The sequence below is a fragment of the Crassostrea angulata genome, chromosome 3, assembly GCF_025612915.1.
Source record: "Crassostrea angulata isolate pt1a10 chromosome 3, ASM2561291v2, whole genome shotgun sequence".
NCBI classification, from domain to species: Eukaryota; Metazoa; Mollusca; class Bivalvia; order Ostreida; family Ostreidae; genus Magallana; species Magallana angulata.
Window position 1 is genome coordinate 48,975,301 of NC_069113.1, and position 129,085 is coordinate 49,104,385.

Below are 129,085 nucleotides of genomic sequence, written 5' to 3' on the forward strand. Positions count from 1 at the left end.
ACACACTTACCATTTGACTGTTGCAATATTACAAGATAAAACACAGTTATATTTATAATACAGAACGAGTTGCCTTTCACAACCCTAAACATGAGTAATAAACAGCAATGCTAAAATGTTCACTGGGATATGAACTTCGTTGATTGGTGATCAAATCTTCTGAGAGGCCCTTAGGACTTCACAGGATTTCATCACATGACCAACCAATTGCATATCCCGGTGAACTGTTTACCTTGCTGTTGATTTTTTAAGTATTTTGCATGCATTTCTGAACAAAAGAAAGAAAACAAAGAGCATCAGACAAATGGTTTTATTCCGTATTTTAGGGTTCTGCAACAGATGTGAACGGACAAATTTGTTGTAACATAACATTACCAACAATAACCAGCCCCAAAACCAAATGTCTTGCCAGTTCTATGACAACATTGTAAATATATGTAAATATAAAACAAGAAGTTATGACAACATCTAATATCTACAAAGTCAGTTCCAATCAAATAGTGGGTGTATATACGGTAAATAAGAACAGTGTCATTAATAAGGAGTAAAACAAAATTGAGAAAAAATGCATTTGAACCGTGACAAGAAAAGTGGAACATTCCCAATTCTTAGAGTATTCATTTAAGATGTATCCAAAAATTAGGCAAAATTGGCTTCAGCACCATGAAAAATATCATAATATTAGAAGATACAAAATAAATCCAATACAGTTGAGGCACCCATAAAGGGAATCATATACACAATTGTGCTGTACAAAACTTTTGGTGACTCAAAGGAATAAAATTTTCAATATTAACAATATATGTTAAACGGTTGAAATTTTTTTTTTAAATAACCTGAATTAAAGGTGTAATATTTAATAAAAAAAAGATGGTAAAAATACACATTGGTGTAAAAATTAACAGAGGAAAATAACCCTTGACCTCCAAAAGAAAGCAATCTACGAGACATACACATACAAAATATAAATGACATAAAAGGAAGAATAAGGGATATGTAGTAAGCGTTTATATTAAGATCTAAGGCTGTACAGAAAGGAGATTCAAAATACAAGTAACATCTTCTTAAACTCTTGAGGTATCAACAGTTATTGCACTGTTCTGCTGCTAAAGTCTAAACAAACATGATAATTTAATATTCCACCAGTAGTTCATGCTTAGCTAACAGAAACACTACATGTATAGAAAACTGCAAGAAGCATTAACCCTATAATATAACCAACAAAAATTAACAGGGAACAACTCAACAGAAATGAATTGTTATTGTATTTGCTTAGATTTCAAATAATATCCGCAAGGATTTTTGTTCATCAGCAAAAAGTTTGGACGCTTCCAATTTCAGCAGCAGAAGCACATCAGAAGGAAAACTCCCACGGTTTACGAGTACATTACTGTCTGGATAAACTGAAAGGGGGAAAATGCAAATTTTAAATATGACATTCAAAACATTTATGTATAACATATTCAGGAGAGCTTTATAGGCTGTCAACCTTTAGAAAACTTTACATAGAAGTTGACAAGTTAAAAACAACCCCAGCTTTAAGACCCTTTACTCTTGAAGATGACTTATTACAAAACAGCTTTCAAGACCCTGTATTCTGAGGGTGAAAACAAAATGAATAAATATTTTTGCTGATCAGAGTAAATCTAAAAATCTCCTCATTAATTCAAAATATATCTTATTTTCTACTCACACTGTCCAGATCAAATGCAGCATGCCCAGAATTTTCCACATCAATGTTCTTGAAAGAGGCTGAAATGCAAAAACAATTAAAATATGATTTCCCAATAACAATTAAAATATTATTTCCCAATAACAAAAACTGTTTGAATGTCCATTCATTGCAAATATAGCATGCCCCTCCAACCAAATGTGTGAGAGATGACAGAGTTGTTCCCCTTACCCAGCATGGTCTTCATTCTGATGGCACACAGGATGAAGTCTCCGAACTCCACGTTTCCATCCTTGCTACTGTACCTCATGACCAGAGCACTGAATGTCCTGTTACTCAAGCGGAAACCTAAATCAATTAATAATAAAAATAAATAAATAATAGGTGAAAGAACAAAATCTGTAAAGCTTCAAAACCTCCAGGTTTGGCAATCATACATTGTGGCATAGAGCAAAAGCTCAATTTATGAGCTATCTACTGTAAACTTAATGAAAAAGATGAACAAATGTACATTTTCAAATGTATATTACAGAGCATAATTCATTTTTCAATTTTACTTTGCAATTATATTCAGCATGAAAAGTGATTTTTGATAAGAACTATGATTGCCTGTGATAAATTAGATTTTAATACTCTGGGTAAAATTGTTAATTCTGAAAAAAAAAGTCAGGTTTTCAATACATGTAATTGATAATATCAATTTGCCATTTTCTCCACCTACCGCTAGCGTGGAGAGCGGATCTCAGCTCGTAGGAACTAAGATTACCACTCTTGTCTCTGTCATACTCCTTGAACACTCCCTACAATGAGACGAGACAACGCAGGTCAAACATTTCAACTCTAAGTCAACCTTTATTATCTATGTATTCATTTACATGTTGATCATGTTTCTAATGTATTGGATCTAATGTGATAAAAATTTGGAAAACATGCATTGCAATTCAAGTTCATGTGTTTTGCAAATCACTAGCAGTTTCTCTCCGCAAATCAAAATTTTCATGTCTGAAAGCTATTTTAGCTTACACATACAAAGACTAAATACTTGTACTTGGAAAAAACCATTACCTTCCATCTTCTTAAATCAGCCCAAAGAACTTTGAATTCATCGAATCCTAACTTTCCTGACAGGTCACCCTTAAGTGTGTTAAGGAAGAAGCACAAAACGCCAGCACAAAAAACCAATCTCCACCCCGGCCTGGATTTGAACTCATGACCTCAGCAGTGATTGGCCAGTGCACTAATCACTCAAACAACTAGGCAAGGGGTCATTGAGTTAAACCCCGTGCTGGGGCGGAGCTGGATCACCAATATGGTGAATTTCCCTGTGCTTTACATATATATATATGTAATTCCTTCACTATGGGCAGGTAAAATTCAATTCAGAGTTATTGCAATGTTTGTGCTGATTTTATGTATATTTCTATGCAATGTGTATCGTTCTGATCCTCTCAAATTGTCGTTTAACTGTATTTCACCTCAATCTCAAATGACTGCATAGTGTGTGGCTGGCAAGATTCTATACCAATACTATACCAATATTTGCCGGTACGCACTGTTAGAACTGGTACAGTACTTCGTATCTTTTAGTATTATATAACAGTAATAATGGAAAAGGATACATCATGCATGGCCACCATGCTCCTGCAAACATCTATGGAGAAACCATCAAAGGCGAATTCTGTAATGAGATCATAAAAGCAGCTTTCAATATCAGGTAAAAATTGACAATCACTAAACAATCTGTCTTTTCCTCACTAAAACAAGACTGCATGCATTGCCTAACACTATCATATGCATTTATCATTAATTCTTTATCTCATGCTCAAATAACATTCATCTATTACTGTATGTTTATAAGATTGCAAATGCATGTTCACGTACAGAATCCTAGCCGTTACATTTCTAATTCTTTCCAATACCTCTTTAATGTGCATGCATACTATGCACATATATAAGTATATGTATATACTAGTAATATACATAATTGGTACATTTTCTATATATCATATATCAAACTAACATTACTAAGCATGCACAAGTACAAGCCAAAACAGCATCAGAATTATTCATTACTTCCAAATGAATGTTTATATCTATATTTTGGGCTTGGTTGGTCAATGAATCTTAAAATCAAAATTGCAATGAACTTGAATTTATGACTTTATTTGCACTGTTCAAAAATTTATCTATGCAAAAATGAATACCAATTATTTAAACTTTTATTTAAAATTTCAACCAAAAAGAAAAAAATAAGTAGCCCTATCAACAAAGTAAAATGCATAAAAATTTTAAGTAACAAAAGCCGATAGAAAATAATGACACATTACTGCTTTTCACAACCAACCTTCACTGAATTACTGATGATTTTGGCTCAGGTTAGCCATACAGATTGGAAGCAAAAGGGGAATAAATTGAGTGGAGTTTGCACACTTTTTTAGCATTTGTTTTCGTAAATCAAATAAGCATGCAGGTGAACCACATTTTCTATACAATATCCAACGTACAAGGTACATGAATATAAGGTATATACTCTCACAATTAATGATAAGTATAATTATGCTTCTATGATATAATCTGTTATGATTCTATAAGGCATCTTTCTGTGTTGTGATTTGACAACATCTATGGAGTCATCATAAACTTAAAGCAACAGTACACTGGGGTTGTGCTGCACACATGCACACTCTGCGTACTGTCAGACTCATTAGCTTTACTGGTGTCTTAATTTATACATATGTATAATGCTCCGGTGCTTAAACATATAGTGCAAGCCTTACCAACACTCCCCTCTTTAGTAAAATGTCAATAATTGTTTGTAATAATTGTTTGTACTTAAGCTATGTCACACAAATTCACAATTACAAAAAACGTTCCACATTCAGCAAAAAACGTTCCACATTCAGCAAAAAACGTTCCACATTCAGAATGATATTAATTGTACACAATCATAGAACTTCTTTGAAATTTGACACGTTTACAACAAATATGATATCTAAAATAAGTTTTCATAAATTTTTAATAAATATGATTTCCCATGTAGCGATAGTTATGCTATGATAACATATTCCTTTTAATAATGATGTTATTCTCTTCAGATAAATAAATGTAATGATTCAAACACATTTATTGCACTCTTGTTAAAAACATTTTTTTACCAACCATCATGCAATAAATGCCTTCATCATTCCATTAGCACAATTGCTTTCATTCAAATTCTAAAAAGTCATAAAATTCCAAACACAGTCAATTATGTGAACTTAACAAGTGATCATCACCTTATTACCAGTATTATAGTACTGGTGAGTTAGCTATCACAGCTTTGGCTTACTTACTATGATGTCAACAAAGAAATTGACGTCCTAATATAATGTTCAATGAAAAACCTTAAATTGTTAGAAAAAGTCTCTGTTGATCGAAATTCTTAACCATTTAAATTATCCGATGTTATTTTATACCTCTTGTAAACACAGCATTCAGGATGTCTCGGAGTTCGTAGGCATCTATTTCCATGTCCTCCCCCGCCACCCGGCGGAAGCTCGCCTTGAGGGCCTGCTCTTGTTCCTGTTCCTCCTCTGTAGGTGGCGGAATTTCCTAGATAAAAATAGAGCGGGGATACCCCAATCAGTGTCATACAAAGCAATTTATTACTGAGTGAATCCTGCATGTACAAAAGAAGTCAATACAAATGGCTGCATTATATTCTATAAACTTTACTACTGTCAGTTTATATCAACATGTATGTAAGTACAATACACATAAAAACACACTCAACAAATGAATTCATTTCTATGAAATAGAAAAAATATTAAGTTATAAATCATAGTAGTATATTAGTTGTAAATGAAAACACTAGACACCTAAACTTTGCTGTTTAACTCAATAAAAAAAACCCAAAATGTGAAATAAAAAATATCTTAGAAATATCTTATAGATGTAATTATAATATAGTTTATCATTCTTTCATGCACTCAATTGTCTCATATGCTGATTAATAAAAAGACAAATGTAAAATCATTCAACAGAAACAGTCTATGTGTATCACAGCATTATCAAAGACATGTATTCAAATAGTAGTAATATTATACATGTAACAATGTTATTCTGTCAACATTCAAAAGGTACACAAACGTTATTTCAATCATGCAAAACTGGTAAGAATTCACAACTGTACACATCTCATAAATCCAGTTGAGATGATACTGATGGATAACAGAGTCAATAGTAAGGACAGTTCAATCCAAGCCTGGCATGGTCAATAGATCATTCAGATATTCCTAAATATATTTGATGGAATCAGATTCAGGACAAAGGACCATGTAATAATCTTATTCCTCTTAAACAGGGAGACATCCTTTTGTGATGATTCATGCATGACACAAAAGATGACAATAAGAGCTTTAGCAACAAAATGAGCAAACTCCATATTAACAGATACACTGTAATCAGATATATAATTGTAAGATGTGAATATCGTATTTAAGTACTCAAAAGTCTAGCAAAGGATCTTTAAAAGAAAGGGCCATCTGCAAGGAACTCTAACATACATAGTAAAGTTTTGATATACCGTGTAATTAGACTAATGACAGGAAGACGAATCTTTTTCATATTGTCATGACTAAGAGTCAAAGAGAGTGCAATGGATAAATGAAAAAGAGATAGTTTGAATATAAATTCTCTCTAGCCAGATTTACTCGTAAGGCTTTTTTAAGGAATGCTAGGGCTTCGGGTCTGGTGCAGTTAGTGCCTGGTAAGGGGGAGACAGAGTGTTCCACACGCTTTTTCTGGCCATTGACCTTGGGTTTAGGTTTTTGTCCCTTTACCAAAAGAATATATAAAAGAGGCTTTCTATTAATATCACAAATGCATGGTCCATCACCGTAATTGTAGAACATGTAAATGTATATCTTAAACGCAAAACTAATAAAAGATTGCACAAATTCGATGGAACAGTCTTCTTTCTAAAGATGCATGATTACAAAGGATTTAACTGAGTTTCCATGCCAATAAATACTACATAACGTACAACTTCTCAATCGACTTGAAGAATCCATACAACATGCTGTAGGTAGGTCTCAGATACTGTAATGGTATCATAGTTTACAACAAACAACATCAATACTCCGTATAAAATCTCAGGTCATCCTTATACAACCTCATCACAATGTCACACAATTATTCTTTCACATACAGTACTTTTAAAATATCTTTTATTAACATTTTTGGACACATAACTGTTGAACTTTATGATTATTTAAAAAAAAAATTAACTTAGTTAAAAAATGAATTCACACAGGATTATTCATATTTTGTGAAAAAGCCAGATAATTTCTCAATCTTGCGAAATAGGAGCGAAGTTAAATTGTGTGACGGATTAACACCAAACTTGGTATACATGTTGGGATCACTCTAACACAGTGACTTACTCTGGCACCAGGAATTTTGGGGACATCCTGGCAGACAGAAATACATAAAACAATATTAGTGAAAGACACCATTTTACATCATTACATACAGAATCTATAAAATTCAAATTACCACAGACATATGATATTGTTATACATGTATTAACTTACATTACACATATCATCTTCATCTTAAGTTAATTTTTTAAGCATTTTTTAAAACACAAATTGATGCCATTCCATCCAACAACTGATAAATTTGCCACAGCATTCTCTCTTCATACAAAATACTCTCAACAAAAACCTTTACATTATTTTGAAAAATCCAAAGATCAAACAAATATATAATTTTCATTACCTTCCTTGGGCAACAAAACTCAGCACAATTTTTGAAAGATATATGATGATGAAATCACCACCATACAAAGGAATACCATGCTTCAACACACTTCCGTTGTATCATAAACAGAAAAAATTCTCAAGCATGCAAACCTGTTCAAACAAATTCTGAATCAATCAAAGCTTGTTTCTGAGGATATAAACGACCTTGACCCTTGTCTAGATGTCGACATGACCTTGTCAGACACAAGGAGACAAATAAGAGACAGACATAATGACTGAAAGATCATAGATATTCTGTGTACAGTCAACAATGGCTCAACACGCATAAAGACTAAAACCAGGGCACGAAATGGGAACAAGGGTTATCACTGTCTTACTATGAGCACTTCATAAATTCTTGTTTTATATTGGACTACATGCATTATTTCATCCACATGACTCTTGCTTCTCAACTTTCATTAAGCATAACTTGAATGCTCTGCTCTTTTTAAACATTACAAGATTCAGGACAGCAATAGAAATGGTTTTTTTTTTTTGTATCTTCAACATGATGACCTGCTAACTTTTTTTTTATTCTCATTACAAGAAACATTTTAAACAACAAAATTAGTAAAATACCTCGCACATACCTATTTTATTTTAAGAAGACCACTCTGTGTTCACTAACAAAAAAATCTTGATAATGCACCAGCATAGACATTGTATTGAAACAACCTCAGCAAAAACTTCCCTTCCCTGTAAACAAAACTTCAACCAATCAGGAGAGTTACAAGAGAATTGGGAGGGGCTGAATTCATCACACATGGCATGCATTACTACCTGCCTCCCCGCAGGGGGTGGGGCACTAGCTACGGTGGGGACTAGTACAGGTCGTAAACAATCCTGGTGCTAACAAACAAAAGTGGCAATATTTAATCATTTCAATTTTAATTCATCTTAGAATTGAAACTGGTCATGAAAATTTATCAGGTTCAAAAAAATTAAAATTAATGACGAAATAAAAATAAAATACTCAGAAATTATCACTGAATCTGTTGTTAATAATAAAAGGTTGTTTCTGATATATATATATATTGTGGATAAGAAATTGTTGGTTACATTTTATAGCTGAAAAAGATTCTCACACATTTTCACTCAAGAGGAAGCAACAATTGCAGTAAGAGTAATCAGGTCAAATAAAATGTCTGTTTAATTTCACCTTTCTTACAGCCTTCAAGCATCTGCAGCTGAAAATGTCTGAGTCTATTCATTTTTTGTTTTAAAACTGATTATGTTTAATCAAAAAAAAATTATGATAGACAATCTTTTGAAAGAAATGAATATTCTAAAATACAAATGTAATATTCAATGATTGTTTTCAGCAAGTCTATTTGTTACCTAAAATAACATTATAAAAATTTTGTCTCCCTGCCATATGAAGTAAACTTGTAAGCATTTTTTTCAATAAAATCTGTTGGTATAAAATGGTCTTATTTCCAAGAATTATTGTTAAAAATATATCAATAAACCAGTAAAATGGCTAGAGAACAATAACAGTATATCCGGCTAATTCATTATACTCTGGTCACCAGGACTGCATTTAATTCATAAGCTCATTAACACTTTCCCACCTATGAATTTTACCTACCGGTAAGTTTTTTCAAGCTTAACTGGATCTAATAATGAAACAGATAAACAATGCAAGGACAGATTTTCAGTGAACAAACACAAACTCACAGCCATTATTTACAGATAAACAAACATGAAGCTGAAATTCAAAATACACAGAAAAAATCTGTGTCAAAAACAAATAAGCTTGGCTGAAAAGAATTGGGGATATCTCTTCATATACCCCTCTAAAGCATCAATACAATCCTTAAACTCATTGGTTCCTTTCTTTGAAAAAAAATGACAGCTGGTTTTCAATTTGTGAACAAGTACCGGTAGAAAACTTCACTCGTAACAGCACAACTGACTTACATCGTATTCGTGAGGTGAGAAAACCTTTCTATTGACGACATTATAGACGCCAACAACCTGAAGACCCCAGGGCTGACATTCCTGTAGTACATTCATTTGTGACATCAAAAACACCCAAAATCACTTTTCATACCCCTTGTAGCTAACAGCAGTTGTATGCCATAAAGCTTTGCTTCACATAATGGGTAAATTTACATGGCATTCTAACTTCTTCATATTTTTCCTTTAATTTTTAAAAAATTTAAATATTATTGAAAAACAAATAAAATTTTGAATAAACCACAGAACATTAATTGTAAGACTTGTATTATCATAATATGGGTCCCTGCACTAAATGATTGACTTATTATAGTAAAATAAAATGTGACATTTTCAGTATGTCCCACTCTTCCTGTTTGTTGTCCAGGGAAACAAAGAAACATCACATTGATAATAAATCACAATGAATAGCTACACACATCGACACAGATGTTTTAATGTTGGGGAACTTCAAAGTTTAAATTATTAAAATCATATACAATGTAAAGTATATTTGAATCTGAGTTATAGAACTTAAAAATCCATCTTAATTATGATTAGTTTACACATAATTGAAGAATAAGTCTGAAACTTTACCTGATCTTCAATAATTCCAGTTTCTTCATCCATTTCACTAAAATCAGAAAATTAAGAAAATTAATTTAAACTATCCTAATCCAAAAATATCTTGAAATAAAGAATTTTACATTTTTTGTGTTTATTACATTTGAACCAGAGAAAATACCTGCTCTGATGTGCAGGCCACTTATGAAAAAATTTACGAAAAAACTTTGATTATTATAAATCATTTTAAAATATTTGATTATGGTACATGTACTTAAATTTTCATTTCTTAATTTGCATACATTCATACAAAGCAATACATGAATATGTTTTAGCAATAAACTGGCTATATATGAGGACAAGTTTGAATAGATCAACACATGTACACATAGAGAAAAAATACAGACAATGGTTGGGGGGGGGGTAAATAAACCATAGAATGAACAGCAAAGGCCCCTCCCATCTCGGTACTTTATATTTTGACAGGTATAAAGGTGGTGCATTATTTTCCACATCACTTTTCATTTCATACTGTGTAGGAAAATGCAGAGCTGGGGTATTGGCACATTCAAGCTGTGTTGCATGTAAAATACTGCAGTTACTTCCCTTTACTTGTCAAGTTTTAAGTGTCTTCATGCTAAAAAGTATTGATGGGAACTGGGGTTCTGAATTTGAATACATTATCAAAGTATCTTAACACTTCCTTAATTACCAGTCCATGCTAGAAAATTGTACAGTATTATTAAATAAGGGGGTGGTGGTCTGAAAGTGAATATACACAAGTGCAGATACAGACTATATCACATGCTGTATACAATCTCACTGGCTGTGAGCCCTCTGCTCAGTGTAAAGTCTCAACAGGAAGTTTCCCTGCTGATGAGGCTGGAACGTTGACGGAATGATACAGTACTGTCCCGAGGGAAGCTTGTGTCGGGTGCAAACTTCCCGCATGTTGATGAAATTATTAGACTTGGCGCACGAGGCATTGTACTTGAAAAAGTCCAAGGGTAGAGGGCCCGCCCCAGATCCTTCTGGTATCTATTGTGAGTTTAGTGTGAGTTTAGTAAACATAGATTTGATTCAGGTCTTATCTACCCAACATACACTGTTTACAGTTAACCATCTCTACAGATGTACAACAAAGGGCACCATGGCTGGACAATGAAGCTGAAAGCAAACTACATCAACTTATGAATTGTGAAGAAAACAGCACAGGAGAATAACTTTTTAAAAAAATACTTCTATCTTCATTTGTCATCAAAACAGGTATTAATGAAGTACACAATTAGAAAAGGAATTCATCTCAAAAAATTTTTGCTTCTTCTTCATCAATTCATCAAGTAACACAACATTTAAAGACACTAGCACTAAAGCACTAAAGCTACATCTACTACATGACAGCACTATGCCACTGTAACACTACAGCTACTGTAACACTACAGCCACTGTAACGTAACACTACAGCCACTGTAACACTACAGCCACTGTAACGTAACACTACAGCCACTGTAACACTAAGCCACCTGATGCTCACTTTGTCTCGTTGGCTTTCTCTGTGAAGATTCTAACCAGGTACTCTCCTTTCTGGTGAGGTTCAAAAGTGGAGGGAATAATTACGTAGGTTCCTGGGGAGAGCTTGTGTCGTCCACACACCTCTCGCAGATTAATAAAGGAGGGAGCCTTAGCACACGAGGCATGATATTTGAAGTATTTAACATCTAACGGACCATGGACCTCATCCTCCAGCTACAACACAAATCAAACATGCCCCATAGTTAGTGCACTATATCTCTCTGAGACAGAGTTGTCTTTCCCTTGCCTGCATTCTGCTAAGCTGAAACATGCCATATATCAATTAAGATTGTATAATAATATGTATTTCATAATAATTCATGAATGCATTTTCATCCTGTAAAATAATCATAACTAGCTTTTCATGTACAATAAGCAGCTCAATAAATATTTTTATCATTTTATAGAAATATGATCAGTGCTCTTTCAAAACAACTTAATTCCTAAAACTTTTCCACTACAAGTATTTCTTGGTCTTATTCAAATGTTTTAATTAGGGCTGTCATGGTTCCAAAATTATTTCAGGTCAGGTCGAGTCGGGTTGCATAATTTTCAGTTTGATTTTGGGTTTTTATGTTCGGGTCAATCATTTTTTGAACAAATTTCAGTTACAGCCCTAGTTTTCATTGGTGTATTTATACACCAACAAATTACTTTACAAAGGTTTGATTAATATCTTGATATGATTTTGTCAATAACAGTACGAATAAAATCACATTTATTTAGAAATAGAGGAGGAATCTGTGGATGTAAGTCTATGAGTACAATGTACCTATACAAATGATGAACCAAAATCCTGTCATAATATATTGAGGCCATTTTGTCATACCTTGTAAATGACATATCCAATGGTCAACATGTCTAGTCCTTCCTTGCGCTTCTTTCTTCTGTCTTTCTGTAAAACGCCCACCAAAATGGTACAGAGGTCATCGTCATCATCATCATCAGGGTCGGTCAAGGTCACACGATACTGGGGGTTTGTCCAAAAGGTGTCTGTACAAAATACAAAGGCCAATATAAATGAAAATCAAAGATACTTCAACCATCATGTCCAAAAATGTCTATTAAATTCGTCTTAAAAGAAATTTATACTGAGGCCATGGAATTAACAGAGTGACTTGCTATCATAAGATGGTAACAATAGTCAGTTTTAAACTTCCCCGACCAAGATACGACATGGATTTAATCAAAATAATGCAGATTTTGATATCTTTATGTGTCTAAACTTCCGTCTTGACTTGAGACATTATCTACTGTACTATAATACAGCAAAAAATATTTAATTTCAAAATAATCTGTTTCTGTTTTAAAATTTAAAAAATATGCAACAGGTATACCTCAATTGAATATTCAAATTTTAAAATATAAAATAAGAAAGTAACAAATAAGCAATAAATTTGAATACTGTTAAAATCTCTCTGCCACATTTGACCTAATTATCAACAGGACGCTCCAGCCCTAATCTTTGATTTGAAATGCCACTGTTGGAAAGAGCAATCAACAAACTTCCTTTTTCGTAACATTTCTCATATCAATTAAGCTTCAGACTTAGTGCGACAGACTTCTCTGTTATCACCTTTTTTACATCTTTTGATAATATTTTATTTCATAATCTTGTTGCATCTTTCCAAGCCATGCTGTCATTGGCTTGCGAAGCCAAATCCCATTGGCTATGTGCTAGAGGACTAAAGGAGGAAAGCACCTAAGTTGATTTTGATTTGATCTAGAGTACCGCTACTCCTTGCATATGTAAAACCATTACAGTTATCTTGATCTTTTGCTTGTACTGTAAATCATGAAAATTTTACAGATAAACTTACATTGACTGTGATAATTTTTTTCCTCGCAAAAAATTACAAACTTTTCAACAATGTTGTGACTGATAATGAAATCTGCCACAAAACAAAAAACATCTATTCCTGTGACTGACCAAGGTAGTTTCTGCAGCCCCCAGCATTGACCCTGGGGATCCACTCCCCATTCTCTGTGTGCCCCTCCCATCTCTTCTTCCCGTCCAGCTCATCCTCCTCCAGGGAGTCAGGTCCCAAATTACAGATCTCCAACTTCTCAAAATTTTTGGAGAAGTCATCAAAAGACATCCAGAATTCTCCATCGTCATCAAAGGTCAGACCAATGGAGTCCTTCTGAGAGTCTGGGATCAGGGACCACTCTCTCGACCTAATAAAGTAAACACATATAGATATATATAGGCATAGCTAGTATACTAGTTTATAAAATTTATACTGATCCATCAGATCAAGGTCATTCTGATTTCTAATATTTTGCAGCATATATTTATAGCAAAATAACACTATCAATATCAGTGCAAATAACTTTTCCATAATTGCTAATTTTATAGTCTCTTAATTAATTTCCTAATTTTGATGTTACAAATAAGAATTTCTAGTTTGCTGACATAAAAACTTAATACTGGTACAATTTTTAACAAGAGATTCCTGTGACTGGGTCCTGTAGGACCTGCCCCTAGACTTACTGGTCGCTCCATCTGCCCTTCCACTCAGCCTCATTACCCCAGGGGTTCCTGATCCTGACCATTGGGATCTTTCCCGACATGGTGGGGGTCTCAATGTCCATCTGTCATAAACATATCAACCATTGCAATGCTACATACCCAGGACTGTAAATCATCATTTAGTAAAAACTTGTCATTAGTAATGTCAGGATTTTGGGCTTGGGTGATAAAAAAGTACATACCAATATGACAGAAGTGATACTGTAGGCATGGCCCATCACTAGGCCATTAGCTAACCGAGCTTCAAGTTGGTTGGGGTCAGCCTTCAACAGAGATTTAAAAAGATTAACCATACACATTCAGCCACTGTAATGCAGCAGCACTTTTATAAAGTTTTGCACACAAGCATCTGAAATGTCCTCAATCTTCAATACAAATAAATTTCTTCTGGTTCAAATTTTGAGGAGAATTGAATAACCTTGATTCAGTGTACACTATGATAATGATATCACCTTGACCTTAATGAGTTTAATGTTGAAATTTAAAAGTCCTTGGCCTTCAAGGAAATCAAATATGTTTCCATTTCATAACGTTCAAAAGTTAAAATATAAGTTTAACTGTATAATGAAATAATCCAAGGCCGGACCTTTTGGTGATAAAAATATTGTATACACTTCTCAAACTTCTTACAACCTTCACACTAGGTAGTACAAGTAAGACTCACATCAATGGAGCAGCCCATCAGGGAGCCTCTTTGACTGGCCTTCAACATAATGCTGAACAGATTGGGCGGGGCTTTACGCAGGTCAAAGAACTCGGACACACCCCCTGTAAAGTCCACCATGGCTTCACAGGTGCTGCCACCCTTCAGAGACTCATACGAGCCTTCCAATCTGGAAAACAAATTCAAAATAGCTTATTACAAAACGTTATTGAGCATTGGCAATAGAAAAGGACCACTACAGTGTAGAAATTACTGTTTATCATAACAGAATGATGGTGAGAGTAAATTAATTATCTATTTCAAAACATACATGTATTAACAGTACGTCTTACCCACTCTATTGACCTACATGTTCACATTAATTAAACCAATGCCATCATACAAATAAAATAATACATTGTATGGAATTTACAATGCATGGTTCAAGAACATTATCTTTCAGGAACTGTTTACTTTCTATTATAGTTACTATGACTTGATCATACTTGGCATAAGCTTTCTCCAGCAATGCACTCCAGAATTCATTCTTGTCTACAGAGTGCATGAAGGTCAGCTGGCCGTAGTAGGTGGGCAGACGGTCATCCACCACCACCTCCACCCACTCGCCCTGCCGCCAAAAATGGAAGCGGAACATCCCACAGTAGCCATCCTCAAAACTCTGGTCCGGAGGAACCACCTTCGCAAACAGTCGCTGATTCACGGTTAGAGAGGCAATGGCAGCCAGGAGCCAGCAGTCACCTGATAGATAAACAGAAACATCTCTGATAATAATGTCAGCAATTTCTAAAGTAAGACCTGTACATTTCCTTAAACATTATAACAAGACCATTGACAAGGTACTGGTTGTTTGTTGTTAAACAGCAATTTGATGTAGGCTAGGTTGTGCCACTGTTGGCTGCCAAGAAATCAACAGCAAATTTTGTCCAACACTATGCTGTGTGCCTATATGAACAGTGCACTTTTCACTTAAAGCGAGCATCAATTCTACTTTGTTTTGAATTACTCGAAAGTTACATCATACTGAAAGTCCAGTCATTTAAAAGAGCTTCAACTTGTAGCTTTACCATGCAAAGCTCAATGCATTTTCAATTGCAACAAATGTTTCAAAAAGTCGTTTGTAAACATGTGCCAAAAATGTATAGCAATGAAGAAATTCAGTGCATCATGGGATAGGGTCATCAGGTGTAACTGATGAACTGATGACACAAGTCAACAGACAGTCATACAGAGAAGTGGAGTCAGCATCCCCTAGTGAGGTAAGCTACTGGTAGACAGCTAGGGTAAATTTGTCTGCTTCAGACATCTGACCATTACTGTCATGTTACAGTCAGGCCCAGTGCAACTGTAAGGGGTTTTATAAAGTCAAAGGGTCATATCTGTCTTAACAATACATGTAGTAGAGTGTGACTACGTACACTCGTCCCCACAGTATACACCTCATAGTGTGACTACAGTCATATTGCACTGAATGAAGAGAGGCCATTTAATGCCTTTGATGTTCACTGTACTAGCTATGAGGTAAACATCTACCAGCTTTCATGTTGTGAGAATTGAATGTCAATAAACCATGGAAAGAAGACAAAAACATTTGAATAAATGTACTGCAAAATCAATAGCACTATTGAAAGTCATTGATTCTATATACCCGTAATTGCTATTTAAAGGATCCCTTTGATGTCAAATGTATAAAAAAAAAATTTTAAGTCATTTTAAAGGAACTTGGACACGATTTTGAGATCAAAAATTTTATTTTTACTTTTTATGTATGAAATGGTTAAGTGGTGCATTTTAAATGATTGACCAAAATATTAAATGTTAAAGGCAAATTACAAGCGAGATACAGAGGTAAGAATTGATTGTTATGTAAACAAAGCTCGAGTCTTGTAGTTGTTTACAAAAAATGAAATGAGGAGAAAATCCATTTCTTAGACAAAATGATGTTTAAAAAACAAATCAAACTAAATTAATATCTTCATAAATACTATTATCATTAAAGGAAAGTTACATTTGATTGAAACTTACACCAATACAACACATATGTAAACAATGACAATATTCGAGCTTTGTTTACAAAACAAAGAAATATGAACTCTGTATCTTGTCTATAACTTGATATTTGACATTCAAATTTTGAGATCATAACATTATAAACTTCTATATTCATCATTATAAACAATGAAAATGGAAAAATGAAATGTGAAAATTTTAAGTCAAATCGTGTCTAAGTCCCTTTAACCTATCTTGAAAATTCTGCCACAAATATTTGCATCTTGTAAAATTGAAAGCTTGATCAAGAAGAATTTACATGTACTGGGAAAAGAGAAGAACAAATTGTATTAGGGTCTTGTACAAACCAAGCTCTCCTTGCTGCACATCAAATCGACTGGCTCCATCCGCAATAAACACAGGGTTGTCACAAATCTCCTATACGAAGCAAATAAAAAAAAATATCAATAAAAATACTATAACAAGTGACTCAAGTTTAACAAATAAGCTCTTCTGTGGTGTTGGTGAACTATAGACTTAAGTTCAGATACTATAAATCTAGAAAGCTACTTTTTAAAGTTCTCAAAGTTTGCAATAATTTTGTTGTCAATATTTTTTTGTTGTAAACCTATCTTTTGACGTTTCTGGTAAATGATTTAGACAAAGCATGGTAACCAATATTAATTTTTCATAATTTTAATTATTCATAGCTAGATTGCAAAATACTAGTAAAATTGTCATGCATGAATATATATATGTGTAGTAAGTGGGCTTATAGCACACTTGTAATTGTTTAAAGGTAGATAAAAATAACTTGCAAATAAAATTAATAAATTAATAAATTAATAACATAGGTAATCACAGATTACAAAGCTCACCGAGACGAGACATCACCCTTATGAGACTTCACCTTTATGAGACCACCTTTATCATATTAAATGAAAATCATACTTTATGATCTTGGATATTCATGGATTCTGTTTTGATACAATATCGTATATCATCTGTTAAAAAATTGTATGATAATCATATGTTCATATGTTAATCAATACAATAATATAAAATTAAATATTGCATCCTATCATATTTACAACATATATCATAATAAACAATGATGAGATATAATATTGTAACATATGATATGACATTGTATTGTGTTATAGATTATTGTATTTGATCAAATAATACAATATCATAATATATAAAACAATATAGTATTAATATTACAATATCATATTACATAATACATCATAACATTGACACATATGATATTATATTGTGTAATATAGTATGATATTGTATGATACTGTATCATTTTTGATACATGATATGATATTGTATCATATGATACAATATTATTTGATACAACATTGTTTCATATCAAATGATACAATATTATGTGATAAAGTAAAATATTATATAATACAATATTACATTATACATATTGTATCATATGATACAATAATATATTTTACAATATCATACAATACAATTTCATGTGATGAGATAATATATCATATTATAAACCAATATCATATTATACAATATCGTATGATACGATATCATATAACAGTATCATATTATTCAATTTCATGTGATATAATTCTATATTACAGAAACTAATATCATATTATACAAAATCGTATGATACAATATTATAGAATATACAATATAGTATCATAGGATACAATATCATATTTTGCAATATCTTATGTAATAGTATCATGTGATTAAATAATAAATTAATAATACAATATAATATTATACAATACTGTATCATAATATACAATTCTATACATAAGGATATCATGATAAAATATCATAACATAAAATATCAAAAAAATTATACAATATCATATCATATCATATAACTTTTTATAATATTACATATGATATTATATTGTATCATATTAAACAATATTGTTTCATACCATACAATACTATATCGTAGGAATCATGTTATATCATTTATCAACAAACACATTTATCTATCGAGCAGGTTTGAGTGAGGTAGGAGATTTCTTTAGCAACCTTGATAATGGAGATCAGGCTCTGCATCTGAAGCAACCTCTGCGTTTCATTTATAATATAGTTAAATCAACTATGCAAGCTATCATCTATAAAACATGTGACCTGTTCCAAAAAAACTAAACCTCATCCAGCATCCGAAACCTATGGCTCAGATTCAGCATTCAAGCCTGTCAGGTGCATCAGTATACACAAGACGCATCTCCATGCAAGTTTGGTGAAGTTCAGACCAGTAATAACTAAGATATCATCATCAGATAGGGCACTAGCAATTAAAACCTTAACCTGCTCCAGCATCCGCAACATATGGCTCAGATTCAACATCCATGCCTGTCAGGTGCATCTGTATCATAAGACACACCATCCATTCAAGTTTGGTGAAGTTGGGACCTGTAATAACTAAGATATATTTTTTAGCATCCTTGATAATGGAGATCAAGCTCTGCATCTGAAGCTTCCTCTGTGATTCATTCATACTTCAGTTTAATCAACTATGCAAGTTTGAAAAAGTACTATTATCTATCAAACATGTGACCTGTTCTAAAAAACTTAACCATATCCAGCATCTGAAACCTATGGCCCAGACTCAGCATTCAAGACTGTCTGGTGCATCAGTATCATAAGACGCACCATCCATGGAAGTCTGGTGAAGTTAGGACAAGTAAAAACTAAGATATAATCATCAGAGGGCACCTGTTTCAAAAATTTTAACCAGCTCTAAAAACCTTAACCTCCTTCAGCATCCGAAACCTATGGCTCAGATTCAGCATTCAAGCCTGCCTGTTGCATCAGTATCATAAGACGCATCATCCATGGAAGTCTGGTGAAGTTAAGACAAGTAGTAACTAAGATATAATCAGCAGAGGGCACATGCAACAAAAACTTTAACCAGCTCTTAAAACCTTAACCTCCTCAAGCATCCGAAACCTATGGCTCAGATTCTGCATTCAAGCCTGCCTGTTGCATCAGTATCATAAGACACACCATCTATGCAAGTTTGGTGAAGTACGGACCAGCAGTAACTAAGATATTGCTATCAAAGGGCACCTGCAACAAAAACTTTAACCAGCTCCAAAAACCTTAACCTCCTCCAGCATCCGAAACCTATAGCTCAGATTCAGCACTCAAGCCTGTCTGGTGCATCAGTATCATAAGACACACCATCCATGCAAGTTTGGTGAAGTACAGACCTGCAGTAACTTAGATATTGCTATCAAAGGGCACCTGCAACAAAAACTTTAACCTGGTCCAACAACCTTAAGCTCCTCCAGCATCTGAAATTTAGGACTCAGATTCAGCATCCAAGTCTTTCAAGTCCATAAGTAGGTCCAGATGCATCATCCATACAAGTTTGGTGAAGATAGGACAAGTAATAGCTTAGATACAGGACCTGCAACAAAAACTTTAACCAGGTCCGGACGCCGACGCCGACGCCGAGGGTATAGCATAAGCTCCCCCTGACTTCGTCTCGGTGAGCTAAAAATTAAATCATAAATTTTAAAATTGCTTTCTGAAAATGATACAAATGTGTCATCGATACAGTAACACCCTGAAAAAATAACCTTCTTTGAAAACTTTTCAAAGCCATGATGGTTTGGCTAGAAAAACTGAAACCCGTCTGTGCAGACAGTATGTTACACTAGTGTACACGTGTGTATGTTTCCTGCAAAAGTTGATGATTTAGACAATGGACAAGGAGACAAAGTCATAGACTAGATAAATACAGCAACTGTGCAATATAGCCTTTTCTTCCTGGTTAGCTGCCTGCTGTTTCTGAGAGATATAATTTTCAAAGCAGAAAGTTCCCTTCAGCACTACGTAAAATGTTGTACAACTATAATCTCCAGCCTTAAAAGTTATCTGACTGGGAGAATGTGAACTTGTAAACATTTGATGAGGTTGCCACAAGGTAATTAAGAGGATGGGGGAGACCCTCTCCCCAGCAGCTGTATCTGCTGCCCGATTACTCATCAGACAGTTCATATACCTAAAGCGTATTTGATAGAGGTACACAGTGTTCCTCTGCATGCAGATGTGAAAAATTCTGCAAGAATTCCAGCATTGTACAGTTCAACAAAAAAATCAGTGCATGACAAGAGGGTGAAGGCAAGATTTCGCTTGCAGCTATTGAGATGTATGTTGTAATCTCGAAACTAACAACAGATTCTTTGTGTGCTTCTAAGCCTTTAAGATGAACATAATGTACATGCAAAAGAAAGTTCTCACTTCACATATTTTTATAGGTACATGTATGATCATAAAATTATTAAAATATTTTGGGACATTTCCAATACAAACAACCAGCTGTATTAACCAGCACAAAATTCTTGCAATACCCTTCTACTGATGCAGTCCTGGGAAAGGAACCCTGCAGGATGATAGAGATTATCTAAATTTAATTCTCTCAGCTGTCTACAGTGAATTTTATAAAAAATTAAATAAATATGGTGTATATTGCTGGTAAACAGCTTGATGTCTTTTAAAAGTAAGGATTAAGAATGTAGTACCGGTACTCATACTTGTATGGACTTCCATATCAGTCTGTCCCCCAAGCTTGTACATAAACAACTAAATCAACACAGTATGCCTGGGTTGGTTTTGTCTACCATAAATAATATAATCTATGTTACATGTTGTTCAATCCAGAGAATGTTCAACCATTAGCCAGTCTGTAACCTTGACAATTGCTAGCGGATCTCTGTGAACTCTGGTTGTTTCACAATACATATGGTACATGCTGCTCTCAATCAATACACTCGATTCTTTTCTATTATTGCATTCTGATAGGAAGCTATGCCATATGGCTGACAAAGCCCTAGTTTCTGTGGTACTAAGCAGACAGAGAATGTCAGAGGCAGACCCCTAGGGTGGAGAATAACAGTCCACTAATGTGTATTATCTACTACTTTGTACAATAGGAATGCAGGGACAGTGCTTTGATCAGGGACAGAAGTCAATCTACAGTTCGCAATGAGATTTACACAATGAGAAAATCATTTTGGACATGCTGTCTTCTTGATAATTAGGTTCAATCTTGCTTAAGAAAGACTTCTTATAATGCATGTTAGTCTTTTCTCCAAAAGAATGCATTTTAATATATTAAGTTGCACTACAATAAAATTTATATTTCAAACTTAGTGTTTAAAAGCCAAATCAGTACACATATTGTGAAATCCACTGTCATGCATATTGTGATAGAATAATGATAATACAATACTGCTATTATCTTCAAGGTAACAAAAAACAGATTTATGTGCAGAAATGTTGGCAGATAGCTGAATCTACGCATTATGAGCTCTACAGCGGTACTCTTCCCTGAAAAACAAAACACATCAGCCATCGACAGCTAATGTTTGAATCCTGCAGTTCTATTTCTGTGATAACATATATTTCTGTGATCTCCAGCTTAATACGATAATATGATAACTCCACAACTTCTAATAAGGGCCTACTTACTGATGGAATTGAATATTGCAGAGTTGCAGAAAATATGAAATTTGGTGAAGGTTGTTTATTAACAAACACACAGATCATTCAGTCTGGAAGGTCAGGCGGCACCTCTATAGAAACTTGGCAGAAAGTTTATGTATATTCACAGCAATACACAACAGTGAGAGAAGATCAAAGTCTACAGGGTAATGCACATGTGCTGGGTAAAGAATTGATAAATTGGATCAATATGTCCTGCTCATTCAGCATATTGTCAGCTGCTTGTCAACAAACCTTTAAATGCATGCAGGAAAGTCTGAATGCTGAATGCAAATATAATAATTTTAATATTTTGCACCTCTTTTCTCCCCCACACTATAGCATAGCGCCTGATGGCACCTGAAATAATGTTACCCCACTGACTGCTTTATTCAATCAGTTAATTACACCATGTGCCAACTTTATCAATGAAGCAAATATAATCTCTTAAAGTAACAACAGCATTCTAAAATAGAATGTATACCCTGAATTCCAGCGACTAAGTCAGCCATGAAACTGAGTGTTGTAGCTGACAGTCATTATTAATATTTACAGTGGCACAAAGGACTATCTGCAGAGCTTAAACAGACTGAAATAATGTATATGTATATGCTGTTATGTTATTTCTATGTGCCTCTTCCATTCAAATGCCCAAGAGGGCTCCAGTCATTATTAATCATTACAGCAACACAACAGATTATCTGCATTGTTCCAACTGACTCAAATATAAATGCAGTTATGTTTTTGTCTAAGTAACTTACATGGGGCCTCTTCCATTCAAATGCCCTAGGGGGCTCCCGACTAAAAAATATGGAGCTATCCTCAGCCGGAAACTCTGGGTCCTCGAACAGAGTCTCCTCAGCAGCACACTGCTCCCTGATCTCCTCAAAATGCTGCTTTCTGATCCCAGAAATTAAATCCTTGTCTTCTTTTCTAGAATGCCTTCCTCCAATTGCATTTCGATAACTACTTTGATAATGACTGTAATACTCAGACATTTCCCTTTTTGGAAAATCCCTCCACTGTATGAATTGAAAACCAATTGGCCCTCCTTTAAAATCCAACTGTAAATCAACTTCGATTTTTAAAAGATCATCAGGTTTTTTTTAACTCCAAGAGCAGGTTGAGGCTTGTTTGTCAGTGGATATGAAATATTTATCAATGGTTTTTGGAATGTTATCGTGTGGCTATCGAAGCTTAATCAAACACTGGGATAGCCTGGTAAACACGGACTACATGTACAGTTTTCTACACCCAATTTCACATCAGGGATCCGCCAGAATGAGCTTTTTAAATGTGGGAACTACTTTTAATCAGTCTAAGGTATTTATAAAACATTTTTTTTTTCAATTGTGAAGTCTTCCTGTAAATATTATCTTTTGTGTCGTAACTTTTCCCTCGAGGAAGAGTGGGGTGATTTAATCACTAAATAGGGGATTCCGAAACAACTTTAAACCACTGAAAAAAGATCTGCTCCAATTTCCTGTAACCAGATTTAAAGTTAAAACAGGCACAACCTTACTATTAATGATGGTCTTATATGTAATATTAACATGTGGTTTTTGATTCATAAGAAACCAAGAATGTAGCACTTGTAACCTTGTAAAACCTTAATTATTATTTCTTTAACCAAAAAAAAAAAAACCCTCATGTGTGCCCATCAGCAAAACAGGTTTGTACTGCAATGAGACGTGTTTTGTTGACCATTCTTCTGACCATGTGGACCTTTCCACTATAAATATAACCAAGACATTATATCATGCACACTCAAGCCAACCATCGGTCTACCATATCAAGCCATTTAAAAACAAACCCTGGTTGTATTATAAATTCCTTCTGTTTCCCAAGGTTTACAGAGCATGACAGTGTGTGTTTTGCACCGATCTATCATAAAGGGTCTTCAGTTTGACATTTTTAATGAAGATGACACCCTGATCTGACAAGATTTACACACCTGATTTTACTATCTCATGGCCCAGGGCCGAAGATCCTGCCTTCATTGAGTAACCTTATTCCTCTGAGATTAAATCTTCATTTGTTAAATAATAACGTTGAATTGAAGTCTGACTTCTGTTTATATCTAATACAGCCAGAACACTGTACATGCAAGCTACATAGATTCAGAAAATTTAAAGAATTTCTTCAAGAGAAGATCAATTGGAGTGGGAGGTAATTTATGCAGGCATTTAAAAGCTCCTCTCAAGTTTTCAATCGCACACCCTCTCCAAAAGGGAACATAATGCTTTTAAAAACCCTTTTTTATGCAGTCAAGTGTATTGATTACAGTTGAAACATAAGTATTTCTTTGTGCCAGTTTTCCTAATGAATTTGCTTTGTAGAGCTATAGCCTTTATTTCCTCTTACTCTCTAAACAAGTGTTTGGAAATGTACAATGCGTACATATAATGAACTAACTACTGATGATAATGAGTAATGTGCATACATTTTCTGTGTATTCTTCATTATGACAGGTGTTTTCAATCCGAACAGCATTAACAGGGAAAATGAACAATCAAGTGTAGTCTGTTTAAGTATGTGATACAAAGCTTAAAATAGCAGTGTATAAGGATGTTTTGACATCCTTAAAACCTTAGAAGTGAATATCTATAAACGTACATGTATATATTATACAATGCACATCAACACTCCGTTATGTAGCTAATTGCATTACTTAAAGTACATCCCCTAGGTAGCTATCTAAATTTCTGTACATGATCAAGAGTGTCTATCCTTTTAAAAGTCTGATAATAAATTTTGGGTTTGGTCTCATTAGTGTGGGATAAATGACTAATAAGACATCCTTATCTACTTGTTTAGCTACAATCATGAAGATTGTCACCAGGGACTTTTTTTTTCGATATTATTAATAAAAAAAAAAAAATCTAACTGGGAGTGGGCCTTTCCTGAATGCATACATTCATGCTGAAAAACGAACACCTGGTTATTGTACAATTTGCACAAAAAACAAAACTTACATGTGGTCTTTTCCATTCAAATGGACGAGGGGGTGCCCTGCTAAAGAAGATGGAGGAATCTTCAGCGTCGAACTCAGGGTCCTCAAATAAGCATCCCTCCTCTTGACATCTCTTTTTAATCTCATCATAACTCTGGTTGATAACCCCAGAGAACGGGTCCTTCTTATCCTTTCTGGAGGGCCTGCCGATTACCTGTGGTCTTTGCGAGAAGGCTGGGGCGCTGTAGCTAGGCTGGTCACCCCCATCTTCTCCACCCCCGCCCATTCGAATTCGGAAGCGTCCGCCTCCACCCTGGATATTAATTCCTCCATTAACTGATGAACCCCCATCGCCACCATAAGTGAAGGTTTTGGTCTCCACTTTGGGTGGGCCACGCCCATCCGAGTAGAACGTACGAACTGTACGGGTTGTTTTGGTTGTGTACATCTTGGTTCTAAACTCTGCCACCGGCCGACAGCTGCAGAAAGTTTTCACACGCCGCGATTACACCTGAAGCTGAAGCACCAAAGATTAATTGTAATCAACGGCGATTAACAGTTCTAGATGTCGTTATCATTTGATAAGGAGAGAAAACAAAACAGATTACTGCTTACCGTGTGTTTACCTTCTTAGCATCAACACTTTCCCTGTACAGTGTACTGCCCACGATGAACGTTTCGGATCGCTTCCGGAACGGACGATTCTATTTCTTCGACGAGGGGTCAAGGGTTATGAAGGATGATAACCGAGTTATCCTCCTTTCAATACACAACAAACTGCATGGATTGGGGGGGGGGGGGGGGGTCGAAGTACCTAAATGTTAAAACCGCTATTTTTCTCATTCAATTTAAACATGCACCCAACAAAATAAAAAAGAAAACCAGCCAAAAAAAACCCAAAAGGTGTACCAACCAAAAGTGAACAAAAAAACCCCAACAAAAAACAAGAAGTGGGGGGGGGGGGGGGGAGGATGTTCCATCAAAAATCATATTTGTGCACGTGAATTTAAGAAAAATATGTCTGTTGCAAGAAACAAAATGGTGGGCTTTCCCCCTTCCCTCCCTTCCTCCTCCCGTTAATGCTACGTTCTTTAAATGTACATGCATGTAGCGATAGACTAAAAATAAATATTTTTTCACCGCTGTAGCCTATACGGTTAAATAATATAGAAACGCAATTCATGTAAAACTTTCAAACACATTTTTTGCTACATGTATCATTAAAATTTACTCGGCTTGAACATGGGTACTTTATAAAAATATGAAATAATGATTATTTCACGAGAACACTTTGGCATGATCTATCATCACTTTCAAAAGATTATAGAATCAATGGGGCTTTGTCCCAAATGAGAGAAAGAGGGGAAGGAAGGAAAAGATTGAACTCCTTTCGAAATACATATCATACAAATGCCGTGTGAAATTTATGATATCAAAAGCTACAATCTGCTTGAGAGATCTGCAGAGATCAAATATATTTGTTAAACTCCCTCCAAAGACCTCCATGAGAATTTCACTCTTTTTCTGTTCGAACAAAAGTGTACAGAGTACGAGCGCGCGTGGGCGTGCGTTGAATTCCTCAAGACCCTCTATGGAAACGACAGACTTTCATTTATTACAACATGAAAGTCATTTCTAACTCGCGCAATAAACAGCTGCCAGATGAAAGGCTCCATCCCTATACCCGCTGACGTTGTACGCGCACATTAGCTAGCTTGGCATTAATTCAGTCTTTGCATAATTACGTGCTTATGATTGCCCCAAACCTCATTGCATGTGGGGTTTTTTTTTTTGAGGTGGTATAGTTTTGCACACTTGCGCCGCTTCAGTTTTTTATTTCTCCAAGGACAATATTAATTTGGTGATAAAATTCTGCTTTTGCCGGTGAGTAATATTTAAACCTCATACAACTTTAAGGTTTTGTTTGACATATCGAAATACTACGTAGATATACGCTATATACATTACATGACACCCTTTAGGTATATTTATTGTCATACCATATATAGTCATTTAGCGATATCACCTGTGAAATAAGTAAAATCATTAAAAATAAAAACTAAATCCGTAACATCATCTGTTCAGATAGGTCATTTAATTGCAATAAAAACCAAAATTTCAAATCAAATTTTAGCTTATACCATGCACGATAGGAACGTATCGTTGTCACTGAATTCATAAGTAACAAACTAAGGTACGAGGGGTGCATGATACAGATCATTTATTTGTAAGTCCAGAACAGACAAGTACATGACATATTATTATAATTACAAGAGAGAGACATGTCAATGAATAGTCTAAAAATTATTAAAGTATAACAATTATAGCAAATGACAATGTTAATTCCGACAATATTTCACTTAAAAAGAGTACTATAGCATGTTATCATTCATAAATTTGCCCACAAGATTAAGAATTTTCTTGTCAACCAAAAATAATTTTTTTCATTATCTAAAGCTGAAAAATTTGGGAATTTGCTTTTAATTAACTGAATTATTTCTTTTCTGTGGTGATTATACTTTTCACATGTAATCAACAAATAAATTTCATCATCTTTACTGTTATAAGTACACGTAATTAAAAGTTAAGATTTGAACGTTTACTCCCCCCCCCCCCCCCCCCCCCCCGCCTTAAACCAAAATAAAACCACAGCAATTACCCCCCTTTTCATTAACAAGCAGTTATCTCTCGTTCTCTATATCAGTGAGTGACGTACTAGTGGGCGTTTCTACAAAGCGCTAAATTTGAAAACATGCATTCGTGGACGAAAGAAGAAAGTTAATTTCGTTCTTGCATTCGTTCCTTCATTTATTGTTCAATTATACCAATAATTTATGACGATTGATGTAGTACTAAACCAAGACCCCTTTAATGTTTGGACACGCCCCCCCTGGGGATTTGTGGTCCTTTTTATCGGCACAGGTTTTGATGAGTCAACGAACTGAATGAAGTCAGACCCATGTCGACCATTGACTCATCCCCAAGTCTCTGAGAGAAGACCACAGCTGTGACCGTCTCTGACACGGGGCGCGAGTCAACTAACAAAGTTATACATGAATCATCACAAATATCTCTAAATGGAAAATGTCGGTATAGGTCTGCAAACTGAAGGTCTCCTGAATAAGTTTACACTTCAAATTCTTAACTAAATTTTTTGTTTTATTTCGAATTTAATCAACAGAAATGTCATAAGTATTTCAAGGTTAAAAGTACTAAGTTTGGCAATTACATATATCATATTTCTAAGGACTGAGTCATTAATGAAATACTGAATTTCCGGTAAATATTTTTTAGCATTGAAGTCAATACATTTATAAGGAAATGCTTTTTTCTTATGTAACTTTAAGCTAGATGTAAAAAAACCCCCCAAAAACAGGTTAATAGGATACTGCATCAGTGTGCACATGTTTGCAAAAAGTTACACGGAAATAACAGGAATAGTTTGTTCTTTGTAGGGAGCGTCTTGATAAATCTCCTTTACTGACTGGTTCAGAACGACTCTTTCACGAATGATAATTATTTTGATGTTTTGATTAATGAATAAATATTAATATTCCAATGGACACATTCGTTGCAAAGATGCACTGCAATGCTTGCATAAAAGTAAAATACAGAGAGAGAGAGAGAGAGAGAGAGAGAGAGAGAGAGAGAGAGAGAGAGAGAGAGAGAGATGACTTAATGTGAATCATTGAAACTGTGCTGAGCCCAATCATTTTGAGATAAACTTGTCTTACTTCAATCTGACCCAAAAAAACCCACTCTGAATTGTTATTACAACAACAAGGGATTATAATCATGTATGTAATTTATGACTCTGGGTTCCAATGCTAAGTGTTAAACACATCTGTTTGTTTTGGACCGGGACCTGATGAATCTGAGTCATTTCCTGTGTACAATTTCAAGTAGTCAGTGGAGTAAAATTTGACTCGAGGTAATATGAAGCGATTTGTTAAATTAATAAAAACACACCTTTATACCGATATACAGAGGAGCAGATATACTGCTCAAAGTTAATTGGCTGGTTCTATGTCCACGAAACAAACAAACACAAACAGTTACACAAGCAATGAGCCACTGTTGACTCGTAATCTTACATGTAAGTAAACATAAAACGCCCGCAACCGAATTCATAGGTAAACGTACTGTTGTGTAAGTTGTTCATAAATGTTTCACTTGCACAGACCACATGTTTGTCTCAGCACAATTAAGATAGAATTTAGATATCAATTTTAATAACTGATGAATACGATATATTTGGTTTATTTTTCAAATGGAAGGATCACTGAGAAAACTCATTAAAAGTGAGGTGGAAGTCAGTCAATAGTTCTCGAACTAAGCCTGTAAAACTCTGATTTTTTTTTAGCTAGACAGAAAGGAGGTCCTCATTATTTTAGGTCACAATGACTAAAAGTACTTATGACGTCACAAATTTTAAAATCTTTTTATGACGTGATAATAAAGTGTGAAACTGATTTTTCAGCCAAACTGAAGGCAGGTGCTTGTTGATTTACGTCACAAAGAAAAGTGTTAATTATGACGTCATAAAATTTAAATCTTCTAACGACGTAACAATGTAGTGGTTTTCTATCAGCTTCCAACGTTCATAAGATATTGTTTTGGGTTGTTTTGTTTTATCATCTTTTTCCCGGTAAAGTATGCTATAAGATTTCTATATTACTCGTAATACTTTTACGTATTGTCTCATTATGTACTGGGTATATCAAAAGTGAGCTGTAAAATTTCTATTTTTATAAACTACGACAATAATCATTTAATCATGTAAAAAAAAGGATGAACAAATTGGGGTTCGTTATAAATCAATAGTTGTAAGAATTTGATAGAATACTTGCATTAGTAAACCGAACACTTGTTTACAAAAGTCACCGATTTATATCCTTCGCTCTAAAAAACATACAAAATAAAGAAATATATAGTAAATTAAAGCTTTAGAAGTACAAGTAAAAACAAAGCAAGCTGCAATAAGTCGGAGATATTCACACGCACCCAACAGCAGTTAGCCCAACTGTATTCAAAGAATAAGTGAGATAAAAGGGATACATGCATGATCATAATCTATGATATACAGTAGTTCAGTTAGCGTTGATAAATACGATACACCGATATTACAAAATCTAGGATTGGCTACTTTAGCAGCAGTGTGATTTGAAGACAATTAAAAAGCGTTTTCAAGTAAAATTCATCTAACGCTATCGGGCTGCCTTCATGGGGCTCGAGTTCTGTGAAGAGTAATCAAAGTCACCGATTTAAAATAACGACAGCAGACAAAGAGTTATTGACAAAAGCTTAGCAAGATAATGGTCCAAGGGTTATATAAAAAAATGATCTCCAACCTCAATTGTTTTATTAATTTCTAAGCTTCGGTACGATCCATGTGTTTATTTTGATTTTATAGAATATTCAAATCATTAGACCCACATATGTTACATACAATTCGATTAATGTAAGAAAATCTCGGCTTCAACTGACCGAGATCGTTTGTTATTGGGATTTCTTTGTTTTTCATTTACATTCGGAAAATCATTTGTTGATTAAGAAAATTTTGATTCAAATCTCAATTCTAAATCCGTGTTAATGTCGGAATATTTACTTCTTTGGTTTAAAGAAATTAATTATTCATTATCTTTATCTTAATTTTTAGCATTAGAATATTATAGTCTCATCATTGTTCCGTATTACATAACTATGCAGTTGGGGGTCATACCTGTATTGGGGTCATCAAGGACGATGGTTGCTCCACCTGGCAAAGTCAGCGATTGCGATTTTAAAAGATATCTTAATCTACTTTTTAAAAAGGCGTTTTATCAAATTTGTACTACACTGTGTAACCTATTTTGCAAAGTAAAAGGATTAATGAGTTTTTAAATCCAAAAGTAAGAGATTAAAGCAGATGCTCTGCAAGGTGATCTGTACTTCTCAGGTGCATCATTGATTTAATTCTACCTGGATAAAAAATTAACATGATGCATCTGATGCATCGGGTTTAAATTTTGATTAAGTTAGAATTCCCTTGATATTTATAATGTTTTATTTTCTACAGTAAGTGTTTGCCATAACTGAGGTACTCCATTGTCATTATTTATACTGGACAGCTATTCATTTTGATAAATAGATACATCTGAAGAAAACCCATTCTGATATCCGTAATTCAAGTACTTCAGAGAAGCACTTTGACATCTAAAGTATATTTACAAATCTTGCGATATGAGATGTTAAATGAGAATGAATACGAATTATTACTGGATTTCAGTTTGCCCCATTTTGTCACAGCATTTCCTATTTCCCTTCTTATAATTATCAGCATTTTCCTAAAAAGTAAAACTACGCCAAAAAATTATTTTCATTTACTTTATAATGGTATTTTGTTCCGATTTAATTCAAATATCGCGATAAAAAAAGTTTCAGTAAGAGTATATTTATACTTTATGTGTTGTGTTACCATAATTTTCTTAATCCGGATGAAAATATTGCAATAATATCTTCATTTAGAATTAAGAGATTCTAATTAATGAAGTATTCGTAGGTATGTGATCAGCTTTTAAATATTAATATATCTGTCCATTTTTAGTTGTTATTTCCTAGGCTTGTTTTGAGCACATAACATTATTCTCAAACTCATTGCATGTTTACACAGTCAGAAGTACGTAAGATCTCGTACATCTTATTTTTATGATTAAAAAAAAAATCACAGTCAAATCTGAATGTCTAATAAGAAAGAAAATCAACTAACGAAGAGTTTTTTTTAATTTCTAATAAATTCCATCTATCGTATTCATAATCTAGTATAACAGTGTACATGTAATTTAATCAGTTAATGCAGTCCTCCATATTTGCTAACAATTGTAATAAATAAGAGGGAGTGCCGATTGTTCTATTAAAGAACCAGCAGTCTTTGTTCGTGTCCAAGTTCCCGCCAGAGAAGCTTCGAGAGTCGTTCAGACTTCAATCCTCCGTGGGTATTCGTCAAAATCGTAGATATATATTCTATTAGATGGACTCGAAGTAAACAAAAAACGGCATTAAAATCAAATGTTGCTTTATGTCACGATTGACTAAAACTTTTAATTAATGCGTGCAAGTTTAATTGTGAAGTCTAATTTTTGTCTTATCATTTTCATCGAGAAATACGCCCTTTGTTTACTTATTTTTCTTTCATATACAAAACTTAAATCTGAAAAAAGACGCTAATACCGTTTGTATGAATATTATTTTTAATATCCTGTCCACCAGTGATATGCAAATCAGTTCCTTGTTTTTCTGATTATGCAAATGCGAGTTCATATGTAAATGTAAACACTTATCACCAAAATGGCTATACATGGTAAGATGGCGCTTCAATCGATCCAATCAAAATGGCCGTTGTATTGATGCTGTACGAATACATTAATAGATATATTGATCAAATTCTACTAAAGATTTGCATCATATGTATTTTGCAAACGTTTATGAAAATATGATAGAGATTATGGTCAGAGAAAAATATTCTAGACGCTATTTTGAGCATTTTCACATTTTTTCATTACAAAATAATTAATAGATGGGTTTTAAAATATACAGAAAACCATTTTTATGAATACCTATATATATAGTAGCTGTAAATAGATAATCTATATAGAGAGTATCTAAGGAGTTACATATAATAATTTTTTTTCTGTTTCAAAATTTTTTTGAACGAAAACACCCAACGACACACAAAAGATAATTTAACGTTTTATATAAACACTTTTTTATGTTTATAATTATTTATTAGAATTTCTTTCATGGGAAATAGACAAAATAAAAACACATTGTTTTGGGTTATTCATAATTAATAAATCGCAACAACGCACTATAGACATCATTATAGTTGTGTGTATTCAGCTAAGCCTCGCAAGAAAAAGAGTTTGTTTAATCATGTCATAACCATATCCTATTTTCCAAAGAACTGAAAGCCATTTAAACCTTGCGTTGACTGAGGACTGTTAAGATTTTATTTTGGTTATGATTCAATTTTCTGTAGTCCGATAGGTTCAGGAAAAAAGTTTTAACGATAGTTAAGTTGAAATATAAATATTGATACTACAGAAAATCTATTATACATCTAAAGAAATAGTAGGTCATGCCATGAATATTTTATAATTTAAAGTCTGCAAAACCTCAATTTCAGAAGTACAAGTTTAAGTTCATTTCTAACCTCAAATTAAAGACATGCCATAAATGTATGAAGTTCAGGCAGTTATAATAAGTAATTTATTTTAAAATGTGAAAAATAAGTAATGAAAATTTGTCACATGAATACAATTCATTCAGAAGTTGTACAACATGATCCCGCCCAATAGATCTATCTTAAAATCTCCAAAAGTATATTAATTTTGTTTTAAAAAATTTGTATATCAGAAATGCTGTTTATCGTTGTCCATTTCTAAACTTATGAAATACTAAAAAAGTGAGCAGAAATTCACAAATTATATAAAAAGATCCAGTAAGCCTTATGCAAATTGTTAATTTTCATATATAAAATTATAATTCTGATTCTCATGTTTGCACGGCGTCATTTTAATAATAAAAATACTTATAATCACTAGCTGTATATAAAACGATTATTCAAAGATTGTATAAATCTGTAGATTTCAGAATTTATTAAAAGGTCTCTGAAATTATAAGTACAGGTCTTGCCATGAATATCCTGTCTTCAAATTCGGTATGTGATTGAAAAAAAAAATACAATTCCATAGTGTAAACTCAGGGGAAAACGGCAAAGATGGGCTTAAAATTTATAAATCAGGAGATTAATTCTTTCTCAGGTGATTATAATGATATTGCATGTTTTGGGTTACTACAAAAATAATATTTCCTGTTTTGTGTTTACGATGATTCCAGGAATATAACCGCACTACATGCTTATATACATAAATATATATATATATTATAAATGCCGATTCAAGTAAAGTTAAAGATATTTTGTTGGCATAAAAAAATTCCTTGTTTCAAGACACTTATCAGTTCCTGATTTTTGCAGAGCGTATACTTTTCATATTGATTTCGTACCAAACGATCGTTGTCATGGACACAAGATAAGAACTTTTCTCGCTTGCAGCGGAAGAAGTATTAAATAATTGACTTAAAATTTCAGTTCATTTGTATATTGTTTTCTTTCTTCAGGTTCACTTGTTGCTCTTCATAATAAGGTGAAATTCGCTGTATTAAGAAAACAAAGTTATTTGAAGATAATTGAAGCGTTTTTGCAATCATCATAATTAACTCTGTATCTTTAAGGAGAAAACGGAATCCACATTATATTGTGTCTTTATTTTTTTGTGAAAAGAAGATTAATCTACAGTTTAAGAGAACTTTGGGAGGTTTGATAATATGTTCTGTGTACATATCTTAATTACTAGTTAGTAAAAATGCCTGAAATATATTAATGAATGCATCTATAACTTTAAATAAATCTTCCCTTTTATTGAATGAGCCAGTATATTCTTCCGAAAGGGGAAACTTTAAAACAAAATTTGATTCATATAACCTTACCCCGAGCAAATTTATTTGAAACAGAGTATTCAATAGTTTTCCTTACCATTTTTATAACATATTTTAAAATGATAATAATTACATGCATTACGTTTATTTCTCGAATATTCATGTAATTATTGAAAAAAAATGAAAATACATATAATTTTCATATCTAACAAATGGTCTTATTGCATTAAAAAATGCAACCTAATGATTTCCAAATTTGATTTATATAGCCTTACCCCGTGTAAATTTATTTGAAATAAAGAATTCAATAGTTTACCTTACCATTTTTATATCATCTAAATTTATTTAAGCTGTCTTTTTGAATTGAAATATTGTGGTAAACTTGTTGATATATACATCAACGTAGAGCCAAAACGTCTGTGTTGAGACCATGTCGTCTTGTGTTGCCATTTGATTATTATAAAAAAATAAAAGAAATAATTAACTGTTTTCAATTTTTCATCAACACTGATTTCAATAGTATTTTTTGATAATTTTTATGAACGTAATATTTTCACTGATGAAATCAATAACACTAATTCAGTCTATTTTGTAATCAATGGGCGTTCTGAATTATCATTGTTATATTGGGGCTGGGGCTATCTTTGTCTGTCCTCCATGAGTTTCATTTTGTATAACTTTGCCTAACTCTCTAACCCTTATATTTATATATTTTAACCTTTGACCAATTTATAATTTATATGTATTTATATGTATATTTTAATGTTATTTTTTTCCTCATGTACCATATGTTTGAAATTGTTTTGAGCGAATAAATGAACTGAACTGAATGCTTTTTGTATGCGTAGGTTGAAAGGGTAATGTTACTTCAGATTTCCCCACCTTTTTTTTCACTGTATCGTGCAAGGGGAGGGAGTAGAGTAGCCAATTTGAAAATAAGATTATGATCATTTATTCTATCTTTAATGTATTCAATTACACTCACCCAGCCTATTTTGTAATTAATAAAATTCGATTTGGGGCGAATGATCATGATTAATCAACATGCGCTTTTACATTTGACAGGTTTTTAAAGTTATCAAATTATCACATTCATAATAATTATCAAAAAAAACTACTAAAATCATGTTGATAAAAAATTTGATAAGAATTTATAAATTTTCGAAGAAAATTAAATTTTGTTTAAAAAATATTGATTATGCAAAGTCATACTGAGTATTTTTTATAAAATTTTATGAAGTAAATGCCTTGTAGGAATAAATATAACTATATCGCAGGAAAATTATACTAGTAAAACTTGACAAATCTAAAAGCGCATGTTAATAAATTATAATCATTCAACCCAAATAGAATTTTATTGATAACAAAATATGCTGAGATGAGTGTAGTTGATTGCATTAATGATAAAATAAAAGATATTTTTTTCAAATTGGGTACTCTACTCCCTCCCCTTGCACGGTACAATGGGAAAAAGTGGGGAAATCTGAAGTAACATTACGCTTCCCACCTACGCATCCAAAAAGCACACAAAAGTATCCCCTGCCCATATAACAAAGAATATTCAGAACGCCCACCACCCACACAGTGTAGACACGCATCAATGATTCCAATTCGAACGAGGGCCCACAGGTGGTCGGTGGCGGGCACACTTATTGTGTGTGGTTGCCGAAGCACTGCTAAGTCAGCTGTTTGTACCAATTTTCAATCTCGTTGTCATCAGCATTAACTCTCTAAACCATGACATGTGCAGATCCCCGTCAAAAAAGCCATTGGTGTAAATTCGATTGACTTCAGCAGATTTTATCTTACGACTATTTCATCCTTTGTTAATTCTATCTCTTTCATATTTTTCTCAAACTTTATAAGAATTTGCATTGTCGTGGATACCGCATTCCGTTCGGATAATACGGTGATTTTTTTTCTTCTTCAGATTTTCAAGTTACAAAACAGGCACTTATAAGGTAAGTCTATATAGGAATACAGAAAAATACACTGAAATATATATTGTGGGCAAGAGCACGCAAATCTAATCATATATTTTTTGGCAACAGCTTGTCAAGCTTATGGTATAAGAGTTGTTTTTTTTAAAATTCAATTTAATTGTTATGATTTGACATGCACGTGCATGGTTGTTGAAAACTTGATGACTTATGAAACGTTTTGCACATAACGGGGAGGGGCTCACACAGGAAACGTTTCATCCAGATTTTGACATTAGTGAAATGTAGCAGCCATGCAACCCGGAAATTCTGTGACATGGCACTCCTCGCGTCTACCATTCCAAGCCAAAGGACGAACACTTTGTACAGAGGTTCAGCTTTCAAAGCTTCCGTTTTAATGTGCCAAATTTCAAGTCCAAAAACATGAAATACTGTAACGCGAAGAAAAAAAATTCAATCGAAAAAATAGAAAACAGTTTAAAGGAAAACCCGCACTAAAAATGCTGACACTACAAAGAAACATTTAAAAATATTCCTAAAATTAAAAGGACACTTAACATCCTTATATTGTTAGCTGAAAGGACAAATTAAAAGGTATGGACTAGTTAACATGATAATTTAAGTTAATAAATAAGTTCTTCATTAATTTTCCTGTTATTTTACTGAGAAATAACATCATTCAACTGTCTTGCTTGATCACAAATATTCAAAGTTCAATAATTAATAACAAAGATTAACAAATATTTACATGTGTTTTATACCCGATATAATTTATTTTTTCATTTTCATCTTTCTCGCTATCTTGTTATGTACTACTTGTCTCTAGAGGAATACAAATAATAATTAAAGGTAGAATAGAATAATGCAAAGAAAACAAGTGGACTGAGAACAAAGAATATGTTTGTATTTGTTTCACTTTCAAAGGAAGCCTCAGTCATAAGTTGCTTTTGTTTTCATCCGTTCGGAATATCTCGGCCCTTGACATAACCCTCCACTAGAAACTTGCCAACAGCTGTTTATTATGTATTTACTTATCTGATAAAGTAACGTCGGAGCTGTACTTTGTGTTTTACAACAACCTATTCATATCCATAAATCAGCAAGAAACAGTTTAAACTAAGCATTGATTTTTAAAAGGACACGGGATAAACCGAGCCACGCTTCGTCTCACACACCAATCTTCATCCTTTGTTTGCCGAATTTTGAGTGTAAGACAAAAAAATCAGGTATAATAAGTCCGATTGAATTCACAAATGATTGTCAACGATGAAAAGCAAGACTCCGTTACATAAACGTATACACAGAAATACAGTAAAAGTCTCCATTCAGAAATGGGATCACACAACTGAAAATCAAGCCAAGAGATCTGGTTTGAATTTTTTTTATTCATGTTAATTAGTCAACAGATAGCTGCGTTTTGGCGCCTCAGTTTTTGACGCATCAAAGCAGACAGATCAAAAAAAAATTACAACTATATTATAGGCTATTTGGCTCTGAAAACATATCAAAATATTTGCTGTAGATTACAACCACTCTCTATATGATCATTAAATTGCTTTCACCATTATAGTAATAATATGAAACAGCTGAGATCTATTCTGCGCTTAACCATTTTCAACATATTTTCCCATTCATTGAAAGCATCCAAAAAATTCATAAATATTTTTTTAAATTATAAAAATAAAGCACATAAAAATTTACTTCATGGATTCCATGTTTGATGAAGCAACTGGTCAACTATAAAAGATATTTTACGAAATAGGACGAGATTTAATTTGCAGCCGAATATTCTTAAACTTAAATTTTAAATTAGTGATTCTGGTTTTTTTTTTCTTGCTTTCAACATTGGAAAAATTATCCAAAACTTTTAAAATAAATATAAAGACCATTAATATTTTTTATCTCATTATTTCATTTACATTTTTTATCATTTAACAAGAATAATGTTTTTGTAAAAAATTATATCAAGCTTTTTAAATGTTTTTCCTCTAAATTTTTGTAATTTTTTTGGGTCATTAATTCCAATTCATTTATTTAAAAAAATATTTATAGTTATTTTAGCCAATTAGTATTTTATTGAAAATATTCATTTAATATTTAACTTTAGCATTTATATTTTTATATATATTATCTAACCGTTTTAAAAAATATATTTATGCTCTAAAAAAAAAATAGCACTCTTCGTTGAATGAGAATCGCGATATTTTGTGGGGGAGATTCGTTTTAGGTTTACCTGAGCTTTCAAAAGACAAAGATCGTTCCAGATTTATGAAACTGAATACCTGGCTTATCCAACACGTTTGTTCCACGGCAGATGGTATTTCCATAGAATTTGAAGAACTCCTTTGATAGCAAAAAATAAAATTTGCCATCTGTAATTGCATTTATGTCTCGAACAACAAAAACACACGTTAAAGCATCCAATACGCGTATTTGTTCGCGGTTTTTCCCTTTAGATAGTATCTCCTCTCATAATATTTTTTAGCCTATGATGTAAAATCGATACATTTTGGAAAACATATATTAACATTTTGTGGGTAAGATATCACATTAATATTGTTATAACACAAGGTGTCACGTTTAGGGAAAGATGATTATTTGCCATGCTCAATTTCCTATCACCTATTTTACATCTATTTAAGTTGTAACACTGCATCAAGGTGATCGTAACGGAGCATTCTGGAGAGAGTCACAATTTCACTGAATTCTGATTCTTCTTTGTCTCTGAAAGTAATACTCCTCCTGATTTTAGAGTCCAAAATAGAAAGATTGAGTAAGTCTCATATGTCCCGTTGTCATTGCGCAAAAAGCAGAGATTTTTTTTCCATGCTGCAGCCAACATGATGGACTCAAGATGGAGGTATCCTTTGGATGACAACAGCAGGACACATTGGATTTCAGGAAAATTCGATAACTGATTTTTAGAAAAGAACAAAAAATATCGCATATGTCAAAGTACTTCCAAAACATATGAATATTCATATTTTTGATCCGGAAAACAAGTTTCATTCATACATGCACATCCTCATATGTCCTTCTTCCTTCTTCCCCGAAATCCCCATGAATGGAGTATATGTTGTGAGTGAGATGCTGTGTCGGCGTTTCTTTGGAGTCTTCTGTAATCTGATGTCTGTCTGACATTAGTACTTCAAGGTTGTCCTGACCAGACTGCACGGTCGGAACGCCGGTAAGTAGTTGCCATCGGGCGGTGAAGTGGAACATGCTAACCCCGCAACTGAAGCGTCATCGGAAGCTTGTGAAACATGTATGGAATCCCCAAACAGCCGGCCATCACCAAACTGCAGTATCTGTTGTTGTTACTCCATTTTAGAAGCTCGGTTCAGGTACACAAATATCGATCCCGGAGGTGAATTTTATCCGGGCAGAAGGAGTGAATCTTAACACCATTTTCTTTGGGAATTAAAAAACCTACTCCGGCGCGGGAGTCGCGTCCCGGTGTGATGTCACAGTCGTCTGGACTATGTTAGGATGACCTTTAGTGTGACCCGAGTCGATCAGCGAGTGCCAGCGAGGCGTATGTCAAAGTCTATCGACTTTGGAAAGCAGCCAAAACAGTATATGTGATCAGTAATAGATGTTTAAATATGACAATAATATTAAACACAGCGATTTCCTTGGAGCCCACTGCACACAGAAAATTGCCGCAATAAATGTTGTGCACCGAATACAAGAGAAACAGATCGTTTGTATAGAACATTTTATTTACAAAACAGCAAAATATTAATACTTCAGAACATGGAGCAATACACAATACATAAACACTGTGCGTTATCTGGAACAAAGGGAAGATAACAAAATATGAACCCTGTCGTCAAATGTAATGGATATGCCTTCTTTCTGGACAAACAAATAACACAAAATCGGTACTCCTCAGAACACATAGTCCATCGAAATAATGAGGATTACCCCTGAGCAAAAACAAAACATGTCGCCCAGATTTGTATTCACCAACCAAAACAATATGGATAAAGTTGTGAATAATGGTAAAGCAATATAAAAGTTTATTTACTTTTTACCCATTACAATATCTAATCACCATGGTTGTAGCTTTATAAATCTAAGTTGTATGTACATGGATCTCTGATAGTGCAGTCAACTTTATTTACAAGAACAGTTTTTGCACAACAATAAGGGCAACAATTTTATCTATACTACTAATTTTATACAAAAGACAATTCTGAATTTATTATGACAATGTACAAAATATAAAACTGAGATCAAATTATCGTCAATGGCCATTTGATTAGAGACAAATTTTGTCTTTTAGGACAAAAACAACAATGATGATGGGGTTCAATGAAAGATTTTTGTCTTGTACAGAGAATAGAAAACATCAGAGGTAAGATATTGGTTGTTAAGTTCAAATAGTTTTAATGGTATCGACTACTTGTCGAATTTACATACATACATGGGGTTGAATAGAGGAATTTATGTTATATAAGAGCATGGAGTGCATTCAAACAAAGTTTAAAGCTAAGAAAATAAGGACGTTAAAAAGAAGTAAAATTTCCGACATCATTGTGTTAATAGAATGTAGTCACCATACGTTGGGTTTTGTTTTTTTCTTATTTTTTTGTTGATTTTTTTTCTTGTTTTGTTTGGTTTTTCCATTTATATATCAAAATATTTTTGTATGTGTATTTTGATGTTGCATTTGAAAGAGGATATAATGAAATGAAATGAAAGAAATACATGTAACAAGTTAACATGCAGTCACTGTGGTCAGTGTGAGGCGGTATCCTGGGCCCGAGGGAGAGGCTCGGCCGTGGGGTCGGGCTCGGTCGGCGACACACATAGGTGACTGGACAGCGCCGTTCGGAACATGTCGGTCTCTGTCATGAGTCTCTTAATTTCTTCTTTTAGCTGACGATTCTTTTCCTCCAAATCCACGAGAATCTTCAATCAATTTAAATTTTGTTCAATTTTGAGTATTTTTTTTTTCAACAAAAATATTGGTTTTAACATGCAATGAATGTTCTTATATTTAAATACATTAGAGGCCGCCAACTTGATCTGTATTTTAATGTTTAAAGCATAATGTGTTTATTGTTGTTTGTGGTTTACTATCGTGATACAATATACGGGATATGTATCAACATCCGATATCCCACAAATTAATATTTTAGGTGACCAATAAAAACTAACAGGAAGAAAAAAACCAGTGACATTTAATTGAACATCGATTGATGGATTTTTTTTTCAATTTTTAAAAAATCACTCTTAACAATAATAAAATTTACATTTAATTGTATCGAATGTCTATCTAGGATTAACAGTTGAGATAAATAGGACAATGTATCAATCTAATATCTCGGTCAATTGAGCTGGGGTGAGAGTTCTGTGGTTTGGACACTCCCGATGTTGTCTGTTTAAGTTGCTGTGGGTGAATCAGTGCGTCGTCCTGTTTGTTAGTCATCAGGTTTTTAGATCCCTCCATTCTCAGTGTTTTCGGCAGTGGGTCGTCTTCCTCACAGAAGTGACACTCTCATTAGGAGTGCGGTCTAGGGGAAAATTATTTTTCTCCTTTTTTTTTCTCTCCCCGCTTTCATTGTTTGGATTAATTATTTTGTCGTTTATGGGGAAATAATTGCTCAGTTTATCAATGTAAGTAAACTTTATTATATTTGCTTTGACTATTGCTGTAGAGTATTTATGCATATCATTTGTGGTATTAATCTTATCTGAAGCATTTTAAAAATAGATGGTTATATAAAAAGCCTACAGCTAATGGGCTTTCTTCTCACCCGGAAACTTACATGTACTACACTTGTAACTATTTCTTTTTTTTTTTAATTTAAAAACAAGCGGGTGATAAAGAAATTTTATAAATCAAAACTGTGGGAACCTTGTGTATTTCTCCCGATGCCTGTCGTTTCCGCTGTCGAAAGTTTTTGGCAGCCCTCCGGTTTTGTTCACGTCTTCGTTCTTGTCTTTCCACCTCAAATGGCAGCAGCTACAACATTTTAAAAATTTAAATAATTGAAAATTTTGAATGAACTGATATCTTGCGGGTGGTATATAAATAAAACAAACAAACTAATATATTTTCGTTTTTATTTAAATTGCGATTTACTAACTCTTTATGTGCATAATAGTTTTGTATGAAATGATATAATATTTATTTATTTATTCATTTTATTTATAGAAAAAAATTAGAATAAATAACCAAATAAAATACGAAATGAAATATATTATCTTTCATAAATTTTCGACAATTATTTGGATTTGATTTTAAATCAGAAATTGTCTCTAAAACAGCCGTTTTGCAACAAATCTTATAAGTTAATCAGCCTATATTGATGAAGATTTTCTATGGCAAATTTTAAATTGAAGTTATTGTGTATAATTTATTTAATATCTAAATATTATGTGTAATGTTTTGTTTATCACATTATTTTTTTTTTTTTAGAATAGATGCTCTAACAGTTTTCCGAAAAAAATATTCTTTTAAATAAACATTGCTTTGTTAACTATTCAAAAACTATTTAAATAATTATAACATGATTTTGATTTAGTTGTATAATCAAAATAAATTAATACAATGACCAAGGTATCTATTATTTGTATTTATGATTTTACACGGGACTAGGACTTTATGATAACCAACTATTTTAAGTGAGTTTGTAAAATTTAACAACTGCGCAATTTATCCAGCACATGCAAATGGATGTGTACTCGCGCGATTGGAAAAAGAAAAAAAGAAGAAAATTTACCCCCCAAAATATAGGCAAATGATAATCAAATATAAACACACAAATATCTACACAGAAATCTACACAAAATGTTCATTCCTAATTTTTCAAAAATTGATTTTAACAAGTGACTTTAAAAAAAATGTGCAATAAGGAAATGCAAAAATAGATTAGCATGAACTATTCAGTACATGTATTTGAATAATCATAAACTTACCGGAGCTTTTCTTTGAACCAACTGTGGTTCATCGTCCAGTGTTAAATCTTTCCCCTCCTCAAAACATTTCTTCTGAATTCTGCATTTGAGTTCTGTTTTGAGCAGGGGTGTGAGTTTCCCAGTCTTTATCGCCTCGAGGGTGGCGGAGATCAAATCTGCGTCCAACTCGCCCTCGTGAAGACTTGTGCAGTCCGAGAAGTCAAGGTCCATCATGCATGCCTATTATTGCGACCGTCAAAGGTTTTGAAATATACAGGACCGTGTAGCTGTTGAATTTGAAAACTAATGATATCTAGTTCCCGCGAAGTCTCGTCGAAGATGACGTAAATATTTTCTCCAGATGCAAAAATGCTGTGACGGTCAGATACAAGGAGAGAAGGATCTAAAAATAATATTGTGTGTCATCCCACTGCTAGTCACCTCCCCCCGACCTATGATGCCGTGGCATAAAAAAGATGGCGAAAACAAACTCAAAATCACTTAATAAGTTAACTTATTAAATATTTTTGGAAACAAAGAAAACGGCTTGTTTTTTTTCGAAAAATGTTTTTTTCTTAAACTTTACTTTTGCGAAATACCGTTATTTGAGTAGAACTGAAGAAGGTTTATTTTCTTATCTTTACTTAACTCACCAGGTGAATATTAATGACCGCACTTCGTAATTATCCGATATTTTGTGTCATTTAAACATGTGTAATGTAGTCAGGTTTTAGCACGTTACTGTTTATGATTTATTTATAACTCTAACGTAGTTCCAAGGGGCGTAACTCGTGTCACATATCTCTTCGACTATAGGTTAAAGGACAGGTGACACAATCACAAAAACATTGACCAACAAGTCGAATTGTGAGTGGGATACAATTTCTGCAAAATTTTCCTTACTACTCCCATCTGTTTCACAGCTATTGCTGAATTACTGAGCTGATAAGACGCGTGACCTCAATATGCATATCTGAAGCCTCTGAGATCGGAAACCTTCGGTGCGACGTAATAGCCGACACACTGCCCATTCGCTGTATCTTGCAACCATAGGGATTTCTGAATAGTTCTTATCTAAAATCTGAAGTCATTAACTTTTGCTCATTGCTATTAAAAGTTTGAGAACCCAGTACATAAACAGAGTTATTCTAAGCTTAGAAACCCCATTTCTGTTTCCTCAGCAATTATGAATAGGAGTAAAAATTGTGACCTGTACTGTTAACTTTTCATTGATCTATATACTTCATGCTGGAAAAAATATGTCAGATGTTGGATTTGTAAAAGATAAAAATCATCAAAACCATGGAATCATTGTTTCTGAAGAAATGATTTTGTTTTGTCAACACATAGTAAGTGATAATGTATAGAGACTTTTCGTAACCAGGAATTTCACTGAATTTTAAACCCTAAATAAACCCTAATTAAGTTAATTGGACTTAATAAAGGATTTTTTTTATTTAAGAAGTATTACCAGAAATCCTGTTTGTAAATTTCTTTAGTTCCACAAAATCAGGGGTCTACCTTAATCTCAATACTAATAACCGAAACATCTTTTAATTTCGTTTTTTAGTATGGTATTTGATCATGTTTGTTTTTTGAAATTTAATTAAAAGAACTATATATATATATATACCAATTTTCATAATCAGTAAAGACTGAAACAGTAGTTTTTTAACATAGTATTCAGGTTTTAAAAACGTATTAATCTCAGACTCCTTGAATTTTATCGAAATGTAATTTGATCTTTCTTTTAATAGTTTATGAAGATCATTTTTTGGTAGTACTTCTGAGTTGTGTATAATTTATTCTCTATTGATCAAACCTAAAAAAAAAAAGCCCAAAAACGAGCTGTTATGCACACTGATGACTTCTTATATACTGACATTAGATTCAGATGGACAATGAATTATTATTTTTACAGCAACACCAATTGTTACAAATAGTACACAAAAAAGGATTTATATGTGATATAATAAAAATCTAACCCATCGTGCTCCCAGTTGAGTTTTTTAAAAGAAAAAAAATATTTAGATTAATATCAACTTATTCAAATCAATGTTTTGGATCTGCAAGATTGGATTAATATGCATATTCAAACAATATATTTCAAACTTTACTGAATACTGACAATCTGAACTTGGCAAGTGGTTGCCTGTCTGGCTGACAGAATGATAATCTGCAATAAATGATTATCAATCACAGAATCTTCAGATTCATTCTAATTTAATTACTTTTTTTCAATTCCTATTACCACTATCTTATGTACTCAAAATTTCTCAAAAACTCCATTAACCAATAATACAACATGTAATCTTGTACATCCTATAATCTTACTACTTTGTTTTCAGGAGAGGGTTCATACACTAAACTTTTCAATAAAATATGCTTTTAATAAATTCACTTTAATCTGATAGTGCTTTATTTCAAAATCATCATTTGCAAAACAAATACACTATCCTGTACGTGTAAATAAATCCTTGTCCATTGCTCTGTTTACTATGTAGCCGATAGCTGACTATGTCATCTTTGACGAATAACGCACAGGAATGTTTTATCTCATTAAAGATCGGCAAAACTCGGAGATCTGCTGCAGCTGGGATTTTCAGCACACTTAACTGAGCTGTGTGTTCTTATCTGATGCTAGTCAAATGGAAAAATTGTTATAAACTGATTTATATTTATCAAAGAAAATGTTTTTAGAAGAAAATGATTTCCTGTCACCTGTCCTTTAAACAAATGAAGGGTCGCTTGTCTATCTTAATAGTGTGTATTGAATAATTGTGAAGCAAACACATGCGTGCAATTGCAACGCAGATATAAGCTTGTAAACAGAATCGGGCGCTAAATTTATTAATTTGTGATTGAGAACGAGACAGAAATCAATCAATACTGCTACGAGTGTGCAATGACGTCTGCGATTAATCGTCTGTCGGGCGGGAACTTCTGGCGCGGAAATACCCGACAAAATCCAGCCTCTGCATCTACCTGTCTTTGTCAAACTCCCGTACATGTGACTAATGATTGAAGTATTTGATTGTTGTACAGTGTTGTTGGCGGTTTATTGTGTATCATCGATGATCGGATTTTCCCCACTTTGACTTACTCACTGCCCAATAACTACTGGTAGCGTCTGACTAGAAGCTGAGTGTCACAGCTAATCTGAGTAGATAGGGCGTGGTCTTTAACACCGTTACACAGACACCTGTTGCCTCTAATTAATCACTCCTATATATTACTCAAATCCATTTCTCGAGTCACAATCGAGCTGTTTTATCTGGGTTTTTTTCCTTCAAATTTCTATTGTGGTTTCTTTTAGATTTCAATCAGCTAGAAAATATGTATCATGTGAACTGATCACTATATAGGTTTCAATACTTTAAAAATTATTTTTCTATAATTAGATGTTCAGCTAAAAATGACAATACAAAAAGCACGAAATAAAAAATCGATGCCGAATTACAACGAAATTTAATAAGGAGGTATGAATTACATTTTTATATCGATATTTAAAAAAAAAAAGTTACAATGCTGTTATCGTGAAAGGGAATACCTCGTGATTTCAGAAATTATCTTTTCCTGCTCTTGTATTTATATTTGGTTATTGACACAACAGTTGGGTTTGTTTGTCATGTTTAGTTTGTTATTATATCTTGTTTTTTTTTTCAATTGTGTGCTTATCATAGGTAAGGGGCTGTATCAAGAGTACTATCAACTTTTCCAATACTTTTAAAATCAAATGAACGATTGACACCTAAATGATAACAGATCAAAGCAGAACCGATCAGAATGCTACAGTCCAAAACAGACAAATATGAGAATATTTCAGTATCAAGGAAACGCATGCCAATTGCTAAGGGTTGTAGCAATGCATATTTAGAACAACAATCACAATATTATTATTGCAAACAAAATTTGTTATGTGAAAAAATATGCTTACCCAATTATATTGTCTTTAATAAATTTGCCTACAAAGTGGATAAAGTGAATTATCTTCCGAAACGGGTAACCAAAAGGCTACGTTCATTGTCAAAAAAATATTTGCTTTGAATAAGTTGCAATATTTCGTTAGTTAATTTAATTGTATAGTTTTTTTTATCGTCGGCAGGGTTATTATTTAAGTGTTTCTAAAAAACTTATAAACCTTTGAAGCTCTTTGCAATGAAAACATACGTTGTAAATATGCACAACCAACACTGTAACTCACTGAATACCGATATTACAGTCGAATTATATAACAACTTACTGCATAAAATGCATAAATACACATTTTCTTCTTAGAATATCTAAATCTTTTAATGATTTAGAAGAGGCAGCTTTAGCAATACATATATGGGTCTATACATCGTAGAATATATGAAGATTGTCACTGTTCCGGCCTGTACTCTACCTTTGCAAAAACAACTTTCATTTTTTTTTGTTTAATAGTACACTTTTATAATTTAAAAACTTTTGAAATAAATGTCATCAGTTTCCAAAAAAAGAGAAGAAAACAATTGTATCATTCAGTTTGAAATTTAATTTGAAAATTTTAATTTCAGAATTTGATATACAAACAAATGAAATATAAAAATATAATAAGATAAACATATGAATGTAATGGTTTAAATATTTTTGTCCAAATCTTTTTTTATTCCAGTAGATATGTTCTCCAAAATGTACAATGCACTTGTAATTCTGCAGTGAAGCATGTATTTAGAAATCTTGAAAAATGACATCTTACATTTAATTTGCTTTATATACATTAAAAGGACTTAGACTCGATTTAATATCAATTTTATTTCTTTTATTTATTTTAATGTTTAGATTGATGAATATGGGTGTTTTAAAAGACTCGTCAAAATTTGAAAATCAAATATTGAGCTACAAGCAACGTAACGAGTTTGAAATTAGTTTTTTTGTAAACAAAAATCGAGTCTTGTTATTATTTACATAAGTGTTTTATTGGTATAAGTTTAAAATCAAATGTTGCTTCTATATATTGTGGATAACATTATTTATGAACACAGTGAGCCAGTGTATCCTTTGTGTGCCAGGAGTCATTTTGTCAAAGAAATGGTAATATTTTTACTTTCCATTATTTGTAAACAAATATAAGACTCGAGCTTTGTTTACATAACAATAAATTCTTACCTCTGCATCTGTTTTATAACTTGACTTCTAACATTTAAAATTGGGACAATCATTCAAATTGCACATCCAAACTATTTACAGAAAAAATAAAACTTTGATCTGAAATTATGTTAAGGTCCCATCATTCTTTGAATTTGATTATAAATTCTTTATATATAGTGTGCCATTCAATAAAAAATATATGATAGAAATGATTAAAAAGCGGGGCACCTGTTAATATAATTTGTTTTATGACGATGTCTTTCTCAACCCATCGTGTAATTCAAATGATAAGTTGAAAGAACCAAGAGTGGACACGAAAATCAGACACTTGATTATAAGTATATAGTTCATAGCAGACAATCCCAAACAATTTAGAGGATGACATTAAAATCTGTTTCCGTTGTTTATTTCTATTGCATGGATTGGATTGGGCAATGAACACATCAAAGAAATAAATTAATTCAAAGTGAAAAAACTCTGCAGCAGTAATGCTTAATTATGATATTATTATTCATTAAGCGACGAACTTGATTTAGCGGAAGCTGCATTCCGCCAAACGCTCTAAATAGAATACACAGCCAACTGTAGTACCATGGGCCATGGAGAGGGTCCATAAATTGAATTGGTGGTAATGCAATTTTTAATTCCAGTGCTTATCCTTTGTTTTTCTGTTTAAAAAAATCATTTAAAGAGGTTTCTTCCTCTGATTTTGGGTAGCCATTTTGGGTCACCTCTAGTCTGGAAATTTTGTGTCATATATGAACTCTACTTGTAAATTCTTTTTTTTACAATGCCAAATGAACTATATTGAATGAAATAGTTAAGGAAAAATTACATATTTACAGAGTTTAGTAAGGGACTAAATTTTGTGGCGGAAGGTTTTTAAGACATTGAACATTTTTCATAACTCAGTTGTTTTAGAGTACCGTAATTTTCAGTGCAGACCAAATTTCCAGATAGTTCAAAAAACATATTTTAACAATATTTCAATATTTCTATCGACATAGCAATCTCTTATAATTAACAATGTAGACCCATACTTTTGGTTTTATTATATCTGAAATTTTAAAGTTTCTTTTGACAAGTATGTCATAATTTGAGAAAAAGTTTGAGACTTTTAAATAATTTCATTGCATGTTGAATTATTTATAAATAAGATTATTTTTTTTTCAGTGCATAAAGGTCAAAATATTAATGATGTGAAAAATTGCAAACTTTTTCGTTATGATACTTTTAATTTTATGTTAAGAATGTTAATTTTTATTTGATACCATGGTTCATTTTGATAAAAAAAATTATAGAGGGAAAAGCGATTTATGTGGAAGTTGCACTTTGAGTGCAGAAAGGTCATATTAAATACACCGTAGCACCGAAACGGGCATATAGACCCCAAAATTTTGTTTTGAATTTTGGTTTAGCTAAGTGTGTAGATGTTAAAAAAAATCTCTAGAAAAAAACTTAAAGACTTTTGATCGCAGGATCCAACGTCCTTAAATCATCTCGAATTCTGTTTACGAGTGATATATGATCTTGTGATAGATAATTTATATACATCCGTAGTTCATGTAAAAATTATATCATTGTGTCGTATAATGCAGATGTATAAATGTTCCAGACGATTCAATAAAAATCTTATTTCAGGTAATACGATGGCAATCAATACCTTTATAAATAGAAAGCGCACTGTTTAGGGTTAAATGTACTGTAAAATTTATAACAATGGGTTATATAATACATTGCTAACCTGTCCCACATACTGATGTTTGAGTAATTGTGTCTTTGCAATAAAGACAGATGTGAATCGGTGCAGCTTCCCAGGTACGCAGGAAGATCATTGCACACGAACCATCGTATCGACCACTTGAAAATGTGCAAATCATGTAGAGTTGACAAAGGAAGACTACATTTTACTATAACGATGCAAATGTTGAATCTGACTTTGCCGCTTAATTGAAGTAGACTTACAATTCGTAAAAGGGACGATATAGTTTTTATAAACTTTATCTTTATAAAGTACATCATTTTATCTTGAATCTTTTGATTTGACATAGCGATCATCTGTATATATGCTGCAGAGTTTTGCTTTCGTGTGAATAATCACGCCCCATCGTTAAGTATCTCTTTGTTCCATTAAATCTTTAAATTCAATGATTAAAAAGTCGTCTATAGTTAACAATAGCGGCGGAAGAAAATATTTAAAAACCAAACGCATGCTTTTCCCTCTTCTTTAAAAAAGATTTGGTTTTGTCGTTCTTTTTAAAAAAAATTCCAAGTGTTTGTTTTTAAGTGTGTGTCTTATAAATTGCAATCTGAGAGAAATATCTGGTTTATTCTGAGAAAGAAAACATATGTTCAATTGATAAGGAATTCAAGGGACCCGATTCTTTTGACAGCTGATAGGATATGGCAGTGTGTTACATATTAACAAGTTGTATGTAAATTTAAACGCAGGTATTTATTTGATGCTACAAATAACAAATTTATTGTGACGAGTTCACCTGTAATGAATGTCACAAGTTTTATGGTATTATGTAACTTTTTTCTACAGATTTACATTATTATTTTATTTACCTTTATTCAGATTTGTTTTATAGAATTTAATGAACGTTTATAAGATCTGGATTCAAGTCCACTTGGTCAATGTGCTAGACTTAGTAAGTACATATGTACACAGGGGTAAATTAGGTTCACACATGCAACCCGCAAAGATCAGCGTTAGATTGAGGACTTATTTATCATTTATCCTCTTTCATGGTTAAGACGACCACTTGTGTATCTTTGATATATCACCAGACACGACGTTCCGTTTTATGTTTGATAGGGCTTGGTTTCACTTCGAACCCTAATTGTTTGGTATCTACCGAGGACATTTTTTATATAATATAAACTTGATGAATAATGTTCGCGACAAACACAATATCACAGACCTCTTTTCTTTTTCTTCCGTTAAACATAAAGTCATATTTATGTTTTTGAAAATTTACCCAACTCAAAATGTTCACCTATATAGGAGATGTCAGTAACATTGGTAAAAAAGTGATATTGGTTTTGTCAGATCTGAGAACACGTTGAATTATCATCATTGTATGAAAACAACTGGTTTAGGTCTCGGTCCTATATTTGCTGCTTCTAAGACGATTCCTACGTATTTGGGGTTTTAGATTGACACACGAAAAAGTATATGTTAATTAGTTTGACTAGTTTAAGACATAAATAATTATCGACTGTTTAAAGTATGTTAATATAACGTATTTACTGTTAATTTTTGGGCATAACTATAATTTACAATTATATAAGTTTAAGTTGAAAAGTGCGCATTTATTCCAGGTCAAAATATATAATTTACCATTATTTAGCAGTGACCAAGCCTTTAACCTGATATAAAGGTCACTGGTCTGACTGGTTAAAAGACGTAAGTTCAAGGATGCTCATGTGAGCAATCTGAGATTTAACAGAAACAAATGCTCTGCCCTCTCTGGGGTTATCATATCTTTGCAACATACATTATACGGTAATCTAAACAAGTTGATTTTAAAGCGATAATTCCAATCAATTGAAGTCAGTGCAAAAACTATTTTGTGCAATGATAATTTTGTTTAGTTTTAATTTCATAAACTGTATAACGATATCAGCAACTGGATTTTAACAGGACATTTTTTCTAAGGGTGCCGTAAGTTCAAGTTATATCAGAGCAAACCACCCAGTCTAGGACTGTGTGTAAAGTATATTCCAAATGATAATCATGAATATATCATAACTGACATATGTTCAATATTCTTATATCAAAAATATTCAATCTTCAGCAGGTCAACAGGGTTTGTCAGACAGGCCTTGCCACTATCTGCCTCTTTACACTTCCGCTCAGCAGAACTCTGAATCTGATTGTGTTACATCACACCACTCGGTTGATACATGTACACCAACCCCGTCTTTTTAGAATTCGTTATTGATATTTCAAATTTTACCTAGATGGTTATCTTTATGAGCATTTATTACCAGCAGTCACAAACAATATACTTTGAAGTATCTACAATCTGCTAATATATTACTGAAGGATTGTTTTTAAAAAGCAATGTTTCATTTTCTTATGGCTAATTATGCTAGCAACGATCTCGAGATATATAAAACTATACAGCAACGACAAAATATATTTAGCAGTGAATGATAAACATGTATGCAAATTTTCAGATTGAAAAAATGTCAACGATACTTTTTAAACTTGAAGAGCCAAACAAATTAAAAGATTTGTTTAAAAATCCCGCAAATAGCCATCTTTTCAAATGACTGTTCGGTGGTAATTGAGTTTACGAAATAACATTAAAATTTAATTAAGATTATGTAAATTAGACCCAAATTATCGGTTTATCAAACTTCACAAACATTGAAAAAATATTCGTCGAACGTTATTTAATTTTACAAAACATTTTTGCACTACAGTAAGGAACAGGATGTTATATAAATATTTACTGCATTGTATCTTTATTTCTGTCGGATCCCCAGCTGCCTGACCGGGTATTTACTCCACCGAAGGTAACTTTTCGGTCATTAGGATGACCCCCAAAGACATGATCATGACGCTGCTAGATAAATCAAACATATCTTAAAATTTCAATATAGCTTTAAGTCTTCAAAACGTATCTATTTATAAACAAATTATACACAGATTATATGATGAGTAAAAACCTCTTTATCTAATATTTTTTTAGATTCCACATTGTACATGTATTTAGATTTCGTATAGGTTCTACATGAAAAAAGGATATGAGTTAGCATATTATTAAAATCATAATTAAATTCATTTACGCATACGAAACACAGTATGCCTTCATTGTTATTTTTCTAGAAAATTAAAAATATTAATTTGGGTTGATTTTTTTTTATTTGTTCTAAATTAATTCGACTGAAATTGAGATACAAAACCTAAAGTTAATCTACAAATATCTGGAAAGTTACAAGACTTAATCTGTCAACGATGCCATTTCCAGTCACCTAGTTTTCTTACAACGTTATGAAAATACATGTACTTTGATTTAGAAAGGATTGAAACTTTCATATATAAAACAAAATTAACTCTTTCATAATACTTAATATTTTACCTATTAAATCATCACGTACTGTACATATTCTTTTTACCAGTATACAACATTGATTGTATTTTCTTAAATATTCTATATGCAGGCGTTTGGGGATACAAAGTCACAAGATGGCAGCCCATGAGTTATAGTATACCATCTTCATCAGTTTCCGCCTTACAAGGATATAAGGAATATAAATCAGGCACGTGAGCATTGAAGTACAAAGTCCTTTTTGTCGCTGTATGATTTTAAAGTCAACACATCAATGCATTTGTATCATATTTTGCAGATAAATAAAATATCGAAAGATTAAAAAACCCCAATGTTGTCTTCTCAATTTTTAGAGAGAGAGAGAGAGAGAGAGAGAGAGAGAGATTGATTGATTGATTGATTGATTTAATTATATACATGTATTAAAAAGAAACAGAAAAATACTGGCAGTATTATAACTGTTAACATTTGATCACCAATTTCAATCTGTCATATTACCACTGGTACATAAAAGAACAAAAAACATTAATTGATAAAAATGGCAGTTAAAATTTATAATCATCTTTCATTTAACATCATTTTATTTACAAAATTTTATCTCTTTTTATCATTTTTTTTTAAATTTAAAAATCAATCAAATCTTAATTAAACTTGATCACAATATTGATGAATGATGATATTTTGTTTTGAATACAAATACTTCTATTTCATCAATTCCAAAGGCTTTATGAGAAATCTGATTACGCCCAACCGTATTTGATCGTTTTTGATCACCTCACAATATCATGGTTCTTTATTACTGATGTAATTTTCAGCAACTGAACGAACAACATTTAAAACGATTTTGTGAAATGTTTTGGACAATACATTACAAAATCGATTGGTAGTGTTATCACAGACGAAGTTACTAGAAAATGTGAATATTTACATTACAATATCAGATAATAAATGTGAAAGTGTCCGTTACAATATTCATTGTACACATAAATAATTTTCATTGACTTTGCTCCAAAAAAATCAAATCATTTATTCGTAACACACCCTTCGTGTTACACTGCTAGTATGAATAATTTACATGTTTTATGTTAAAAGGTTAATTAATTAACTCATTTAATAACGCTTTTTATATTTGCACGTTGCAATTAAGCAAATTGGCGTGTTTTGAATCTGTAGTAAGTACTCTTTCTATTTTTAAGTTGCAGAAAGTCAATATTTAGGCCCACCTGTCAAATGTAATACTTAATATTAAAAATAGAACATATATATATATATATATATATATATATATATATATATATATATATATATATATATATATATATATATATATATATATATATATAAAACACATTTTATTTTATATAGCTACAAAAAAGGACATGAAGTCAATGACTTCACACATTTTAAATGGTGTTTATTAGGATGAATAGTATTAAACGAAACATCCACTCAAACAATGACGAAATTAATCATAAATTAATTTAAGAAATAAAGCACGAGTTATCGTGAATGTTGCAGAATAACCTCTGAGGTCGAGAAATGTTGTTTTGAAATATGAAAGCCGAGGCATTTCGACACCGAAGAGGTTATCCTTCAACATTCACGATAACAAGAACTTTATTTCTATTCTACTATTAGCCCAGTATTTCTACAGATCGTTTCTCTTATAGAGAGACGATCTAGGTCATTTTGACAGCTGTTCCGTGTAACCCCAACGGTTTTGTTAGTAATGTTTACACGTGTATCGACGATACAAAGGAATCACATGCAGACGACAGAAATTTTCTTTGGATTTTTATTACTCTTCTTTTATTTATAGAATATCTTTGAATCATATTCCTAATATTTTAAGGGTAATTTGATACGATTATCACAACTACACGTTATATATTTTATGTAAATACACGCAGTGAAAATGTGCTAGGGAGGTCCTAGGAACAGCCGTGTTGATCTCTTAAAAATAAACATTTGAGGCAATACACATCGTTTTGACTGGAACTAACACGTGGAATTGACATGGTTTTAAACTTTTTTTCGGTTTGAAGTTGTACTTTAATGATCAGTGTGAGACAAATATGTATTTCTAATCTGATAATTTACTGATGACGTTTGTGGTAGGGCCTATATTGGAGAATAATTTCCGCGGCATCTCTTTGATCTCGGCAATAACTGTAGTAGAATTAAAAATAAAACCAGATAACATTTTCTATATAAATAATTATTATTTCATAATCAAACAAATATATCATTTCTTAATTATTTACTATGTCATAAATTAAGGTCTTTTTATTTTTAAAAGAAATCAGATTACGTTATCGATATAATTCAAATATAATTTCATATCTAAACAAATATATCATGAGAAGACTGTCTTTATTATTTACTATGTTCTATATTTAGACCGAATGTTTAGGGATTTCCCTTATTATTACATGCATTTATCCACATTAAGATTATTTTTAGAATTGTGTGTTTATTTCAGCATTGAAAATTGTTTAACTTACATTTATTTAATTCCATATATTTTTGAAAATAGAAAAAAAAATAATTTAAAAGAAGAAGAAGAAGAAGAAGAAGAAGAAGAAGAAGAAGAAGAAGAAGACATTTATACAAATGAAACAAAAAGAAAAACTTTTTAAAAATATATCATTTTTTAACCTTAATTTTTTGTAAATATGTGAAGTTTATTACAAAATTTAAGATATTTCAAAGACAAAAATGTTTCATATTAAAATCAATAAGCAAAAATTAAAGAATTATTAAGAAGAATAAAAAAATAACAGAAATAGCGGCAGAATTAATCCTTTTTAAGCCTAAAAAATGAAACAGTTTTTTTTTCATAATAAAACGACAAAAAGTGAAGAAACTCAAACAATATCTTCCAAAATTTATTTTTGTATAAAATATATGTTAAGATCTACATGCATATGAACAAATGACTAGATCTTCGGAGACATAAAAACAACATTTTTAGTATTAAATCAGACAACCAGAACAGTGTAAACAGAGTCATATATGGTACTGAACTATGTACAACTACATGTGCAATACAGACCATCCACGAACCTGAATGTAGTCCTGAAAATACCGAGTACGATGTATTATGCCACACGACACTCTTATAGAGGAAAGGAAGTCACGTTTGCTGGATTTAACACACAAGTTGGTATTGCAATCTCTCTCTCTCTCTCTCTCTCTCTCTCTCTCTCTCTCTCTCTCTCTCTCTGAGAATTATTCGGATACATAATAACCACAGTAAAGTATTTTCCACGATGAAACATATCCATTGCGACATCTCGAACACATCCTTGTAAAAAGTTGAAAACTTTTCAACTATGTTTCGTTTTTAATGTTTGATAATATTTTCCATATGTTGGCTATCTCCAGTTCTAGGTGCTGAACCTGAGATCTCAATTTTTCATTCCTTTCCCTTTGTTCTTTGATTTCCTAAATGAATAAATAGAAAATAATAAATGTTTTTAGTGCTAAAAAATTATAATTTTATTTTAATAATGATAACAGTAAACGATGTCTTTATGATGATTATCATATATGTACATAAAAAAAACTATATTTCATTATTGATAACAAGAACAATTGAGCAGGATAATGAAATGCACTGTAATAATAGATAAATATTTAATATAAGGACGGGTTGTCAAATAATACTGAAAAATAGGAATTTAATTGATACCAAGCAACATGATAAGCTTGTAAAAAAAATTCTATCTATTTTCATAGAAAAATCTAGTTTTGTTTTCAAATTTTAACCTGATAGAAAAAATTCATATATTGCTTTCTATCAAAACGATTAATGAGAATTCGTGTGAATATTATTTTCATTTTAAATATGTAAATTAATCTGTTGTAATATAAAATAATAATTTTGGCATACTAGCACAAAATAAATAAATAAACAATAAAAATATACATTCAAATTCATATATAACATAATAAAACGAAGTTAATTAAAAAATATTTATGTTAAGTAAGTTTAGCGAACCAAAATCTTAAACAGTTGTAATGAAATATTACCCACATAAAGTCTCGCGGTATACTTATGTCCAGTTACGCATGTACTTGTATTTAAGAAAAAGAAACATATTCAAATGTTATATTCGTTATGTTTGCCATAAAAACTAAAACATCTTACTTCTAATTAATGTATTTGTATCTTACCCGATCAAGACAAGTTTTTTTCGCCTTCTCTTTAAGTCTGAATTTTTTTGCTGCTCTTTTGTTTTGGTCTTGTCTTATTTTTTTCTTCTCCAGTTCCTCTGGCGTTAACTGTGATAAAAAGTTTCATAGAACCAATGTTTTTATAAAGAGAAAACAATTAAGAACTACACGAATATGTTAATAAAAATACAATACCTCAGTTCTTCTCTTTCTCGGGGGTGATGACATCATTAATATGATTTCGTCTTCCCCTTTCTCTAACAATTTTTGTTTAATCTTGCACTGAATCTCTACTTTCAGTAAAGGCAAAATAGATCCAGATTCATTAGCTTTTATTGAAGCCCTCTGTAAGACTTCATCCTTAGCGTCCAACAAGTATCCATCCGCCATGTTCTCGGGCTAACTAAGAAACGGCGCGAACAACCACCAATTGTATTCGTCCTTCAAAATTTAACGTAACATCCGGTTGGTACCAAAATTTAAATATAATGCTGACTTTTTCTAGACATTTCCAAATTCACGTACATTTTTTCTGTAAGTTAAACTTATCTGTACACCTTTCTGAGAATTAAAACATGTACGGGTAGTATACAGCTCGAAACCGAAAGTAATTCAGGTGGTTTATATATTGGCAAACTGCCTTACGAGTCAACAAAGGAACGATGCACTTATAATCGAAGATAGAGCACATGGGTTTGCAGTCAAACATGGCTTTTAATTATGCGGACTACGTCAGCTAATGATCATCCAATCACCAGAGAGGCCAGTAATCATAAAAGGTCATACAAATAATGTTGTGTACTAATTGTTGCTGTATTCATCACGTTTGTCTATATATTCTAAACAATCCTAAAAAGTAACTTTATTTATTATACTTTATATCCCTGTGTACACGTATGTCTTTGTTCTTATACATGTACATATGATATTATGTCATCTGCCGACCAACAAGAAATTTTCTTTGTTAGTCATTTCAAATTCTCGTGGCTGGTTTGATAACCTCACGGGAAGGATTTCAAGTCAGGAAGTGTGGTGGTATGTTTGTGGATGGAGTTAAAACAAAAAAGAAGCCCGTGACCGTAACTTAAAATAGTATTTTATTGACTATTTATAACTAAACATGTAATATACACACTTTAAATTTATCATCACTGTCATTTTTAATTGGTTCGTTCATAGTTATTTACAAAAGACTGTTGTAATAATAATCATGTACACATTGACGAGGTTCGATAGAGGGGGAACTGTAAAAGTATAAAAGACACGACCTTTAAAATTATGTCCAATTGAGATCCTAGCCACACACTATTTGAAAATAAATGCAGTCATAAAACAAATTTAAGAAAAATGGAGTTTAATATATATAAACATGTAATTTAGAAATTAAGCTTTCTTCTCTTTTTATTTTGAATGGTTTGGGGTTTTTTGTCGGCGATCAATAGAACATGTGATATACTACATTTCATTGTATAGCACAAGTTTTTGTTTGGAATGGAAATACCGGTATGTTAAATAATGATTTAAAAACCGTAATAAGTAATCTAATTTAGCGTTGGAAATATATTTTATGAACATAAAAATAAAAAATTTAAATGTTTATATGTATGTGTGCATGTATCTGAACATGGATTTATAAGGTTTTTAAGTTATTCATTTCAATTCCTTCCATGAAAGGTTATTAGATGTTGATTTTTGCCAGTATAATTCAAATACATATACAATACAGATAGTGGTGGAATTTTAAAAATATGTTGATATTTTTACCTTATATTTTAACTGAGGTTAAAGGTATTAATTAAAATTAAAATCGTCTCAATGTTATTGACGTAATAACGAATATTATTAGAGTGCAGTTAGAGCTTTTGTGTCAAATATAACATTATATGTTTTGATCATTTTTTTTTACGTGTTTTCCATTTTAGATTCTGATTTAAACAATTGCGTTTATGGAGTTATTAACGACACTGTTGGTTGAAAGAAAAACATGTTTAACGCAAGAGAACAATAAATATGCAAATATTGCAAAATACTCTATCAAGTTAAAATTTGAAAGCAAAACTTGATTTATATACACATGGGACGTGTCTTTACATTGTAATTAAAGTTTATATAGTAGATCACAACATATACTGTCCTTAAACCCCCATAGCAACCCCCCCCCCCTCCCCCCCCCCAAAAAAAATCAACAAAAAAACCAGACAAGACAATCCAGAACAACAAACAAACAAAACAAAATAAAACAACAAACAAACAAATTCTTTGATAACCCTAATTAAATTCCCAGGGATGAACAACAAAAATACTTGCAACTAATTATAACATGCACAAGAACCTCTTTACCACTTGAATATCACTATTCGCAAGTATGCAATAATCCATGCAGATCTGCTTCTCATAAATATCTCGAATCGCTCAAATATTTCCCTTTGGTAGATCTCATGTTTACTCAGTTCCCACTGTAAATCAAACCGCCTGTGTCTTATAACCTTAAAACATGGATAAACTACCTGAAAACATGGCTCTATTGATAATGTCTCTGTAGATAGCTGTCTCCATAGATACTTTGCCTGGCAACATGACTCTGCAACTGGGACACAACATTATTAAGGTGCAACCAATACAAAGTACTGTATAAAAAGTAACATTTTAAATAACAACAACCTACTGACAACTTTCAAAAGCTTACAAACAATGGAGCAGATAGGTTTCTTCAAGGTTAGCAGTAATCATTACTTTCAACATGTAAAATAATTCCTTTGACAGATAATTTATATTTTGAATTATTGCTAAATATTTGATTGATTGAATGTGTGCTGTTTTACCTCCGGTCGAAGTCCTTTCACATATATAGAAACGTCACTACATGCATTCACTCAAGTTTAGAATTTTGATGGTGGTCATAATGAGGGTTCTTTATCGTGCTAGTGCCTGCTGTGTCACAAAACACCAGTATTAAGATCACATTTACTTGTAGTACCGACAGTTGTTACCTTAGATAAAGAGAATGGCTAATACGTGTACATTTTATGTTATAAGGTAATTTAACATTTAATAGATACTTAAGGCATTGTGCAGGGTCAAGGAACACCACTTAGCAAAACGGTTACATTCTTTTGATTTAAGATTTTAGGAAAAAAATAAAAATATGAAATACTTACAAACATGACCTAGTGGTTATCAGTCTTTGTAAATGAATGATAGACTTATTGAGGCCTTAGTTTACAGTTTGTTGTAAAACAGAATTTTAGGAGTCAGCATTGACTTTTAACATGAACAATTGTCACCAAAGAAAGGGAAATCTGCAAAAGGAAATTTTAAAACATGATGATAGCTGGTACTGTTACTGTACCAAAAAAGAAAACACAAATAGCTATAGAATTCTGAATACCTTCAATCAAAAGGAAGATTCAAAATTCTGTTGAATAATGGCTCAATTGAAAAATTGTCAATGCTCATGTCAAACTCAAAACGATGACGATGATGCTTTGATAATTTTTAGGCTTTTATACAACAAGAAAGTAAAATAATGTGGAAGAAAACAAATTACATTTGTATAAAATTTTGAACCTATTGTTGTATTATATGTGTATATTTATTACATTTGTATCCCTATGATGAGCTATACTATGGCGAATAAATGAACCTGAACTTGAACATGTATGTGTCCAAAAAACCAAAATTATAAAGCATCATATAAAAGTGTACAGGATTGGAACACATTTGAAAAGATTTTATCAATGTTTTTGTTCTTACTTGGTCATTACTTCCACCAAATTAAAAAGGTTACAATTTTAATCGACAACTTTATAACATCTTATTTGATTTTCACTACAATTTCAATTTCGTAATTTTGTAAATCTATTTTTATAAAGACAATCCTTTCTCACAGTAATTACTGTCAAACATATTTTTTGGAATTTTCATTTTGAAATGATTTTGACCCTGGACATACCACTAAGATTAAAAAGTTGCGTTTCTCGTTTTAATGTTTGAATTTGGCAGATATACTAAGACAGGACACTGTGTTCTGTAATTAAGGTTAGTTTTATCACGGTATATTTAGAAATGCTTCCTTCATAAAACTATTCATGTAAATTCAATCCCAAAATTTTCATTTCTTCTAAAAAATGTTTGCAAATTTATCGTAGATTGTTTGCTTTCTGCAATACATATACACGAAGGATTCTATCCTTAATTAAAAATTCATTGAGTATCATACACTCGTACTATGTTTATAAAACGTTGGTAAGAAAATAGGAAACTTACAAGGTCGAGGTAATTGATGCGGTGTTTCACAAAGCATGCGACGGCTCACGTGAATCTCGTGTCAGTTTCACAAGATGAGGTACACGTAAGTTTCATTTCCCGTCCTCTGATTTCACTTCCTATAAAAACAGCTGGGGTCACTTTATGATAAATGATACAATCCACTAGCTGTGTCTGGAGATGGTTGACCTTTTATAAGGTTTTAATACGCGTATTCCCAACACAACTCACTAAAACCGTTTATCCTTTAATTTAATCCTGGTACATATGTACAAGACGAACTAAAATTGTCAGTTCTAGAGGAATATTTGAGAAAAACGAGAGGAAAAAGATTTCTGGTATTTTTGTTACTCAAGTCACATGAGTAAGGGAATCCCAGTTTCCTTGTGCGTGCATCTTTTTTCCCCAATTTGTATTCCTTTGTTAATCTGTGTTTGTTAATTTGAGAAATAAGAGTACATGAGGTGATTAATATAGAGACCCTTTACATTTAGCAAGAAATCGTAGGATAGATTGTATGCATCTTCATTTTAACCAATGAGTGATCAATCTGTAGCCAGGAACGATAACTTCGCATTAAACTATCTCTGGGTTTTTTTTTATTATTTATTATAATGAGATGATTAATTTCATATCTTGATAAAAGCAATTTACCTTTCAGACAGAAAAAATAAACGCAAAATATAATTTTACGTAGACATTTTATTTCACATATAACAAGTATAAAAATATATAATAATTGTACAATACTGTCAGCTCTTTTGACAAACTGTTAATTTGGCAGCTGTGTGCTTGAGCTTTGAACACATGAATATAAACAGCATTTTGATTTAAAACTTCCTTAATCATCAGCATTCTCAGATGTAAATACCTTTCTCAAAAATAAAAAAAGTAGAAAAAAATTCTCGACATTGGTTTTTCGTCAGCTATATTAACCAATCGATGTTGAATTTCCCTGAAAACATAACTACATACAACATTCAAACCAATGCTTATTTTGCTATAAAGATGGCACAGATATTTTTTGTTTGCACCAAATGATAGACTATGGTGGTGACGATAACTGCTGATGAACTAATGGAGAAATGAACGGTAATGTGACCAGAGACAGCGTCATTACTGAAGAAAATCAAATCCGTTCACCGCCATATACAATGACTAATCATCATTGAACATTCACACACTTGTAAGCTTTGAAGTCAATATAATCATCAAACACCGCTTTTTAAGCTGGAAGCATGAAAAATATACAAAAGTCAAATCAGCTCTATAATGCCCAGTTGTGATACAAGTCACTATAAACAAAAACTAACTAATATGCGTATTCTAATCTATCATAGACATTTGATATTAAACGAACAAAACATTTTGTCAAACAATAAAACATAAAAGATTAGAAAGTAAAACAAACCTCGACTGACTTAACAATGTAATGCATATAATATAATTCTGACTGTTCAATGCATTTTATGTACAGCAGCGCTTACAACCAAACAAGAACAACAAAGGAAATCAACGCTATATACAACATCACATGCCATTTTGATTCAGACAGCGGAAGGTAAGTGAGAATTTATGAGTGGAATGATTAGTAATGGAGACTTGTCTGTTTATTTTCCCTGAGAACTAAGTCTAGAATATGGATGAAAAATGAAAAGATATAAATGTATCCGAGTTCTCAAGAAAAGTTGACTACAAAAACTGTTTCAATGAGAAAAAGAAAATCACCGAAATTTTTTAAACCAAATGTAAGAAATACGTGTTTGATTAAATGATAGGAGTATTAAAAAATTTTCATTTGAAAAAAAAATGAACAATATAGCATCAAAAAATGTTATAAAAAAGAATACATCTCGTATTCACATCTTTAACAACATGCAGTCATCCTTCAGCGACTAGTGACCTGGTAGGGACGACAACTGTAGAGCGCATGCATCACAAGTACTGCTCTAAAAAGTCCTCCTCCACCGTCCATAGCCCGGGCACCTGCTGCTCGGGTGATGCCGGTCCAGTCTCGATTTGGTTAGAGGTTTGTATGCTAAGCATACCTTGATAAAATACCATTTCTTCCTCCAGGTTTTTAATGGTGTCTTTAAGCTCCTCGTTCCGTAGGAGAAGACTGGTCAGCTCCTGCAAATAGTGGTAAATCACCGCCTTTCATCAAGTCAAATACTTTCATTTGATTAAAAGCTACAAGACAGGGAAGGATACAAATAATTGTTTTGATATTTGCACCACTTGTGTGAGGATTTTGATAGTTGCCCTACCGTTTGCCTTTCTCTTACCTTTTCATCGTTTTTCTGTTTTTCCTTCTTTCTCTCCCGGCATCTTTGCGCGGCTTCCTTATTGCACTCTCTTCGCTTTTTACACTTTTCTTCTTCTTCCTCTGTCATCTTAAATAGAGAAAACAAAGATACACGTATTAGTATATCAATGTAAACAAATTTGAGGGGAGGGGATATACTTAGGAGGAGAAACCTGCAATATAGGCAATGTCTTACTTGACATTACGAGCATACACATGAGTTCATTTTACAAGGGTAAATATTAGACAAGGGTATCCAAAAAAGTTCTTGTACAAGTAGATCGGGATGGTGGTGGTGGTGGGGGGGGGGGGGCATCAATAAGTATCTTAAAATTTAAAGTTCTTTGAAAGATTCTTTTTCAAAGGTAGTTCATGGATATAATATTGATGGAGATTCGCTTTAATCTTTAATTACAGGGTATAGTAACATGTACATGCATGGAGAGGCTTATTTTTACAAGATATTGTGACGGAATCTCTTTTATTACAAGTCAGATAGGGTAGTGGAGTAATTTACAAGATATTATGAGGGAATCTCTTTTATTACAAGTCAGATAGGGTAGTGGAGTAATTTACAAGATATTATGAGGGAATCTCTTTTATTACAAGTCAGATAGGGTAGTGGAGTAATTTACAAGATATTGTGACGGAATCTCTTTTATTACAAGTCAGATAGGGTAGTGGAGTAATTTACATGATATTATGAGGGAATCTCTTTCATTACAAGTCAGATTAGATAGGGGAGTGCTTTACAAGATATTGTGAGTGAATCTCTTTCAGTGCAGGTCAAATTGGGTAGGGGATTGTTTGATTGTCGGGAGACATCTTACTGGCGTTGTCTGTGGTGGCGAGAACTGGACCGCCATTTCCTCCTTCCCCTCCGACAGTCTCCTGGCTTGTATCTTGGACCATAGCTCCACCTTGATGAGGGGGGTGAGGCGCCCTGACGCCTGAGCCTCTGCACTGGCTCTCACCACTTCACTGTCTAAATTTACATTTACATTTACCTCCTGCATCTGTAATAGATAATCCATTTACTTGTAGAAATGACATGTTACACCTTACTAAAGGTATGTAACTTTCAGTATCAATATATATTGTACAGTGCCCCCAAAGCGAGATAAATCTTAAACGCGTATCTTATTTTAAAGAGGTATATATTGTGCATTTGATAAATATTAGACTCCTAATTTTGGAACACGCATACATTCGTACAAATCCATGTACCAAATTAGATAAGACTTGTTTCCCTCAATGGAAACTATTCATGTTCCTGAATGAGTCATATACACTTGCAAAATTTAAACTTCAATATGCTTTTATTCATTTCGTTAATGCAAATCAAATTTAAGATGTAAATTCCAAACTAAACTTTTTGAAAAATGTCCTGATGAATTCACTGAAAGCATGCCAAAAAAATTCTTTTTAATAAATCGGATGTGTTTTTATTCGCCCAACCACACTAACTAAATTGCCATAAAGAACCAGACTATATACCGGCCCAGTAACACAATCACCAGACACACTTGTGACGAGATTTTAATTTCTATGTACTATATATGCAAATTTCCTTCTTATATTTTGTGTGATGGCGGGGTTTACATCCGTATCTCAGACATAAACAATTTTCCTATTGGTCCATCCTTAAGTCGGCATAATTTATTGCATAATTTGACCCTAATTATGCATCACAAATCGATTGGTCAAAACAATCTGATGATTTCTCATTGTACATTTTTCAATTTCACAACTGTCTGGATCACTAGATTTTTCAAACAAAGTTTTTCATAGTGTGTATTTAAGTTTGTCCGTCTTTTCCCCCCTCTTTCCATGATATTGACATAGCCGACCACATCAAGCAGTTTGTAATAATTTTTTTTTGAAATGTTGCATTATTTTTGAATGTCAAGAATAAAACAATTTTTATAAGGAATTTTGGTTTTTATAATATATATGCTAATTTAACAATTTTTAATTTTTTTCCATATGGTTTACCAAGCATCACATTATATTGGTTGTACGCTCGCACAAAATATATTGTTCCATTAGCAATTTCTATAGAGATAGGTAATGATTTGATGTTAAACTTTTTGTTTTATTGCCTAATAATAATTGAATTGTCGAGCGACGGTTCTGTTCTCTGCAAATTTTCTTAGCAAGAAAATCGTAAGTTTTCACAACAAAAATGTGACATAAAAATATGGTGATATTTCTAATAAACAAAAGACACAAATTTATTGTAAATTCAAATCAATAAATGAAGTATCTAAATTGCATGATAGTATCTATACTGAGTTTTATTTGGCATGTTTTAATTGTTTGCATGTTTTAAAAAAATATTAACAGAAAAAAATTTACAAATATTTTTTTGTGAACTTGTATTCACCTTATGCGAGTATCCTCGGTGAAATTCATATTAATATTCCAGGTACAGTATATATCTAATATGTTTTCCGTGGCTATGGTTTAAAATTTTTTTTTTTAGATAAATGCGGACTTTCAAATGTATGGTGTGATCATGAATCATACCATTGTAACTCCAGTTGGATTAAGACAACTATTAACCAAAGGTTAAGAGATCAATTTTTACAAAAATGGCATAACGATATTCAGGAATCGTCTAAGGGTATTATATATTGAATTTTTAAAACAAATTTGGAATGTGAACGCTACTCACTCTTGTTACCCAGTAAATTAAGAAAAATATTAGTTAAGTTTAGAACTACAAATCATCATCTTTCTGTTGAAATAGGAAGGTGGGTACTGTTGAAAGAAGTAAACGTTATTGTAATTTGTATAATTGTAACAAAATTGGTGATGAATTTCATGTTATATTAGAATGCAAGGCATTAAGTAAATTACGAAGTCAGTTTTAGATACATATATTACTGTTCTTCTCCTAGCACTAAAAAGTTTTAGGAAATCATATCTTTAATTAATTATATTACATTAAAAAAATTGTGTTTCTTTATTTCAAAATTTAATCATACTGTTTGTTCACCCCACTTACTTTCTTGACCTTTACAACTATATTGTATATATGTAAATATGTTTGGTCTTCTCTATGTACCTCTTGTACCATTTTATGGTGTGAGTGAAAAATAACTGAACTGAACAGAAGCCAAGAACAAAATGAAACACCAAACCAATGAATTCATTCCCAATTAGAGGTAAGAAGCAAGTGAAATTAAAAATAAAAGACGCCATGAAATGCTAGAAAGGCGAAATTCTGATCGGCGTGACCCAGGGGTCAACAACATGAGGGGTAAGGGCAAAATGACCTCTGCAATGACGGATCTCAGTGATAGATATTTTTTCTTATGAAAAATTAAAATTTATTTTTAAAAATTCTAATACGCAATTTACATGTACTTTATATAAATTTACATGAAATGCGTGAAAGCTTGTATTCTTTTCAATTATTTTATTTTATTTTTTCATGTGCATTATCAAAGGTATGGTTTTCTATTATCGTTGTTTGATACTCTTTCAATGTAAAAATACTTGGAAGAAAAAACAAGATCGTGATTATTCATATTAGTATCATCAATAACATTGTGAACATTAAAAAAAATCGCCCCCTGTTTGTCGAACTTAAAAACTTACAAAACTTTAAATCGATTATTAAACCTCAAAATGTAATAATTACTAAGTTTATCTCTTTGATTTACATTAGTAAATTGGGCCTAAAATTTCTGTAGTGAATTGAAGAAAACGTTGATGGAACGAAACAACATGGCCGATTTCTATTTTTGTCCATCACGGGCGGCCTGTTCTGCAGATAAAAACATTTAAACCAGGGGTTCCAAAATGTGCACCAAGACTAAAATTTTCAAAAATAATGCAAGGATATAACTTGAAATCAGTTGTGTTTGAAAATAGCGAACAACAATTAAACAATACATGATGAAATATTTACAAATATAAATATTTACAGCTCATAATTTTTAGGGTTTTGGAAAATTAGAAATTAATATTTTCATTACTGCTTTTCATTATTATTATTTTTTATGGAGATAAACTTTATAAATAAACATCGACAATTTGGCAACATCAGCAATATTTTTGTTCGGTGTTGCTATTCATCTTAAGACAATTAACTTTGTTTCCAATTAAAATTAATACAAGTGATATGCAATGAAAACAAACTTGACAACTTCATAACAAAGTTCATTCCTACCTTATTATTGATAGCAGATCCAAAATCAATCACTACTGTACACTTTAAATCTTACCTTTAAAAGTTAACTCCGTTCGTTTAGCTATGTTTTGAACATGTCTTGACAAGTTTTGCTGGCTAAGCAAGGGAGGTTATTCTAATACACAAAAAATGACGTCAGCCGACCGAAAAGTGCTAAAAATAGTAAAAGGTACTTTCCTCAGAAATGTGTTTATGAGAAACGGGAAGGAAGGTAGAACTGGAATACTTTATATCAGCTATATTCCTGGTTTTATAAACTTTTTGGGGTTGTTGCAATAGATGAAATTATCAATATTTTTAAAAAAATGTAATTAAAATGATTTTTATTATTATGTTAAGTTTCTTAAAAAATGTAGGTTAGTTTCCCCATTTTCACCTCAAAATTTCAATTTCCCTTCATCATTGCAGTCAAAACAACGAGAAAAATTCTTTCAAAACGAAAAGTTGTTTGCATAACACATTCAAAGTGCATGGAACATAGCAAAATATTTTTGTGAATTAATTACAAAGTATTGATGTCAAAACTTCCACGTCACTGCGAGATCAGTCCCGCACTTCCATGAAATGAGGCTCACTATGGGAGAAATCTTTACTGCCGGGAAAATAAAAGGGGGATGTCACTTGTTTTCATGTATACAAGCGTGTTACACCCTCACCACAAACACCACCAGCACACTCACAAATTAATCTTACAATGAAATAAAAAGGTTGGTCTCTCAATATGAGAACCTATTCTCTTTTGAGAAGTGGACAGGCATAGCCTACATCCATGGATGTAGGCTATGCCTGTCCACTTCTCAAAAGAGAATATATGAGAACCCAGAATATATTTTTATACATATACATGTACATGCATACGCAATGATTATATGCACCTTTTTGTCACATTATTTATCAATCTTCGGTCAGTATCGCCCTCACAAGCCTTAGATTATTATATCTAGAAATAATATCCAAAATATCATCAATGTGACAAGGAACTTTATTCTCATAACTGAATTTACAGTGTAGAGAAAATACTTATGTACAAACTACAATATATATATAATAGATGAAAATCATTGGTCCAGGCATGATGAAGGGATAACAGATATAATTTAACCAAGAGGTATTATAAACACATAGTTTAAAGCATTGATTAATTGTATCATATATTTTTTGAACCTCCCTGCTATATCGGTATTATTAAGGAGACTGTCGACCAGCTATGATATTCTGAATACCGGCGATTAGCATAGCAAAAAATGCATTTAGTACACATGCATCGAAATATTAATCAATAGCGACAAATATGGCCAACAAAGCAAATAATGGTTTTTTTTAATGAAATAAAACGAAGTCCACCTGTGACATGTAAGTATAGATCGAGTGCAGAGTTTGTCAGGCATTTCCCTGTCTACTTAAAACGGTAATACATGTATATAAATACATGATCATTGCCAACTATTTCCAAGTATATATATATATACATGTAGTATAGTTCCTATATTTAGAGGAGAGACATTTGTAGAAAAAAAATATCATTTAATGTTTTAAGAACCCAATCTCACGAGAGAGAGAGAGAGAGAGAGAGAGAGAGAGAGAGAGAGAGAGAGAGAGAGAGAGAGAGATGTTTTTATATTAGAACCATTTTAACAAGACCTTGGACTTTCGATAGGACGTGACTATCTATTTCTTGTGTCAAAACAAGTTTAAATGACGCTGGTTTCAAGTGAAATATACACAGATTGCGTAGTCTAAGCTCAAAAGCCAGATAAATCTTGTTGATTTCACAGAGCCTTGGCTGAGTGGCCAGCGATGAAATAGACAGGCCTACGTCACATTGCTGTTTGACACAACTACCCAGAGTCCAAGCTCTTGTTAAAATGGTTCTAATCCATATATATGAGTATATGAGTCATAGGACTTAGCATTTATTTACTGGATGTGATTTTTCAGATCTGAATTGCCACATCTTACAAACCAGATCAAGTGAATAGTCGTAAGACAGATGGAACCATATTAACAAGAGCTGCTGATTATAAAATCGCTGCTGATTATATAATTTAGATTCATTATAAGATGAATTTTATGTTTTTTTTAGTTAGAACTGACAAATCTACGTAAGGATTATAAGGACTATTGCATCATACATAACAAGAACAGGACTCGAGCACCACGTGACGTAAGGGTCAATGCAGTAAAAAAGAATAGCTCAAAGGACTTTGATGCTTCTTAAAGCTGCACGATTTAAAAAAACACAAAAGCTTTATTTGGAAATATTCATTGCTAATTGCTATCTCAAAGGGCAACAGAGATTTTGACACTTTTACAAATACGTCCCGATTTTCAAGCGGGTAAACAAGACTGTTGAATCACACCCCCCCCCCCCCCAAAAAAAAAGAAAGAAATAAATTGTTTATATTAATAGATAGTAAGAAAATTCACCAACTTGAAGAATTCCTTGCGATATATCATAGAGTGATCCAATCTTAACAACAATCGGTGCATGGTCTACTCTTTCATGTTGCACGCACTTTTTTGTGTAACCCAATTTAATTTTTTTTTATTAACTTTGGATGTTTCTATCTTTGAAAAGAGATTGATTCTGTGGGTGTTATTGGTGAACAATCTTTTTAGTAGAATCTGTTTGGAAGTACTAAATGATTCCAGTATGGTCAATAATTTGGACCAAGCTGCTTTAAGGTCTCTGTGGTTCAAATAAAAAGAAAACGTCCATTTGTAATGGTATAAAATATTTAATCAAATCACTAATTGTGTAATGATGTAAGTCAAACAATGCTATATTTCCTCTGCCGCTCACAAATATCAAGAGATTGAAAACAACATGGCAGTATTGTGTTACATTGAAAACACATTATCAGTCAGAATGTCTGATCAAACATATCAATTTTTCGGGAACTTGGATGTCCATATTTGACAGTTCTCTGGCAGAATATCGGTATCAGTCCTGTCACTCATATTAAAACACGAGACAATATGTCATACAATCTAGTGTGCAGCAAAAGCCGCCATCATTAGGAAACTTTGCTTAAACCCATACATAGAGACCTTGTCATCCGAAGTCCCCGGGCCAACACAGCTAGATTCACGGGATATGACGTACGTAAGTCTCCCTTGCGCTTGCGCAAACATATCAGTACAAAGTGAGCGGCAGTAAACTCCTCTTTGGTTTACTGTGCATCACGATGCCACTATGGCGCTCGTATTCATGGACATTGGGGCGTCCATGCTTGAAGCGGCTCCACATGTACCCTCTGTGACGGGGGCATAGGGATGTGTTGTGGGATAGCCCCAAGGCCAAGGAATCTTCGCCTTCTTCTTAATCAAGCCTTCAATAATAGCCTTCTGCTCCTCAAGATTGCGTACCGTCGCCAATAATTCTTCATGACGCTTCTCTAAATCGACGAGCATCTGTGAAAATATGGATTGCATGATTATGAATTTATGCAAACTTTGATACATAGCTTAAACAAATTTAACTTAGAAAGATGTTTTCAATTTTGAATCGATATAAAAAAAAATATTTAAATAACTTTTGATTCAGGTTATTCAAATTGCGGACATTATCGGCATTACAAAGATTTCGGTATATAAGAAAGTCATAATTTGACATATTATTTAAATTTAAAAAATCATCTCATCAAATATGACAAACGCCAATATTTTCTATAAAATAAAACGAGTTTCTGAATCAAAAACTCGGACAAATCCTTTTGATGCATAGCAGAATAATCTTGGTTATGATACTTTGCAATTTGAGAGCTCTTGAAAGGTTTAAATGCTACGTGCAAATCGCCATGTAGTGGAATACAAAGCACCCCAACTTATTCATTGATAAATGCCTTACGAAAGTTTGGTGTATTAATTGCTAATCAGACTAGAACACCTGTTACGTATGCATTGTTTTAGCTCCTTTGATTGATATTACCAGTATATAATTACCTGGTTTTGAGTGCTGGTCTGGGCGCGCCTTCTCTGTCTGTAGGCCTGGGCCGACACCTTGTTCCTTTCTCTTCTGCGCTGGCGCTTCATGTCGCCATTCTTTCAGAGAAATAAAAGTAATTTTATAGTTATATAATATATGTATATATTATTTCCCTTTATCCAATATATTTCATTTAAAAACAATTATTACATAATTGCCGTTTTAGAGAAAAAAAACCCAACAACCATAGTTGGTCATTTACATGGACAGTTAAAGACCTCGATTGTAAACGGTTAATTGGATTTTACCTGTCTTTTGTCAGAAGTTGGATCCGCCACATCGATGCAACGAGAGACCTTGGTTTCCATGTCGCTATCACTGTAGGAATCGGAGTTTCCGGAATTATTGAAGTCGGAGCTAAAATTAGAATTAGAATCCTCGCTGTGGGCATTCAAGGCCTCTGCAGCACGGCTAGCCATCGCAGCATCAATGACACTGCACGATTTTCCCTCCATAAACTCCACGGGGGTCAGTTCCTCCATCTGACCGCGACAACACCCTCCTCCCACCGAATTCTGACACAAAACTCGAACCATGGTGAATATTTCTTACATATCCTCTGCAAGATGTAAACACGAAGTTTTATTCTGTTTCTGTTTTACAAGTAAATGGCTGTCAAATTGGTAATAGTTTGACTTTGCTTGGAGTCTACCGGTAAATCTCTTCTCAGCTGATCAGTGCGTGAATGTCGGGAATCACCCTCTACATAACATTTAAACCAAGTCGGTTATTGCATCAGAAAATCGGCCTAATGAAAAATTACGGCTGTCCATTGATGTCAGTATTTATAATTACAAAACAACAAATTATCGAATAAATCATTATACAGAAAAATAACAAGCAAAAATGTATCGAAATAAATCCAAATAAAAATTTAAACAATAGACATGCTGTTTGTTGGTTTTAACATGTCATTAATACGAACGCTATTCTATTCCTACCTTTATTAATAATTATTGAGTTTTAGCACGATTTGTTTTTCATACCGTTGATTGGGGTGAAGGTCGTTTTAAAAATAGCACTCGAGGTATTTTACAACGGTGACGAAACATCTCGGTGGATTGCATGTCTATAAATATCCTTTGCGAATACGAGGTGGTATTTCATTGGCTGCTCAATAATAAAGAATATTCTGGACGAAAATTGGCTTATGAAATTAAATCCCTTTTATTAAAACATGTATAATATTATATATGATGTACAATATATACATGAACAACATTTTAAATTGAAAATATAATTACTTGACTTTTTACTTCAGTTATTAAAGCTTTATATTTTAAGTCCGCCATTACATGTATTCGTACGTGTAAATATAAGTTTTACGATTAAGTTTTATCATTTAAAGATATAATTTCTTATGCATGCAATATTTAAACTTTATTTATATGTCTTGCAGCATGATTTTGTGTAAAGACGAATCACAAAGAACTTTATGCTAAAAGACGATTTTTTAGCACAGCAATATATCTGTCGCCATATTGATGAGGCAACGATTTCACAAATTTCATAAGCCACCCTCCACCTTGGTTAACCTAAACGTCGGCAGAAAAAAGGTCAGTGTTAAGAACTGACCTAATTTTTGGATAGATTCAGAGTGATATATTTCAAAAATTACAAGAGCCAGTAAAAAGTTACAAAATATATATTGAAGAAACAAGTGATAAGCAAATATAACACATTTTAAAGAAAAAAAATGCAAAACATAAATCAAGTTGATAAAACACTTTTATAAAAATGTAAGATGTAGCCTCTTTCTAAAACTAGGTTGTCTTTCTTGAAAAATCGAACTCTCCTGTATTATGAGATTGCACTTTGTGAACTTCCGGTAGGTACAAAGTTCCGAGTGATCTCTGGATTCAAGTAGATATATCAGTTTATGATGGGGAAATTATATTGCTGTGCTACAAACTGTCATAATTACAGCGGGAAAAGTGTTAACAACCGAAAGGTGACTTTGCATAGATTTCCTGTCAATAAAAGACACAAAGGTATATGGAAAAATCGTATCAGCCGCAAGAACTGGAAACCAACGAGTTGTTCAAGACTGTGTTCCGAGCATTTCGTCTCTCTCTCTGGTCCCACAAAGGAACACCCATTGCCATCTATCTTTCACCACAAAGTATTTAAGACTACAAAGGTAGGTGGTTTTTGTTTTAACATCGCATATGCATATGTTCACAAGTATAAAATAATTATATTACACATGTGTAATTAGGGGCATATAAGTAATGTAGTCTGGGATATAAATTAATCATTACAGAGGTGTACTGGTTGAAATAACAGGTCTCAGAAGTGTGCTTTCAAAGTATAAAAGTATTATTTTCTGCATTCTTGTTTGTGTACCCCCTTATTAGTATATATGGCAGTATTAAATACTATCACAACATGAAATTTCTTAATTTTTTTTTCCACTTTAGAGGATGATCTCATGTTATATAATTAGGAGTAGTACAATTTATGGTTATCAGTAATTTATATCACAATTCTTTTGGACAGATTACGTCAGATATTGATATTTAATATGATCATTTACAGTTTGACCACACACCAGAAGTTTTGAAAGAAGTAGTCGATAATCAACAAGAACATATTAAAGATGGGTCAGGTTCAGAGACTTCGCAGTCAGATTCTGCTGAAACATCGAGCTTCAAAGTTAATTCAAACCAATCAGTGTTGGACACATCGATACTATTGCATGATTACTGTGGCTACATTGACACATCAACCTTATCCCAGCCGAAGAATCAATTCACACAAACTGATGTTCTACAGAATAAAAGTGTTGGGATTCAGAAAAGTGAAAGTTACAGTGATGTTTCTGAAAATAATGATGTTTCTTCAAATATTACATGTGATAAAACAACAAGTACAACCTTTATACCCTTTTTAACCATTGAGGACATAAAACAGGACATCTCATTTTACATTGGTTTACCTAACAAAGAAACCTTTTATTTATTGTTTGAACCCTATCCGTCTATTATAAATGTGAAGTTTCTGATGTTCTCGGAGGAAGACCAAGAAAACTAAGAGAAGTTGATGAATTTTTGATGGTTTTAATGCGTTTAAGACTAGGACTCTTAATTCAAGATTTGGCTCAAAGATTCAACATATCTCCATCAACCTGCAGTAAAATATTTAATGAATGGCTAAACTTGATGTATGAACATCTAGAATTTTTAGTAGCATGGCCAGACCGAAATGTCATCAAAGAAAATATGCCCGACAGCTTTAAACGAAGATACCCAAATTGCCGTGTCATAATAGACTGCACGGAGATCTACACGGAAACACCTCAATCATTATCCAACAAAGGAAGAATGTATTCAGACTATAAATCACACATGACTTGGAAAGTCCTTATTGGAATCAGCCCTAATGGTGTTATTACACATGTGTCGGATTTATGGAGTGGGAGCACATCTGACAAGCAAGTAACCAAGTTATCAAAACTTATTGAAAAATGTGAACCCGGAGATGCAATAATAGGTGACAAGGGATTCCTTATAGCTGATCTGTGCACTCCAAATGGAATCCATCTCATAATACCTCCTTTAAAGAAACATGGACGGCTAACAAAATGTGAAGTAGAAAAAACCAGAAGGATTGCGAATTTAAGAATTCATGTGCAACGAGCAATGGAGCGAATTAAAAATTTTAGAATTATTCAAGGTGTAGTTCCAATATCACTTCATGACAAGATGTCCAAAATAGTGTTCGTTGTTTGTGCTCTTTGTAATCTCATGCCACCTCTTATTCAATCATAGTACAGGGCAGTCAATCTACATATATCTCATTTGGTTCCTCTATAGTATTATACTAAATGTCATGAATTTTCCTAATCTAAAGAAATCCTGACTCCAAGCAAATATGTAGTGACTGCAATGTTATTATGATTTCCTTGTTTTATGAATATGTCTATTCCTTAAGAATATGAAATAAATAATAATTCCATGTATAATTGTTTTATTTTCATCAAACATGATCACAATTTAAAATAATGAATACAATTTGCAAAATTTTGAAATATCTCATTTGCAAGGTAGATTCAATGTTTTATTGCAATTTTTTTAACATATAAATAATATACATTATTACCAGTACATAAATCTTTGATTGTTGTCGTGCTAAGATTTTAGTGTTAACAGAGTTTTTCTTAATGCATCATTTGAGAACAGAATTAAAAAATCTTTACCCATCACTATAGTGTTGTATATTAAATGCATTGAAAAAATACACAACACCCAAGAAAAACCTTACTAGCTTGCATATGGGTTAAAAAAAAAATGGATTAACTGTCATGGCCCAGTGTTTACAATCTAAGACCCCGTTTAACTCTGTCTGAAAAAAGTTCAGGTAACACTGCAGAGCAAAAAAAAGTATTCAATTTTGGTAACATAACATTTTCCCAAAGTTCTTCATCATAGAAAATTGTTTCAAATTCTAGACCTTTATTTGTCCATACAATAAAGTGACACCACTTTCTTTGTGTAATTGCCATTTCCCCTTGGACCTGGTAATAATATGCATGGTTTTTCTTTAGTCGTAACTTCTTATTTTCATCTAAATAACAGAAAAAATTGTCACTTAAGGCTGCTTCTTTTGGATGCACATCTTTAAAGCTGTACGGACACTTCACTTCAATTACACCATGGTAAGGGTTGCAATGCGGACAGTACACTAGTCCATCAGGGCTTGCACCTAGGTGGGGGAGTGCTTCCCTAACAACTAATCCAGTCTCCTGATATGTGAGGGGTGGGTGCAACTCCCTCGCCTTCAGTAGATAGCTGTCTATAGCAACTTTCTCGTGCTCTCTTCCCCATTCAACCGCTGTATTAGTGAAGGTTGGACAGTATCCAAGAATATATTTCAATAAATTATCTGGTAATGTTTCTGATTTTCTACGAACAATTTTACCAAAGTCTGAGGCAGTTAGGCGTCCATGTCTTGCTTCTTTCCATTTTGGGTTGATGCTTTGACCTATTGTCATTTCATTTATGATTTCACACTCTTCTGCAGAAATGTAAAGAGACTCAAAATATTGCATAAAATGTTGTTGACAATTTTCTGAAAACAAATCAACATTGTCTTTGTAACAAAAAGATATTTGATGAAGTTCAGGTATTGCTCTTTCAAAAACTGGTGCAGTTTGTATTTTTGAGAAGTTTTTAAGCCACCCAGCCATTGGATTAATTTTTTCCAATTTTTCTTTAAATTCTTGAACAGATGGTAAGGTTAGGTCTGCACTTTTATCACTGACACTGTAAGAAGCTTGAGCACTGTTGTGTTTTTCTGTCTTTACTTTCTTAAAATTCATATCTTGAGCCTTTTGGGGGGAAAGATTTCTACTGCGTGGTTTAATCCACCCGCATGCTTTGGATGTTGGAGCAATTTTACCAGTGTGCTTTTTATCTGTAATATCCACTATTCCGTATAGCAATGCTGCAATATGGTTGCAAGCTCCCCCTTCTCTAAAAGTAAATAAAAGAATTTTCTTTATGAAGAGAAATAATTAAAATATGATTTACATGTGCACAATTGCATAGTAAATTTCATCCTTTATGAAAAATATAATGAAAGTTTTTGTTATTATATGCTCAGTGTCATGTCAAATTAAAAAAAAATGCTTGTAAACACTAATTTATAATTAAATGTTTTACTGAATCAACAAATATAAATAAACCATGAGATACTTTTATAGGATATACCATGCAGTCATGGTTTATGCACACTCCTCAGAAAACTCGAAATTTTACTTTTATTAGTTTTACTTACCCTGCAACACAATTGCATTCCGCTGTGTGGACTCTACCAGTGACTTTTGACAAGCACACCCAGGTTCTGTATGCTGGTTTCTTGTTTTTATCTTTGGTAGGAATTGATGGTAAACAGTTACATTTTACAATGCAATGTGAAGAGTCTTGCGAGACTAGATTAAGTTCGATATTCTGAACGTGACCTTCATCATAAAAAATTCTGGCTTTTAATTGACGCCTTGCAGACTGTTGGTTTGAATCAAAGGTACGTTTACTTAACACAAGATAGTTGTAAACTTCGTTTTCCGTTAGGTCAGGGAAATGCTCACAGTCCGTTACCCAACCTTCTGTTAGATGCGATGGAACCGGTAAGTTTTCACCGAGCGGCGTGATTATTCTATCCTTTAGCGATACTACCAAATTGTCGCTAGGCCTATCGTTGTTCAGATCCAATCCCAATTCCTTCGCTCCCCTAGCTCTTCGTACAAGTTCCGGTTTATTTCCAAAAGTTGGTTGCCGACACTTTTTAAAAAATTCAATCAGTTGTTTTTTTGTCATTTTATCAAAAGACTCCATATTCTGTTTTTTGTATACACGTACACTGAATGGCGCCAGCAACTTTACCTACCGGAAGTAAGTACCTCCAATATTGGAGAGTCAAATAGGGGAAGTAACTAGGTTATCGAAAGAGGCTATAAGAGTGCAGTTATCTCTGGATTTTTATATATACCTATAGCAAGCGGAAATATTTTATTAAAAAATTATGGAATTCCCTGTATATCTGTCACCAACATGTAAAGTCTAATCAGTAATGCAATCAACCCTACCTGTTTTGCAGTATAAATTTTCCTCCAAAACAGGAGCAAGTATTCAGCGATCTAGGTTTGGAAACATGGGGAAATCCCTTTATGAGGCAACGTTTTGCACTTTTGCATCACATATAGGTTGCATTAATTATTCATTCGCTTAATTAAATCAATACAATTTTGGTGACTAGATTGGAGAGGGGATATGGAAGAGGGGGTCGGGACAATTTTAATTGGCATTAAACAGGCCAAGCGCTTACGAAGAAATGCTGTAAGAGTTATTCCTCTTTACCACTTTAGGAAAAAAGGGGGGGGGGGGGGGGTAAAGCATTGTACAAATGTACCAACATAGCCAAGTCCATACATGTGTATTTACTTATTAGAAATTTGGTCATCGGCATAAAACTAAGTTCTACACGTTAGATGCGGAGGGGGTCTAAGTAGTTAAAAACAATTTTGTGATTGTTCGCCCCTTACAATCATGGAAGAAGAATGGCACCTATTGTCATTTTATTCTGATCATCTAATTTCCTAGATCTAAAGAGATAACAGTGAATTTTTAAATTGTACATTATCAAATTCTGTTTTATTTAAATATCTTTGTCTCTCTTTGAGAAAAATGAAATTATTTCGTAACATTCATTTCTAAAATTCTTACTTTGATTCATTCTTTAAACAAACAAAAATTAATCTGATTAAAAATGGAAATATACAGCATTCCTGGGTATCTCCCTATAGTTCTTCTACCACTATTAATACGTTCGTCAATTCATCACCCTTTATGGGAGCTGCGTAAAATGCAGATATTTCTCATTGATTAAAAGTAATTAACTGTAACTTTAATCATATTGAATAAAAGATAGCAAATGGTATAATATTAATAATAATACATGTTCATTTTTAACTTTATATAATATGATCCTATAATATATGTACATAATATATTAATTGATAATCAATTTAATTGAAGGATTTCGCCATTTGTCATTCACAGGAGAAGTTGAATCACTAGATTTTTATTTTTAGCTAAGACCATGGATCACGCCAAGAATTCTGGATTTTCCAAATTGTGATTACTATGACGCAGATCACTCGCTATTTTTTTGTCCGTTGCGGTTCCGTGGTTTTGTGTATTGCAGTGCAATGAACACTTGTATATACATTGTATTTACTTAATTTTTCCTTTTTCACTGGAGGTCAACCAGCTGATTATTTATACAAACAATTTCATTTTTCACAGCTCAAACCAACCGAAAAATATCTTCAATCCATTGTCAGATTGTAATACTGAGTATATTACATGTACATGTAGGCCTATATGTATCAATACGCAATAACAATATGGCATAGAAAAAATTTCCAGGGATGCCCCCCCCCCCTATATTCGGCTTGTGAAATAAAACTATTACAATATCACAATAAGATACGACTAATTGTTTTTGTACCTGCACAAATCTCTACTGACGACTTATCAATTGACAATCTGAAATTTTTTCATTGTCCATTTAAAAAATGTATGCTGAAGGTTTTTTTTGAATGATTGGCAAAATTATGTAAAAGTGAAACATAACCTGTTTTTATTATTTTATTTGAACATATTTTATTATGCCTCACCTAATTTCTACTAGATTCGCCGACGATTTACATATAAATGTATAGCCATGGTGAAAAGGTTAATAATTTTTCCTTCGATGCCGTGATCACAAGGAAATTTATAAATTTTCAGCCCAAAAGAAACAAGAGGCCCTCAGGCCTTAACGGTCACCTGGGTTCCATATCCCTCAGATTGACATGTCGGAGAGTCTTATGGTTGCATTTTCAGCTTCATATTGAAGTCTCAAACCTAATCTGAGACTTCTCTGACCATTACCCTGCTTTTATTGTTTGATGTTTGAAAAATATTTACAGTGTATTCATAAAAGAGTGCAATTCAGAACTGCTGCAGATAAATGAGACTGTTTTAGCATTTTAAAAACAATAACATTAATTTTGGATTTTTTTTTTACAAATGTGAACTAATGATAATCTATCATTTCATTGAAGAATAGAATTTTCAAATTTTAAGCAAATGTCTACAGAACTGCAAAGAGCTACACTTATTTTTATCATCCTTTACGTTGAGGAAAAGGTAGTGACCTTGACCTGACCTTTATGCGAAATCAAAAAGGTCAAAGTTGATTAAATTGACATAATCATTTGGTTATATGATCCATTTGACTGTGTCAAAATTTCATGAATTTCTTATTATAAGAATTATTTTTGATAACGATAAGACTCCTTCCTTAGGTAAAAATACATGGCTATATTTATTAGCCATGGTGAAAAAGTTAATAATTTTTCCTTCGATGCCGTGATCACAAGGAAATTTATAAATTTTCAGCCCAAAAGAAAGTATATTTATCCCCCACCCCTCCACCCCCACCCCAATAAAAAGATAAATTTTGCCCTATAGCCTGGACAGTGAATTTCACAATTTAAAACCAGGACGTTGTATGAAAATACCAGTAATAACAATACACAACTTTATCTCCCATGACTGCATGTGATAGTACAGAAAAAAATAATGAAATCCAATATATTTTCACTATATGGCCATATTGGAAACGCCATAGGGTCCGGACGTCAATTGAAGGGACCATGAATTTTACGATTTAGGTAGAACACTTCATGGACATCATAACCTTGCATTTAGTTTTACTCAAATATATATGGGAATAGAAATGGAGATTGTTTTAAGATTTACCATGATTTTACTATATGGCCATATCCGCCCCCCTCCACCCTATGGACTAAACCCCTGACCCAGGGACCATGAATTTCACAATTTTGGTAGAGGGATTCGTGTACATCATAATCATGCATTTAATTTTTCCACTCATGTGTGGGAGTAGATAAGAAGATTTTTGATTTTTGTTGTTGTTGTTTTGCTTATTTGGCCCCACCTATAGCGCCCTGGGGATGGTAGAGCCATGAAATTCACAATTTCGATTCCTCTTACCATAGAGATGCTTCACACCAAAAATTGTAACAATTTGCCAAGAAGTTTTAAGAAGTAAAAAATATGAAATTGTTAACGAGGGACTCACGTCGCACGACGGACGACGACAAACGAAGACCAATTGTGATAGGTCACCTGAGTGACTCGGGTGACCTAAAAAGTTCAATTCTTTGTTGGCTTTGCTGAAATTTGCTAAAATTAAATGAAGAATGTACATGTGTAATGGATAACATCTCCTTTTTATTACAAATTAAGCCTGCCGAACTTCGCTTCTGTTGCTTCCTACACATGCATACCTGAGGTTCACTGGCGCAGACTTATGATTGGTTTGCGATTGTTCAAATTAAAAAGCATTTAATATTTTTGTTTTGAATATCATTTTTCCTCCATCAAATGAATCATTGTACAAATAATATGATTTACCTAAGTATATACATGTATATATACTAGTTCATAAAACTTGGAAATTCTTCAAATTTTTACCAAAAGACGACATAAAAGCAATTAACAATATTTGGTGATTTAATAACCAATAAAAATTAACGTCAACAACATCAAACAATGTTACACACATACATACAAATCTAGACTATACTTGAGTCAATCCACAACAAAATACATATCAGTAATGGTGTGGATAGAAGACCGCCATTTTTGTTCAGGACTCGGTCTTCCGGAATATTGTTAACTTTGATAAATAAATTAAACATATATGTAAGTCCTGAGTAAGCCACGTACAAAATCTGCGATCCACCTTCCAAACAAATTCGTCGTACAAAAATGATATTACATATAAAATAAAGTTTTCGTAAAATCGCTGCCATTTTATACAGTATAAATACCATATATAGTAAGCCATTTGATTGAAATCAATTTCTAAGTTTCATTGTAAACTTGGCAAGTAAAACACAGTTGTAGCATGACAATGAAAGAGTATAGCCTGATATATAGAAATATCAACATGATACATTTAATACCATGTTTAGCTAAACCCTTCACATGATCAGATCTGAAAACAAACGTTAAATGTACGTCAGTTCTAAACCACAAACAATTTTTCACCTTCTTGCAGTTGCTGGTTATTTGTCAGCCAGTCAGTTTTTGCTCTTTTCGCCAATCTTCTATATCGCTCCTACAAAAATGTCGGAGCCAAGACCTCCGGTCACAAAGACTGATAAACAAAAAGTGTCTCTTCTTCGGTACCGCACTTGTGTCTCTCGGGGCACCTATGTCATCTTGAAGAAACAGAAGAATCGTTGGTCAGCCTGTTTTGACTACAAGTTACTTAAGAACAACTTATACAGATGATGTTCTTGTCAGAACCGGAAGTGACATCATGAGCCGAGTCTGGACATCTTGGGACACACCTGACTATGTATTTTAAGAAGTTCCATTAGATGTTCGCGTTCCTCTCGTAACTTTTGCACCTCTTCTTGTAATTTCTCCTGCTTTTCTTCTAATTTCATTGTCTCCTGTAAAACAAGTTTTTACAATAAATATAGAAATATTATATAGTACAGAGAGCGACATTTATTTGAAAGCTTGAGGATAAAAAGTCCTCTTCAAAACATACTTCCTTTTAGATTTTACCTTCAATACCATATAAAATTACCCATTTTCAGTAATGTGTACATGTATGTCTTTGCCCATTAAACATTCCAACAGGTGGTATCCGTATACGTAGATTAACTCACCTCTTCAAGCGTGTCCGCCAGTTTCCTCTTCTTGCTTCGGCATTTCTGTGCTGCCATCTTGTTCTTCTCTCTTTTGACCCGCCTGCGTTCTTCCTCCTCCTCAGTTAACTGCAATCAGAGAAACACCAATATATACCCACCTATCGACTCAAAAGATGTTCTTGATGTATAGCAACATCAATATTGATCGACAAGGTTCATTGTTATTGTACTTACTCTCTCGGGAGACGGTTCCTTGAACTCTATCCGGATTTCCTCTTTGCCTTCGGCTCTTCTCCTGTTTTTGATTTTTTGTTTGATTTCTTGCTTCAGTAGAGGACTTAAGTCAATATCCAATTCTGTCTTTGAAACCTCCTCCGCAAAAAAGGCTTGAGAGGAGTCAAGATCATCATAGGTGAACTGGGAGCTGACGGAGTCGTCTAAATGCTGGAATCCGTCGGAACTGTCGTACACAGAGGAGGGGCTCTGGCTACTTCCGGCTATCGACTCAATCACAGGATCTGTACACACGGTAAGAGTGCAATGTCAGTACACTGAACATTAACAAACCCAACCGCTAAATACATACAAACTGTATAGCTTTATTTAATGTATGTGTGTGTGTGTGTGTGTGTGTGTGATAGTGTGATAGAGAGAGAGAGAGAGAGAGAGAGAGAGAGAGAGAGAGAGAGGTGTGTACACACCTTCTATGGCCTGTTGGAGCGTAATCTCGTGGGGTACCTCTACGACGGCAGACACACTGTCGTTGAGGAAGTCGGCATCAGTGTACAGGGTGGCGGGCAGATCCGCGCGCAGCTGCTGAGAGTCGTCAGTCTGACCGTAGGGCGGGGTCAGGTCGTCCATAACGTGTGACTGGGAGAACACAGGGATCGTGTTGTCTTCGATGAGGCGAGGTTTGGTGAAGGCTTGACCCTCCTCCGATAAAAAATGTCCGATGTCCACTCCGTGTTCCAAAAACAGGTCCAGGATATCGACTTTGTCGCGTTTAACCATGTCTTCTGTAAAATAATGATTTTTTTCTTTAAAAATAAAGTTTTAACATTACATGAAATCAAACTCTGAAATAAATCAATCAATTGAAAATTTACCGTGAATTTTTAAAGTTATACATTATTTTACTGCACTAAATAAAATCTTGCATCCAAAATGTACTGTGAATTTGAAACTCACGGATAACCTCTATACACGTTCCTGTATATAGTACGGTCTATAATCCTTAAACTGTTATTTGTTTACATTTAATGATCTATTTGTTTACATTCATATATCCTACTTCAATAAATACTTCAATAAATGCTTATACCGAGGTAAAAAAAAAGGGCACAAATCTTACCAGTGTAACAAATTTTTTAACATGAATTCCAATTCAACACAAACTAGAAAACCTCGTGTTTGCACTGTCAGTAAAATATTTCGCGTAGATTGTGAAATACTTTGTTATTGAGCGAACGTATGCTCGACGTCCGGAAACATAGAAATAATATCAACACTGCAAGCGGCGTGCTTTAAATACCCGGACCATGTTGTTTTCTATTTATAGACAGTCATATGACAGCGCTTAAATACGTCACACTGTTCCCTAATTAGAATATGTATATAAACTATATGGCTATCGCGGGGCGCACCAGTCTTAAAGGGGGTCCCGATCTGAATAATCAAGAAATGAATAATTTGTATTATTTTGAGATTATGACTTCAGTGTTTTTATAAATGACCTTGAAAGGCCAGAACTTTGTGAGTTTAGATTGACTAAGCTTCTTCCTATATGTCGGCTTTGTACACGTGTAGTTTGTGTACATATGGATCGCGCCACGCTGGAAGAAGTGACTCAGAATCACGAGCAAACTTACTCACTTTGTTGAATGACAGACCGACCGGCTTCTTCTTACGGCCAATAATCAGGACTGTCAACACAAACAGAACAAAACAACACGACCCCTAAACCTTGGGGGGGGGGGGGGGGGCTAGACGGTTTTTATCTTTTTTTTTTTTTATCATGCACGTGGATATTCGATCAAATTAATAATTTTCATTTCAAAAATTTCTACCACGATGAAAATACTTCTATAAACATGATATCATTTTGTAATGTTTTTTTTTTACAGTAATTATCAAGCTTTATTTAAAACATGAAATAAATTAAACAGAAATATATTTTATAAGTGGAATGGATAATAATTATAAATTAAATGTGATTGAAGTATTTTATTCAAATGTATGTATATATAGAACAACATGCAAGCAATACGCCTATATATATATATATATATATATATATATATATATATATATATATATATATATATATATATATATATATATATATATATATATATATATATATATATATATATATATATTCTTTACTATAGACAATATTTTGCCAAATATTACGACATAATTTGCGAGGTGTTAATGTTGAATATTTGAATTTAAATAATTTCATTGTGAAGGCATATGTAAGATTGTGTATATATATGATGACTGGCATTCTCTCAATGAAATAATACACAGGTAGACAGAGGTGATCTCACTCGACAGCCAATCAGAATCATTGTTGTGGCAAGCCCAAGTGTAACAATTGATAAGAATAGATTTCTGGTTTTTCCGTGGTTTGACATACATTTGCATGAAAAAGCAAGGCTCCCAAAGGGTAATTTAAATTAAAATTATCTGTACAATAGGGGGCTTTAAAGGAAAGACAAATACGTGGATATTACAAACAACAATTAAAAACAGATAACTGTATTAAAACTGTTTTTTCCTTATCAGCTATGCTAACGGATAAATTGTAGTTCAATCGTAAATCGATCATGACTTTATTTTCCGGTGACCATGTTCATTACGGAAAAAACTACACACCGTGCACACCCACATTGCGTAATACTATTGTGAATCGGGCTCGATTTCACTCCCAACAAAACAAAGCGTAACAGTGTAATGTGCCTGCATTCTTGTCTATACGTAACTGATTAATTATTTTTTTTTACCAATAATGTATTTAAATATTTCATTCACGTTGTATGGTTGCCTTGAAAACCTATATATATGTAAAATGTTAAGATTTGTTGTTAAAGTTTAAGGCCTCGTTCCGTGCTATGTAAAATTTAAAACAAACTTAAGCTACAATGTAAAACAGGAGTCTCTCATTTATCTCTTTATAAATGGGCCTTCCCAGTAAATACAAGAACACGTTAGCGTCCGAGGAATCTCGAGCGAGTTGGAAAGTTTTCAAGTGAATTTTAAAATTTTGTCTACCTTGCACGTAAATTTAAAGATCGAAATTTGCACACGCAGTTTTTGGTGATCAAATAAAAATAAAGTAAAAAAACTGACCATCGGCGTTCAGTATACACTGAGATCTCGCACCAATGCGTTGTGTGGTGCGTCTGACTGTCTGTGTGTACTTTTATCGTTATAGAACCTGTACGTATATGTTGTATGGCAAGTGGTTTTAAAGACCTCTACACTTACATATATCCCTGATTGTTTTATATAATTGGTTATCTCATACATGATACTTCAACAAGCGAACCTATTCTCTAACACTTTAAGTGTAATGCAATTCAACGAAGTGCATAACAAATCACTGTTGATAGTACTACTTAGTACATGTACTGGCATCAATAGACAGCATTTGAGTTTACAGTTTCAACATTAACAATTGACTATTTTTACATAAAGAAATAGATTATTAAAGTAAATTATATTTGCAAAATTTTGAGTAAACTTACCGATTAATCGAGCGCTGTGAGCGAAGCTTGACACTACGAGCATGTTGGTGAAATAATAACAATTGGTAGTGAAGAAACGTGGTGTATTTATTGCAAATTTATTTTCCCTTATTTGGCATGAAGAAAAAAAAATCAACAGGTCGTATCTCAAGCCAGGATAACAACTTACTATCAATATCTGCTATAATGCCTTAGTATGATCCTTTCTGTCTGATTTTACCATATAAGAACAGACAAGATTCCATATATGGACATATATAAAGGGTAAACGAAGTACCACGTGGTGAAACGAAGCGTAGAAATGACATTGACCGAGTTAACTCAAGCAGCGCTTACATAGCGATTATCGAGGGCAGTCAGGGTGCTGGTGATTATTAATTAGCCCTTGTGATAGTGTGATCGAAGACGCCGAGGTATTATCAGTGGAAACGAATTAAAGTACACAGCAAATTAAGACAAAGGAGAGATTGATTAAAGATTGGTGAATTAACAAAAAGATATGGAATGGAATGTGTTTGTATAATGTGTTATATAATGTATATAGTGTACACTCTTGTTTACTTTATCCTGTTTGATGTCATATACATGTGTATAGTATATGTGCATAGTCTCTCTGTTGTTTAAAGCAATACAAAATAATAATTTAAAAAATTGAATGAATTGAATTGATTTGAAATTGGTCATTATATACTGAAAAGAAAAGAAAATTTCATATTGATGAGAGAAATGGGTTAAGGGTGAGAAAAGGTCACCGCCGACTAGGCATTCTTGTTATGACGACTAGAATCGATGCATGTCAGTTCTAAGGATCGACCGGAGTGAACTAGTTACGTTGGAAAAACCCAAAAAACAAGATCTCGTGCAAGATTTTTTTCCCGATCACATGGCTTTATGGTATGTGCGCTCCTCATATATCAAGAGTTGATTCTTTTGTAGACCCCACACTTGGAAAACGGCGAATGTTGAATGACAGTGTTCATGAAATTTAATTCATTAATTAGTAAAAGAGTACCAGAATTCTTCCTCTCATATTCATTAATGAGCCTCCAAACAAATACTTATATGTATATACTCAAAACACAGCCGATCCCCTTAATTTGGAAAGGATAATGGCATAAATGCTTTATATATGTTTATAAATCTAATTTTTTTCCTTGCATATTAAATTCATCATAAAAAGTTACTTTCCTTGTGATTGGCCTCGATCAAAATTACACTCTTTCTAAATGATCAAATCAAACTTAGGGCGTGTGTCCTGAACCCACTCACGGAAAATTCACACTTATTCAATTCAAATATTAAAATTACCACAAAGTGGGCCTCGGAACTTCACCCACCCCCCACGAAGTTTTCCTGGGGATACCCCTTTTTGAAAACACATTCACGAATAATGATAAAAGCAGACCCTAGTACATGTAGAGAAAATTCCATTCAGGGAATGGTCGAAGGAAAATCTTGATGACTTTATATTTTGGATCAATATACACGTATTCAAAGGTCTTTAAATACTCCAATACAGGCACTGTGTAGAGTGATCTTTCTTAATGCGTGCATGCACATGCAAAATGGCAGCGAAAAGATCAATTTAAATTGGCAAGAAATTCCCCCCCCCTTCGATTGGGCGGTTACATTGTTCTACGTATACATATGTAATTTACATTTCTAGAATTCTGTCAAGGACTCAAGTTTTGACTTGTTCTAGCCACGATCAACGTTTACATGCACGAGCTGATCAAACCGTGCAGAAAGAGTAGAACTAACTTAATGTTTCCATAGCACTCGAACCAAAATTGATTCAGAATTGTAGAAAATTCACCCAAATGTTTGAATTACAGAATTTTTAAGAAAAGCTTTGGATAAGAAATATATCTAAATAAACTTCCAAACGCTCTAAGCGTAATTTTTATTAAATTTAGAACCTGTAATCATAAATTACCGATTGAAACTGTAACGTTGAATAACATGAAAAGATGTTTTAAAAATTGTTAGTTATGAAATAGAAACACAATGGGTGACGAATACCATTATGTTATGGAATGTTAGGCATTTTCTTTAGTCTGCAACAAATTAATTGGTGGAAAATACTCAATACAATACAAATGTTAACACTTATAGATTTGGGAATCTTATGAATACCATAGATATTAATTTATAGAAGTAGTTGTTCATAATTGTAGAAAATAAATTAGCTCGATTTATTTGATTTTCAGCTCAGCCCTCCCCAACACACATTTTTTTTATTGCTTGTCAAGATTTTTAATAAGTCAAGCCCCCCCCCCCCCCCAACTTTTAATTTGCTTCCGACGCCACTGTATTATATAGTAAATTATATGATATTATAGGGAACACTAACAACATACACATTGATCATCCTAAACTATATGTTAAAAAGTAATATCAACAAGATGTTAATACGAATTTTTAGACAACTGGATTAGGATCTGCGGAGTTAATAACTAGTGTACTCTACATCCCTTTCCATGTGATATACTTGTATACATGGATTGCATTCTTAAAGGTGTCTGCCTGATAAACAAGAACTGGTGAAATATTAGTATCGATGCACCTCCACCCCCAGCCCCATCATGCGCACAAAATGCGAGACAGAGTAGCAGACTTCATACTGTTTGTGTAACTATAGTACTAGTCGACACAGAAGTTGAATAATGCGAGTTAGATCATAAAAGTGGGGTCATGATTACGATGCCTTGCCCCACCCCATATCAATTTGGTGAAAATATATTTGCACAGTTCATAACGAATAATTTAATGCTATGTAAGCTTTTGTTAATTAAGTACGGGTTTGTGGTTATATTGTAACAAGCATATTATGCATTCGGTTAATGTGGGGTTAATGGGTTTGAAGTAATACATGTACATTCACTGTGCGAAGTAAATACCTTCCGGATATTTCTGTATTTTCCTAAGTTTTGGAAGAAAATTTGTTATATCTTCATTAATACACTCCAAAATGTAATTTTGATTTGTATTTTCCTAAAGAAATTGAAATAAATAATAAAAAAAAAATCACACTGCAGGTCGCATATATAAATATATAATTTATGTCTCTTGCTTGAAAACACTGACAAAATTAAATGCTTTTTAAAATGTCTTGATATAACATTGTTAATTACAAATTTCAATCGTCATTTTATGACAAAATATCATTTTTTGACAAACTGAAATTTTGATTTAAGTCTAAAATTGCTTTATGGTCCTGAGGCCATACTTATTAAGATTAATATTATTTAAAGTAGGAAAATGTACCAAAATTAAATTATAACGTAGAATTAAACTGGTGATATCAAATTAATTAAGGACGTTGGATCCTGCGATCAAAAGTCTTTCAGTGTTTTTCGAAAGTATTTTTTTTAACATTTACACACGTAGCTAAACCAAAATTAAAAACAAAATTTTGGGGTCTATATGCTTCTTTCGGTGCTACGGTGTATTTAATATACACATGTAACCTTTCTGCAATGACAGTGTAGATTCCACATAAAACGCTTTTTCCTCTATAATTTTTCATCGAAATGAACCATGGTATCGAATACAAATTGACATTGTTTAAAATTCATAAAATTTTTAAAATTATCTTAAAGAAAAAGTTTGCAATTTTTTCACATAATTAATATTTTGACCTTTTTGGACTGAAAAAACAACAACACTATTTTTATTCATAAATAATTCAACATGCAATGGAATTATTTAAAAGTATCAAACTTTTTCTAAAATTATGACAGACTTGTCAAAAGAAACTTACAAATTCAGAAAATAAAACCAAAAGTATGGGTCTATATTGTTAATTTTGAGATATGGCATGAAATAAGCTAATTTTAGGGGAAAATTTGACCTCATATTTTTCTTGACTTTTATGAAATATCAGTTAAATATCCCACTATATGTCGATAGAAATATTGAAATATTGTTAAAATATGTTTTTTGAAACAACACGAAGATATCACAATGCATAAACTATCTGGAAATTTGGTCTGCACTGAAAATAAGAAAGCTAAAATTACTGTTCTCTAAAACAACTGAGTTATGAAAAATAATCATTTTCTTCTTAAAAACCTTCCGCCACAAAATACAGTCCCTCACTAAACTCTGTAAATATGTAATTTTTCTTTAACTATTTCATTCAATATAGTTCAATATAGTTCATTTGGAATTGTAAATAAAAGAATTTACAAGTAGAGTTCATATATGACACAAAATTTCCAGACTAGAGGTGACCCAAAATGGCTACCCAAAATCAGAGGATTGAACCTCTTGAAGCTCAAAAATCAGGATTACAATACCAGTTTAGTCTATGAAAATTTCATGAAATTGATTATTGAAAAATATATTGTTGAAATAAATTTTGTTTTAACAACTTAGGTTATGCTTGACACTAATAGTAATGATTTTGAGACTTACAATAGATATAACTTCTGTTTTTTGCTTAATGAATGGTTATACATGTACATGTATATTATAGACATATTACTACGCACTTTTAATAGAAAAGAATTACTGTTAATCCTACTTTATCTATTTTATGAGATATCAATAATGAAATGACTATTTTAATCATTTCTATTCTAAAGACTCGCAGTTGTTCCGAATAATAATTCTATGGATATAGACTTTGTATCGTAAAAATATTTTTTAAAATGTATGCAAATAAATAAATAATGTTTAGAACACTGCACTAGTTCTTAATTTGTATCTTATTAGTTTTATCCATTTAAGAATTTTAGATTCTTGGTCATCCAGTGTTGTATATACATTTTTGATGATACAAAAATTACAATTTTGTGAACAGGAAATTCTATATGCTTTAAGAATTTTCTTAATCAAAAAATACTTTTTAAAGATTTAACTCAATAATTGATGCTTTTAATCAATTCGTTGCTTTTATCAAAATGATAAAAATAGGACAAGCGTTTACCATAAAGAAAAATTACAACGTTATTAAGGAATGAAAAAAAATAAGCTTAAGCAATTACAAGCATAAAGCTGCATTCAACTTAAATTCAACTTATTCACTTATCTAATATTCTGCAACCAGCCATGAAAATAGAGCAAACAACTGCAAATAACAATATAGTGATCTAGCTGCAGCGCTTGATACCTGTGATGCTTGGCTCGGGGAGAGGTGGGTACAGCTCGTGGAGAGGGATGTCCATGTCTGCAGGAATGTGATGAATAACCATTTTGTTCAGTGCCCTGGATTGTGACCAACTATGTAGGTGTAAAGGCTTTGAATTTTGGAATTTCCAGATTTACGACAATGAAGTCTTGTATGGCATAGTGTGAAACGTAGATTAGCAGACGGGTCGCTATTATGCAATCTAATTTATTCAATAATGTGTTCAGCGTACGCAATTTAAATATTAACAATGCACATAAATTGCTTTGGGGAGATGACAAACTTAGTTATACTGTGAATGATCACTTGTTTTTTTTAGTTCACATTTTTATAAAAAAAAAATTCCAAAAGATTTAGATGACGTTATTGCATTTGTATCAAAACGTGCTAACTGAAACCTTATTATAAACTATTTTGAATCTTTTTATACAGATAAGTATGAAAAACTTTATGGAGCATAGATTCACTCTATAAAAGAAAACCTATTGAAGTTCATACTTCCTGACAGTATTTAGAGGTACGCCAGATTAAATTAATATATCCTAAGAATTGAACATATCAAAGAGTTACAAATCGATGTAATGCTAAATAAACAATGTTTTTAATTATTTCAAATAAAAATCAGATTTGTTGACATTTTAATTTTTTCAGTATCTTATCCATCCTTATATAAGCATTTTACACGCCTTATCCATCCATCTTCTTTATATATTAATATAACAATCTGAAACAAGCGTGAAATATTTTTGTCAATACAAAAATGATATGCATCTAAAGCTGGATAAAGTTAAACTCAAAACTGTTCCATTATTCCCATATCGTCCCCCTAAAAGTCGTCTTCGTTTGTTCCAAACCGTTTTTCCATTATGCCATTCAGTAAAGAAATACAGTATATAGCAATGGAAGACTGAAGAACCCGAAGTCACGTGATCAAATTATCAATGAAAATTAAAAGGACACAGGTCGTTGGCCTATAAGGGTGAACCTTCATATGAAAAAATAAAAACGAGGTGTAGGTGCTCTTATTACACGTTGAATTGACCTCCCAGGAACGTATAGGTAAAAGGGTAATTATGTAAACCCTACCTGATTTTTAAACAGGAAAACCCCATCTTGACTTTGCCTATGATAATCGTATGAATGTATCAATGTTGATTTATTTGTGCATATGCAGTGATACATGGCGACAGAGACACCGGCAAATTTTGAGTATGATTTAAATTGGCACAACCACGTAACTGTTATATCTGAAAAATGTCTTGTACAACACTATGTGTATTCTAACCGACACTGCCCTATACAGACTCATGTCCATACTGGCAGGTTTTACATTTGCATTTACATCTTAGTTTTAATTCTGACTGCAACACTCTTCAATTCAGCTTCCTTCCTTTTTGACTGTGTCACTGTCTTATACAACACAGAGTCCATTTTGTCTTTAATTTGAGCCTCTCGAATTCAAAACGTGTCTGCATTGACTGTGACAGTGATTAATATAATTGTCATGTTCATAAATGTTGTAATTACACCCACCGTTATCATGTTGTAAATTTTTATGTTACACCCAGCCAGTAAATTTCAAATTCACAACATGACACAGTAACACGTGTCCTCCACTTCTGCCTAAAACAACAACGTCAAATATGCTCAGACGGTGTGTTCCCGTTTTGCACATGTTTGATAATTGGGTATAGAACAATAGGTGTGATTTGTGTTGTGATAGCAATTATAGTCTGCTTTCGGTCAAAGATTTTACCTGGATATCTATCCGTCTTTTATCAGTGCCTTAACGATAAAACAAGAAGAATACTGATATTTTGTTGTGTTTTAGGTCTAATAACTAAATAAATAACTATCACCATTTTTTGGATAAAATAAAGATAATGATATATTTAAAAAGTCTGATTAAAAATAATGATTAGATTAGATGAATTGACTTTTACATTTTTGTCCATTTACCTTAAATATAAAACCAAACGAATTAGGAAAAATTGCTGGTCCAAAGCCAGTTGGAAGCTGATTCAATGGATAATGGGAAAACTACATAAACAGTCATATGGGGTACTCCGTGTCTCTATTTACAATTGAGTTGCAAATTACGTAAAATGCATGTTTATAACTGATTGTTTGGTATCAACAGAAAGAATATTATGAAAGAAAACAGATCTTTATCACAAAATATTTCAATGTTTCAAGTAGCGACCTTGACATCACCGCTTTAGTATATGGCGGGTCACTTTCTAGTTTTTCAAATCAGAGGTTAAATACATAAAAAATCTGACAAATTTTTTTTTTAATATTGATGCGATATACCTCAAACTGAAAGAGGTAGAAAATGCATCAATTTGTGAAATAATCTTTACAGTTTTTGAAGCATGCATGTAAAATTGCATATTTATCATCATACAGTTTGCCTATTTTCTTCGATTATTCAAGAGATAACACAACATAAATGAAAAATATTTAGCAGCGTTTTCAGTAGACACATTTCTTCCATTTATGTCAGCAAACGCAATAATTAAATATTAACATATGATATTTTCTCTTCAAACTTTTAGCATGTACATGTACTTCCTATAGGCAGTAAGTTAAACAAAGGCGCTACATATTCAACATTTTCGCAATAATCTTTCTTGTTTAAAAAAATCATGAAATTGTTCATGAACGAATTGATGTTTGAAATCAAATTCATGAATATGGATGTCAATTATTATGTAAATGTGCTTTTATGCAAGTTATAATGTAACATAAAATACATGTAAATTTCAATTGCGAGTAGATATGTTTATTTATTTTATTGTCAATTGCCCTCGTAGGAATTGTGATATAGACTATAGCAATTAAGCAATTATCTCACCTGGTCAAATTCCCGTTTCGCACACATTTTTTTGATACCTAATTTTCAAATGTGTGCAAAACGGGAACAAACCGCTCAGACATTGTGCAATAAAATATTTTGCTTATTCTGACTGTGACATTGTTATAACCGATATTCTGCCTAACATTGTCTAAAATAACATGGTGCCCATTTGACTGTGACACTGTCCAATGCAAAGACCTGTCTATTCTGACCTCAACTGTCTAATATAACAATGTGTTCATTATTACTGTGATACTGTCCAATACAACTTGCCCACTCTCATTTGGGAAATACAAACGATGCGTTAATTCTGACCCGTACATTGATTTGTACAACAGTGAACCTATTCTAACATATAACATCGTTGTTTTACTGTTATTAGTCACTGCCTAATGCAATATCTTATTCATTTCGATCGTTAAATTGTGTGATATAACAACATGTCTATTCTGCACATGACACTGTCTAATTTAACAACATGTCATTCTGACTTTTATGAGAATGTCTTTTAACAACGTTTCTAATTGGGCAAAGTGTTATGACAGCGTTTCCATTTTGTTTGTAATTTGATCTGACTTTGACCTTTCCATTCTTACTTGTCTATTTTGTAATATTTTTTTATCCCGCTCAACCTACAGCATGTTCATTATGTCACAATTATGTACATATTTAAATCTGACACAAATAGGTACCTATCACATATATATTTAAGACCTTAATCTTAAAAACCCTAAAAGCAATCAAATTATTCTGAAATTCCATCGAGAAAACAAAGCCTAAAAAGATAATTTTTCATTATTTTAATAATAATAATTGTTTGAATACGAGGCTCGGATCGCCAAATTAATATCAAATAATTTTTTTGTTTTCATTTATTTTATAATTTTTTTTTTTGTTTAAATAAGGCAATTCAAGTTTTTTTTATTAGGAAAAAGAACATACGGTAAATAATCTAAATATCTTGATAAATAGAACTCGAAACATAAAGTTGATTTATGTTTGAATTTAAACATTTAAAAAAAAAAACTTTAAAAAGTAACGAGAGAGCATTGTAATGATGACCACCTCAAAGGACCTCGCTTAATAAAGGAATTTAGGGGACTTCGCTTGGCCCTAATACTAACTTTGAAATTTAGTTCTAGAGCATTGCACATCCTGTATCAATTATATACGTACAGCATTAGGTAAACAGAGTAAAATGAAGAAAACATACATGGACAAGAAATTTACTATGACCTTGACCTATCCATATAGAGATTTGGTTCAAGGTTACTGTACACCCGTATCAACAAGCAACTTGAAAGTAAAGTCTATGCAAGATCGGGTCAAATGGAGACATATGAATTTTATGTGTTTTCATCTTGTTAACGCAGAATTTCAAAAAAGAAGTGAAATTCTAACATTGACTTTGCAGAAGATGTCATTTTGTGATCGAATTTACATAAATAAAACCATTTTTTCTTTTCATCAAAAAAATTCGCAGCCTTCGTGTATGATACGGGTAAGTGATACCAGTTTTTGCCTGGAGGGAAATCACAGTATCTTTAATTACGAGAATGATCATCAATGATTAAATAAAACGTCAAGGAAGAAGCAAACAAAAGTACAAATATTCATATGACATGTTCGTATCTTGTTAACATAGAAATTATATGAAATGCATGTATGAAAGTAAACAATGGCTACATTTTTTAAATCGCTCTTTCTTGGTTTTTTTTATACTAAATCTTAATTTCATGTTTTGTTTAATAAGCATATTTTGCATTAAAATTCTCAAGTTATGGATTAATGTAATAAAGTATCGTTTTAACCCAATTTGTATTCAGATACAAATAATGTGTTCGCAGGCTCTTTGTATACCAAATATTGACACCTAAAGGTCGATGTAGATATTACATGATTATGATAAAGTGAACCTTGATAGTCTTTGTTTACATCGCTGCAACTGCCCCTGCATTGTACGATGCGATTCACAGACGACCTAAACATGACGGTCTGTGTTTGTACACATACATGACATGACCCATTTACCTGTCCTGTATGCAGTCGAGTCATACCGTATTTGATAACTGGGTGAGTAAGATGGGGACACCTGAGTCAGCCAGCACGATACAGACACACATGACTTTAAATCGAGGCTACGGACAGTACGTGGAAATGACAGGTACGCGTGAAATATGATACTTAGTTTTTAACACCAGCGCACCTATCGGGTTTTGCCGGTTGTACAGATTGCACAATTACAAAAATGTTATACGAGGCTAAGAAAACAAAAAAATTTATCAAAAGCTTAACACATCTGCACATTCAAGCACTAAATATAACTTTTCAAAGAGGGGTGGGCGGGGGACAAACTTTCCACCCAAATCCTGGCAGACAGAAGAATGTAAAGAAAATGAATTGCATCGCCAAACATTAGTTTTCCAGGGCCTTTATAATATTTCTACAGTAAGTACATGCATATCACTTTTTTCTTTACTTATTTTTTTCTTAATCCTTACAGTGAGGGCTCTTATCCGTTTATTGAAAATGTGTCGACCAAAGAAAATGGGGGGGGGGGGGGATGTATGGGAGTCATTTCTCCACCTTTCCAAGGGTATTACGTAGCAGAGGTTAAACCCAGCATTTGTTAATTCCATTTTTCAGAAAATAAAAAAAACTTTTATTTTGTATAATTAAAAAAAATCTTTATCAGCTACACGAATCAAAATCTGATTTAAAAATAATAAAGATGATTAATTTACTATATTTCAGGGAAATTGGAGGAAGAAACATGTTTAATTTTGAAATGGATAAAAAAATTGTAACTGTAAAGATGCATTTCCGTTATCTAATTTCTCATATTGCCGTATTTTCATGATTTCCAATGCAACGTTTAAAAACCATTCGCCGGAGAAATAAAAATGACATTCAATGATGAATGTACATCTCGATTTATTTCACACAACTTTTTTTATATATATAATTATGTTGAATTATACGGAAAATTCAAAGAAATTGATTGTTAACGCAAAAAATGTTCGAAATAGGACTACAGGACACACAAAAAATAAAACTTATAAAGGTGTCCTTCAATGGTAGCCAAAAAAAAAGATTGGTGACAACCGTGTCATTTCAGTATAAATACAGAAATTACGCATTCCTCTGCCCACGAGAGACCGAATTTCAAAAATTTCCGCAGATACATACATTCAGCACATCTATATATAAACACCTCAATTACTCCCTTGGCTCTCGTTCAATGTACTCGAAATTCTTCTAGAATGTTGTGAACCTTTAGACTGATTTAAATGGTATAATCTCTCTTTCGTCGATCAACATATAAGTCACTAGGCTTGGAAATGAACTGAATACAGGAAACGGTTTTCTGAAGGTACTCTCAAAATATGTTGCCAAAAATTGAAAAATTAACCAAAGAGATCAAATTCAAATTAAAGCATTCTTTTGTGTATATTTAAACAGTAAAAATGTTTAGAAAAACGGAATGCAAAATTTTTATTAAAATTAAAAGACAAAACATAGAAAAAACAGTGAACATTTACATATATCTACCGAGTATGATTCCCTCTATTTCTTACAAAAACTTATATAGTTCATAGCTCTATAGAAACTGACAGGAATGAAGTCTACACGTCCCGTTTATCGATTGGTTGAAACCTACAGCGAGCTAAGAAAAATCACGAACTGCCCGAAATGACCATGATGATGTTGTTCCCAAAGGAGACGATATGTCTGGGTTTTTTAGCTAACGTACTGATGTGCATTAACAGTAATTTCACTTACTTTCTACAATCAACCTTTTAAATATAAAAGTATAAACAATAAAATGCTTTCTTTAATGATTCATGCGCGCGGGTTATGAAGGTAGCAACATTGCAGAAAAAATACATAACCCGCTAACGTGGGTTTTGTATAATTATTCCTTCAAAGTCGTCACCTTCATATCCCGCATGAATTAATACAGAAAGAATTTTATTGTTTAACTATATACATTCGAATACACTGCTCTGGTGTATTTAGCACAATTATACGGTTTTGGAGAGCAGTTTAAATAACCTAATGATAAAGGTTTCAATATTTGTGAGTAAAGAATGGAATGAAATATGCTATTCAAACTTTGACATCCGTTGGGATGAAAAAGTTTAAATTTGTACAGAATTCATTTACTGGGCATACATCAGAAAAAACAAGAAGTCCTATCTATTGTTACAAAAACCACTAGCGAACAAGTTTGCCGACTACCCGAGAAAACAAATGGGGAAGCCGGAATTCGATTTCTGTAATTAAACAAAATTAGAAAACATTACATCAAAGAATATGCACATTCATATACAATGTACGTGTATTTACACACCCTTATTGTTATTACGTAATATGTTCCTTTTCACGACAACGGGACCGGCCAGGAAAAACCAGAAATGATAGATCTATTACTAAAAGTTCTTGAACCCAGGTGAAAAAAAATTTACAGGGAGAAAAAACCCACATTTAAAGCAAAGTCTATTTGATTATATTTAAATTTCAAATTGTCTGTCTAATATAGAATAAAAACTTTGATATTAAATCTAGTTGCAGATCTGACAATTCTATTCTTATTTTAGAATTATTGTAACTTCTTCGAAAAGGGGAGGGGGCTTTGGAAATTTTATAATAGTTTATTGACTGACTTAATTTTATTTACAAAATAAAGGAAATTACAGACAGAGTGAAGAGTCAGTATGAATACAATGATATTCATTCATGTTTCAGTAAGGATATAGATGACAGTATATTCCTAAAGGTGCTTCTTTTGGAAATAAGGGGTCTTTCAATCTCACATTCATCTTATAAGGAAAAGGAAAGAGAGAAGTTTAAAGTCTCCCTAATCAGGGAAACATCCTTAGAATTAAATCTTGAAAATTTATGATCAGGATCAAGATGGATAGAAGAATGAGAAAGAAAAAAGCAACAAAATACCTTTAAGATTTAGAGTCTCAGAATTTTGTGAACAGAACTATCAAAAGAGTTGAACTTGAAGAAAGGGAAATCATGCTAACATTGAATATTAAACATATTGAATAATGTAAAAGAATTATATGAAAAACTATATACATGTGCTGATTCAAATTTAATAAATATTAACCTTAAAGAAATTATAAACGTATTACTAAAACGGAACCAGATATCTGGTTTATTAGAAGCTGAGCTCTCTGAGAAAGAAGTTCTTGAGGCTCAAAAAACATAAAAATTAACAAATCATTAGGCAGTGATAGTTTTACGATTGAATTTTATAAATTCTTTTGAAAGGATCTAAAGCTATTCATCTTGTATTTTTTATGAAAAAGGAGCTCCTTGTATCTCAGAGATAAGGGATTATTGCATGTTAACCAAACGGTGACAACCAAGACAGTATTTAAAAAAATGGAGACCCAACACTGTTCTGAATATTCTTTGTAACCTTTTATCGGGTTTATTAGCTATCGAAGTTAGTCTATATTAGATTATGTTCTATCTGATACTCAAAGGGAGATATTGTGGATAAAATACTAGAATTATACATTATTTATATACAAGGTCTTTTAGTTCTCATTGACTTTGAGAATGCCATTGCCTCTGTTTCATGGTCCTTAATATATAAAGCTTCAGGAAATTATGGATTTGGAAATAGTATAATAGATTAGATAAAGATTCTCAAACAAGATTTTAAGGCGTTTGTTTTACAATGCGCCTTCCTGTCAGAACAGTTCAAAATCAAAAGATGATGTAGACATCGGGTCCCAGTAGCCCATACTTATTTTTTATATGTGCAAAAATTCTAGCTATTCTCATAAAACAAAACATGGATATAGGTATAATTATCAATAGCAATGAACATAATATTTTTCGGTATGCAGATGATACCTCACTCATCTTAGAAGACTCACTAAATCACATTTTGCATCTCCTGATAATTTAGACTTTTTCACGTCTTTCACGTTTGAAATTAAACAGCTCTAAAACAAAAAAATGTATGGATAAAGTTTTAAAAAAAATCTATCAACGTCATTACTTTTATCAAAAGTTTTGTTGTTAGGTTACTATCAATGTTCCTTTTAAGTAAATATCTATATACAGAACCTCTTTGAAACATGTTAATACATTAGAATATGAAACTTATAGTTTCTTTAAGCATTCACCATTTTGTGGCGAAAACAAAAAATAAAATCATTTATTACTGACCAATCAGAACTTTTCTTTCGATCCACTTTAATCAAACCGAGTGTAACCCATTCGGCAATGTCCTACGCACAAAAATGTAGTTCCAATTTAAAGAGAACATAAAATGTACAGCATGTTATTTGGTCAGTGACGGTTTGCATCTGACATATTTAAACATCACATGATAATCTTTATCTTTGTAAATTGTAATGGAAAATTGCTGAGCTGCGGAATATATTGTTTTACAGTATAATCTTAGGACATTTTACAGTAATAAGATTGTTGCGGTGATATATTAAGAGCGTGAACACCAGTTAATCTTGGTTGGGAATTTTAATATCTGACCCTCCTACGATTTTTTGAATTTTAAGAATATTTAAATGCTATTCAAATGGATTGGGTAACAGGAATATCTCCAAAATCAAGTAGTAGAGTTATTAGATATTTCTATAGTTTTACTAGTTTCAACAGATATATTACTGTGTACATAAAGCAAGGCATAATAAAATTATAAATAGGTATCTTAACTTTTACAATACATAAATTAAAAAGACAATTTGTTGGTTAACCTACATTTTCATTTACACTCACAGACATACAAACATAAGAATGAAGTTTTCACGATCCAACCCCTTTGAAAAGAACAGTAACAAAAAAAGTACTAAATAAATAAGTAAATGTATGATAATTAAATATATTTAAGCAGTGTTAACTATAAAGAATAAAAAACGCTTATAAGATGTAATATCACTGTGAAGATATATCGGATTTCCTTTTTACAATTTAAGTTTTATAAACATAAAGAATAAAGTTGATATGAAAAGATACACCAATGTCATTAAGTTGCTTAATAATTTCATCTTTTTGTTAAGTGTATCTTAGACATTCGAGAAAAAATTCATATTTCCTTTAGAATCAGACCCAGATTGTTAACATCGACTCTCATCAACTTAGAAATCCTTAACTAGGTGAGAATTTTAAAATAATCAATAGCTTTAATCCGTATTTGGCATTGTATTTTTTTCTATTGTCAAAATGGTACAAGTTTTTGAAAGTTTCCGGTAAATTTCTTTTTTTTTAGTTTTGACTAAAAGATGGATACAGGATTTTTAATTCATGCATTAAAATCATTCCATGATCTAATTATAAACGGATCAAAGCATTTGTAATAAGTAGTCTGACAAAGTGGCAAACAGGAAAAATTGCCCGGCATTATACCATTAGATCTTAAATTATATGCTTGTTCAGTTGGGAAATATGGTTGAATGAATTCTAACAAGTTTTGAAGAGCAAAACCATTAATAAGTTTGTAGAATTAAATACTTGATGTTTATTCCTTCGAGATTGTAAGGGTTCCCAACCAAGTTCACTATATAAGATGCTTTATAGAAGAATTAACTCTCAGTCCTGTTATATTCTGACTGCGTCAATTTGTACCTTTTTAAGCAAATCAGAGTTTTCCCTTGGACATTTGCCTCACACATCACCATATTCCGATAAAGGTCTGATAAAATCCAAATATATTTTAACATGTTTTTTTCTATCAATTGTATGCCTAAACAATCTTAATATATTTAACCTTTTTCATGCCTTTTCATAAATACCACTAATATGATCGGATCAACAAGCTCAGCCTGTACTTAGTTATACGGAATACATGACTTTTTTTATTGTTTATGTATGTTTATTGTATTTACTGTATCACTGTGTGTGTTTGTGTGTGTGTGTATTTCTTTTAAGTGTATATGCATACTAAGATTTGTTTTCCCTTAATTAAACTGAAATGTCACACTTTCATTGGGTAATGACTGCCTTATATATGTGTTTGTTCGTTGAGAATTAATATTTGGTAATATGGACATCTTTGGCCGACGCTTCGCCTACTCATTGCGATATTTCATATTATTTAATTCAGAAATCGCATGTCGTAGGTTCTTAATATATTTGGAGTAGATGCCCTTTGAAATCCTTTAAAATAGAAGTAGTTGCCCCTTGAATATTGTCGCCACATTGTTGTGTTTAGAGCAGAACAAAATGGCAGCGTCGAAATTTGCTCGTCTCTGCAGAAGAAAGAGAGAAAACGTTTAAAGTTGAATAACAAAACATTGTAAGTAAACATGGGTGAAGTGAAGATTTTCAAACAGTATTTGAAAGGTGAGATTGATAATTTTGAAGAAGTTAAATTGGACGAGAAGGCATCATGTACATGGCTTGGCGTATATCATCGGTTTTTATGAATGGATGTGTCACTTTATAGTCCCCGGAAAAACAAAACATTTATTAGATTTAGCTTCGCTTCACCATCTATGAGATTGATCAACCAGATATACTTTTATAGTCAGTCAGTAACAAACCTTACAAATAATATTAAATCTATACTATATATTTTTTTTTTTTAATTTAACTCTATTAACCTACCTTGCCAAAATAAAAAAAATATAATAATAAACAACAATTTTTTTTAAAATTGAAATTTCTTTGAAAACAGGTTTTACAAAAAATGAAATGCATCAGCATGTGAGTATATTTTCAGTGTCTTTTTTACTATCCTAATATATTATAGTGTATAAGCACTTAACGCAGCTAATTCTGTGTTCTTCACAGCCTAATTAAAATAAAATTGTTCAAACCCTCGTTTATCATTTTCTCATTGTTCGTTATATAGTTCTAAGTTCAGATAAGGCTCGAAATGAAAACGTGACTTCATACGTTATAAGGTTTTACTATAATATTTAGAAACTTTTCGAAAAAATTTATTTTAAATGAAGTTTTTTTTTACTGTTAATGTAATTGATGGGCTTTCTAAAACATACTATTGAAATACATGTACTTTCACTAAACCATTCCCACTATGTGCTATTAAGTGTATTTTAACGCATCACTGTTGTGTAAGTTGTAGTCTTTGAAATATCGTTAAATATACAGTAAAAACTACTACTTACTAATATTAAAAATATTCTGAACAGAGATAAAGATATAAAAAGTAATAAAAAAGAAAAGAAAAAAGTAAATGTCCTATTCATGAATTTACATCTGGTTTTGCAATAAGATCTAAACATTTAAGAACATTTGGTCTAGAAAAAACAAACATATTCCAGGTGTATAACAAATAACAACATTCAATAATGTAATGAAAGTGGTTGGCTCAATGCCTCTGTTTACAAAATGTGCATTGTGAAAACCTTTTACTGAGTGGTATACCTGCCATTTTTTTTTTCAAAATTGACAGACGTGATTTAAGGTACGATATTCGATATATATTTTAACAATTTATTGACATTACTCTTAAATACATTTTCACATACAATGAGAATTTGAAAATCTTAAAAATGTAAAAACGAGAAAGGTATAATAATTGAAAGTTTGGAATTGTTGTTTTAAATTTATTTATCCTCCACAATTTGTGATGATTTTATTGATCTACCATTTGTTTATTTTTTCAAAACAGATCTTTAAATCAATAATATGAACGCATCGAAACAATGTTGCTACTTTTTTAAAAATTGACTTTTGATTTCTTTTGAAGGTAACATGAAGCTTACAAGATGTTTTCATATATGTATCACACAAAGAACTAAATAAAATTGATAATATGGAATTCACATGACCAGGATTATAATTTTTATATTGACACACATGCAAGCGAACAGTGCTTCTTTCAGTGTGGCTTTGTTTAGAAGTGAGAAATCTAACAGCTGTCAACAAAAGCAGAAAGGTTAATTAATTGTTTTACTTTCAAAGGGAACTATAAATTAAATGAAATGTGCTGAGCAGATTGTGTGATGTTAAATAGCGACGACTGTCTTTGTGAATTTCCAGTATTTCAATTAAACAGATTATGTATGATAATTAGATGCAACAAAACGACACATTTCTAAAGATATGCGCGTAGTTTACAGTAAACTTGTAATAAACACCACATCGCTTTATATTACTGTCATGGGAATTAGCATTTCTTTGTCTTATTGTAATATTAGTTTTTTATACATAAATTTCCACTTTTTACCATATATATATATATATATATATATATATATATATATATATAAATATATATATATATATATATATATATATATATAGGATAGGGCTAATTATGTTTTAATTAAAACTGGTGCCTAATTCCACTGTACATTATTGCAAGAAATTATGTTCAAATCAATCAAATAAACACATATTGTATACTGTAAACGTATTACATTTGGCTGCGTATTCTATTTAGCGTTTTTGGCGGAACACGGCGTCCGCTAAATCAAGTACAATTCCAAATGTAAAATACATAAGTAGATAAATAGGTGTATATATATATATATATATATATATATATATATATATATATATATATATATATATATATATATATATATATATATATATATATATATGATAAAAGAAAAAAAGCAACACCAACTGCAAAACATAAGCGCTTTCATTGTTAAAAATCTTCAGACGTTTTACAGTCGTTAAAACTATGAAGTAATTGAGTGTTGCTTTTTTTCTTTTATTACATTTTTACCGGACACTGAGAAAATACTTTTGTATTATATATATATATATATATATATATATATATATATATATATATATATATATATATATATATATATATATATATATAATCTGGTATCAAAACACTATAAATTAACTTTCTTCGGTCAGGTACTGGTTTCAGTATAAAAGTTCATAATCCAATTTGTTTTATTTTACTTATAGAATATTAATTATTCATTTTCATGCGATTCAAAACGCCTTACTTGTCGACACTCCCCCTCCCCCCCCCCCCAAAAAAAAATTACATTCAGAAATGCAGTCATCAATGTCATTGTAAAATGGGAGATAACTTCATTCCGTCCAATATATAAAAGAAACAGGATTTATCATTCTTTGTGACGTGAATTAATGTTTTGATGGTAAAAAAAAAATTGTTATTTTTGTTCAAATTCTTCCCAAATATTATTGCTGAATTTTTTCTCCTCTATGTTTCAAATGTTTTTGAAGATTTTGTCCATAGACCTCAATATATAACATACTTTTTGTACTTTTTATGAAATATAAAACGTCAACCTTGGTCTTCATGAAATGCTTCTTTATATAATTTTAAATGCATTTATGAACAGGAAAATCTTAAGCTGGTTTCTTAATAGCAACCTTATAGAATGTTTTGTATTTTCTCAGATAGAATGAAAATAATACACCAAAATGTTAAGAAGAATTCACTAATAGTGAAATCATATCTCAGAAAAAAAACATCAACCTTGTTAACAACTAATTTTTATATAATGATGATAAAAGATACTTCTCATATTTTCTACAGAATTCTTTACAAAAAGTGATCAATTAAAAGGAATTTCGTTTTGTCCATTGAAAATAAGAAATGCCAATATTATGTTGTTATCTGATTATTTGTATTCAACTTTGTATTTTAACAATATTTCTACGGTGAAAAATGTGTACCATCATGAAAGTTATCAAGCTGGAAGCCGCAAAAAAGTAACGCACCTTGTCAAAGAAGAATTGATATGACTAATATTGTTTCATAATGACGTATAGATATACCGTATATACCTGATGTGTACATTTATAACGGGTCGGTGGCAAGTTACATGTAAGTAACACAAATCATGATACAAAAGAAGTTCATTTTACAATCTACAATATTTCAGTTTATTTTTAAGTTTTTGTGTTTAACTTGGTTACACCCATTCTATATTTTAATAAATGTAGAATGATGACATTCATATACTTAAAATATTGCCAAAATTTCGGTTTAATGCAACATAAATTTATCAAACTTTATCTAGAATATCATAAAGTATTCAGAATAAAAAATATTAAAACGTTGGAAATAACACGAATTGCATTTATAATATAAAATTATATTGCACTATTTTCAATCTTGATTCGAACTGCTTTATTTGAATTGCTCCTTACAATGCCCTTTTTTACTTGTCATAAATCATATGATTTCATTTTTATATGGAATAGGAACATTCGTGTAATATCAAAGATTTACTTTTGTTTGTAAAATGATATTCGTATTTTATTGAGAAACCAAATGGATTGGTAACAGTCAAAACCTATGTAAATATAAAACGGTTCCCCAAATTGAATACAGTTCCCTACTTACCTTGAAGCTAGATAGACTATTATTAAACTAAATTTACATTTGATGAATAGTATTTACACCCAGTATGAAACACTCTGGAAAGTAAGGTATGACCTGCTATGACTGCCAACGTTTTATGAAAAAATAAATTTGGAAGACACGCAAAAGCTTGTTTGTTCCATTATATACATTATATACATTTTTTGCACCAGTCTCAGATGGAATTCTAAAACATTTCAGTATGCCATATGATAAACCATTGCCATAAAGTATATAACTTTTGTTGTAAGTGTGTATCTCCAGAAAGATGAGATATTTACCTTACACAATCAATATAAATCTTGCAAATATAAACTTGTAAGAAAGAAAAAGAAATCCCAAAGAACATTGAAAAAATCCTGTAGGCTGTTTTAAAATTTCTGAATGAATGAATGGATTTTATTTCATTTTTTATTTTATGGAAATAAAAATATTTCTAAAGAATCTAAAATTGATTAATCATTTAAACAGGAAATGTTCCTCTTTGAAAGTTAGTTTTGTAACCGGATACCAATAACCTATAGAATTTCTTTTCTTCAAATCACGCCATTAATTGAATTCCTACAAATATTTATATATTCGGTAAAATATATCCCTATAAACAATTATTTTCAGTGGAATAATAATTTTAAAGATAAAAATCTTACCTGTCTGGTAAGATAAAGCATTGTGAGCCACTACATGTAATATCATTACAAAATTTATAGCATAATATAACATTTACATGTACATCACATCCTCTCATCCCTATAGCCAACATGAAATATTTATACAGAAAGGGAAACGACTGCTTCCCTTTAAAGAAAATCATTTGAAAAACAGGATTTATCATTCTTTGAGAAATGAAATAAATCAGCTTATCATTTCATGCAGATATTTTAAAAAAAAATCTGCGTAGTTTTATACAAGGAAAGTTCATGCAATCTGAAGATATGATAAAATACTCAACCTTATTAATATAGTCTTATTATGACGTCAAAGAGTATGTGATAATGATGTGTAAAAATGTTATGTCTCTATTTCCTTACATGTATATGCATCATATACGTTATTCATAAGATGATACAAACTGTTTTATAGCGTATGGTATATATATATATATATATATATATATATATATATATATATATATATATTAAGTTTTACATAGACCTTTTTAAATACCTGTAATTGACAGAGAATACAGAAATAAAGTAATTAGTTAACATTGAAATGCAATTTAGAAATCAAAGTACTGAAGTACTGACGAGAGTTGATTTTATCGATTATTATTTATCTGAAAATCAACGATATGCTAGTTTGCTTGGCAAGTAGTTTATAATCTCTATTTGAATTACGCACATTTTTATAATATGGATTCTCGCACTTTTCCGACAAGTATTTCGAGAAAACCTCTTATGAATCATGTTGTGTGTTATTAAAAAATAGAAATGATTTTATCAAACTATGTATCGGTATTCGAAATATTTCAAAAAGTGTATGGATCCAACCAATAATGAACTCTAGTCTCGTTCAACCAGATGCTCGGCTGTCTCCGTTGATCTCCGACAAGTAAAAGTACCAGGTCACGTGATTTATTGATGATGCGACCTCTAAATATAGACTGACTCTCTGCTTGTCGGAGATGTACGGAGACAGCCGATGGTTGAACGAGACAAAATTGAACTCTGGCGTAGGAATACATACGACTGCAAAAACTTCTAAATTGTTCGTACTATTTAAAATCTTACTATTTTTTAAGGTATTTATAAATAAGTTTTCTTTAAAAACAATGCTTCAGCGTACATAACATCGAATTTATCGATTATTTTCAAGAACTAATTCTTGTCAGCGGTGATGCTTTGTGCTTAGGTAGCAAGGGACGGTTTCGAATAAAGTACCCTCAATATTTTTGTAAAATTAAGAGTTGCTGTACTTGAAGGCTTATGAGTGTTGCTAAAATTCATTAAAATGATTTTTAATGACTATCATTAGTTAGGGGGGGGGTGTCTCTTGTTGAAAATGATATTCAATATGTAGGCCCCTTATGTTAGGTACATGAGAATCAGAAGTAAAATGCGAAACCTGTGGCTATGACTGTTGTGCTGACTTTACACAGTGAAATTGCAAGTTACAGACGGGAGGTAAAATAACACGAAAAGTAGGTGGATGGGACATTGTGAACTATACACCGGTAAGTTTCTGACATGTGATAATGCAACATGCACGCGGTACGGAAGGTCAACCCTCTGCAGGTAATTAGCTGGGGGGGGGGGGGGGTCTAAAAAGCTGAAAAATCATGAAAAATTAGCAAAATATGAAAGGGTCAAAATCTCATAAAAACCAGTATGTGGAGAATTTTACAGGTTTTGACTAGTAATTTTCTTCATAAATTGGTGATTGGCCTTATAAAGAGTGAATTAAAGGTATTTGTGCTAAATGGGAAATGAGGAAATTCTAGTTACAGAGTTCCGAAGACATTCATCCCTTGGCTATAATGAATTGTATAAAAAAAACTGTCCCCTGCCACCTTAGGTCCAAACACTGTTTCGGTTTGCCAGAGTAACTGCATAGGAGAGTTCATTAAAATCAACTCCCAAAAACTAGATTGCAGCTTTAATAGGCTCAATGATTGGGGATTAGTATGTAACACGTTTCTTCAAGCACATACTATATACTTATGTAAAAAGCATAGAAAAAAGGGCTGGTGAATCAACTTTTTATCTGTTCCATATGAATTTCTTGTGATTTTTAAGAGAAGTCATTTGACCACTCGGATTGCGTACACAAGAATTCTGAAGATGATATAAAAAGATGCTATCGTTTCGAATGTTTTCAATGTAGCTTTTTTTTAATCAGGTCTTTCAACAATCGGTTGGAATTCCCATGGGTACCAATTGCGCCCCATTGTTAGCACACCTATTTCTAAGTTTATAGGAAGCATAATTGATACAACTTTCAACATTCTAGATTGAAGTCATCATTTCATAAGTTCTACGGTCGATACAACGACCTTGTCAGCACATACAATCTTCTGCTGGTCGAGCGCTGTCTGACGTTTTTCATATTTGTTGTTAAGCCATTATTAATTACCATTTTTTTTTTCAGTTTTACCACTTACGCTAAGAGCATACGGCAGAAATGCTCAATATTTAAATAGTGCCTGTTTGGGAGGGTAAAAGTTGAAATTGACACCGCGAGAAAACCATTGTCAACCGACGCGACGCAATTTCAACTGTTAAAAAACTTTATGACGTCACCCATTGTATTTAGTCAACGTTTATTTTCACTATTCAACCAGCAGGTGTTGGATATATAAATATCCAACTGATAGGAGTTGGATATTTTTAATATCCAACCGTCAATCAGTTGGATATTCAAATATCCAACAGGGCATTAAACAAAGAAAACTGAAAAAAATGTTGTCTGACAGTTGAAACGTGTATTTCCAATATAAATCCAAATTTATAAAACAGAATTTTGTCATCCATAAATGCATATCCGATAAGCCACGAATAAATTTTTTGCAGAAATATCTCCTTTTCTTAATTTTGATAGATTCGGGATCACATATAAATCACTTTCATAAACTTTTAGACTTCCTCTTTGAACCTTGAACCATATCACTCCTTCTAATTAGTTTAACAATATAGGAAATATTGTCGCACTATGACTTCATAAGACTCCTATCAATTTTTTTTAGATAAATCATCGTCTGTTAATTGACGTCAAAATTCTGATTTTTCCTTTCTCCTTGCAAGTTTAAAATATCATGAATTCAAACGGTATCCACGTCTTTCCAGGAAGTGTGGATCTCTATTTATCCTACCAAACAGGCACTATTCATTTTATTATACTGAATGTCTTAATTTTAAAGAAAACTTTACTGCTTTAAGATAGGAATGACGTGAATTCTACGGCAAACCGTACTTGCATAATTTTCCCGCATGTAACAATTTGTTATGTTACCCATTGCTAAGTGCGTTGCTAACGCTGAGGGTAATAGAACGGATTACGAACTGCGTCTTAACCAATCAAATTTCAGTATTTGACATGAAAGTATAACAATCCTCAATGGCACCTGATCTTCTCTAATTTTTGTAGAGGTCCGTGTTTGCTCTGCTCCTGTTTTGTATTTTTTCTTTAGACGTTTGATTTTGGAACACTGTTCATTATCACCACATTTCATATGATTTTAATCTAGATCTACACAAGAAAAAAATATTGCATTGTCATATAAGCTTTTTATTTTAACCGGGTTTTCGAAGGGAAAGATCCGGTTATTGAATGATGAAAATTGCTGGCTGTAGGGCGGGCGGCTGCCAAAAGGGTACCATTTTTGTGTGGTGTTTTGTAGTGTTTATCGATTCAGGAAAATGGATTATGAATACTGTTCACACAAAAAAACCCGGTTTCTGTCACATTGACAGCTTTCCTCTTGTTCATAGAAATATACCATTTAAAACATAACATTTAAGCCTACTCTTTGTACGGGCACATTTTTTTTTTTTGCAAATTTTTTTTTATTGTCCCATCAATATCATTCTAAGTTTAATGCCAAGGTTGGGGAGCCATGGTATCATTAAACTAATTTTACAAATTGTCTTCCTATCACATATTGAAGAGACATTTTTAAACAAGTATACAGATAAAAACCCTGGCAGTAATAATGGCACAGTATAATGTATCTTAGATAGCAAATAAAAATAATTTCATAAACTATTCAATTTGAGCAAAAATCCCCCATCTCTTGGCAAAGTTGGAGCTATTACCATATTTGTCGTACTTATATTTTTCATTTTTTTTTGTAATACAAGACTTCATTTTTAGCACCTTCAAAATATGGTATTTGATTACAACATTTTTTGTATATGCATCTTTTAGTGATCATTAGAACAAGGTTAAAAATATTATGAAATATGCGATATCTACCGAAAATAACATCAATTACTGTAATGTCTATATCAACATTTAAGGTACTGTTTATCCAATCTACAAGTTTATTCCTTAATTCTTCAACATAAATACATTCCCAGAATAAGTGTGTCAAAGTTTCAACATGAGTATTACAAAAAGAACATTGTTCTGTATTAATGATTTTCATTTTGAATAGGAGGGAATTGGTAGCTAATACTCGATGAAGTATGCGATACTGGAACCATCTTAACTGAATGTCTCTTGTTAAACGAGAAACCAGGTGATAACATTTTTTCCACCAGTTTTGATCAACATAAAGATGAAATATCAATTACCACTTTTTTTCACTTTTTGGTTTGTTCCATTTTTTAACAATAAATTCATTGTATATATCCATTGAGCCTTTTTTGCTCTTGCATATTATTTTAAAAAAAAGACGGGTAAAAAGGCTAATTGTACATAATGTCATCAGAGTCAAAAGGTAAAATAAGTTTCCGTATACAGTTAGATAGTCCATAAAAGGTAGTAAATGGTACTGTAATACTATACAGTGTAATAAATTCTTCATAACTCATTATCTGGCCATTATGTTGATAGAGGTCCCTTATATAATATATACCTTTTTCAAACCAATGTTTGTAGAATATACATTTACCATTAATTTTAACATGTTCATTGTACCACAGTGGATTCTTAATTGACATTTCAGTATCAATACATTTTCTGAATTCATAAAATGCATACAGTACATCTTTCCAAAAGATATTGGTACATAGACAAGCAAGTTTCTTGGTATACATATTGCCAAATATTGCCAAATTAACAATCTTTGGAAAATAGCACTCTATAAAAGTCTTCCATGCTGATGAACAATTGGTTATAAATAATCTTCGAATCCAAGTAATTTTAAGGCTTTGCATAAAAGATTTAAGGCATAACATTTGTAGCCCACCATTTTCATAACTTTGAATAATGCAATTTTTAGATACTTTATGTGTTTTAGAATTCCATATATAATGCAATAAATTCCTTTCAATTTCAAGTATAATTTTACTTGGAGGATTGTGTATGCTAATCAAAAGGTGTGTTATTTTAGGAATGATTAGTGTTTTTACTACAGTTATTCTACCTGCTGTTGTCAATGACCTTCTCGACCATGAAGATATCATTCGCTTCATTTCCGGAAGTTTATTTGAATAGTGTAAGTCAATCATTGTATCATTATCCAAATCAACACAGTAAGTAATCCCTAAAACTGTAAAAGGCTCTTGTGACCATTTAATATTAAATTCTGGACCAAAAATTTCAACTTGTGCATTGTTCTTTAATTGACCAATTTTAATGCACTTATCAAAGTTTGGCCTCAGGCCCGAAAACGGGCACATTTGACGAATAGTTATCTTGCTTTACCTTCAAGTTATATAAAGATAAGAACCAAAACTAATCAGATAAACTTTAATATCCTAAAGAACAACAGTTTTCTCGTACGACATGCTAAATTGTCTATCCAATATGCTAAGAAGAATAGTCACTTGTTCAAAATTTATTTTTTCCGTTTATATTGTCTACAATGCTTCAGTAAGGCATTTCTAATAGTTCGTCAGAATTTGAGTGTCAGTCGTCAAGTTTTAAGCGAGAAATAGAGCTCACAGTTCTTTGTTATGTAAACAAAGCTCAGCTTTTTGTTTACATTTTGAATGTTGACAAAAAAGTCCAAGTTTAAACCTAATAGAAATGTGACAAACGCAAGGAACTGTTTATGTTCAAAACGAATTAACCGATACAAAAATCAGCTTCAAAAAGAACTTCTAACGGCATATCAAACCAATGTAAACATAAACATGACCCTACCTTGTTTACATAACAAAACCTGTGAGCCCTGTATCTTGCTTGTAACTCAATGACAGACACTCAAATTTTGGTTAATCATTAGAAATGCATTACTTAGCATTGTAAACGATGATAATAGAAAAATAGAATTTGACCAAAATAGTGACCATGCTCCTTTTAATGAATCTTCTTAAAATGTGTTGCTTTGATTTTTGTTTTTGTTCATTAAGTCTAAGCTGTAACTTGAATAACCAGTTGATTTATAGTTTGAAGACATGAAAGGCATGTATATTTTATAGATTTTTATTACTACCTTTAATATTTAGTTTGGGAGTTGTCTACCTTGGTCCATGATGGCCTAAGACCGTACTCATGTATATAAATATATAACCCTGATCATTATTCTCAAATGTACGTTTAATATTTAACGTACATTTGAGAATACTGATCAGGATTTATCATCTTCCAATTCAATTTTCTTTTCACGTTTTAACCTACCCCATTTTTAAATCATTCTAATTGAAACTGTTGTTCTTTTATTTATTTATTTTAGAGAACCCATTGTACGTATAGTTTTGCAACAGTTTGTATATTTTCCCTGTCATGCTTTAAACATCTTTATTTATATTTATAGCTATAGACTGAAAATGAAACTTAAGAGTTAGGAAAGTCGTTCATTCTTGCTTTGACACCTCGAAACTGTATCGTTTTAACACGTTTTTATTTAGAATGGCAAAGCATGCACATCAATAGTATCTCATTCATAAAAATGAATTAATTTCGTTCTCATATAATTATATGTTGTTTTTTTAAATTTTCAGTTATTTTAAAGGTACATAGAATTACAAATATTTATTTATGAAATGCAAACTCCATGACATATCTCATGAAATGTAAGCCAAAAAGTAATCAAATGCTGATGGTGTGATTTCCTGTATGTGTATCAAGTGTTCTCCTGTTGATACCGGAACCATTGAACACATCCTCCTTCTATACGATGTTACTTGTCTTCCCCTACAGAAATACTCCGAATGGTCAAATGACTTCTCTTAAAAATCATGAGAAAAACATATGGAACAGATAGATTAATTGATTCATCAGCCTTTTGTTTTCCCACAAGTTTTTCATAAGTATATAGTATGTATTTTAAGAAACTTGTTACATACTAATGCCCAATCATTAAGCCTATTATAGCTGCTTTATAGTTGTTTTCTGATTTGCATTTCATTATTTACTAGTTACTTTATTTCTGTATTCTCTGTAAATTACATGTATTTAAAAAAGGTGTATGTACAGGTAAAACGTAATATATATATATATATATATATATATATATATATATATATATATAGAAAATTGTGAAAATCCATAGTTTTTCTGGCAATGAAAATTACGTGTTTGTTAAAAAATACCATATGAAATAGTTGTAGTTAGCTGCAGTTGTTGAATCCTATTAATTATTTTTAACTTCCTTTCTTGGTGCTTCTATATAAGGAACTATGATCACAAATAACTGTAACAAATTTATTTTGAAATATTGTACAACGCAAGTCTTTTCATAAAACGAAATTCCAACAGTATAGATTTAAAGTCTTTATATTTATGACTTCTACTAACTAAATAAATATAAATTACGCAGTAAAAGATAATCATTTTATCATGTTTTTTCAACTATCTTCTCGCATTTATTATAAACTAAAATCGATTTTGGAGGAAACTTGATTTGAGACCTTTCACCGGTATCCTTTCCAGAACGGTTGATTGCCTCGTTCGATGGGTATACCATTTGATAACGCAACTCAAATAATAATTTGCTGAGGCGAAGCACATTCATAAATGTTAAACCTGAAAGTTTTTGAAAGAACAAAGAACAAGAAGACCCCGTGATGGCATAGAGCGCTATTTACCATGTCCAAGTCTATCAAAAGTCGAGTAGTCATTTTTTTAAATTCAATATTGTTTAAAGAAATTAAAAAATGAGATATCTTTGAAGAAAAAATGCGGTTTTTTTTCACTCTTGTCAAAAATTTCTGTTTTAACAAACTTTATTATTAACTTGACCAGCAAGTTTTCCTTCTAATGGATGGGCCTCAATCTTATAGATCTAATAAGATATGTTATTGTATCCCCATATACATGTTTTCATCTTCATTTACTGAGTCTTGGATACGAATATCTGGGTTAATGATAAAAATTTAGAGCTTATAATTGTATTTTCCTATTCAACCTGACATACTGGGTCTTCGACAAAAGTAATCTTCAGTAAACAGTGAAAACCCTCCAAGCTTTCGCCATCCATTGCATTCATAGAGAACTAAAAAAGGGAAAACTAGTTTGTTAATAAATAGTATTTATTTATGTTTCTAAATCTTTTTTTAATACCAGAAATTTTATGTGCCAGCTACTGTCTACATTTTACATGAATACAGTTTTTAAAAAATCATATAACCGTGTATGAAAATATATGTACATCCTTATGTTAAAAAAAAAACCAACAGTAATTCTGAATATACATTATGTTTTAACTTGTTGTAATTTCCCTGCATTTTCCATATATTTTTTCATGCATATCATCGTAAAAGCTTCCCCTCTTGATGAAAATAAATTGTAAAGCAAAAAACAACGTATCAAAAATATAAATAACTAGACACGATCTCGTTGCGAGCAACGAGGAGGTCTTCCGTGCGATTTTTTGAAGGTAATATGACCTTGACTTTGATATTTGACCCTTTATCTCCTTATCGGGGCAACAAAAAAAATGGTGGTTGAATTTTGTTAGGGTCATCATTCTTAGCATTTTGATCTGTATTGATTTTCAAAATGATGCTTTTTAAAATATCTGTTCTGTTTGAGGTATGTTATCAAAGTTTTGTACTTCTGGCTCTTTAAAACCCATTAAAACCCCTTAATACGGAACACATGATAAAATAATTACAATATATTGTTAAATAAATGTGAGATGAACATTATTGCTTCCTAAACATATAACAAAATATTTTTCAGTAAAGTGCTATGGAAGAAAGACTTTAGAGCCCTTTTGGCTTCTAAAGATAAAAAAGATAGGTCTTTTGATATTAAATCTATTTAGTTCAACAGGTGTTTAGAAATTTTTTGCCATTTTTGAGCTATCAGGGATATGACGTTTTAGGGGCCGACCCCTGATCTCCTTATTGGGGCCAGATAACGAGATTTTTATGATTGAATATTGTTTAAAACATCATTCTAAGCATTTTTTATTCTATATTGCTTTTCAAAATATTTGTCCTTTTTGAGATATATTCGATCAAAGTTTTGGACTTTTGGCCCCTTAAAACCCTTAATTACGTAACGCATAATAAATTTTTTATAATGTATAGTTTTATAAGTGAAAGATGAACATTTTTGCTTCTTAAACATATTACAAAATATTTCTCAGTAAAGTGCTATGGAAGAAAGACTTTAGAGCCCTTTTGGCCCCTAAATTAAAGGGCCAGCCCTTTTTTCTTGGTATCATACGAAAGTTCCTATGATATTAAACATATTTTGTTCAACAAGTGTTTAGAAAATCTTTGCCGTTTTAGAGCTATCTGGGATAGGTCATTTTAGGGGCTGATCCCTAACCTCCTTATTGGGGCCAGATAACGAGATTTTAATGATTGAATATTGTTTAAAACATCATTCTAAGCATCTTTTATTCTATGTTGCTTTTCAAAATATTTGTCCTTTTTGAGATATATTCGATCAAAGTTTTGGACTTTTGGCCCCTTAAAACCCCTAATTACGTAACGCATAATAAAATTTTTATAATGTATAGTTTTATAAGTGAAAGATGAACATTTTTGCTTCTTAAACATATTACAAAATATTTCTCAGTAAAGTGCTATGGAAGAAAGACTTTAGAGCCCTTTTGGCCCCTAAATTAAATAGCCAGCCCTTTTTTCTTGGTATCATACGAAAGTTCCTTTGATATTAAACATTTTTTGTTCAACAACTGTTTAGAAAATCTTTGCCGTTTTAGAGCTATCTGGGATAGGACATTTTAGGGGCTGACCCCTAATCTCCTTATTGGGGCCAGATAACGAGATTTTTATGATTGAATATTGTTTAAAACATCATTCTAAGCATCTTTTATTCTAAGTTGCTTTTCAAAATATTTGTCCTTTTTGAGATATATTCGATCAAAGTTTTGGACTTTTGGCCCCTTGAAACCCCTAATTACGTAACGCATAATAAAATTTTTATAATGTATAGTTTTATTAGTGAAAGATGAACATTTTTGCTTCTTAAACATATTACAAAATATTTCTCAGTAAAGTGCTATGGAAGAAAGACTTTAGAGCCATTTTGGCCCCTAAATTGAAGTGCTAGCCCCTTTTTCTTGGCATCATACGAAAGTTCCTTTGATATTAAACATATTTTGTTCAACAAGTGTTTAGAAAATCTTTGCCGTTTTAGAGCTATCTGGGATAGGACATTTTAGGGGCTGACCCCTAATCTCCTTATTGGGGCCAGATAACGAGATTTTTATGATTGAATATTGTTTAAAACATCATTCTAAGCATCTTTTATTCTATGTTGCTTTTCAAAATATTTGTCCTTTTTGAGATATATTCGAACAAAGTTTTGGACTTTTGGCCCCTTAAAACCCCTAATTACGTAACGCATTATAAAATTTTTATAATGTATAGTTTAATAAGTAAAAGATGAACATTTTTGCTTCTTAAACATATTACAAAATATTTCTCAGTAAAGTGCTATGGAAGAAAGACTTTAGAGCCCTTTTGGCCCCTAATTTGAGGGACCAGCCCCTTTTTCTTGTTATCAAACGAAAGCTCTTGTAAATATAAATTTTATTTGCTCTATATATAATGTTAAAATATTTTCAGGAAAGGAGATAAAGAACGAAAACCATTAAAAATTACGTCGTTTTTTCAAACTCGATTTTCGGGTCCAGGCGAGCTTCGACGCCTTTGAAGCCAGACAACCATAAATGCCTTTAAACACATCTACAATCTTTTGTGTACAATCCCTGAAAATTTTAATTTAATATCTTTTTTCGTTTAGGAGGAGATAGCCAGACAAAATGACCCTCTAAAAATCACTAAAACGCCAATATCTCCCGAACGGAAATGACGTCATCAAAATAAAAAATTATATATAAGGTTTTTTTCAATATCTACAAGATCTGAAAATTTCACGGAAATCGGTCAAGTCGTTTTCAAGAAATCGCTTGTACAAAAATGCGTAAGAAAAAAAAAAAATAAAAGGGAAAAAGAAACAAAGCAATAACAATAAGGTCTTCCGTTGGAAACGGAAGACCTTAATTAAAAATCGTGCTAACATAATTTCCTTGTAATTCACGACCGTTAGTACATCTCTCCTCATCTTCCTACGAGATTCAACTTCTTCATATTATGATCCGGGATCCGGTGTTCGTTCACGTGCACTTAATAGAAATAAACAAAAATCTCTATCTTACGGATATTAAGGAGTGAAGGGGAAAATTAGTTGTCAAATCAAACTGAAGGTGGTTGAATTAGAAAATCCAACAAAAAATAAATCAAACTGAATATACTGGGTTATAGTTAAGTAACAGTAAACCTATTCTTATATACACCCACCATTTTATACAAAATTTACCACAGAGTCTGATCTATTTATTCAACCAAGTAAAAAAATATATCCTACAGAGACCAAATAATTAATTACAACCACATTGCATGATATTAGATTGTTTGTTAAAGAAAATTTTCTTTTTTGAATTTTATCAATTGTGTTCATTAATTCATTAACAGTCCATTAGAATTTTAGGATGTAAAAAACATTATTATACAAGTATTACATCAAAATATACTTTTTTATTATCAATTAATCTTTTTAATTTTCAACATTGGGTGCGATTTTATAGATAAATAAAACCACGAGAGATTTTTTTCAAAAGCTTAATATTCATTACAAAAGAATATTTTAACACATGATAATTTTCTGTGGGCTATTGGGCTATATGCTTAGCTAAATGATAAAAGTAAATGTAAATTTCTAAATTCATCCTTTCGTTTTTACAGTGCATTATTTCGAGAGCTCTTAACACAATTTGAATTCCATGAATCCATTGTATGTGTAATTGATACATTACAATTGTATTTTTTGCTATGCATTAAAAAAGCCAACACCATTTTATAAATTCAATATGAACTATATAGTTTGTTATTTAGATTATATTTATTTCTATTTTTAAAGTTTATTATTAACAAAATATCGCTTTTCAGTGTGTTCATCACAGGTCGTTTAAATTAAAATGTGCCATTTTTTGTTCATATTTCTTGGCAAACAAAACATGTCACATGTCTCCTTTACATAAAACATTGTGATTTGTAACATTAAATTAAAATTATGTATTAATATACACCTAATACAGTATTGTAAACATCGAGATTGACATTTAAAAGAATAGAAAGAATGAGTAGTGAATGTCCCTTTAAAGCCCTTTTTCATGTTATTATAAGATTACAGCTGGAATTCAAACGATATTGGTTTTGACGATAAAAATGTTTTCAGCATGCATCATCAGGATTTAAATTGTTGATAAAAGAATTCATTGTAATTTGAACATGCTGTAGTCCAAAAAAAAAAACTACTAATACTTTTTTTTCTTTAAAGAATGAAATTGACCTTGCAAATATATACCATACCTTACATACTATGATTTAGCAAAGCATTGTTGACTTCTATAAATATAAGCAGTCTAATTAATAACATGATACTTGATAATATACATGTCACTGCTCACGACATTTTTGTTGACAATTGCAATGGCATAACACATTCACACAGGTATGTTTTTCTAAAGTTATCCATCTGGTAAATATAAAATTATATACTTTTTTTATTCAAAGAATAAGAAATGTCCACTACATTCTTTCACAATAATAAATATCATGGTAGCAGAATATATCACATAATGGATATAGAATTGTGTTAATACATCTAGAAAGCATCCAAATATACAATGGATGAGACAACCTGGATCAGACCTGTAGACATTGTACCATTATTTGTCATTGTTTGTGATTGATTTGAGCATCTGTTGCTTGCGGTGATTATACTGATGTTCCTTTCGGTTGTCAATTCAATAAGTCAAAACTTAGGATAAAAGACTTTTCAAGATGAGAAAAAATCAGGAATTTGGTTAAAATTCGGTAAACCTAGGCCGACGAAAAAGTATTAGTTGATATTCCTGATTCAAGTACTGAAAATCAATTGTTTTGTTAGAATAAAAAAGAGGAAGCATGTCCATTTTTCATGACCTTTGCAAACATCGTCATATACCCACATGTCTCGATATAATCTGAATTTTTCCGTTCTTGTGAATAGTTAATGGTTAATTGGGTTAATTCTGACAAGACCATATATGAAGGATTTTGTGATTTTTGTTTTCATGTCCATAACAAATAAATATTTTTTGTTTTCTTTTTGGTAAAATAAAAAATTTAATATTCTTTAGAAATTAATGGTTTGGCCCACAGTCGGTAAGGATTGTGCATTGCAAAAAACAAATACATGTGCAACTATCTTGCAAACTTTGCATGCTTTTCCCTTCTCCATTATAGACTTATTATGCAATATTTCTGAAGTGTTATTTACAGAAACAAGTGCTATTCGACTGACCGACAGTTTTTATTTTACAATAAAGTGAATTCATTGACAGCTTTCAAAATTCCACTGCACAGTAGCTGCTGATCTAATAAAAATTCAGACGTGCATTTAAAAAGATAAAATGAAGAGACACAAATGTTTTAAAATGATTGGTGAAACCCCCCAAAAGAATACTTGAAATTCATCGTAAGTGTCACAAACATTATTGTACAATTATATAAGACTCTGGTTTCTTGGTATTGTGTTGACAATAAACATCCGCGATACTCCTTCTTGTGGTTTTACCTATTATTTAATTTTGCCCGACTGACCTCAAATTATGCATACATATTAGCGTGTCAGCAATTTTTTGAAAGACGATTCTGTTTTTAAAATAGATAGAGGTAAATTAAGATTGGATTTAATCTACACAAATAATGAATAAAAATTCAGTCAGTTTGTCATAAAACCATATGATCATCGGAATATTTTTATTACAATGAGTTATTAATGACATAACATAAAACAAATTTTGTTAAATAATGAACCATCAACAATGTAAACATATTTTTTATAACATGTCTGTCGAAAACACCACTAGATTGAATCCGTTTAATACCTTTGAAACCTGAGGCTTTTCAAATTTAAAGGTACTTTTAACTTTATTTTTTTTTAATTTGATTTATAAAATACAGTTTATTTCTAACTTAATTCTTTTCAATGTGTATCTGAGAGGCTGTAAATATATATTCCTAATCTTGTCATACTCTGTTTTTTTTGTCCATTTTTTTTTTATCGTTAAAGAGTCAATCAGATATTGGTTTATACATGTTATAAAATAACAAATGTATGACTCTATATCAGTTTTGGTTTCAAAAATCTTTAAACACGTGAGTAAATTTTTACCAACCGAGAAATTTCCTGGCCGTGACGGAGTATATTTTAAATATGAAACCATAACGTACAGATAACCGTGTAGCGATGTGATTAAATGGGTCAAACGTATATTCAAGCTTGGATTGGTACTTAGGTGGTGTTAAGAGGTTTCCATATTTTTTCAATATGGGAATAAAAATTGTTTCATCATGGCTTGTAGTGTAAACAATTACACACTTTAGAATTGTTACATAAAATTCAAAGAGGAGAGGTTACTTTGTAGATTGAGAAGTATCACTAAATAATTGAGTACAAAATGTTAAGTACACACTGGTGATTACAATTATAAACATGTATATACATGTAAGTAGCTACGATTTTAGTTTATCAAGTCTGTTCTAGGGTTGACAATGTTTGGTCACAATAAATTAGACGCCTTATATAAATGCTTACATGACAAATTTTGAAATACATTGTGGTATTTCCTGTAGGAAATCATTTTAAAACAAAACAAAGATTATACATTTCATATATTTCAAAATCAAAGAAATACTTAGTAGCATAACATGATGATGTTTGATTAGAGAATGCAAAAAATATTCACCATTGTTTTAATTTGCAAAGATATCGCCATTTCCTCTCTAAATATCGCGCTAATCAAGGACAGAGTGCTTGCAAATTGATATAAAAGCAAACGGAAGCTACTATATCAGCCCAAGTTCTTCAGAAACAGCTGTTCATGTACGATTTTTGCAGTCGTTGTTGTTTTTCCCATCATAGTCCGAGAAAACCGCAATAAGATTTCTTCTCACTTAATAGATGTTATCCTTGAATAAAGAAGATGGTCCAGTCGACCTTCAGATCAGCCTAAAAGCAATACTTTATTTTTCAAGCCAAAGAGGTCTTTTTCTTAGAAGGTTTAAGGGGGCTTGGGTTACAACAAGTTGCCTATCAGATCTACCTTGAATTAAACATGATTATTTTTTTAGCCATAAAGGAATTTTTTTGTAAAGAAGATTTTAAACATTTTAAAGTTGAAATTTGAATGTTTTCTTAAATTTTTATACAGAGCCCTTCCTGTTATATACGGATTAGAGAGATGGAGAAGGGGTGCACAAATGGTCCTTATTTGATTTATTATTTGCAGTTTCTGGTTTTTTTAGTTGTATCGCAATAAAGATTATTTAATTGACTAAAAGTAATGTACGGTATATATAACTGAAGGAGGTAGTGAAAAATTTTCTACGAATCTGTTTGTCCTGAATAGGGATATTGGTCCTGAAAATGAAACTCCAGTCGACTTTGATAGTATAGTGTCTTATACTGTATATGGCAGGAAGGTATCCAATTCAAAATCAGACACAATTAGTACTCCATAAATTCGAATTGCATAAATAAAAACTTAACGAGATATGATAGAATTATTTTTTGTTTTCGAACACAAAATCAAAATGCATGAATATATAGATATTAGTATATAAGAAAAATGGTTTGTTTCTCATCTTTTGGACAGATTTTCAGTGATATTACACATACCTTACTTTCCTCACCAGAAACTTTACACACTTGAATATATACATGTACTATCAACCTTGCGGGGAAACAAACAATTCAAACCCATGTATGTGAATATTCTACATAAAATAATATATATGCTAGTATATAAATACATGTAGTATAATAGTTTTTTTTAAAACATGCTATTTTTTTAATATTACGAGATGCAATTTACGCTGGACGTTAAAGTGATGGGTGCAGTTACTTACTGTACTTATCGGGAAATTGAAAAACTCGCTTTTTGGAAAAAGGAAGCGAAAGAGAATTAAGGAAATACCAACAAAATTCAGTTAATGTGTACCGAAGAACCTGCGACCTTTTTCTGCCGCAATAAAGTGAGCATAGTATGTCGTATTCACCTTTTGCAATAAGTATGCATTGTGTTGGACAAAACCAAACAGATGCAACCATCGCCAGCGTTCAAACACCAGATATAATGGGGCTGATTGTGAGGGGAAATCAGTGATATCAGCAGAGATAAGATACCACCTATTTGATAAGTAGGCAGAGTACTGCTGTTCGGGGTTGCTTTTAGCTGGCGCTACATCCTGTTGGTGTTGTGGTCTCAATCCACTTAATGTCAGGGTGTTAGAGATGAGGATGGCGACTTCTCAACCCTCCAATCTCCATCGCGCAATTGCTAATCGGTTAATTTCAAACGTCCGTCTTTGAAAGAACAACTTCCCCTGAAAACTCGTGAGCGCTTCCGGATTTTCTTGTTAATTTGGATTTGTGCCAACATTATGTAGTATTATCCTCTATCTATACGATAGACACTGAAGTCGATCAAAACAAAAATTATTCTTCATTATTCCTCAAAAAAATAAAAACGCAATATCCAAATGTATAGCTTTTCTCAAATCTAGCTGCAGCAGATATTTCCAAAAAAGCGATGGCGTTTGTTTTTCGTAAATTGTTTGCAGTTATACTTTTCATCTGTTTAAGTGTTTGAAAACATGGAACTAGTATCAAAATAGTAGTTCCTACCTAACGTTTGATATATTTTTTTAAACTTAGGCAAGCAGAAAGTTTTTTTTCTTTATAAGAATAATGTATTTGAAAAGTTTTATCCAAATACTTAATAAATACACTAGTAGCAGTATCCACACAACCCGATTACCTCTTACTGTGATTAGCTATTCATAATTTGTAATAAAAATTATGTACATTTGAATATCTGTCTGTATCATTTATTATGCATAATACAGTACTATGAAAAAAATTAATCATGCAAAATAAATGATTAATAAAATTTAGAAATTTGAAATTGTTATGTATACAAACCAAATTGACACAAAATGAATGATTTAAACAAATTTTTTTGTTTGTTACTATTTGTTGTCAGTTACAGGTTTAAAAACGTCAGTAGCATTAAGATTTTGTTTTGTATGTTCTTTTCAAAGATATTATGGGATTTATTTTTAATTGATTTAGTTTTTTGTATGTATTTGTTATAATAGTTTGGTTTTTATTTTCATTTTATTTCTTTAGTTTTTTATGTCTAACATCCTCTAAATAAACACACGGCAAGTTTACTAAAAGTCATACTAGTATCCCAGTGCAAATCATGGGGATTTCTCTTAATCCCGTGTTATTTTCACTCATGCTTTTAATTAGTTTCACATGCATTTACAAGGCCTGAGAATTGGTGGTGTTGCATCTTTTGATTATTTCTAGAGATTTATCAACCGCGTATGATTTAGACAATGATACGATTGTTCTACTTTTTATACTACGATAAAATATATACATATATATATATATACATGTACTAATATATAATTAAATGAAAAATAAAAAAAAAACCAAATGCTTTTTTCGAATTCCACACCTCGTAGCTGTTACGTTTAAATCCATCCCACCCTCGGGCCTTTTGAAAGTGAGGTTTGATATGAGCACGAACGAATTGGCAATGCTAAGTTATTTTCTATATGATAGCAATACATTAAATGGATGGATGGATAGATGGATAGATAGATAGATAGATAGATAGATAGATAGATAGATAGATAGATAGATAGATAGATAGATAGATAGATAGATAGATAGATAGATAGATAGATAGATAGATAGATAGTATTCTACCGGACAGTGACAGTCGGTGCTAATTACCTACAGGTGTGCAGTAAATATTTGAGAATAAACAAAATAGTGAACAGGTAGATAGATCGCACGTACATATATGGACATAAAGCGGAGTCAGTGACTGACGGTGGAGGTTGTTGACACCCCTCCCACTGTGATCAGGAAGGACGTCAATGGATAAAGGTGAAATAAGGTAGTTTATAAACTGCATCCACTGAGAGACGGGGAAAATCAAATATTTTCTTTTAAAATGTATTGTTATTTTAAATGTTAAAGACCTGAATCTATATTGTTGTACAGAGTGCAAAACTATCCTTTGTTTTTATTTATTATTACTTAAATACATGTGTACGAAGAAAATTGAGTTACTGTGGTGCGTATGTATAAATCTAAGGAAATAACCAGAATTGCTCAATTAAATTAAATTAAAAAGATTTTGAAAATTCCATCAGTTCTAGTGAGCAGGGTCATACGTACGTTTAATTAGAATTATTACACAATTCAAAAGAGAACAACAAATTCATAAACGCAAAGATGTTTTGGTTACAATATTTACCGAAAATATCATCTTGAAAATTGTATGATTTCTTAGTTCAAAACTTGTAGGGATCACTTTCTTAAGTTCAGTAAATACCATTTTTTTATTTTAAAAAAATCACTTGAATCATTTTTGATATGCTGGTTTGTGATATTTTCTACTCGTAGTAGTAAAATAATTGAATTAAAGGAAATGTTAAAATCTGAAAGGCTATATGCACATTGCACATAATTAATCCTTTTTAATATTCGGATCCTGAAATCCAAAATGAATAAAATTGTAGACCTTGAAAATTAATATTGTTTATTAAAGCTAAAATATTTCTGTCAACTTATGTTTTAATTTAGCCAGTTTTTTATTTTGTTTTTGTATTCTAAATCAGTATTTTTTTTTACTTTATATATCCATTTTTATATTACTACCTTGTAACGTTCACCTTTCCTGTTCTAATCATACAAAAAATAGTCTTTCTATATAACTTAACTTTGCACAACTTTTGCACATCTTGGAAATTTTACTTGTAGAATTTCTGATTTTAATTAGTTTTGTTCCGGATGTAAAGATTTACATGGGCAAAATGAGTGCTGTATCAACAAAGATTTTTTCTTTGTTCGTATAATATAAAAAATACAGGCCAGGATTTTATTTTTGAAGGAAAAAACCCTGAAAATTGCAGTTCTTACTAACGACGTATGAAGAAATTATGCGCAGCAATTAGAATCAAAGACGAAATTTAACAAAATTGACGTACATTTCGTAATTGCAATGTAATATCCGTATATCGTGCATAACATTGAGTACATTTTCTATAGCCGTTTGTCATGGTTTGTTACCCGGATGACAGTGAATCCCCACTGACCACTGTCGGAGTTCTCCATTCTCAATCCGTGATAATAATACCGCATCACAGCCATGCTCTGTATAATTTAATTCAGTCATAGTTCAACAACCGCCAACTTCCATAAAATTGAATGAAATATTTGTATAAAACTTGTCTTTTTGTCCATTTTCTTATTTTTTGTTATTTGTTTGAAATAAATACAGTGGTCATTTAGACATCCCCAAATTTAGTTAAGATCCCAGTTGTTTAGTGCTTAAAACTACCTATATATGAGGATGTAAAATAAACTTCACGAAAATGAGAGAAATTAGCCTTTTAGTCGTGACCAGTCCAAACCCAGCGGCTACTGAGGCGTCGTTTCTCGTCGGGATTCCGAGAAGATCGAGGGCATTTAAATGTAAATACGTTTTCTCCGTGTTACTGTGAAATATCTTTATATTGAACGCGTTCCTATACTCTTTTCTTAATTAAAAATATACAAAACAAAACTATTAATTTAAACCGTCAGTGTCGACAAGGTACACTATTTATAACTCAAATGTCCACGGTTTTTAAACTACAGTACGTTTGAATGACGCCAGAGGCAGGAGACATTCGCCTGTAGTCCGAAATATCTTACGTTTTCCTGGCTTTTTTAACGATTTTGATATTATATCAAAATCATAAAAAAAAGCCATGTAAACTCGGATATTTCGGACTAATTCGCCCGTTGTAATTGCGTGGGCGGGCCAGTGCGAGTGGACGCACATCTTTCCCGCTCCCGGTGACGAATGACGTCATTCATAAGGAATGCCAGGCACTATATTTGTCGCTGTCCGATCCATTCATGATTTTTCCTGTTTTCATTAATAACGCTTGTTATGTAAATGTAACGTCTGCAAATCCCGCCTACATTTCGTTTAGTACCTCTCAGTAGACATAAAACTCTTCTTCCTTA

General features: G+C 32.1%; 8 protein-coding genes and 1 long non-coding RNA gene across 31 annotated transcripts; 1 reads left to right on the forward strand and 8 right to left on the reverse strand.

Annotated features, from left to right (window-relative positions):
• Positions 1-296: 296 nt before the first annotated feature.
• LOC128177580 (calpain-B-like) lies at positions 297-25,863 on the reverse strand. Of its 11 annotated transcripts, none has more exons than XM_052844337.1 (20): positions 25,777-25,863; positions 25,184-25,678; positions 17,081-17,150; positions 15,212-15,464; positions 14,727-14,895; positions 14,245-14,325; positions 14,024-14,124; positions 13,460-13,707; positions 12,359-12,522; positions 10,781-10,995; positions 9,991-10,027; positions 8,236-8,304; positions 7,096-7,122; positions 5,128-5,263; positions 3,292-3,350; positions 2,738-2,806; positions 2,394-2,472; positions 1,904-2,020; positions 1,694-1,752; positions 297-1,403 (listed from the first exon to the last, which is right to left on the reverse strand). In XM_052844337.1, the coding sequence occupies exons 2-20, from the start codon at positions 25,607-25,609 to the stop codon at positions 1,377-1,379; spliced, it is 2,406 nt and encodes an 801-aa protein (XP_052700297.1). In that variant the 5' UTR covers positions 25,610-25,678; positions 25,777-25,863; the 3' UTR covers positions 297-1,376. The 11 variants fall into 11 exon arrangements, with proteins under 11 accessions (XP_052700297.1, XP_052700298.1, XP_052700294.1 ...); XM_052844338.1 differs by lacking the exon at positions 10,781-10,995 and adding an exon at positions 11,492-11,703; XM_052844334.1 differs by lacking the exons at positions 7,096-7,122; positions 8,236-8,304 and adding an exon at positions 6,364-6,486.
• On the forward strand, positions 15,906-53,990 carry LOC128177583 (uncharacterized). Of its 6 annotated transcripts, XM_052844351.1 has the most exons (5): positions 23,403-23,531; positions 24,298-24,377; positions 36,569-36,599; positions 40,867-40,938; positions 53,778-53,990. In XM_052844351.1, the coding sequence occupies exons 1-5, from the start codon at positions 23,503-23,505 to the stop codon at positions 53,821-53,823; spliced, it is 258 nt and encodes an 85-aa protein (XP_052700311.1). In that variant the 5' UTR covers positions 23,403-23,502; the 3' UTR covers positions 53,824-53,990. The 6 variants fall into 6 exon arrangements, 2 of the variants coding, with proteins under 2 accessions (XP_052700310.1, XP_052700311.1); XR_008242848.1 differs by lacking the exons at positions 23,403-23,531; positions 24,298-24,377 and adding an exon at positions 15,906-15,982; XM_052844350.1 differs by lacking the exon at positions 53,778-53,990 and having other exon boundaries at positions 23,355-23,531; positions 40,867-40,978.
• Positions 37,943-44,303, reverse strand: LOC128177581 (cyclic AMP-dependent transcription factor ATF-3-like). 2 transcript variants are annotated; one of them, XM_052844347.1, is made up of 4 exons: positions 44,141-44,303; positions 43,509-43,890; positions 42,445-42,552; positions 37,943-41,495 (listed from the first exon to the last, which is right to left on the reverse strand). In XM_052844347.1, the coding sequence occupies exons 2-4, from the start codon at positions 43,719-43,721 to the stop codon at positions 41,322-41,324; spliced, it is 495 nt and encodes a 164-aa protein (XP_052700307.1). In that variant the 5' UTR covers positions 43,722-43,890; positions 44,141-44,303; the 3' UTR covers positions 37,943-41,321. The 2 variants fall into 2 exon arrangements, with proteins under 2 accessions (XP_052700307.1, XP_052700306.1); XM_052844346.1 differs by having other exon boundaries at positions 43,509-44,303.
• On the reverse strand, positions 46,222-62,450 carry LOC128177584 (uncharacterized). 2 transcript variants are annotated; one of them, XR_008242851.1, is made up of 5 exons: positions 62,111-62,450; positions 61,003-61,143; positions 60,667-60,775; positions 60,352-60,431; positions 46,222-53,179 (listed from the first exon to the last, which is right to left on the reverse strand). It is a non-coding gene; the product is annotated as an uncharacterized LOC128177584 (long non-coding RNA). The 2 variants fall into 2 exon arrangements; XR_008242850.1 differs by lacking the exon at positions 46,222-53,179 and having other exon boundaries at positions 60,027-60,431.
• On the reverse strand, positions 56,840-59,976 carry LOC128177582 (cyclic AMP-dependent transcription factor ATF-3-like). The gene is made up of 3 exons (XM_052844348.1): positions 58,040-59,976; positions 57,845-57,952; positions 56,840-57,112 (listed from the first exon to the last, which is right to left on the reverse strand). Exons 1-3 carry the CDS (start codon positions 58,232-58,234, stop codon positions 56,999-57,001), a joined length of 417 nt encoding a protein of 138 aa, XP_052700308.1. The 5' UTR covers positions 58,235-59,976; the 3' UTR covers positions 56,840-56,998.
• A 350-nt stretch (positions 62,451-62,800) lies between the features above and the next one.
• On the reverse strand, positions 62,801-79,259 carry LOC128177135 (basic leucine zipper transcriptional factor ATF-like). 4 transcript variants are annotated; one of them, XM_052843707.1, is made up of 4 exons: positions 79,191-79,259; positions 65,246-65,431; positions 64,396-64,503; positions 62,801-64,240 (listed from the first exon to the last, which is right to left on the reverse strand). In XM_052843707.1, exons 2-4 carry the CDS (start codon positions 65,429-65,431, stop codon positions 64,046-64,048), a joined length of 489 nt encoding a protein of 162 aa, XP_052699667.1. In that variant the 5' UTR covers positions 79,191-79,259; the 3' UTR covers positions 62,801-64,045. The 4 variants fall into 4 exon arrangements, with proteins under 4 accessions (XP_052699667.1, XP_052699665.1, XP_052699666.1 ...); XM_052843705.1 differs by lacking the exon at positions 79,191-79,259 and adding an exon at positions 68,651-68,739; XM_052843706.1 differs by lacking the exon at positions 79,191-79,259 and adding an exon at positions 68,596-68,685.
• On the reverse strand, positions 71,335-73,318 carry LOC128177134 (activating transcription factor 3-like). Its single transcript, XM_052843703.1, has 3 exons — positions 72,853-73,318; positions 72,562-72,660; positions 71,335-72,030 (listed from the first exon to the last, which is right to left on the reverse strand). The coding sequence occupies exons 1-3, from the start codon at positions 73,138-73,140 to the stop codon at positions 71,800-71,802; spliced, it is 618 nt and encodes a 205-aa protein (XP_052699663.1). The 5' UTR covers positions 73,141-73,318; the 3' UTR covers positions 71,335-71,799.
• Positions 75,583-79,048, reverse strand: LOC128177133 (uncharacterized). Its single transcript, XM_052843702.1, has 2 exons — positions 78,383-79,048; positions 75,583-78,078 (listed from the first exon to the last, which is right to left on the reverse strand). The coding sequence occupies exons 1-2, from the start codon at positions 78,937-78,939 to the stop codon at positions 76,920-76,922; spliced, it is 1,716 nt and encodes a 571-aa protein (XP_052699662.1). The 5' UTR covers positions 78,940-79,048; the 3' UTR covers positions 75,583-76,919.
• Positions 79,260-82,671: 3,412 nt separating the features above from the next.
• LOC128178446 (protein c-Fos-like) lies at positions 82,672-92,844 on the reverse strand. Of its 3 annotated transcripts, none has more exons than XM_052845611.1 (5): positions 92,712-92,844; positions 84,545-84,859; positions 84,078-84,361; positions 83,862-83,969; positions 82,672-83,639 (listed from the first exon to the last, which is right to left on the reverse strand). In XM_052845611.1, exons 1-5 carry the CDS (start codon positions 92,791-92,793, stop codon positions 83,502-83,504), a joined length of 927 nt encoding a protein of 308 aa, XP_052701571.1. In that variant the 5' UTR covers positions 92,794-92,844; the 3' UTR covers positions 82,672-83,501. The 3 variants fall into 3 exon arrangements, with proteins under 3 accessions (XP_052701571.1, XP_052701572.1, XP_052701573.1); XM_052845612.1 differs by lacking the exon at positions 92,712-92,844 and adding an exon at positions 87,596-87,714; XM_052845613.1 differs by lacking the exon at positions 92,712-92,844 and adding an exon at positions 85,195-85,353.
• Positions 92,845-129,085: the final 36,241 nt, after the last annotated feature.

Bases quoted from the DNA above. Each gene is read 5' to 3' on its own strand.
- LOC128177583 (XM_052844350.1), top strand. From the start codon at position 23,355: ATGAAATATTTATCAATGGTTTTTGGAATGTTATCGTGTGGCTATCGA. The intron at 24,378-36,568 runs GTAATTTATGCA...TTTCTTCTTCAG, and splicing joins AAGATCAATTGGAGTGGGAG to ATTTTCAAGTTACAAAACAG. The intron at 36,600-40,866 runs GTAAGTCTATAT...TTTGTCTTTTAG, and splicing joins ACAAAACAGGCACTTATAAG to GACAAAAACAACAATGATGA.
- LOC128177580 (XM_052844334.1), bottom strand. From the start codon at position 25,609: ATGTACACAACCAAAACAACCCGTACAGTTCGTACGTTCTACTCGGAT. The intron at 14,326-14,726 runs GTGAGTCTTACT...TCTCTGTTGAAG, and splicing joins TGATGGGCTGCTCCATTGAT to GCTGACCCCAACCAACTTGA. The intron at 10,028-10,780 runs GTGAGATTGTAT...TTCTGATTTTAG, and splicing joins GAGCAGAGGGCTCACAGCCA to TGAAATGGATGAAGAAACTG.
- LOC128177581 (XM_052844347.1), bottom strand. From the start codon at position 43,721: ATGATGGACCTTGACTTCTCGGACTGCACAAGTCTTCACGAGGGCGAG. The intron at 42,553-43,508 runs GTAAGTTTATGA...AAAATGTTGTAG, and splicing joins TGGTTCAAAGAAAAGCTCCG to CTGCTGCCATTTGAGGTGGA. The intron at 41,496-42,444 runs GTTCCCACAGTT...AATTGATTGAAG, and splicing joins CATCGGGAGAAATACACAAG to ATTCTCGTGGATTTGGAGGA.
- LOC128177582 (XM_052844348.1), bottom strand. From the start codon at position 58,234: ATGGCGGATGGATACTTGTTGGACGCTAAGGATGAAGTCTTACAGAGG. The intron at 57,953-58,039 runs GTATTGTATTTT...TTTTTATCACAG, and splicing joins CGAGAAAGAGAAGAACTGAG to TTAACGCCAGAGGAACTGGA. The intron at 57,113-57,844 runs GTAAGATACAAA...TTATTCATTTAG, and splicing joins AAAAAACTTGTCTTGATCGG to GAAATCAAAGAACAAAGGGA.
- LOC128177135 (XM_052843704.1), bottom strand. From the start codon at position 65,449: ATGGATTATCTATTACAGATGCAGGAGGTAAATGTAAATGTAAATTTA. The intron at 64,504-65,245 runs GTAAGATGTCTC...TCTCTATTTAAG, and splicing joins CGCCACCACAGACAACGCCA to ATGACAGAGGAAGAAGAAGA. The intron at 64,241-64,395 runs GTAAGAGAAAGG...CACTATTTGCAG, and splicing joins AACAGAAAAACGATGAAAAG to GAGCTGACCAGTCTTCTCCT.
- LOC128177134 (XM_052843703.1), bottom strand. From the start codon at position 73,140: ATGGTTCGAGTTTTGTGTCAGAATTCGGTGGGAGGAGGGTGTTGTCGC. The intron at 72,661-72,852 runs GTAAAATCCAAT...TTTCTCTGAAAG, and splicing joins CAACTTCTGACAAAAGACAG to AATGGCGACATGAAGCGCCA. The intron at 72,031-72,561 runs GTAATTATATAC...ATATTTTCACAG, and splicing joins AGACCAGCACTCAAAACCAG to ATGCTCGTCGATTTAGAGAA.
- LOC128177133 (XM_052843702.1), bottom strand. From the start codon at position 78,939: ATGGAGTCTTTTGATAAAATGACAAAAAAACAACTGATTGAATTTTTT. The intron at 78,079-78,382 runs GTAAGTAAAACT...ATTTACTTTTAG, and splicing joins GAATGCAATTGTGTTGCAGG to AGAAGGGGGAGCTTGCAACC.
- LOC128178446 (XM_052845611.1), bottom strand. From the start codon at position 92,793: ATGGTTATTCATCACATTCCTGCAGACATGGACATCCCTCTCCACGAG. The intron at 84,860-92,711 runs GTATCAAGCGCT...ATTATTTTACAG, and splicing joins CCCCGAGCCAAGCATCACAG to AAGACATGGTTAAACGCGAC. The intron at 84,362-84,544 runs GTGTGTACACAC...CCGTGTGTACAG, and splicing joins GCTCCAACAGGCCATAGAAG to ATCCTGTGATTGAGTCGATA.